Source organism: Prionailurus viverrinus, chromosome C1, assembly GCF_022837055.1.
Source record: "Prionailurus viverrinus isolate Anna chromosome C1, UM_Priviv_1.0, whole genome shotgun sequence".
In the NCBI taxonomy this organism is placed as follows: Eukaryota; Metazoa; Chordata; class Mammalia; order Carnivora; family Felidae; genus Prionailurus; species Prionailurus viverrinus.
This window is the reverse complement of record NC_062568.1, coordinates 208,138,136-208,278,254: the sequence shown is the minus strand read 5'-3', so window position 1 is coordinate 208,278,254 and position 140,119 is coordinate 208,138,136. Positions and strand designations below refer to the sequence as shown.

The window sequence follows — 140,119 nt, the reverse complement described above, 5'->3', positions numbered from 1 at the left end:
TCTGACGGACTTATTTCGCTTAGCAGAATACACTCAGTTCCATCCACGTCGTTGCAAAGGGCAAGATTTTATTCTTTTGGATGGCCAAGTCGTATTCCATTGTATAATGTACCTCACACCGGTCAGAATGGCTAAAACAAACAACTCAGGAAACAACAGATGTTGGTGAGGACGTGGAGAAAAGGGAACACTTTTGCACTGTCGGTGGGAATGCAGACTGGGGCAGCCACTCTGGAAAACAGTATGGAGGTTCCTCAAAAACTCACAGTAGAACTACCTTATGGCCCAGCAATGGCACTACTAGGTACTTATCCAAAGGCTACAGAGATGCTGATTTGAAGGGGCACATGCACCCCGATGTTTACAGCAGCACCATCAACAATAGCCAAAGTATGGAAAGAGCCGAACGTCCATCGACTGATGAATGGACAAAGAAGATGCGGTAGGTTTATTTATTTTGGGAGAAAGAGAGCGCACATGGGAGGGGCAGAGAGGGAGAGAGAGACTCCCCAGTTGGCTCTGTGCTGATGCGGAGTCCGATGAGGGGCTCGGTCCCACGAACTGTGAGATCACGACCTGAGCCGAAATCAAGAGTTGGATGCTTAATTGACTGAGCCGCCCAGGTGCCCCACCAAAGTGGGCTTTCGATGTGTCTTTCGAATGTAGGTTCTAACTGCCTCTGGAGATTTGGATTTCCAGTTGAGCAGAGCTGGCTGTCTCTGGGAAGTAGACTGAAACTAAGTCACGTGTACATATCATGCTGAAGGAGTTTAGAGTAAATTGCAGGCACTATAACAACACCCTTTCCAAGCTCCCCCCTACTCTTGAGAAGACCACTGTTGTAGCTCAAACTGGGTCCGACAAATATGTTGATGATCACATTCAGAATCTTCTGTTTAAGAAGACAGGAAATCGAGTGCTGTTTTAGAAAGCATTTCATCCAAAATGGCTAACATATTTATAACAGGGGCTTACGGGAACATTCCATTTATGCCAAACGGCTCCTTCTCCGTTGATGTTAAATCAAGAATATGTCACAGCAGAGGGCGCCAAATACACTCCCCCATTGTTTTCTCCTTTTAAAGAAAACATGACAAATTAGTGACCCGGAAGGTTTGAATAAAAAACACACCAGGGAAATCATTGTTTTGAGGGTTATTTTCAGCTTAATTAATTCACTTTGGCTGTCCAGATTCATTCTAGGTCTGCAGGCTACTCTCAAACAAAATGTTATGACAGAGCTCATACCAAAGATTTAGGGCAAGGATTTCCATTTGCTGAACTGTCATATCCAACTAAACAACAGAGAATCCTTAGGCAAATTAACTTTCCCCTGAATGGGTTCTTTTATCTCTTCCATCTGCATTCATTCCCGTGGGTACTTTTAGGCTGAGCCAATTCCTTTAGATACACATGAATGATGGAAACCTAAGAAAGAAAAAAAAAAAATCAAGGGTCATTTGGGAAAAGTTGGTCCTGATCTAAATAAAATTCTTCCTCTGTCAATTTCAAGGAGTCTAAAAATCTATTCCAGTTTCTTCTATCGATGTCAAGGATTCTAAAAATTTTTTCTTCAACTAGTTAAGTAGAATTACCATGTGACCTGGTGATTCCACTCTTAGCTATATACCTCAGAGTATTGAAACCAGATACTCAAACAAATGCTTGTACACAAATGTTCACGGTTGCACCATCGGCAATAGCTGCGTGTTGGCAACAGCTGAAATGTCCATCAACAGATGAGTTGATAAATAAAGTGTTATATATTTGTATAATAGAATATTACTCAGGCATGAAAAGGAATGAGATGCTGATACAATGCGATAGTGGATGAACCTCAGAAAAAATATGCTAAGTGAAAGAAGCCAGACATAAAAGTCACATATAGGATGGTTGCATTTATTTTTTAAGATTTTTTAAATTTTTATTGTTTCAAGTTTCTTTCTTTTCAGAGAGAGAGAGAGAGAGAGAGAGAGAGAGGAAGGGGCAGAGAGAGAAGGAGAATGATGAGATCATGACCGGAGCTGAAATCAAGAGTCAGACGCCCAACCAACTGAGCCACCAGGCACCCTAATTTTTATTTTTTATTTTTAAGTGATCTCTACACCCAACATGGGGCTCGAACTCATGACCCCAAGACCAAGGGTGGCAGGCTCCACCAACTGAGCCACCCAGGTGACACAGGGTGGTTTCTTTCATATGAAATAACCGGAATGGGCAAATCCATAGAGATAAAAAACAGACTGGTGGTTTCCAGGGACTGAAGGAAGGAGGGAATGGGGAGTGATTGTGTAATGGGTACAGGATTTTCTTGGGGTTGATGAAAATGTTCTGGAACTAGACGGAGGTGGTGGCTGCCTAACATTCTGAAGGTACTAAGTGCCACTGAACGGTACTCTTTAAAAAGGTTAATTTGAGGTTATGTAAATTTTTCCTCAACGAAAGACAATGGATCACTTTTTATCGTAACCGCATCTTGGAAGGTAGGGGGAATGGGATTTCCTGAATATTCAAATGACCTTTTATGGGCATCCGTCAAATAGGTTTCCCGGGTCAGCCTGGACGCTCCCCAACATCGTCTCAGGGAGACACCAAACTCATCCCTCTTTCGCTGTGGATCCTTTATCCTTCTATGGATCAGCAGTTTGCAGTTACACTGTCGATGGTATCTGGAACTAAAAAAAAAAAAAAAAAATTCTGCACAGTATTTTTCTGACCACTGGATGTCATGAGCGCACAGTATATACTTCAGCTAGAAAAACTGCACCCTCAGAGGAACCCAGCTTCATTCAATATGGCGGCGGTCCTCTGTGTGTCCGCGCAGAGGGCGTGGGCCAAGTGATGAGCCCACGGAAAAGTTTTCTTTCTGAAAGCATGACATTGAGAGGCAATCGAAGAAAAGCAAAACGGCACTGGCGTCTTTGTGTCTTCCAGAGTACTTCAGTGAGTCACCGGTTACGGGAGGACAAGCAAAATCTAACGTAAGGTGTTGTTGGGGGCCTCTTCTCAAGCCGTCTGATCTAGAAAACTAAGTGACTAGTACCTTCTGGCCCTGGACGGTACAGAGCTTGACTCATTTACCAAAATGAGGACAAGTAGATGCTTGTTGTCACTATCTTATTTCCTGTTGAATAGTCTTAAAAATATTTTACTTTATTATTTATTTTTTTAAAAATTTTTTGGGGCGCCTGGGTGGCGCAGTCGGTTAAGCGTCCGACTTCAGCCAGGTCACGATCTCACGGTCCGTGAGTTCGAGCCCCGCGTCGGGCTCTGGGCTGATGGCTCGGAGCCTGGAGCCTGTTTCCGATTCTGTGTCTCCCTCTCTCTCTGCCCCACCCCCGTTCATGCTCTGTCTCTCTCTGTCCCAAAAATAAATAAATGTTGAAAAAAAAATTAAAAAAAAAAAATTTTTTTTAATGTTTATTTTTGAGAGAGAGAGAGAGAGAGAGAGAGACAGAGCGTGAGTGGGGGAGGGGCAGAGAGAGAGCGAGACACAGAATCGGAAGCAGGCTCCAGGCTCTCAGCTGTCAGCACAGAGCCCGATGCGGGGCTCGAACTCACGGACCGCAAGATCATGACCTGAGCCGAAGTCGGACGCTCAATCGACTGAGCCACCCAGGCACCCTTGCAAGTTATAAGGATTTGAATGGTTCGTTAAAAGCTTATTCATGTTCATGAAGGTGGAAGTGTTGAAATCTGGGCTTAGAGAAATTGGAATCAGGGCTGCTGGAAGAAAAGGAAATATCCACAAATTTAGATAAGACATCTAAAAAACACATTTTTATTTCTATGAGGTACCCAACAATAGGTGATGTAAAGAAGGAGGCTCAGCGCCTGAGCAAACCCAGGAGTGAAGAAAGGGAATGTTCTTACTTTAAGAATGCACTCGGATTCTCCCCATCCTTAATGCTAACAACTTCTAGGATGGAATAAAGACCAGGTTCAGAACTTAAAAAGAAAATTTGAGGGGCACCTGGGTGGCTCAGTCGGTTAAGCGCCTGACTTCGGCTCAGGTCATGATCTCACGGTCCGTGAGTTCAAGCCCCATGTCGGGCTCTGTGCTGACAGCTCAGAGCCTGGAACCTGCTTCGGATTCTGTGTCTCCCTCTCTCTCTGCCTCTCTCCTCCCCTCTCTCAAAAATAAATAAACGTTAAAAAAATTAAAAAAAATTTTGATCATACTTAGAACAATGATGCAAGAAGAAACAGGAAGGATGGGGAGTGACAGGTGAGTGTTTTAGGATGAGTGGCCAGAGAGACCTTCTCTTAAGAGATGTCCCCTGAGGGGCACCCGGTTGGCTCACTCAGCGTGTCCAATTCTTGGTTTTGGCTCAGATCATAATCTCATGGTTGGGGATTGAGCCCCGCGTGGGAGTCTGCTCTGAGTGTGGAACCTGGTTGGGATTCTCTCCATTCTCCTTCTGCCCCTCCCCCACTTGCATGTGCCCACATGCCCCCCCCTCAAAAAATAAAAATAAATTTAAGAATTTTAAAAAAAGAGAGAGATGTCCCTTGAACATACAAGGCTTATCAAATGAGTTGTAAAGGGTTCTCTTTTACTGGAAAATTTTTTTTCCTGTCAAGGGCCAGGGAGGAAACATATTAGACTTTGCAGATTCTATGATCTCTGTTGTAACTAGTCAGCACAACCCTTAGCATATGCGGGTGGCCACGGACGATGGGCAGAACAGACATGGCCAAATTCAGCTCACAAACAGTGGTTTATCTACCCCTGTTCTAGCTATGTTTTATATACATTTAGAATTAGTTGTTTCTCAGATGTTTGAGAAAACTCTCTTGTAATACCTCATGGGCATGTTTTTGATGATGTTTTTAAATTTTATTTTAAAACCTTAAAAAAATTTTAAGTTAATTTTTTTAATGTTTTTATTTGATTTTTGAGAGAGAGACAGAGAGAGTGTGAGCAGTGGATGGGCAGAGAGAGGGAGACACAGAATCCGAAGCAGCCTCCAGGCTCTGAGTTGTCAGCACAGAGCCTGACACGGGGCTCGAACTCACGAACTGTGAGATCATGACCCGAGCCGGAGAAGTCGGATACTTAACCAACTGAGCCACCCAGGCGCCCCATGTCCTGGTAACTTCCATCCTGCTTTCTGTGTCTATGAATCTGCCTACTCCACATCCTCCTGTAAGTGGAATTGTACAATATGTGTCCTTTTGTGTCCGGCTTATTTCACTTGGCACGTTGTCCGGGTTTCTTCTGGCTGTGGCGTGTACCTGTCAGAATTTCCCTCCTGGTTAACACTATGGTGGTAATGATTTTGTGACATATACGTGTATCAGATTAATACATTGTCCACCTTAAACTTACACAATGTTAGATGTCAGTTTTATCTCAATAAAGCTGGAAAAAAAGAAGTAAAAATAATTTCCTTCCTTTTAAAGCCTGAATAATACTGCAGTGTGTGTGTGTGTGTGTGTGTGTGTGTGTGTGTGTGTCACATTTGGTTTATCCATTCATCTGTCAAAGGACCCTTGGTTGACTGCACTTTTTGACCATTGTGAATAATCCTACTGGGAACATGGGTGTGCAAGTATCTGTCTGAGTCCCAGCTTTCCTTCTTCCGGGTGTATATCAAGAAGTGAAGAGGCACCTGGCTGGCTCAGTCAGAAGAGCATGTAACTGTTGGTCTCTGGGTGGTGAGTTCAAGCCCCGCATTGGGTGTAGCCATTACTTAAACGAATAAATAAATAAAAACTTAAAAAAAAAAAAAGCAGTGGAATTGCTGGATCGTGTGTTTAACTTTTTGAATCATTTGTTATTTAATCTTCTGTGATTGTCTTCTTTGATTCAACCTATTGTGAGATGCGTCCACCTTGTTGCCTGTAGCAGTCGCTCATTCACTCCTCCATCGTGTAAATATGCCACCATTGGGGCGCCTGGCTGGCTCCGTCAGTGGGAGTGTGAGACTCTCGATCTCAGAGCCGTGAGTTCAAGCCCCCAGCTGGGTGTAGAGATTACTTAAAGAAAGAAAATCTTTGGGGCGCCTGGGTGGCGCAGTCGGTTAAGCGTCCGACTTCAGCCAGGTCACGATCTCGCGGTCCGTGAGTTCGAGCCCCGCGTCGGGCTCTGGGCTGATGGCTTGGAGCCTGGAGCCTGTTTCCGATTCTGTGTCTCCCTCTCTCTCTGCCCCCCCCCGTTCATGCTCTGTCTCTCTCTGTCCCAAAAATAAATAAACGTTGAAAAAAAATTAAAAAAAAAAAAAAAAAAAAAAAAGAAAGAAAATCTTTGAAAAATAAATAAATACACCACTATGTATTTATCCATTCTGCTGTTAATGGATATTTGAGTCGTTTCCAGTCTTCAGCTACGACGAATAGGGCCATGATGAACATTCTTGTACTTGTCTGTTGGTACACAAACGTCCAGATTCCTGCCGGGTGTCTACATGTTGTTAGGTCATTGGGTTTGTGTACTTTCAACTTTAGTAGAAACGGACAGTTTTCCAAAATGGCGGAATCCATTTCATGTCCTTCCATTAGCAAGGAGTGAGAGTTTGAAATGTTTTTACAATCTTTTCTTTATTTTTATTTTTATTTCTTTTTGATTATTATTTTTTTAAATTTTATTTATTTTTGATAGAGACAGAGCACACGTGGGGAAGGGGAAGAGAGAGAAGGAGACACAGAATCCAAAGGAGGCTCTAGGCTCTGAGCTGTCAGCGCAGAGCCTGATGCGGGGCTCGAACTCACGGACTGTGAGGTCATGACCTGAGCCGAAACCGGACGCTCAACCGACTGAGCCAGCCAGGTGTTCCTCGAGTAATCTTTAAAAAATATATACCTTGTTAAAAAAAAAATCTTGTTTAAAAATAAATTAATAAAAAATGTCTTGTTTAAGAAATTCTTGTCTATCTTCTTGTCTGTTGAGGTCTTTGATTTTTCTCAATCATCTGTTGTTAGAATTATTCCTTGGCATTTGATTTTTTGACGCCATTGTAAATGATATAATCTTTAAAAAATTTGACTTTTTATTTTACAATAATTTTGGATTTACAGTACAAACAAAGTTAGAAAACAGTACTGAGAGTTCCTGTAGTAATATAATTTTTTTTTTCAACGTTTATTTATTTTTGGGACAGAGAGAGACAGAGCATGAACGGGGGAGGGGCAGAGAGAGAGGGAGACACAGAATCGGAAACAGGCTCCAGGCTCCGAGCCATCAGCCCAGAGCCTGACGTGGGGCTCGAACTCACGGACCGCGAGATCGTGACCTGGCTGAAGTCGGACGCTTAACCGACTGTGCCACCCAGGCGCCCCTAATTTTTAAAATTAAAAAGATTTTAAGTTTTGGGGCACCTGGCTTATGTAGTCAGTAGAGCATGAAACTTTTTTTAATGTCTATTTCTTTATTTTGAGAGAGAGAGAGAGAGAGAGTGCGAACAGGAAACAGGAAGAGAGAAAGAGTGAGGGGGAGAGAGAATTCCAAGCAGGCTCTACACTGTCAGCACAGAGCCCAATGAGGGGCTTGATCCCATAAACCAGGAGATCACGACCTAAGCTGAAATCAAGAGTTGGACTGAGCCACGCAGGCACCCCAGAGCATGTGACTCTTGATCTTGAGTTAGTGAGTTTGAACCCCATGTTGGGGGTAGAGTTTACTAAAAAAATTTTGTTTTCTTTTCTTTTTTAAAAATGTTTTTAATGTTTTTTTTTTTTTGAGAGAGAGCACAAGAGAAAGACAGAGAGAGAGAGGGAGAGAGAGAGCAAGCAGGGGAGGGGCAGAGAGAGAGGGAGACACAGAATCCGAAGCAGGCTCCAGTCTCTGAGCTGTCAGCACAGAGCCCAATCCAAGGCTTGAACTCATAAACCGCAAAATCATGACCTGAGCCGAAGTCGGATGCTTAAGTGACTGAGCCACCAGTTGCCCCTAAGTTTTATTTTCTAATGGTCTGTTGCTGTTCTATAGAAATACAATTGCATTCTGTATACTGTCCTTGTATACATCAACTTTGTAAACTCACTAATTATAATAATATAGCTTTGGATTTTGGATTGTCTATGTATCTAGTATGTCATCTATGAAGGAGAGAGTTGTATTTCTGCCTTTCTAATCCCTAAAACTTTCCCTCCTTCCAGGAGAATTTTAATATAATGTGGAGATAGCAAGTATCCTAATCTCTTTCCTAATCTCAGAGGGAAACTTCCGATATTTCACCATTAAGTACAATGTTTGCTGTAGAATTTGTTGTAGATATTCTTTATCAGATTGAGAAAATTCCCCCTTTTTCCCTAGTTTCCTAAGAGGGTTTTTTTTTTTTAAATCATAGGTGGATTTTGATTTTCTCTTTTGGATGGTGAATTTTATCAACTGATGTTTTTTTCTGCAGGTGTTGAAAGGCTTTTAATATCTTTTTCTCCTATTTTTTGTTACGTTGATTTCAAATGTTAAACTAACCCTGCATTCCTGGGACAAACCCAACCTCTGGGGACATATTCCTATTTATATATCCCTGCCTTGGTGATCTCTGATGCTTTCAAAGAGATTTTTCAAAAAAAAAAACCTGTTTTGTCCAGCATTTCTAATTTTCTTGGTGGAAGTGTTGCTAAAAAATAAGTTAGGTTTCCTCTGCTGAAATGGAAAAATCTTAAAGATTTTAAATGTCGGTGTATCTGTGATGTCCTCCTTTCCACTCTTCGATCAATATTGCAGAGGCTTGCAGGGCACAAAGCAAAGGACTCTATATTTCTGCTGCAGAGACCCCCCCCCCCCCCCCGCACGCCAGATTGTGACTCAGGCCAAAAGGTGACTCCTCTGTCCCCCTTGATATACGCCAGGGGGTGTGGGTCCTGCCCGCCCCTGGCAGATTGACCACATTGGGTCTTTGACATCCTTTCCTAAAGTGGTACTGTCACTTTTTCAGCTTACTGGGTTGCTGTGCTAATGCAACCAGCTGACTCTGGTCATATCATTGTGACCATTAAAAGCTCAGGGAAGTGCCTGGCCGTAGGCATTCTGTCGACAGACCGGCTATTGTCCGTCTTGCTCGTTTACAGCCCCCTCCATTCCTGGTGTGTTTCATGACCTTGCTAATTTTTTTTAACGTTCATTTATTTTTCAGAACAAGAGTGAGAGCGGGGGAGGGGCAGAGAGAGAGTGGGAGAGAGGATCTGAAGCGGGCTCTATGCTGACAGCAGAGAACCAGGAGATCATGACCTGAGCCAAAATTGGCCGCCTAACCAACCGAGCCAGCCAGGCGCCCCATGACATCGCTGATTTATTACTCTGTTCTTTAGAGTCTAAATCCAGTTGTCAGTAGCTCTCAGGTTTCATTTAGTTTGGTGGGTCCCTACATCCTTCCTTGGGGTAGGCTGAATATTGTCTCCACAGGTATCTGACCCCTGGAACCTGTGAATGTCACCAAAGAGACTTGCAGATGTGATTCAGGATCTTGACATGGGGAGATTATTCTGGAATTCTTGGGTGGGCTCTGAATGTAATCTCAAGGATCCTTTAAGAGGGAAGCAAGATCAAAGGAGGAAACAGGAGGTGTGATGATTGGAACAAAAGATTGGAGGGATTCTAGGAGGGAGTGCGTGCCTAAGGGTGGGTGAGGGATCAGATTCTCCCCTCAGAACCTCCAGAAAGGACCAGCCCTGCCAACTCCCTGGCTTGAACCCAGTGAAACTGATTTTGGATTTCTGACCTCCATGTCTGTAAGAGAATGCATTTTTTTTCCTATTTTTTTGTTTACTTACTTATTTTTGAGACAGAGAGAGAGAGAGCACGGCAGGGGAGAGGCCGAGAGAGAGGGAGACACAGAATCCAAAGCCGGCTCCAGGCTCCAAGATGTCAGCACAGAGACCAATGGAGGCCTGGAACTCACCAACTGTGAGATTGTGGCCTGAGCCGAAGTCGAAGTCTGACGCTCAACTGACTGCACCACCCGGGCGCCCCTGTAAGAGAATAAGCAGATGTCGTTTTCGGCGCTGACTCCGTGACAGTCTGTTACGGCAGCCACAGGGAACTGATTCAGTCTACGTACATAACCACTCGCTTGGGCGTAAGGGGAGAGTCGGGCAGGACCAGTATAGATTTGGAATTACTTACTGACCGGTTTTGGGGCGGACCTGAAAGACACATACCTGCCCTACAGAAGTAAAGTGGGGGTGAAAACGCCTGTTGGTAGACAGCCTAAAGGATAGACATTGAATTCTAGGGGAACGGATGAAATGGAAAATACCCTGTAAGATTGAATGTCTTTCTAGGGAGGCTGGTGAGAGAATGCATGGGCGTCCCCACTGAGTTGTGGGTGGATATGGCTGAATATTCTGCAAGAAGATTATTTAATATGACAATTTCGTTGTGTTCCTGCTTCACTCATGTGGACATAGCTGGAAGTCAGAAAGGAAACAGAAACGTTTTGAGTCGTCAAAACGTTTCAGGGGCGCCTGGCTGGCTCAGTCGGTAGAGCAAGTGACTCTTGATCTCTGGGTCATGAGTTCAAGCCCCACACTGGGTGAGGAGATGACTTAAAAAAAGAGTGACATAAAGGATACGCTACAAGAAATAGATGTTTCAGGGTTGGCATATCTTGGCTTTAGTACAGACGGTGGGCTCCCGGCTCTCGGGTTTTCCCGTTCTTCTTGTGCGTGTAATTAATTCTAAGATGTGCAGTCTGATTTCTGGCCAGATCACAAACAGTAAATGAGAAGCCAGGAGATGGGGGCAGGTAAACAGACAAGCGTAAGAGGCGACAGCTGGCAGGCTATGTGAGCCGTGCTTCTTGTAAAACATACACATATACGTGTTGCCACCTCCAGCCTCCCAGTCTCCACACTGTCCACCAACTACGGGGTTCGTTCCTGGCAGAGCAAGGGGCTCCCAGAGCCTATTATAGCCCCAAGTCTCACTCCTGTCCAGGTTGGCCGTGCCCTGGCCTCGTGGACGTTAACAACTAGAATGTCACTCAGGAACATCGGTGTACGTTGCTTTCATAATTACGCTCGCTAACTTTCCCCACTCAATATCTAGGAAGGCCAGAAATATAACAGTTAGGGGCTGTGTCATGTAGGGAGAAGAGTCTCATACAGTTAGAGGCCCAGTGGGCTTTAATATATTACAACGCAGGATAATTGATTTTCATATTAGCGAGCCTCAGTCATTAGGAAAAACTTGATTGCATTTGGCTTGATCTGAGACGGCAGGCATGAGTGCGATATGTTTCGGAAGTTTTAATCCAAAATGGACTAAACGTGCTGGTACTTAGGCCGAATTGAGCCTTTAACTATCCAGAAAGTTCACTTGTCCAGAATGATTCGTTCTGCGCGATTCCAGAGCTGGAACTCCTGAATGAAATAAAACGATGGCCCGTCTGTGCTACCACAGGCAGAGCATGCATATTCTTGTGTGGTCTGATCCATTCTTCCATGCTACCCTTAGGCAGAACTGAGCATTGGCTCACCTGGGCTGACCCACCCTCCCTGCTCACCTGGGCTGATCACCCCTCCCTGCTCACCTGGGCTGACCACCTCTTCCTCCTCACCTGGGCTGACCACCCCTCCCTGCTCACCTGGGCTGACCACCCCTCCCTGCTCACCTGGGCTGACCACACGTCCTTGCCTCTTCTTTGCCTCCGTGGGTCTCCGTCACGGAGCTGTGGTGGCACCGAGAAAGAACAAAGCTCCTTTCTCATTTTTGACGTGATGTTGCGATGAAAATGGCACACCTGTCAACTCATCTCAGACCAGCCACTCAAACCAAAGGCCTAGAAAAACAGGAGTTTAGAATAAGATACAGCCTTGATGAGCCGGAAACGCAGTTGGATGAAGGCAGAAGCAAGTTCAGGGTCGAATGCGACACACGAAAAACGCAAATTAAAATGACACCAAACCAAACCCAAACCCAAAACAAGCAACAGGCTTTGCAAATACCAGAAGGCGGAAACGCATGTTCAAAGTCAATGGAAAATTTCACGGTTGAAGAAGACAGTGAGTTAGAGAGTAGGCAACAGAAGGGACCCTGTCTGTCTGTCGACTTTGCCATTGCAGTGGGCTGCACAGGAGAGGGAGGGACCCTCTTTCCGCAGCAACGCGCCCTCGTTAGCAGGCGGGTCCTGGCTGGTGTGATCACCGATCACCGTGTTAACACAATCACTCACTCTGACCACCCGTGGTCCACGTTAGCCACCTGCACAGATTCCCGGCCCGCCCGGCTCTTGCCCGAGCCAAAGATTCGGAGAAACCAGGGCAGGCATGTAGGTCTCATGGTGAGTGTGGTGTGCGCTCCACGGTGAGGTTGCTGCGGTTGCAGACTGGCAGAGGTGGCTATGCACTTACCACGAGGACTCCGCGGGGCAACAAAAGCGCCTGGGCTCCCTGGGCGTTCCTAAGCGCTAAGCGACAGGGGAACCCGTGGGAAATGGAGCTGCGGGTACTAACAGACACTCCCCAGTTTCCCAGCACCGGCTGTGGACACCCGCTCCTTTCTCTGAGCGGTCCCTGTCTCCTCACACGGCCCCGGGCCCCTTCCTCCCTCCCCCCCCTCCGCAGGTCACCCCTACCCCTCACTCAGCACCCCCTCCCCCCTGCCTCCCCTGCTCTGGCTTCGCACCCCCGGCTGCCGTGACCTCTCCGACTCCCTCTGTGCTCCCTCTTTCCCAGAGCCCTGCTTCAGTTTCCCTAGAAAAACCCTCAGAGCCTCGGTTTGTGATCTTCAGCGGCTATCCTTGCGGTCTCTGGCCCAGGTGGGGTCTCACGGGACCTACGAGGTGGCCCTCTCGACGGGGCCGGACGCGACTCACTTTGTGGCGACTGGAGCGTGGGTTTCCAACCTCTGAAAATATGCAAGAAAGTTCAGGGGCGCCTGGGTGGCGCAGTCGGTTAAGCGTCCGACTTCAGCTCAGGTCACAATCTCGCGGTCCGTGAGTTCGAGCCCCGCGTCGGGCTCTGGGCTGATGGCTCGGAGCCTGGAGACTGCTTCCGATTCTGTGTCTCCCTCTCTCTCTGCCCCTCCCCCCTTCATGCTCTGTGTCTCTCTGTCTCAAAAATAAATAAACGTTAAAAAAATTTTTCAAAAAAAAAAAAGAAAGTTCCACGAAGTTGGGGCGGGGGGCTGAGTCCTTCACTTTTACTTCCGGGTCCCTCTCTGGCAGGCCGGCCGGCCATCCTACGTCACTTTCTTCATATATGGAGGGGTCTGGTAGACAAGGAGGCCATTTGCCACGCACCAGGCGCCGTTCTGAGAACTACACACAAATGTGCTGTTGGATCCCCAGCCGGGAGGCACCAGCGTGAAATCCTCTTAAAGGTGGGGAAACTGAGGCATGGCGCGGGTGGGTAACTCGCTTGAAGTCACACGCGGGGCCCGTGGGTGTCAGAGCAGAGATCCGAACCCCGTTGGTCTGACTTCACAACCCTTGCTCTTAACCAGGCCTAATTCCCGCTGCCACACTGCCGTCTGGCATCCCCGGCCCCCAGGGACAAGGGCACGGAATGCGCTTGGGGGGGGGGGGGGAGGGTTGGCTCTCCTCTGCAGAACAGGACGGACCCTTGTACCTGGCCAGCAAGCGGGGACGCTGCCTGCCCCGTGCGTGGGAAACGCTGGCCTGTCAGCAGGTGTAAACTCAGAAGTTTCTCCCTCAGCCAGTTTCAAGGACGGTTTGCCCACGTGGACACTTGGAGGGGTCAGGCGCTGGGCCGATCCAACACACGTGGGTGTGACTGAGCACACTGCAGCCGTCAGGACAAATGCTCCCCACGGAGACACACGGACGCCCGGGCTAGTGCGAAGGCCCGAAGGCACACACGGGGACGTGGCCTACGGGTGATCCGAGCGCGAGCAGGAGGGCACAAGGGGCCTCCGGGTAGGACTCTCAGGTCCACGTCCAAACGTGGAGGGGCTGGCGGGGCCTCCAAGGTCTGCAGCAGCGGCGGCCTGTGTGGACCGCCGAGGAAGGGCAGGAAATACCAAGCGGAATCCAGCCGGGCTTTCCCGGCCCTGGGGATGGCCCTCACCCGTTCCCAGAGCCCCACGTGCCAGGAGCAAGGGCACAGGAAGTGCCATTGTCCCGGGAAATCCTCCCCATCCTGCTTCCCTCTGCCTTGGGCCTTTTCCCTCTCCTGTGGTGGCTCATCCACAAAGGGCGCACTGTGTGGCCCTTCAAGTGAGTTGTCATAAGTTAGGGCATTGAACAACCAAAGCCGTGGGCTAACCGCTCGTGGTGATGACGCCAGCGGGGATCGGGCAAGGTCAGGCCACACCACCTGGCCCAGTCAACCAAGTCACAAGGGCCATTGTGGGAAGGCGTTATTGTTTTAGTGGGTGCAGCGGAGGTAGGTCAATCAACCAGACTCGGTAAATTGTTATTGACAGGTTCTGAGTGTTTAAAAGAAGAGCGTCCCCTGCATCAGCCTGATTCCAGACCTGCGGCTCCATGGCGGCCTTCCTACCCCTGCTGGCTCTGCTCTTCTTGGGGGCCCGGGCCCAGCATGGCTCCCAGTGGACCTACTCAGGTAAGCCCGCGCCTCGGGGGCTGTGCGCTTCCTCGCTACCCTCACCCCTGCTGGGGTTGCCCTTCAAGGCTACGGAGAGCACCCTGAACCCAGAACCCCCGATTAGGACAAGAGGAATTCGCTCTCTCTTCCCGGACCCCCACATCGTCTGCAGGTGCTTTGCTTTAGAACCTTTTCCGGCCACAGCGCTGGTTGGAGAGCCCTCTGACTGCAAAGCCCTTTGCTCTCTCCGTCTCTGCATGTGGAAAATGAAGTTGTGAGGGCTCCCTGCGGCCTCACAGAGGGTGTGCGGGTTTGCGAGAGCTTTCTTCGTGGGGAGCTCGTGGTAGGAAGTTCACCCAGAACATCTCCACTTTGCACAGCCCCCGGGCTGCCGCCTCCCAGTTGCCCTGGGCCTGCTGACACCCAAATCTGCACATCTGGACACGAAACGTTCCTCCCACGGGGCACTGAGGAGAGCTCCTGCCCGTGCCCCCCCTTTTCTGCACTGCACCGAGGGATGGGGCTCTGGACGGCCTTCGGGGTCGCTGGCGGACCCACTCTGCACACGGTGCCCCCAGCTTCAGGCACAGGGGGAAGCATACATTCGGGGTGGATGTGTGTCTGTTAAGTCAAGGGGAACAGAATTAGGGACGTCATGGGAGGCTCAGAAAGTCCAGCTTCAGAGGGCAGAGCGACCGCCTCTGACCAACCGCCCCGCTCTGGGGCAGAGAAGTCCCCGGGCTCCTTGGTACTCGGGGTGGTTCAGAAGGACAAGCAAGAGGGAGGATTCCAACAGGCAGGTCTTGTCCTTCCCAGTCTCAGCCCAGCCTCTGAGACTGGGGGCCTTCTGGAAAGCCATCAGGGGCCCAGGAGCGCTTGGGGTGGCTACTTCAAATGCCTTTTGGGAATACTCAGAAAGCCACAACACTGCTAGGGACAAGGGCCCCAAAGCCTTTTGATGCATGTGGTGGGGGAGGGGGGCTGTGCCGGGGACCTCTGGCCGTGATCTTGGCATCCTGCCTCTAGGAAAGAATTGCTTAAATATTGGTTTATAGTATTAAATAAAGAGCAGAGAAATAAAAACTTGACTTTCCTGTATATTGCAAAACCAAGAGGCTGGGAGCGGCCCCTGATGCAAACGGCTTCCTTAAAACAAGCCACGCCCCCGCCCCCTGCAGCCACCGGGTAAGGTGGGGAGAGCTTGGATTCCCAACTGCAAGTGGGCGGGTATGAGCAAGGCCCACGGGGACCCCCCCTCCCCTGGCAACGACTAGCTTTCTTCCTTCTCTCCCCTAGAATTATTACCCACCTCAAAAAAGATACATTTCCTTACTTTGATTTTTTTTTTTTTTTCCACCTCATTACTTTGGTCATCTTTGAACCTGATGCTTTCTTTCCCTTCCTGCCCTGAACCCGTAGAGGTCTTTACCATCCTGGGACCCAATGACAGGGGTTGGAGCGGGTAAACAGGTGGGTGGTCCTGCAGTGGGGGGAGGGGACTGCACTATTGTTGGGGGAGGGGAAGGAAAACTGTGCCATTGGGAGCAAATGGAGAAAGGACCCCTAAAGTAACACAGCAATACCAAGCCCAGGGAGACTTCCAGAGCATTTATCAGTGTATTCCCATTCCAGGGGGCAGCTAAAGCTATATAATACTTTCATTGTTTTTCTAAGCCCTGACTCTCTTCTCGGGGCCAATGACTGAAACAGGGGAGGGGTTCAAAGCCCCCCAGACAGCAGGCTCCCCAGAGACGACTTTGACGATGCCCCTCTTCCCTCCTTCTGGAGGCCAGGCTCTGCTTTCTAGAAGGCAGGCCTCTGGCCTTGATCCTGGCCTCTTGATGGGCGGGCCCTGCTGTGAACTGAGCCCCCCAAAGAGCTGTGACCCCTTTGGCTCTCTCCTGTCGCAGAGGGGGCACTGGACCAAACACAGTGGTCGAAGGAGTACCCCAGCTGCGGGGGGAGGAGACAGTCACCCATCGACCTGCAGAGGAGAAACGTTCAGTACAACCCCTCCCTGAAGGCTCTGAAACTGACAGGCTACAAGTCCCGGGGGGGCCAGTTCCCCATGACCAACAACGGCCACACAGGTAAGGGGCAGGTGGCTGGCTGCGATCCACGGGTGCTGGGCAGAGGGAGCAGGTGCCAGATGATAGGGTGGCCCACGCGGAGATGTAGCACAGGCTGGGAGCTGGGGCCACGGCGGGGCCGGGGGGGGGGCGGGGAGGTGCTCTCCCCAAGCTGCACAGCAGGGCCTCTGTCTTTTGCCTCAGTTCCTGGCTGGCTCCTTCCTTCTGCGTTAGCCTCTCCCCAGGCTCACTCTGGCCCAGCCAGCGAGAACTCCAGCCGATGGAGACAGTGCTGCTGAGGCCACTGACCCTCCTGCGTGTTCTGTTGATCTGTGGGCTGGTCTGATTTTCCATATTTCCTGTATTGAGTCTGATGGGCCCAAAATGTCTGACAATTGGGCCAGTATTTCTCGGAGGTTTAAAAAGGAAGAAGCTTGGGGCACCAGGGTGGCTCAGTCCGTTAAGCGTCTGACTTTGGCTCAGCTCGTGATCTCACAGTTCATGGGTTTGAGCCCCACGTCGGGCCCTGTGCTGACAGCTCGGAGCCTCGAGCCTGCTTCGGATTCTGTCTCCCTCTCTTTCTGTCCCACCCCTGCTCACACTCTGTCTCTTTCTGTCTCTCAAAAGTGAATAAACGTTAAAAAAGATTTTGTTTAATAAAAAGAAGAAGGTTTTGTATTCTGTTCCCTTCCAGGAAGGGGGTGGAGGTCAGACAGGAAAAGTCTGGCCTGAGTCTTGGGGACCCCCACTTCAGAAGCCTGGACTGGACAGCTGTAAAACCCATTGCTTTCTGTTTACTGAACACCCTGTTTTGATTTTCCGAGGGGGCCCATCTCCTCTGAGCCTCCCACCCCCCACAGCGGGCATCGTTTGGGGTGGAGGCCAGAGGCCTTGGGAGGCCGAAAGACTTAAGGTTATGCAGTCTCTGGTGGCTGAGCCGGACCCAGACCCTGGAAGCCTGGCCCCTCCCCACATCCTCCTCGGACACCTCCCCTCCACCTTCCCCCCACCCCCACCCCCGGGCTGGGCCAATTTACTGCCCACCCGCTTAGGTGCGTGGGTCCCAGGACTTATATCTCCTGTTTGCACAATTGAGAAGATAAACCAGCTGCCCTTGATGAGGCTGGTGAACACAAGAGAACGCAGGTCTGTGAAAGGCCTCGGGTACACGTGGCCTGGATCACTGAACTCCACAAATAATTCGCGAAAGCCTCATTTTATTAATGACAAGCTCCTGCTTCCAGAGTTGGCTCTGAAGCTTCCAGCAGGTTGGCCACCTGGAGCTTCGGCTGCTCTCTTTGCCCTCGACGAAGAGGGGACACAGGTGGCAGCTGAAGGCAGGGGAGAAGCTTGGTTGACCCACCAGGATAGCCAGCCAGGGGTATCGCGGGATCGAGCGCCCCCGCTGGCGCCTGGGCTGTTCCTGCTACATGCCTGTTGTGCAGGGCTCTGTGCTGGGGATCCGGGAGAGGGGAGGTGTTAGAAGACCCCAGCTTCCCAGGGCCTTGCGGTGACTGGTGGCTTCCTCCTCCCGGTTTGGAGAGGGCCCTGGGCCTTCCTCCGATGGACTGCGCCGGGCTTTCTGGAAGCTGGAGGCCTGTAGGGTCCCCAAGCTACCCGACATCATATCAAAGGTATGGCAACGCACTCACAGCTCACATCACTTAGATTTTTTTTAACGTATTTTGAAAGATTTTCAGAACTCTTTACAATTGCTTATACATTTTCAGCAAGCTCCAAGCTTCAAGAATTCTACGGAAGGAAAAAAAAAACCCTAATCGACAAATTTTCAAATTTAATAACATTTGATGAATAAGTTTAACAGTAAAGGTGGTATGATATACTTAAACAGTTATTAATTTGGGGCGCCTCAGTCGGTTAAAGCGTCCGGCTGTGGCTCAGGTCGTGATCTCACGGTTCATGGGTTCGAGCCCCGTATCGGGCTCTGTGCTGACAGCTCAGAGGCTAGAACCTAGAACCTGCTTCAAATTCTGTGTCTCCCTCTCTCTCTGCTCCCCCCCACCCCTGCTCATGCTCTGTCTCTTTCTCTCTCTCAAAAATAGATAAACATTATAAGAAAATTTATTAATTTTGATTTTGTAAGGTTCTTTTTATATCTTGGACCTAAGATATAAAATATAATATCTTAATATAAATATATATATTGTATGTATGATATATGTATTATGTATAACATGTTATATATAATATAAATGATATTTATATAATTTATAAAATATAAATTATTTATATTATAATATAAATATAAATGTCCTGATCTGAGGTTTATCTTCTATATTTATATAGAATTATATTTGTAAATAAATTATTATGTCTAGATTATATTTATACTACAAATAATACAAATAATAATTGCTATACATAATAATAAAAATATGATGATGATAATAATGATAAATAATTATAATAATGATGATGATATAATAATGATAAATAATAATGACAGAAATAAAAATATATTTATATATACATATTTTTTATAGACTTCATTTATTTTAGGGCAGTTTTAAGTTCATAGCAAAATTAAGTGGAAAGTACAGGGATTTCTCATGTACTCCCTGCCCCTACATAATTGTCTCCCCCATTACCAACATCACTCACCAGAATGGTGCATTTTTTTCCCCAAGGACAAACTGACCTTGACACATCACAATCACCAGCAGTCCATAACCTACCTTAGGGGTCACTCGTGGTGTTATACATTCTGTGGGGTTGAACAAATGTAGGATGACATGTATTCCTTATGATAGTATGATGCAGTGTTTTCATGGCCCTAATTACCCTCTGTGCTCTGCCTGCTCCTCTCTCCCCCCGCTGCCGCCCTTGACAACCCCTGATCCTTTTACTGTCTCCACAGTTTCGATTTTTCTAGAATGTCATATGGTGGGAATCCTACAGCGTGTAGCCTTTTCAGATTGGCTTCTTTCACTTAGCAATGCCGTTCCTCCGTGTCTTTTCATGACTGGATCGATAGCTCGTTGGTTTTTTTTTTTTTTACCATTGAGTAATGCCCCATTGTCTGGATGGACATCTTGGCATCTTTCAAGTTTCAGCGATTATTATGAGTAAAGCTGCTATAAACATCTATGTGCAGATGCGTGGACATAAGTTTTAACTCCATTGGGGAAATACCAAGGAGCATGAGTACTGGACCGTATGGTAAGGATGGGTTTAGCTTTGCAAGAAACTGCCAAGCAGTCTTCCCAAGTGGCTGCACCATGTTGCATTGAGTGAGTGAGCAATGAGTTCCTGTTTCTCCACATCTTACCAACATTTGGTGGTGTCGGTGTTCTGGCTTGTGGCGGTTCTAACAGGCATCCAGAGGTACCCCACTGTTGTTCATTTGTGTTTCCTTGATGACGTACAAGGTGGAGTTTCTCTTCGCAGGACTTAGTTGCCATCTGTATATGTTTGGTGACGTGTCTATTAAGGTCTCTGGCCCATTTTTTATCAGGTTTTCTGTTTTTAATTATTTTATTTTATTTTATTTTATTTTATTTTATTTTATTTTATTTATTTTATTTTATTTTATTTTATTGTTTTAGAGGGAGACTCTTAAGCAGGTTCCACACCCAGCAACACGGGGCTCGATCTCATGGCCCTGAGATCACGACATGAACTGAAAACGAGAGTCAGACGCTTAACTGACTGAGTCACCCAGGCGCCTGGCTGTTTTCTTATTGTTGAGTGCTAAGAGTTCTTTGTGTATCCGGGGTAGGAGTCCTTTACCACTTGTGTCTTATGCAAATATTCTCTCCTAGTCTGAAGCTTTATCTTTCAAGTGTCCTGCTAATGTCTTTCACAGAATAGAAGTTTTGAATTTTAATGGAGTCCAGCTTATCAATTATTTATCTCATGGATCCTGTCTTTGGTGTCCCCTCGAAAAAGGCATCACCACCCCCATGGTCATCTAGGTTTTCTCCTGTGTTATCTTCTAGGAATTTTATGGTTTTGCGTTTTACATGTAGATCTGTGGCCCATTTTGAGTTAACTTTGGTGATGGGTGGAAGGCCTGTGTCTAAATTCATTTCTTTGCACGTGGATGTCCAGTATTTCCGGCACCATTTAACGAAGAGACTCCACTCTATTGTCTTTGTTCCTTTGCTAGAGATCAGTTGAGTATATTTATGTGGGTCTATTTCGGGCCTCTCTATTCTATTCCATTGATCTATTTGTCTATTCTTTTGCTAATACTACCTTGTGTTGATTATTGGTCCTCCAGCATTGGTCTTCTTCGACATTGAGTTGGCTATTCTGGGTCTCCTGCCTTTCCATGCAAACTTTAGAATCAGTTTGTTGAGAGCCACAAAATAACTTGCTGGAAATTTGACTGCATTGAATCCATAGATCACGTTGAGAAGAGCTGACACCTTGACAATGTCAAATGTTTCTACGCAGGAACATGGACTATCTCTCCCTTTATTTATTCTTTGATTTCTTTCATCAGAATTTTCGTAGATTTCATATAGAGATCTTGTACACACTTTGCTAGATTTATATGTAATTTAATTTTGGGGAGTGCTAACATAATTGGTATTGTGCTTTTAATTTCAAATTCTACTCTATATTTACATTTTTTAAAAGTTCATTTATTTATTCAAGTACTCTCTACACCCAACATGGGACTCGAGCTCATGACCCTGAGATCAAGAGTCGCACACTCTTCCAACTGAGCCAGCCAGGCGCCCCTATATTTACATTCTTATGTACCTCATCTTTTATTATTAGAGTCAACAGTCATAAAATTATATGTCAGTAAAAAGAAATTGAAAACACACTTGGCGGGGCGCCTGGGTGGCTCAGTTGGTTGAGCGTCCGACTTCGGCTCAGGTCACGATCTCGCGGTATGTGAGTTCGAGCCCCGTGTCGGGCTCTGTGCTGACTGCTCAGAGCCTGGAGCCTGTTTCAGATTCTGTGTCTCCCTCTCTCTCTGACCCTCCCCCGTTCATGCTCTGTCTCTCTCTGTCTCAAAAATAAATAAACGTTAAAAAAAATTTTTTTTAAGAAAACACACTTGGCTATGGAAACAACCTTAAATTGCTACAAAAGTTTCTAAAGCTCATTCTCACTTTCTTTAGTTGTGAATTAGCTACAGTTGGTGGACCAGTACTCACTGATTAATATATATATCTACTTATCTTTATCTCTATTTTTTAGCCCCCCAAATATATATTCCTAGGCTCAAGAGAAGCTTACAGGCCTGAGGCACTGGGCCTCTAGTCTTCAGTGGGAAAAGCAACACTGTCCTCTCCATAGGTACCACCAGTCACTCTGTTTGGTAGGCTTCTTCAGGGGAGGATGATCTCTCATTCTTCCTTCTAGCTCAGTACGTGGCACAGAGCCTGACGTAGATCAGATGCTCCTGAGGGGAAAAGACTTCCGTGCGAAAGGACAGATCCCCAAGTCGGCGCCCACGAGTGACGCACGGTTCTCAGTAGGTTCTGACTTCCTAAGGCTGTGGGGAGCAAGGCTGGTTTCGTCTTTGGAAAACAAAAACTAAAACCCCTTTCATTTTGAAATAGTGTGAGACTAGAAAAATTGCAGAAATAGTACAGAGTTCCCATATCCCCTTCTCCCACTTCTCCTAATATTTAAAAAAATGTTTGTTTATTTAGTGAGAGAGAGGGAACGCATGTGAGCAGGGGAGGGGCAGAGAGGGAGAGAGAGAATCCCAAGCAGGCTCTACACCATCAGCTCAGAGCCCGAGTTGAGGCTTGAACCCACAAACCATGAGATCATGCCCTGAGCCTAGATCAAGAGTCAGATACTTAACCGGCTGGGCCACACAAGTGTCCCCCCACTTCCCTTGATATTAACATCCTAGAACCTTACTACCTTGAAACGACATGATTAACTACTTAGATGGACCCATGTGAATTTCATCCCATTCTCATCGATGTCCTCTTTCTGGCCCAAGACCTAATCCAGGGTCTCACATTGTATGTGGCCGTCATATGTCCTTAGTCTCCTCCAACTGGGGTCAGTTCCTCAGTGTTTCTTTTACCTTCGTGGCTTTGACTCTTGGCTGTCCTTTCTTGAGCACAGAAAATGCTCAGATCACATGGTTTTCCTGGCCTGATAAGAACCTGGTTGAATTAGTTTCTAGTAAAGAAGAACAACTTTTGCTAAAAGTTACATCGATTTTCAGAATCTGGAAAGTTCAGCGAGTTGATTTTTGGGGGCACAGGTATTTGGTCTCACCTTTTCAAAGGTGCAGGGACATGCTCTGAGTTGCTGCCATTTTCTGATCCAGCCTGTGTGATCCTGTTGATAAACCCTGAGGAGCAAAACACTCTGCAGGGAATTGTGTTTTGGGGAAACATACGTGTCGGGAGCTTTGGTATTGCTCACATGGGGCTAACTGGCCAATTGGAAAGCTCTGGCCTGGTCGTCTGCTTTCCAATCTCTCGGCAGATGACTTTGTACGTCTTCTTTATTTATTTTGAAAATATTTTTTAAGAGTTTCTTTATTTTGAGAGAGAGAGAGAGCTTGAGCACGAGTGGGGGAGGGGCAGAGAGAGAGGGAGAGAGAGGGAGAATCGTAAGCAGGCTCCACTCCGTCAGCATGGAGCTCGAACTCACGAACCATGAGATCATGACCTGAGCCGAAGTCAGACACTTAACCATCTGAGCCACCCAGGCGCCCCTGTACATCTTCTTTTAAAGGCTCTTCCGTTTTTTTTCTTTTCACGCGAGCATTGATTTGGAGGCGGCCCACATTTTAAGCACTAAATACAAAGTACCTGCTCTGCCAAAGGGCATGTGAAAACCTTTGGGGCCAGATTCCAGCTTTACAGCATGTGAACTTGATCACGGCTCCCTGCTGCTTTCGGCAATTTGGAAGGAAAGAAGGGGACATTTGACAGACATCAAACACCTAATCTTTCCTCTTTTAAAAAAAAAAATATATTTTTGAGAAAGAGAGAGACAGAGCAGGAGTGGGGAAGGGGCAGAGAGAGAGGGAGACAGAATTCAAAGCAGGCTCCAGGCTTCCAGCTGTCAGCACAGAGCCCGACGCGGGGCTCGAACTCACAAACCTTGAGACCATGACCTGAGCCAAAGTCGGAGGCCCAACCCACTGAGCCACCCAGGTGCCCCAGATTTTCTTTTCTTTTTAAAGTTTATTTATTTTGAGAGAGACAGAGAGGACATGAGCGGGAGAGGGGCAGAGCGAGAGGGAAAGAGAATCCCAAGCAGGCTCCGTACCCTCAGTCAGCGCAGAGACCCATGTGGGACTTGAACTCATGAACTGTGAGACCATGACCTGAGCCGAAACCAAGAGTCAGATGCTCAACTGACTGGGCCACCCAGGCGCCCCCAGGATGAGGATTTTAAACACCCCAGCCCAGCCTCACAACAGCATTCTGGGTAGTAAAAGGCATGAAACTAGTCTCGAGGGGCCCCCCCTTCCTATTCCTACACTGTGGGGAAATTCCAAGATGGTCTAGAAGTGGAGAGTGGAATTCTGGTTTCTGTGCCCACTGGCCACATTTATTCAGGGCCTCCCCCCTTCCCCGGGTTGACAAAGTGGCTCTGCCCCTGACCTCTGGCTCTGGGTAGGAAGGTGTGTGCCTTCCCGATCTCCCATCCTGCCCTGTGTGCCAGCCGCCTCCTCCCCGTGGGTGATCCCGCTCTCGGCGTTCTAAGCCAGCAGAGTACTGGCTTGTCCCGTGAGTAGGCAGGTGGCCAGGGGAGCTGCCTGACCAGCGCATCCCCCTCTCCACCACTTGCAGCCTTCACTTTCTCCCCCAGTGCAGATCAGCCTGCCCCCCACCATGCGCATGACGGCCGCCGATGGCACCGAGTACATAGCCAAGCAGATGCACTTTCACTGGGGCGGTGAGTCCTCAGAGATCAGCGGCTCCGAGCACACCATCGATGGGATCAGATATGTGGCCGAGGTACTGTGAGGACCCCGGCCGGGCCCTCTATTCCCCCAACCCCACCGTCGCTTTCCTTAGCCAAAAAGACTGTGTCCTGTTGACAGTCAAGTCACTATAAGGTTGACTTTATTTTTCATTCATTTGTAACTATTCACTGATCCTGCTCTGTGTTGGCGGTTCAGGCAGGGTCCCCGGCTCATGGAACCTACAGCAGGGTAGAGGTTTACAGCCCACAGGATGGGGCCAGCCTTCTTTGGTTTTAGCCCAATTTTTTTCTTTCTTTTTTTTTTTTAATGTTTTTTTGTGGGATGTGATCTTTAAATTTTATTGATTCATTGATTGATTGCATAAGCTGGGGAGAGGGGCAGAGGAAGAGAGAGAGAGAGAGAGAGGGAGGGAGAATCCCAAGTAGGCTCCATACTCATCATGGAGCTGGACACAAGGCTCAATCCCATGACCTTGGGATCATGATCTGAGCTGAAATCAAGAATCGGACTTTCAACCCACTGAGCACCCACGTGCCTGTGTTTCAGCCGAATTTCTAGATTTTCAGGGCTCTCTTTCTTGTGTAGATTTGTCCTGAGGATGATGACAGGTTTACAGTGTCCTCCAGGGCAAGGTGATTCATGCCCTCTCTCAAGAGAACCCACACAAGCCCTTTGGACGCTACCAGCTTGGGGTCAGGGAAATGCCCTTGAGTTGCCCTTGAATTGATCTCCCCAGATCCCACTCATGCTCTTTCCATTCTTGGAGAACTTTCTGGTCTTGGTAGATCTCATACCCCGATGGGGGAAAGTCAGAGTTGTTCATGTGGGACAGGTTGAGGCCTCGGGTGGAGCATCTTTCTTTTCGCTCCTCCCTGAAAACCTGAGGCATTTGAAGTCTACACGAAATGCCCTTGACTTTGCCTTTTTCTCTCACAGGTTCATATCGTTCACTACAATTCTAAATACAAGAGCTACGATATAGCCCAGAGTGCACCGGATGGCTTAGCTGTGCTGGCAGCCCTCATCAAGGTAGGCTGAAACTACACGTGTGAAGTCATTGATTGGTGTCCAAAGTATTAAATGTAGACAAAGGGTCTTCCTTCCAGCCCCTCCTCATCTATTTCTAAGCTCATCACTCTTGGAAGCACTGATTCAATGAACATCTACCCTTTTCCAGCCCTTGCTTACAGTCAGTGTTCCTTTTGTGTCACCAATCTTGGGGACCTTAGATAAATCAGACAAATGACTTAAAAGACCTAGGATCACAGCACAGTTGACTAGACATAAACTGGTCTGATGGCAAGAGGAAACCAGCAACCTGCCAGATAAAGGCAATACCTCTGCTTTTCTCAGAAAGTCTGGAGGTCAGGACTTGTGGCTAGGTGGCAAGAAGTGGTCAGTGAATTCAATTTCCACCCAAACAAGTATTAAGTTGGATGAAATTGTCGAAAACAACCATATCCCTGCTCTGGAAGTGGACCAAAGGAAAACAACAAATTGAGGCATTTTTTCTGTGAAAAATGGCTAGAATTTTGAGTAAGAACAGTGGGGCCATTCCTATCCCCACCCTCCAGCTCGGTCAGAAAGGTAGGTTTGGTTTTTTTTATAATTTTTTTTAATGTTTACTTAGTTTTGAGAGAGAGACAGAGTGTGAGTTGGCGAGGAGCAGAGAGAGGGAGACACAGAATCTGAAGCAGGCTCCAGGCTCTGAGCTGTCAGCACAGAGCCCGATGCGGGGCTCGAACCCACGAACCAAGAGATCATGACCTGAGCTGAAGTCGGATGCTTACCGACTGAGCCACCCAGGTGCCCCGGTCAGAAAGGTAGTTTTATCGGGGCAGGCTGGACAGGAGAACCAGCAGCTTCACTGCCTGGGGGTGAGGGACTCACTTGACTTGGAGTAGAGTTGAAAACCCATGCCCCAGGGCATTATCAGTAAAAGCAGCAAGCTTGATAGAAAAGACAGAAAACAGAGGGAAATTTGCAGCTCTGACAGTCTGAGGGTGTAGTCCTAGTTGGGGTGAGTGGTAAGTGACAGACTAATCAGAAATTTAATGGGAGATCCTGGAAATGAGAGAGCCACAGAAGGCTGTGTAAGCTTCCCAAGATGGCCTGAGAGAAAGTAAAGGCTGAGGCTGACCTGATGACTGGCTGAACTTTGAATGTGCTTCTCAAATCGCACACAGATCCATCAGCAGAGGGTGCAAATCTTCTGGGCCCGAGGGGTTTGAGCACAACCTCTGCTACAATCGTGGACTGACCACAAAGCTATGCCGATGCTAGGTGGTCCCTAGAGACCCCAAGGAATCCAGGCTAAATATAAAATTTAAGAACTGAGCAGAAGTGATGCCTGGCTGGCTGAGTTCATACAGGATGCGACTCTTGACCTCAGGTTCATGAGTTCAAGCCCTGAATTGGGTTCTATGCTGGGCATGAAGCCTACTTTAAAAAAAAAAGGGGGGGTGTCTGGGTGGCTCAGTTGGTAAAGGGTCTGACTCTTGGTTTCGGCTCAGGTCATGTTCTCACGGTTTCGTGAGTTCCAGCCCTGTATTGGGCTCTGTGGACAGTGCAGAGGAGGGATTCTCTCTTTCTCTCTGCCCCTCCCCTACTCATGCTGTCTCTGTCTCTCTCAAAATAAATAAACAAGCTTAAACATTTTTAAAAAAGAAAAGAAACAAGTCATTGGAAGGCCATGGAATGATTGTCAACCAGGAATTGTATACCCAGCTAAACATCCTTCAATAGTGAGGTGATACAAAGACATTCCCAGGTAAAGAAAAACTGAGATAATTCTGAAGGAGTATTACAGAAAATCCTTCTGGCTGAAAGAAAATGACATCAGACAGTAACTCAAATCCACAAAAAGAAATGAAGAATGCTGGAAATGGTAAATACGTAGGTAAATATAAAAGACTATCTACATGTATTTTTGTCTTGTCTTTAAAAAATTTCTTTTAGGAGCACTGTGGTGGCTCAGTCGGTTAAACATCTGACTCTTGATTTCAGCTCAGGTCGTGATCTCACGGTTCGTGGGTTCAAGCCCTGCATCAGGCTCTGTGCTGACAGTACAGAGCCTGCTTGGGATTCTCTCCCTCTCTCCCCCTCTCTCTCTCTACCCCCCCCCTGCAACTCATGCTGTCTCTGTCTCTCTCAAAATAAATAAACTAAAAAAAAATTAAAAATTAAAAAAAATGATTGTTTAAGGCAATCATTGTACTATGTATTGTTGGGTTTATGATATATATGGATGTAATGTCAATGACAAAAATGGGAGAAATGGTGGGAAAGAAATAGGGCTATCTTGGAGCAAAGTTGCTATATTTTTCTGGAATTTAGTATTAACCTGACACAGGCTGTGATAAGTTAGGCTGCATATTGTACAGTAGTTCCCTCATCCTTGACTTCACTTTCTGAGGTTTTAGTTACTCACGGTCAAGTGCGGCCCAGAAGTGGATGTTACTCCTTCTGATGTATCGTCAGAGGGTCAACAGTAGCCTCCTGCTATGTCACCCTGCCTATGTCCTTCACCTCTTTCACCTCGTCTTGTAGGATTTTATCATCTCACATCATCACAAGAAGAGTGAGTGCAGGTACTAAGATATTTTGAGAGAAAAAGACTACATTACAGGGGAAGAAGAATCGATCAACACCACTGACTGAAGAGAACCATTGAAAATTCACCTTTTTCACCAGAAGCATTGTTTCTGACTTCTTTTTTATAGATTTTTAAAGTTGATTTATTTATTATTTTGAGGCACGGGCAGAGAGAGAGGGAGAGAGAAAGAATCCCGAGCAGGCTCCGAGCTCTCAGCGCAGAGCCCGACTCGGGGCTCGATCTCACAAACCGTGAGATCATGACCTGAGCCGAGATCAAGAGTCGGATGCTTAACTGACTGAGCCACCCAGGTGCCCCAGCAACTCTTCTGATTTCTAAAAAGTCAACACCCCTACAAAAAAATAGCAACCTGGCAGTGGGCAGAATCGAGGCAGCTTTCCCGTGGACAGACGACTGTCCTCGGCTCAGTCACAAGTCTTGAGGATGAAGAAGGCAGCACATGAGACCAAGTCCTGTTCACCACAGTGAACCCTCCTGAGGTTGACCCTGCCCAAACAGAGTCACTGGGGGTATCGTTACCCCCTTTCCCCGAGGGCCTCACCTGTCACCGCCGAGAAGCTCTTTCTCTGGAAGTTGCCAGAATGCTTCAGCCTGTGTCCCTGGAAGAGACTAGCGAGCCCAGGCAGTTGGTGGCAAAGAGCAGCCAGGTTATCTGTCCCAGCACAAGTGGGGACATGGATGAGCTGCCTCCTCCTTGCCCTTGAGGCTTGTCCAACCCGCAGGGCCACCGAACGTCTGGGTGGGTGGAGACCGTAGCAGATGGAGGTCCCTTCTCCCTTAGATCGACCGCTCTGTGCTTCTCCCACAGGTCGAGGATTACGGTGAAAACACGTACTACAGCACCTTCATTTCTCAGTTGAACAACATCAGGTATCCAGGTGAGGAAAGTCAACAGCGGCCGCGAGGGCACGAGGTGGGGACAGGGTGATGCCGGCAGAGAGGGTGGTGCGCGGGTCTTGCCAGGGGAGCGCCCCCTCCCTGGGCAAGGTCCCTCGTCCCAGCAATTCCCGCCGTTGGTTCAGGCCGTGAACACCTCCGAGAAGCCTCTGTTCATATGGTCTGCCTGTTGATTCCCGCCCTCGGAGGCTCTGGATGGCCAGGGTGCCACTCGCCAGGGATGTCTTCTCAGTGGCTCTCACCTCTGGCCCCGGCTGGTAGTGACGACCCTGGGCACTAGAGACAGGTCTTTCTTCGCTTCAGGCTGAGAGACACCTCAAGAGTGAAGTCCCTCCTTGTCAGGCCTGGACACACAGACACGCAGCACTGGTCTCCCTTTCCTCCGCCTCCAGAAGGCAGAATCCTTGTCCGAAGGGCCACCTACCCCTAAAACCTGTGACCCGAGCTGCGACCACGTCAGCTCTGGCGCCTTGGTTCTGTGCTTCTGACTTTGACCACGTCTCCCAGACTCCAGCTCCCTGACTTCAGTCCTGACCTCCTGACCCCCAACCCACGGGTCTCCCGTTTACCCTCCTGTCACCCCTTGTGCCTTCGATCCCTCTTTGCCCGGCTGAGATTCCACCACGGCCAGGATGCTGACAGGCCCCGCATCCTGGCCCCTCCGCCCCTCCACGGGCTCACCTGGCAAAGCTCCAGATAAGTCCCGCCTACTCAGAGCCTGTATGTAGCCAAGTGGCTGGATGCGGCTGGACAGACACACGGACATCCCACTGCTGCCGTTTTTATTTGTGGCTGCAAAGATGAACACGTACTAATGTGACAGTCAGACACTCACTTTCTTCTTCTTCTTCTTTTTTTTTAGTGTTTATTGTTTTTGAGAGAGAGGGGTGGGGAGGGGCAGAGAGAGAGGGAAAGAGAGAATCCCAAGCAGGTTCTGCACTGTCAGTGCAGAGCCCGATGTGGGGCTCGAGCTCACAAACCATGAGATCGTGACCTGAGCTGAAACCAAGAGTCGGATGCTTAACTGACTGAGCCACCCAGCCGCCGGTATGTTTAATTTTTAAAGTATTGTTCTCCGTAGCAGCTGCACCATGGTTCTGGAATTCTTGACTAACTTGAATATATTATGGTTATGAAACCAAATCTACATGCTAGAGCCCTTTAGAAGGTTGTATCTCGAAGTCTTTCCAATAAGACTAAAATTTAGAATTCTTTCGCTTATTCATGGCGTTGTGCACTGCTAGACTCTGAGGTCTTGGTTTAATGAGCCTATTTATGTATATATAAAAACTAACCTCTTTGCCATTAAAAAAATGCAAAATGGTGGGGCGCCTGGGTGGCTCAGTCGGTTGAGCGTCCGACTTCAGCTCAGGTCACGATCTCGCGGTCCGTGAGTTTGAGCCCTGCGTCAGGCTCTGGGCTGATGGCTCAGAGCCTGGAGCCTGCTTCCGATTCTGTGTCTCTCTCTCTCTCTCTGCCCCTCCCCCGTTCATGCTCTGTCTCTCTCTGTCTCAAAAATAAATAAATGTTAAAAAAAATATTAAAAAATATGCAAAATGGAAAGTGAAGACAACGTTAAGCTCAGGGCTCAGTGTCATTGACACGAACGGAAGAGGGATTCTCTAGATGCTGTGAGGGGTATGGATGCTGGGGAGTCTTCAGACACCCTGCTGAAGCCCCTCTCCCCACTGAAGCCACACCCCAACTGTGGCTGAGCTTGGTTCTCAGATTGTGTGGCAGGATGAGCTCAGCACCGGCGCCCAACATGGGGCTCAAACCCACAAACCATGAGATCATGACCTGAGCCGAAGTCAGACGCTCGGCCGACTGAGCCACCCGGGCGCCCCTCTATCCACCCATTTCTAAGCAAGCCCAAACCAAGAAATCTTGAGAATTCTTACTCAGAAACCCCTAGCAGTCGTGATTAATTTCTTTCCTTTATCATAAAGCGTGTCCTCTGCTCAGCAGTGGTGATGGCAGTTCACACTCATCGGGACTTGCCTACGCGCGAGTTCGATGGCCCCCTTGACCCTCACCGCAATCCGACTGAACATTCCCTTTTCACAGATGAGGGAGCAGCTTTTGATGAGTCAACACCCACTGGTGCCACTCATCCGGGAGGAGGCATCTGAGTGGGTCTCTCCCCAGAGTCTTTGCTCTTCCCTTCCAGGAAGCGAAACTGGGGGAATGTCTCCAACGATCAGTTTCTGTGTTCCGCTGAATCGGGGGATTCAGACACGGACAGGTCCGAGCCGGAGCCGTCGACCCCAGGGGCACCAGGGCCCCCTAACATTCTGTTGTCTTTTGTCCCCTCCATTAGGACAGAGCACAGTTCTGAGTGACCTTGACATTCGGGACATGCTCCCCAAGAACGTGCATCACTATTACAGCTACGAAGGGTCACTCACCACTCCTCCCTGTACTGAGAACGTCTACTGGTTTGTGCTGGCAAGTCCCATCATGTTCTCCAGGGCACAGGTAACACATGGCATCACCCCAGCAAAGTCTCCCCTTTTGACTGCCTGGCTGACGGGCGCGCTCCCCTAAATCTCACCTAACGCCAACACCTGGGCTCCTACGGTGCTCTCCACGCACAGGGCTACTGTCCTCACCTGTCCTGCCGTGGGTGATCTCACTAGGGCTGTGGCGGAGATGGACAAGTTGAGGGGCCAGAGAGACCAAGGAGCCCCGGTTGAGGTGGCAAAAGGACAGTGACCGGACCCCAGGCAGAGGAGAAGAGCCGCATGGAGAAGGCAAATATTTACTGAGCGTTGCTCCTGCTGGGTACTGTTCTAGGCCCTTGATAGACAAACCCCCGTTTCCACGGGCTAACGGTCCAACTTCATAAATGGCTTTGTGCAAGGACAGTTTCACCGTTAGCTCGTCTCCATGCTCACACACATGCAACCGTTTGGGGAGAAGAGCCGTATCCACCACCTTCTGTTCCCCAGCATAGCGTGGGTGCATCGTAAATATTTGTGGGGTTAATTAAAGCTTTGCAGAGGCAGAGCTGGCGCTTCCTTCTGGGGTGATGTCCCTCCTCGGGAACAGATATTTCTTTTTCTTAGACTTTTCATGTCCCCAATCCAGGAAAAGGCGGGATACCCTCTTCAAGGATACCCACCCACAAAAATCTGTTTACTGCTTTCCCTCCTTTCGACTGGTGACCAAATAGTCCTCAAAAACAATGAAAAGAGATTGTTGGAAGAATGGATGGATGGATGGATGGATGGAAGGATGAATGCTCTCCCTGCCACGTGGCAGGATTTGAGATCTTCTCACACCCACTTTATGAGGGTTATATAAATAAATCCAAGCTCTGGTTCCGTTGCTAATTATACTCCTTTAAACTACCCGGTAGCTCTTCCCCTCCATAACCCACTTCATGTGGCCTACAGGGTTGGAAGCTAGAGAATTCCATATTGGATCACCAGAACAACACCCTCCACAATATCTACCGCATGACCCAGCCCCTGAACAACCGAGTGGTGGAAACCAACTTCATGAATCTCCCCAACGAGCGTAAGATCAACTTTTGTTTATCGTCTGCAATTGTTTCAGTCCAGTTGCCTTCCTTCTCTGGGTGGACCCATCTTGTCTGGCAATAGTAGCAGACGGAGCGTCATCTAAAGGGCAGGAGGCTCCGATGGGCCAGTCTATGAAGGGCATGGCCAGACACAGTAGGAAAAGTAAGACGCTTAGCAACATCCAGACACTCCCATAAGAGCGTAGGCTCAAGGTAACCTTATTAAACACAACTCAAATTATTTCCCTCATACCTTTATCTTGGCCTGTCCCCAAGCCCATCCCCAACTCCCACACATTTCCCCAAGGTGGGGTTAACTCGGGCACGGATTGTTTACTACATTTTCTCGGGGATCACACCCCAGACACCAGGGTGCTGGAAGAAGGCATGATCAGTCCAGCCAACCTGGGACCCTCTAACCCACCGGGTCAGGCTTCTTGGCTCACCTCGTTACTGTGGTTGCAAGAATGTAAATATTCCGCAGTTTTCCCATCGCTATTTTGTCTGTTTCTCTGTAAAATGGTGCTGAACTATTCCCATTCCCTGAACTCATGGCCTTTGTAATCTATGTCTCCTAATGAATACTGAAACCTGTATATCCTCCTAATAGAACTGGTCTCCAATCAACATTGCCTACTCAGTATTACCCCAACTTTATTTTTAAGTTTATTTATTTATTTAGAAGAAGAGAGAGAGAGAGAGAGAGCATGAGCAGGGAAAGGGCAGAGAGGGGGAGAGAGAGAATCCCAAGCAGGCTCCACACCTTCAGTGCAGAGCCGGACTCAGGGCCCGAACCCACGAACCATGAGATCATGACCTGAGCCGAAATCCAGAGTCGGACGCTTAACTGACTGGGCCACCCAGGCGCCCCACTATTACCCCAACCTTATATGTATCTTTCGAAACTTGTAAATCTCCTTACATGCTCTCCCCTCCCACCAACAAAGGCCCCTTTTTGATTTTGTCTCCATCTTTCCTTCCTGGTTCATTGATTGTTTTCTTTTGCACTGGTTTGCCCCTCCAACAATAGTGACAGAGGAAGAACAACACCAGTTATAATGATATTTTCCCCCATATTATACTATGTATGATATTAACGGCACCAATTCCTTTTTCCAAAGGGTGGCATCCTGCTTAGTAGGTCCGAATACCAGCAGCCTAGCCAAGGGGGGCATAGACCCACTCATCTAACTCCTTGTTCTAATTTTGCCGTGTTCCCATTTCCCCTAATACAATGGTACGTGACTCTTGCAACAGGCACATGCAGATTGTATCGTTGCCCACATGCTACGTCTCACATGTTCTTTCCACGAGCGGGGAGTGTCCTTCCAATGTACCCTCAGGAGGGAGCTCAGACGTTTTACATCCTCGCCTCTCTGACCGAGATGGTCCACGTTGCCATTTGCCTATGTGTCCGCTGTGCCCACCCTTCTGAGACTGGCTATTTAGGATTATTACTTCAGCTCCCAGTAGATAGTAAGAAGTCTTCTTCCCCTGCCCCCGGCCAAAAGACTTGAACAACAGCCTCCCTTTGCTGTTCAGAGGAGAACCGCTGTCACGCCCAGCAGTGGTCTCCAGTCAGCCCGGTTGTGTCACCCACCTGACACCTCATAGTGGTAGCTGATCTCACCCCGATGGGTTAATATGATCAACCCATCAATGAATAATGGCCTGACAAAGAAGGTCAGTTACAAAAACAAGATAATGGCCAATAGAGATGTCTCGAAATTCATTTACTAGAAAACACCTCTGTCCCGTTAGGGTAAGGGCTCCTGGGCATCACATGAGAAACCAAGGTCCATGAGTTAGCATCCCCTTCGACATATCACCCCTCAGATCCTGGCAGCTCACAAGCGTAAACTCAGACACAGTGAAGATGCCAGAAGCCAATGGGGTGGGAACATGGAGGGCATTCTAAGGAACCAGACATCCTTCCCCAAGTGCACATGTGGGGAATGGCATCTGGCTGTCCCATGTGCCGTTTTCACGAGGACCGCCAAAGGTTTGGCCTCTTTTGTGTTAACTCTTCTTTTTATGGGACATCTTCTAGGTTCTGAGTTCCAGCTTTACCTAACCAAGCTTGACAATAAGCTCGAAGACTTGAAGAGTCTTCCTGAAAAGAAGAAAGCGAAGGAACACCACCAAGAGTAGGGAGCTCGAAGCGTGCGGCGTGCAGGACTAGGCGGACCTCCGCTGAGCCCACGACCCTGCCTGGCTCCGAGAAATTCCGCGTCCGGATCGCACCCTCCCCGAGGCACCTGTCGGGTTTCTGAGTCAGATGGGGGAAACCATCGTCCCCGAGCGGAGGCGAGGTGACGTGAGTCCGACGACACCGAGGGGAACTGACTGGAATAGAAATGCGAAGGGATCGGGGCGCTAACCACCTTCCCACCAAAGCCTGCAGGGTTGTCCGCGTAAATTACGAAGCAGCCCGAACTTCCGTGTGGGACTTGGGTGTAATAAAATAGCTTTGAGAATTTGTCATTTGAAAAGTTCTCTTTTCTATCCCTTTGTACCACGTCGAGTACCCCTCCCATGCAGGGACACGGGCGCAGGGACAGAGATCAAGGTAGGAGCGGTTCCAGAACCAGGATTAGGAAGAAGGAAAGAGAGTCTTACCTTGGGGACTGCTAGTGGGGAGGTCTGGAGCACTGACTGTGATGTGTGACCAAAAGAAAGAGCGGGCGGGGAGGGGGCGCCAGGGGGGCTCAGTCGGTTAAGCATCCGGCTCTTGACTTTAGCTCAGGTCACGATCTCACGATTCGTGAGATCGAGCCTTGCCTTGGGCTCTGCGATGACAGTGCGGAGCCTGCTTGGGATTCTCTCTGTCTCTGTCTCTCTCTCTCTCTGCCCCTCTCCTGATGGTGTTCTCTTCCTCTCTCAAAATCAGCAGCAGCAACAAAAGAGTGGGGGAAGAGAGGGGAGGGGAGGAGAGAACCCCTCCCCGCAGATGTGGTCCTTTCAGGTCCGGTGGTGGCCGGGTCTTGCCACACCAGACGCGGTTTCCAGTTCCAGTTACTATCGTGTGGGATAACCGCCTGTCCTGCAAGCCGTGGTTTGAGTGAACCCATGCGTGTTCTTCAGTGAGACCCCTTTCTCCCGGCTCGCTCTTCAACGCCCCCCCCACCCAGCCCCCCGCGTTCTTCTCCACTCCTTCCTCTGCCCTTGCACGCTGTCGTTCAGCACGGCCTCACCACTTCCTGACTTCCTTTACCGCTCATTTGCCGCCCTCAGTGAAGCCGCAATTCCCCCAGTTTACTGAAACAGAAGCCGAGATGCAGGACGGCCAGGGGACTCGCCCAAGAGCAACCAGATAGAAGACGGTAGAACCGGGATCTAAACCCAGGTCTCCTGCACCCAAGTTGCTTTAGCTACCGAAGGCTTCCTTTCCACTTCTACAAGCTTGTGAAGCACCTGCCATGTGCCAGGCGCGGGGCTGAGAGCTGGGACACAGACACGGGGCGGGAGGGGTGTTTCCACACCGGGAGCTCGAGTCCAGTGAGCAGGACATTTAGCTGACCGGTCACGCTCTCCTGGGACAACGGGTTACGACCTCCTCCCCAGAGGGGCTGGTACACACCGAGTTGAAGGGCCTCACCTGGAGCGCCCAGCGGGAGAGCTCACGCTAATGGGACAGTTCGGTGTGGACGGAGGAGCAGGCTCAAGGGGAGCTGCAGGGTAGCAGTGTCGCTGGGAGGTCGGGTGCGCCGGGGCCTCTGTGCCACTACAGCATTCTGGATTTTCTCCTGTGAGCGATGGGTCGCTGCGGCAGCCTGCCCAGCCAGGAAACGGCGCGACGGATGTGATCGGATTCGTCCTGTCCCCCAGAAATGAGGGTCTGCGATGAGCTGGAGACGAGACAGTGAGCCATACAGCCCAGGGGTTTAGCTTCCTGTGGGAAGAGAGGCTTACGTTTCCTGTAAATGGACACGTAAACAAACAGGATTACACCTGTCTGTCCTTGCTCGAAAACACGGGGGAAAGGAACCAAAAGTGAATGACAATGGTTACCGAAAAGGGGAGGCAGGAGAGGAGTGGGGGACAGGGCTGGAAGTTGGGCTTTTCTGAGTGCATCCTGTTCGGTAGTGTTGGCTTTGGAACCTTGGGTTTTACATTAATTAGAAAACAAAATTAAATGTTAAAGATGTGTTTAAATCCCTAAAACTTTGTTAAGACGTAAAAAGACAGTAACATGATTGAATAATTGCACATTGAGTTGGTGGCATACACAGAGAGGAATTTTTCCAAGTTATTTTTATTGTTTATTTTATTTTCAAGATTTTATTATTTAAAAAAAGGTTTAATGTTTGTTTTTGAGAGAGAGAGAGAGCACGAGCCGGGGAGGGGCAGAGAGAGAGGGAGACACAGAATCCGAAGCAGGCTCCAGGCTTTGAGCTGTCCGCACAGACCCCAACATGGGGCTCGAACTCACAAACCGTGAGATCAGGACGTGAGCCGAAGTCGGACGCACAACTGACTGAGCCACCCAGGTGTCCTATCAACTGACCTTTTTACAACTTTTCTGGCAACTGTAAATGTTATTGTTTAATTGTGTTCTTGCTTACTGTGAATTGATGATTCCAACTGTTCGCTGTTACAAACAACACAGAATAGGAACCTGGCTGAATTTAGTTTAAAAACTAACACAAACAGAAACACCCGAGAAAAAACTGAAAAGGCTTCAGATGATACTAATTTCAGGTTAAGGTTATTTCCCTCGGATTGTCGTTGTGAACACAACTAAATTGCTGGGGTTAATTTTGCTCTCCCTAAGTTTTCTCCTGGGAGCTGCAGAGGATCCAAGGGCACATTCTAACCCAGTGACAGAGAATCTGCTCCTCAAACACAACCACAAAGCCAGCTGCACGTTGTCAGAGAGAGAGAGAGAGAGAGAGAGAGACAGACGTGGGCGGCCGCCCCCTCCAGGGCAAGACCAGGCCTGCCTGGGAGCAGAAGCATGAAGTCCTGGAAATTCATGGGGCTCACGAGCCGTGGTAATAAAATATCCCTTAGGAACAGCCTGTTAGCTGTTCCACGGTGTTCTCAGTGGGTGTGTCTCTCACCAGAGCCGGAATTTTCCAAAAGGCCTTCTGTGTTGGTGCCATTTTGTGAAAATCTGAGAGCCAAGGTTTTGCTGAAGATGGGAGGGCTGAGTAGGCGGGTTGTGTTGGCAAAGGAGGTGCTGCCCCCTAGTGGCCCCTGTGGGGATGGCCCGGCCTGTGCCCCAGGGAACCTCGGAGATCTACCCTTCCCATTTCTCACATTGGTAAACTGAGGTACACAGGCCCCATAAAGGTCTTGTGGTAAGTTACAGGCGTATCGGCAACAAAGAGCACAGCGCATGTCCCGGAGCTGCTGTTCTTTCTCTCACAGGAAGGTGGGGATTGCATGGGCCGAGGTCCCTCCTGCCTCCACGGCCTGCTTTTTGAATCGCTTGCTTGCTTGCTTTTGAGAAAGAGAGAGAGACCAGGAGCAGGGGACAGGCAGGGAGAGGGAGAGAAGGAGAACCCAAGCAGACTCCGCACTGTCAACGTGGAGCTCGACGCGGGGCTCGAACCCACAAACCGCGAGATCGTGACCTGAGCCAGAGTCGGACGCTTAACCGACTGAGCCTCCCAGACGCCCCTTCAAGATTTTATTTTTAAGTCATCTCTGCACCCAACGTGTGGCTTGAATCCACAGCCCTGAGATCGTGGATCACACAATCTACCGGCTGAGCCAGCCCGGAGCCCCTGAGGCACATCTTTCTTAGAAGCCGACATAGACGGGCAGAGCCTTGGCCTGGGAAAGAAATAATACCGGATGGGACCCTTAGCCCTGTCAAGAACAGAAGTCCCCACGTTCATGGAGGGGGCTCTGAGGCAGTGTCCCGCTGCCCGCCCGCAAGAACGAGGGTGCTGTATGCTCAGTTCCCCCTGCGTCCTGCCCCCGTGGCATCCCCTCCCATAATACAGTCTCGGTGCCCATACGATGCACATCGAAGAACAAGGAACGGAGCCACGGGGACGTTAAGTGACCTGTTCCAGGTGCGTTGGATACGAAACAGCAAAGCAAGATCTAGAACCTACTCTACTATATTCCCTGCTCGAGCGGACTTCGGAGGGCTCCTGTCAGAAGTTCACCCGTCCCTCTCGGAGAGCAAAGCACTCAGACCCTTCCCTGCCCGCCAGTCTGTGCAGGTTCGGAACCTGAAAATCTTTCACTCTGAGGCTCCCGTCAGGATAACGGGAACGATGGGGAAGACGTTATTCATCGGTGGTTTTCCCTTCCCTCCAGGACATGGCTTAGGGACGGCCTCTGGGGACAGAGGGTGGCTGAGATGGCAGGATCTCTTAGACATAAAAACCACCACACCTGAACGGCAAAGTGGGCGTAATGTCTGCCCCGCCCTCCCGGAGGTGCCCAGCAGGTGTCTAGGACGGGACCAGCCAGAGCACACGGAAAGGTGTCTGCCCCCCACACATGGTGCATTTAATCTTCTCAACAGTCCTGCGAGGTAGATACAAATACCATGATCCCATTCCTCAGTTTGGAAGATGAGACAGGCAAGTAACTTAGCAGGATTCAAAGCTATGCTGTCTGGCCCCAGAGACCACGCTGGAATGTGCTGTCTTTGGAGGTGATGAACTGCCTGTCAATGAAGGCATTCAACCAGAGTCTTGACAATAGTAGGACGGATGAACAAGGAATTCCTACGAGGGACAGACCAAGAGATAAAGTCCCTTTCAGTGTTGAAATCCAAGATCTTGGGAACAGGCGGGCGAGGCTAAAGCAAACCTCTCCTGAGTGGGCTCGTGAAAACATCCCCCTGTGTTCACACGGGACTCGCCAGGCAATCAACTGACATGCAGGCTGGTTTTCTAGAGACTGGCCACCAAGTAGGCAGTGGGGGCCTGCCTGGGGGACCCTGGCCCCATAACTGGGGGACTGCTCTTCAGAGCCCAAACCTCGCTGGCCGTGCAGTCAGCCAGCCCCGAGGCCTCTCCTCCAGCCCTTCCAGATGCCCAAGAGCCGCGCTAGCCTCAGGGAAGCTCAGGGCAGCGATGAGACCGTCACCGAGGTCCCAAGATCTGCGACTGTGGAAGTTCAGGCGAGGCAGTGGCCGCCAAGCCTGGGCTTCTGGAACAGCCCAGTCACTCTCGGTGAAGTTCAGAACAGCACAGTCCAAATTGCAAAGAAGCCTGGATGACAATTACATAGTGCATAATTCAGCGTAATTACAATATGCTGAATGTTTTCTTCATTCAAGCACACAACATATGGCAGGTTGTTAATCAGGTACTTAGAGCAAGAGGTCTTATGGTCCTGCGTCAATAAAGAATTAATTTTGGGGCGCCTGGGTGGCTCCATCGATTGAGCGTCCAACTTTGGCTCAGGTCATGATCTCAGAGTTCATGAGTTGGAGCCCCATGTCGGGCTCTGTGCCGACAGCTCAGAGCCGGGAGCCTGCTTTGGATTCTGTGTCTCCGTCTCTCTCTGTCCCTTCCCTGCTCACCCTCTGTCTGTCTCTCTCAAAAATAAATACATATTTAAAAAGTTTTAAAAAAAGAATTAATTTTTAATCGGCAGTGTTTTCTTTTACGTATGCAAACTGAATAGCTAGGTTTTTTTTTTTTAAGTGTTAGCTTTCCTTAGAGGGCTTTCCACTCTTTCCTGCAAACGGCCAACCCTGGGACATCAAGTCCAAGTGTAATTGTGAACCTCAAACAGTAGGATCTGGCCAAAGGGGATTCCACGGTGCCTCCCCTAAGATCTTGGCTCACGGCCCTTCCTTCCTGGGAACCTTGACCTAGGCGTCCTTCCTCGTCTGCAGACTCACATCCGTGCGGCACCCGGGCTTTGGCATAGAGGTTGCTGTGTAAACCAAGCAAAGTACAAAGCCCCGTTCTTCATTCTCACACGAGACACGAGACCGGGGCCCGTGCCGTGACTCAGCCTGAACCCCAAACCTCAGAACAACAACGCTGGCGGGGCCGCCCAGGGAGAGGCTGCAGCTGTCACAACTTGGGGCCACGGTCACCTGGCCGTGAATCACACCCTGGCGACCGGCCCCTGTTGAGCACCTGCTAGAAGTCCTTCTGAGGCAGATGCTAAGTACCGCCAAGCACTTTGCTCTCAAAGGCTGGACGCGGCCATGGGGTGGACGACGGAGGCGATGCCCTTCCGAGCAACTGACACGGAGAGACATCCCGAGGTAATTCAGGGACTTGCTTTTAGGGCATGACATCTGTGCCCGGGGCAGGGGGGGACGAGACATCAGGCCTCTTGATTTCCAAGATCACACCAGCTCCCCACCACACGCACGCTCGCCAAGAGACGGTGTGGTTTAGGTGAGGGCAACACGTCTCCTCTTGACCAGCCGTATCTGTTGACCCGCAGGCCGGCCACCGGCGACCCCAACAAGCCGCCCAGGGGAAACGTGGACACCGTGCAAGGGCACAGAAGCAGCACGGCCTTCGTGTCCGTGAACGTCGTGTCAACTCGAAGTAGGTTTCGTTATAAAATGTCAAGACCTGGAAAACGTGGCTCCATCTGCAGCCAAGAGCACTGGGCAACTCAAGAGAGAGGATGAGGTAATGTTCTCAGCTGCCCCCGGTCACTTCTGCCGATACCCCCTGGGAGACAACGGATTCTCTGCCGAGAATAAAACCATCTTGGGGTGAGGTGAGGAACCAGACCCCGGGGAAAAGTTGCTAAAAAGTCACTGTTAAAAAATCCACTTTGCAGACACAGGGCGCCCGGGTGGCTCTGTCGGGTAAGCATCTGACTTCGGCTCAGGTCATGAGCCCACGGTTTGTGAGTTCGAGCCCAGCGTTGGGCTCTGCACCGACAGCACAAAGCCTGCCTGGGATTCTCTCTTCTCCCTCTCTCTCTGACCCTCCCTCTCTTGCTCTCTCTCTCTCTCTCTCTCTCTCGAAAGAAATAAATGAACTTTAAACAATCACTTTGCAAGAGATGGAGACAACGTCAGAATTATTGTTACTAACCGTGGGGCCTCAGGCGAGCGATACTGCCTCTAGAAGCCTTACTTTCCTCATTGGTCACAGAAATAATATCTAGAAGAGAATGTGTGAGCATACCATGTGATAGAGTGGTGGTGCATTGCACAACTGAGAAAGGCTGTTGTCAGTATATTAACATACCCTATGAGCAAATTGTGCAGTCAGTGCCTCCTATAAAGCGATTGTGAATAAAATATAACTACAAATGAACGACATTGTGAAAGCAGAGAACTCATATACCCAAATGAATGGTAACAGACATTAGGTCCTGTCTTTGCTCTTTCCAGGACTTTCTCCTTGCAATTGCCAACCCCCCCCCCCCCCCCACCGTCTGTCCTGCATCGCTGGTCCTTCCTTTTTTTTTTTTTTTTTTTTTACGGCATACTCCCTCTCAGTGTCTAAACATGACTCCTGCCCTATAAAAACCTAACACGATTCTGTCATCTCCCTTCACTAAGCTTCATATTTTGTCCCCTTGTGCCAAAAGCTCCTTCAAATAGCTCTCTGTCCTTGCTGTCTCTCCTCCGTCCCACCCATTTCTCCCTTGAACCCACTCCAGCCAAGCTTTTGTCTCCAGCTCTCACCTCTGCTGCTCTTGTCAAGGTCATTCGCGCCCTCCGAGAGGCCAAAGCCATGGTCGGTTCTCGGTCCCCATCTTGACTCATCGGCAGGGGTTGTCCCTTCCTCCTGACTCATATTTCTTCCTGGGCCTTGGGGACACTCTGCCCTCAGGTTCTGCCCCCCCATGACAAGGATCCCTTCTCCTTTCCCTTTGCTTTCCCTCACCTCCACCAAGCCCCAAGCCGGAGAAAACCACTGTCCAGCATTGTCCCCAGAAATGGGGAGTCTTAGAAACCAAGTCGGGCCTGATTGTCTGGATGTGTTATGTTTCTCCTGGGTTGTTTCTCTGTCTGCACTTCTGCTTGTACATCTGGACTAATTATCCATTTGGAGGAAAGAGTCAATTAAAATTTTTTTTCTCCTTTTTTTTTTAATGTTTTTAATTTTTTTAATTAAAAAAAATTTTTTTAACGTTTTTATTTATTTTTGAGACAGGGAGAGACAGAGCATGAACGAGGGAGGGTCAGAGAGAGGGAGACACAGAATCTGAAACAGGCTCCAGGCTCTGAGCCGTCAGCACAGAGCCCGACGCGGGGCTCGAACTCACAGACCTCGAGATCATGACCTGAGCCGAAGTCGGACGCTCAACCGGCTGAGCCACCCAAGCGCCCCTCAAAAAGAATTTTTTTAATATAGCCTATTTATTTCTTTTTTAAAAAATGTTTATTTTATTTGTTTTGAGAGAGAGAGAGAGGGAGAGAGAAAGAGCAAGCCAGGGAGGGGAAGAGAGAGAGGGAGAGAGAGAATCCCAAGCAGGCTCTGAGCTGACAGCAGGGACTCAATTTCACAAACCGTGAGATCATGACCTGAGCCAAAATCAAAAGTCGGACGCTTAACTGACTGAGCCACCCAGGTGCCTCCAGTCTATTTATAATTACCCTTAGTAGTAAATAAGCCATTAAACACTGAACAAAGGTGCTTATTTCATAATTACTCTATTAGCTAAAAAAAAAAAAAAAGGGGGATGATTACATAAATTGTGACAAATCACCTGATTGGAAGGCTGGGCTCCATTTGAAAGGAGAATTAAGAACACACTAGACTTTAAGTTAAAGGCTGTAACAAGAGATGAAGAAGGGCTTTATATAATAATTACAGGGTCTATCCATCAGGAAGAGCTAACAATTACAAATGTCTATGCACCGAATTTGAAAGCACCCAGATATATAAAACAATTAATCACAAACATAAGCAATCTTATTGATAATAATGTGGTAATTGCAAGGGGACTTTACTCCGCTTACAGCAATGGACAGATCATCTAGACAGAGAATCAGTAAAGAAACAATGGCCCTGAACAATGCATTGGACCAGATGGACTTGACATATATTTAGAACTCTATATCCCAAAGCAGCAGGATATACTTTCTTCTCGAGTGCACACGGAACATTCTCCAAGATAGATCACCTACCGGGCCACAAAACAGCCCTCAATAAATATAAAAGAATTGAGATCATACCATGCACACTTTCAGATCACAATACTATGAAACTTGAAATCAGCCACAGGAAAAAGTCTGGAAAACCTCCAACAGCATGGAAGTGAAAGAACATCCCACTAAAGAATGAATGGGTCAACCAGGCAATTAGAGAAGAAATTTAAAAACGCATGGAAACAAATGGAAATGAAAACACAACAACCCAAACCCTTTGGGATGCAGCGAAGGCAGTCCTAAGAGGAAAATGCATTGCAATCCAGGCCTATCTCAAGAAACAAGAAAAATCCCAAATATAAAGGAGAATTATGAAACGTACATAGAAGGGGGCGCCTGGGTGGCTCAGTCGGTAGAGTGTCCGACTTCGGCTCAGGTCACGATCTCGCGGTTCACGGGTTCGAGCCCCGCGCCAGGCTCTGCGATGACAGCTCGGAGCCTGGAGCCTGCTTCGGGTTCTGTGTCTCCCTCTCTGGCCCGTCCCCGCTTGCATTCTGTCTCTCTCTCTCAAAAATAAACATTAAAAAAATTTTTTAAAGATAAATAAGCATTGTTTAAAAGAAAAGAAAATTCCAGAGGGACGTGGAAACATGTTGTATACGGTGTGTGTGTGTGAAGCGACCCAAGCAGAAGGCACCGGCGTGCACAGGTGAACCAGTGCTGAGGACGCACCACAGGGACAAGACCCTAACGGTCTGCTCGCGACAGCTCAGGTGGCTGTGAACGGTCTGTAAGGGGCTGTGTTTGCTCTGCGGTGCCCCGCGTCCCTTCCAAGGCCCGGAGTCGGTATCTGTCGGGAGAGGCACGTGTCTGTGACCCCTGCTGGCTGGGCTGCGGCCCGGGACACTCCGTACCGAGTCATGGAGAGCCCGGGTAGCCTGGGCCAGGCTTATTCGGCAGTGAGGGGATGGCTTTCCCTGTTCCGGCTCCCATCGTGCTCCCCTGTTCTGCTTAAAGCGGATGCCCCCACCTGTCTGTATTTTAGACCCCCCGGGGGAGAAGGCGGTCTTTCCACGGCAGAAAGGGGGTGCGCGCAGCCACACGGTGCTCCAGGGTTGCGGGTGGGTCCGCTGGCCAGGGGAGGAAGGACACAGGACAAGGGCTGGCTCTTGTAGGCTGTCCCCACCCTCTCTGTACCTCCTGAGCCCGCTGTGCCAGTGGTCTGTCCTCAGTGACCTTGAATCACACTCTGGTTTCTCCCTTAGGTTGCACTTACCTGCCTTTTCCTGTTGGGGGCACAGCTGGGCCACCCAGGGAGCAATGAAATACACACATTCAGGTTTCTACTAACTTCTGCTTCTCAGAATTCTCCCAGCCCGTCCCCATCAGCTTCCTGCGGCTGCTCTAACCAATCACCACAAACCTAGCGGCTTAAAATAACACAGATGTATTACCCTCCAGTTCCGGAAGGTCAGAAGTCTGAGGTGGGTCTCCCTGGGCTAACGTCAAGGTGCCAGCAGGACTGCGGTCCCTTCCGGAGGCTCCAGGGGGATATCCGTTTCTTTGCCTTTCCAGCTCCTAGAAGCCACTGGAACTCCCCGCTCATGGCCACTTTCGCCATCTTCAAAGCCAACGACGTTGGACTGAGTCTCAAGCTGCCGTCTTCATGGTTCTGCCTCTTCCCTGTGATCACACGGATCCCTCTTGGACCGTTCAGAAAATCTCCCATCTCAGGGTTGGGTGATTAGCGGCCTTAATTCCTTCTGCTGTTTTAATTCCCTTTGCCAGGTAAAAATACCGCATTCACAGATCCTGGGGATTAGGACAGGGACACGTTTGCGGGGGCGTTATTCTGCTGACCGCAGTTACCTTTCGGTGAGTCCCTACAGACTCTTGAGTGCCAGTCCGCCAGATAGGGCTGTTTATCAGCTGGTTGAACATTGTACTTTGGGCATGCTTCTTCCGGTTGGCCCCAGTGCTCACGGTCTAATCACAAGGATTAAACTCCGTGTGCCTTCCCTTCCTCTGAGTCGACCCCAATCACAAGTCGACTCAGTCGGCGGCAAAGTCAAGTCAAGTCGATGGCAAAACCAGCCTCCTTCCATGCCGTTCCTTGCGCTTGAAACATCCTTCCTCCAGACCACGGGACAAATGTCACCTCCTGGGGACGTCTCCTCGGGGACCCCTCACCCCTCACCTGCCGCTCTCTCAACACTTTACCTTGAATACTCCCTGTGATAACTTTAAGTATTTGTTTACTTATGTTTTTGACCATTAGATCCGTTATACCCAATGCCTGGCACACAGTAGGTGCTCAACAAATACTTGCTGAGTGAATGTCTTCGATTCACGATGGGCACGTCGCTCTCTTCCCTGCTACCCTTCCAAGCGCCTTATCCTCTATTCCTGTACGAGCCTCGCCCGTTCCTGAAGCCTCGGCCCATGGTTTACCTTTTCCCCGAAGACGATTCTGGCCCACAGTCATTCATTCAACATTTATTAAGTGCCAGCAAGGGCCACTGGGGCTGCTCAGCTGATTAAGACAGGGCTCACAGCAGACTCAGAACCAGACGCAGCAGTCTCCCCTTCTGTCCCTTTTTACCACGGGGCAATGTGGTTTCCATCCTCCTGGCTGACTCTAAATTCCTTGGAGACAGAAGAGGCCGTGTGTGCATCGCTGTGCTGTGCCCGATGCGGGTGACAGACCCGAGTCCCCCATGATTCCACGACGAACCCCACGCACATGAGGGTGTGACGATCACAGGTCCTTATCTCCTCACTCTTCCTCTGGGGACCGAGGAGCCAGCCCTTAAGGGGACAGACTTTCAGATGGCAAAACCCCGCCCCACTCCCATTCCAGAGTGGGATTTCAGACTCTGTCCCACAAGCCCTCTGTCCCAGAATCCCAAGCAGGCTCCGCACTGTCAGCGCAGAGCTCGACCTGGGGCTCGAACTCACGAACTGTGAGATCAATCAGGAGTCCGATGCTTAGCCGACTGAGTCACCCAGGCGCCCCCATCAGTCACTAAGTTTTGAACACAAACCTCCAGTGTATGTATATTTATTTTTTATAAGTTATGTATACGTACACGTCATGTGATAAAACACACACTCAACCAGAAATTGTGAAGGGAGACAGCAAGAAATACAGTCATCCTGTTATCCCCAGGGGATCCACTCCAAGACCCCAAGGGACATCGCGGACAGCTCTGAACCCTGGATACAGTTTTCTCCCATGCATACATACCTATGATAAAGTTTAATTTGATTAACACAATAATAAAGGACAATTATGTCGATATACTGTAATAAAAGCGATGTGACTGTGGTCTCTCTCTCCTGAGTTCCAGAGCCATATGGCTGACATCCTTCTAGACACTTCTAGGTTTTTCATAAAACACCTCAACATGTCTTCTCCCCAAACCTCCCCACACCCTTCACTCCTGGCCCATCAGGAAGCCGGCAGGGGGCCAGGTGCCTTACTGTGGGGGCCAAGGGTCCCTAAATCCAACAGCTCTCCCTCTGAACTCTCCCCGGCATCTTGGCCTGACTGCTGCTGGCTCTGCAGGGACCCCCTTGTTTCTTACCAACTGTCCCCCCCTACCGAAGGCTCACCGGGTCCTTATTACTGCCACACAACTCCCTCAGACTCGGTGATCACCCCACGCCTGTGTTATCTTCAGGACAGAAGATGTTAGCTGTCAGCACGGAGCCCGACGCGGAGCTCGAACTCACAGACTGCGAGATCATGACCTGAGCCAAAGTCGGGCGCTTAACCGACTGAGCCGCCCAGGTGCCCCTCCTCCTGTATTTTGTAACCCGTGTAAATACACGTGTCTGTAAGTGTTCCTATTTGTAGCTATCGTGTTTATGGCAAACTGAACGTGACCTCATACCAGTTTCTCCAACGCTCATTTATGACCACGTGGATCATCCTGGACCTCTTATCTGGGCTTATCTGTAACCTCCCACCATCTGCCATCCATCTACTTAATTGTTTAATCGCAGTTGTATATGAAGAGTGGTCTCTCGCTGCATTTTACCCGTGAGTTTATTTGTCCTCAAGATCGACACTCATTCCCAAGCACTTAAAAATAACCGCGGAGATAATACAAGCCAGCGGCTGATCGAAGCACCACACGCCTGTTATTTCAATCCCATAGCCACGTGAGACATTTGCTCTTAGCTCCATTTAATGGAAGAGGAAGGTGAGGTACAGAAAAGCTGAGTAAGTACCCACGTTGCACCATTACTAAGCGGCAGGACCAAGGATGTGAGGTCCAGCCTCCCCCAGGCTAGAGGTTCCTTGATTCACACATCCGGCTGCACTGCCTCAGTGCCGAGAAAATCCATTTCCTGCACCTCTTTCCACGCTTCGGGTCCCCGCACAGGGACACAGGGTGGTCCAACCACAGCAGCGAACTGTTTACTTCTCCTCTAAGTTATTTAGCTCATCACCTGAGGGATCCCCATTCCACCCCCACAACAAAAGCTGCTCCCGTCCCAGCCACCCCCAGCCGGCCCCGGGTCTGCCTCCCTAACTCCCTGGAGCAGGGAGCAGATCTCACATCCTACAGGTGGCCTCACCATCTCAGTTCCTGCTTCTCCCCTTCCAGCAAATACTGTCTGGGGGCCTCCTGGACGCCAGGCCGGGTCCAGGCAGTGGGATTCCGGGATAAGCAAAAGCGGCCAAACTCGTGCTCTCAAGGGGCTGACGCTCCAGCAAGATTGAACTGTTCAAAGGAGCAGGGACCCCCTCACCTCCCCACACCCACACCCCTCCCGCTGCCTTCTTCCACCTGCTCACAGGAAAGAAGCATGTCTTGGTAAAAGGATCATATGTGTTTTATTGAGCATTCAGAGGCAATGCCATTCACTGACCTTCAGCAATAGAATCCGGAATTAACAAGCTCCGACTCCATTGAAGTCTCCATAGGGACCTGCTCCATAGGGACTGGTGTTTCTGGAGACGGATCGGGCAAAAGGAAGAATTCCCCTGAACGCAGGCCTCCGGTCCCCAGAAGACCCATGGATTTCAGAAGAGGTGTTTCTCTGGCCAGATGTGATTCTTTCCATCCCGCCACCACACTAATGAATTTTGTCGTGAGAGCCGGCGTTATCAGGACCTGACGGCTAGCCCAGCGCGGCGAGGGGCGCCTGCTCCCCGTGACTCGGGGTTGGCGGCGGTCATCTGGAGACAGACGGCACAGCCCCGGTGCATTCCACCCTGGACGGCGCCTAGTCCCGCACGTTCACGGCTATTGGGCAGGACAAAAGCCCGGGAGGGAAGCCGGCGCAGACCCGCTCAGCGGGCTCCTTCCCTCGAGTTACTGCCCCCGAGTAGAGGGTGGAAATTCCTCCAGTTCCTCTTTTTCCTGGTGCGCCTCTGACACCTTATTCATCTTGGTGAAAATCTGATTGATCTCTATGAAGGTCTTGGCCTTGGTCTCGGGGACCACCAGGAAGGTGTAGATGGTCGTGAGAAGACAGATCACGCCGAAAATGACGAAGCTGTAGGCTCCGAGGCCCACCTGTGGGAAGGGCCAGTGGGGCTCACCTTCTCCAGAAGCTTCTCCCTTAACCGCGTGAGGATTTTGTGCAGGGGGCAGGGGGGAGGCGGGGCGGCTGGCACTCACTTGGACGAACGGGAAGATCAAGCCCACCGTGAAGTTGGAGAGCCAGTGCACGCTGCCCCCCACCATGAAGGCGGCCGGCCGGGAGGACTGCAGGAAGGTCTCCGTGATGAGCACCGCGGGGACGGGGCCTTGGGGGGCAGAGGGGGAAGGAGGAGGAGCTGTCTCCTCTGGAAGCAGGCAAGCCCGCCAAGGGTCCCGGAGGCCCTGCCGTGCGCGGGGCGCCCGAGGCATCCAGCCCGAGGAGCGGGGTGTCTCCGGGACTCCTGGGCTGGCGGAGAAGCAGCGCGAGAAGGCCAACAGCAAGAATGTGGCACCGCAGGTGACATCCTGTGATGTCCCTAAAAGGGGCCCGGGACCACCGCAAGGCTCTCTACGCCAATCGCACGGGGTAGCCTGTTTCAACCCACACGGCGAAGGCCGCTTTAGCGCGGTCACTCTAATAACCCTCTGAGCAAACCCCTGCGCGACAGGAAGGCAGGGGGAGAGGCCATTCTGGGGCTGCATGAGGCCTCCAAGGAGCCTCTCCAGGGGACCCAAGCCAGAAGTTTCTGGTTCAGGAAAGGAGGAGACAAAACCAGGGAGAGCCAGCTCTAGGGAACATACTGGGCCCAAGGGCGTGTCCCACGACGTAGGCGATGATGCAGGCGATGCTGACGTAAGGCATCCAGGATATTGTGTCCTGTGGGGAGAGGACATTGGATCACACCTGGCAGGGCAGAGACGACCTGGGTGGGGCATCTTGGTCCCCAGGAGCTGTGGCCGGGCCGGGCAAGGAGGGCACCTGGCTCCCCAGCAGGCCGTGCCACCCGGATGCCTCTGGGAAATCGGCCGGAAGTGGGCAGCGGGCTACTTAAAATCTTTTTTTTTTTAACATTTATTCATTTTTGAGAGAGAGAGAGACAGAGAGAGGCAGAGCATGAGCGGGGTAGGAGCAGAGAGAAAGAGACAGACACAGACTCCGAAGCAGGCTCCAGGCTCCGAGCTGTCAGCACAGAGCCTGACGCGGGGCTCGAACCCATAGACCGCGAGATCACGACCTGAGCCGAAGTCGGACACCCAACCGACTGAGCCACCCAGGCACCCCGGCAGTGGGCTACTTAGACGTGGAGGCTCCCAGGGGGCCCCAGGGGGCAGATGGTCCCCAGGCGTCTGATTCATCGTAGTTGCAAAAAAATCATGTTGGTCACTTTCCTTACCATGCGAGAGAGGGCTCAGCGGACGGACTGGGCGCTCCAGCCGCCACCACACCGCCCCCTCCTCACCTGCAAGGCCAGGGCTGCCGTCAGCACGAAACAGGCCGTGAAGCAGATGGAGAAACCCAGAAGGAGCAGGAACCTTCGCCCCAAGAGCTCCACCACGAACACCTGCAGGGGAGGGGGCGGAGGGCAAGCAGGGAGGCTCAGCAGCCCCGCTAGACAGGAGGCCGCACCCCTGCTAGAGCCGCCTGCGCAGGAAGTCCTCCGCCCGTCTCCCAAACCCCCCTTCCGAAGGGGCAGCTGTGTGCCCACCTGCCCGTGTGTCTGCCCCCCAGCAGGGCACAGGTGGGACCACACATGGGACAGATTGGGGAAGAGCCACCTCATACGGCGGAAGCTGCCAGAGTGGAGGGCAGGGGGTCTCCATCTTGGGGGCGGGCACAGGCTGCCCCCCCCCTTCCAAGAGACAGGCTGTCATCTGACAAGTGGCCCGGAGATGAGGAGACCAAGAGGCACGTCACCACCTCAGATCTGGCTCTTTCCTCAGCTAGGACCCCCCCCCCCCAACACACACACACTCGAGATGCCCTCGTCCTTGGTGGCTGTCGGGGACTCACGGCACAGATGGTCATCAGCACGTTGACGGCCCCGGTGCCCACTGTCACGTACTGGACGTCATTCTCCTTCACCCCCGCGCTCAGGTAGATCTGGTCCGCGTAGTAGTAGATCTGGAAGGCACCCCCAGAGGCTGGCGGGGTGCTCGGGGCCCCCTGTGATGACGACAGCGCCCCGCCCAGCCCCGCGCCCCGGCCCCCGTACCGCGTTCACCCCCGACAGCTGCTGGCCGCCCATGAGGACGATGACGGAGATGACCTGCCACCGCAGGGACCTCGTGCGGAACAGCTTCAGCACGGAGACGAAGCCCACGGCCCTCTCGGCCTCGTCCTCCTGCCGGATCTCCTCCATCTCGGGGCCCACGTCGTCCCAACCACGCAGCCTCTTCAGCGCTAAGGGTGGGGAGCAGGGGGCGGGCTCAGGGGACCCCAACTGCCCGGAGCAGGGACGCCGCGGCCTCCGCCCCCTGCGCGGTGGAGCCTTACCGGTTTGGGCAGCTACCTCGTCCTTCTTCTGAATCAGCAGGTACCGGGGGCTCTCGGGGAAAAAGGGTAATAGTAGGAGCTGGAGAGCCGCGGGGACCCCGGTCACCCCGAGGAGGATCGGCCAGCCTGCAAGGAGGCCGGTGCCCAGGTGAGAGCTGCCTTCGCCCCTCCCCAGCCCCTCCCGCCCCGGAGCCCGGCCGGCCACCCTGTCCCCTGACTCGACACAGAGCTGACGACACCCCACACCGTCCCGTGCTCTGACACAGCGCCCTGAATATGCAGGGCCACCAGGACGCCTGGTCCGGCAGGGTCGGAGCAGCACTGGTCACAGACACGGAAGCCGCAAGCAAGGCCACGTCCACAGAAGCCACGGCGTAGCCATACGATAGAAGTCTGTACAAACCACGGCGGGAGCCCATCCCCGAAACTCAGCGTCCGATGCAACGATCTACGCAATGGGGTCCAACTGGATGAAGTCCAGGAGCGGAAAATTAACTCTATCTTTGCAAAAGGTGGTAAAAACAACAACAACAAAAAAGCCATGGGGGCGGGGGCGGTGCAAGGATGCGATGATGGTAAATGTCAGCACGGCGGCCCCCTGTGGGGGTGGGAAGGCCAGAGCTGAGGGCCGCAGCAGGCCTCCCCCTTCCCCTGCGGACTCTTAACCCAGTGTAATACAGGCGTGGACTCCGACCTAAGGCGATGGTCCCGTCACCCCCAGGGGGTCTCACTCCTGATGTGGGAGAGGAATAAACAAAGAACAGCCTCCTGTGTAGACATGCACGTGCCAGGAGTTGAGCTGGAGAATAAGGCCAGGCCCCGCCCTCCACACTGTGTCCAGAGGAAGGACACCGACGACAAAATGGTCTCCATAAAGGATGGAGGGACAAATGCAATCCACACATTTGCGGTTCCCCGAACGTGGCAGGGAGATTCCACAGGTGTGCCCCGTCTGCCCACGCCTGGAAGGCTGGTCCTACTCCCTCCGTCGGGCCCGCTCTGAGGCCCCCCTCGCTGGGCACACCAGAGAGCACTTCACCGACACCGGGGCTCTGAGGCTGCCCTGGGTCCTGCGGGTGTATAGGTGACATCACTGGGAGACAGGAACTTAGCCCTTGCCCTGGTCCCCGCTCCTTACGAGGGTGATTGGAAGGAAGACAGTGGTCATTTCATGTGGAGCCCGGCCCAAGCCACCTGGATTTGTGTCCTAATGAGACCTTGGACCTGGTGTCCAACCTCTCTATGCCTCAGGTTCTGCATCTGGAAAATGGGTATAATGATAATACCTGCCTTACAGGACTATTTGGAGGATTAAATGGATTTAATCGAAAGACTTGGTGCCTGGCCCACCATAAGCACTTTGTATGTTTTGGCTGGTGTTACCACTAATGGGGATTGCGAGACCAGAAGGGGGAGGTCATGCAGAAGCAGTGACAGTTACCAGTCACCGTGCACTTATGGTGTGCTGGGCCCGGGCTCCCGAGGAAAGTGGGGAGGCTCCAGAGTCAGGGTCTAGAAGGGGTACCGGCCCTGAGACTCACCATTTTATCCCTAGGGGGCTCCCTCTTTCCTGGTCTACAGAGTAGGACCGGCACAGGACCCCCCCACCCTCCCAACCAGGCAGCAGCGTTGCTGGGAGGCTCGAATGAGGCCTCAAGCACACTGGCGGTGGTCATTACCATGCTCCGGGCCCCTCGCTTGGCCACCACGCAAGCCAAGAGAAAGTCAGACAATGACACTTCCTGCTCACGCTAAACCCCCCTTCTCTGTGTCCTAGGAGGGACTAGAAAATATTAGCCACATGGGCCCTGCCACCTTGTTCGGGGCCTGTTCTGTGCAAATACCACACCAGCACCATGGGGCCAGGGCAGTGAGGCAAGGACACTTGCCTGGACACGACTGGAGAGGAAAGAGCAGCCCACAGAAACGTCCAGGCAGAAAGAGGGCTGTGGTCCAGAGGCGTCTTGAGCTTACCTTCTTCGCTTGCGAGGAGGCTCCGAAGGCCGAAGATCTGAGCCACGAGGATGCCGATGGTGATGAAGAGCTGAGGCACCACCCCGAGGCCTCCCCTCAGGTTTTTAGGGGCCAGCTCTCCCAGGTACATGGGGACAACATTGGAAGACAGACCTGGCAGGATTGAAGTGAAAACACCATCAGGAAACATTAGTCTCACCGGGACAGGCTCTGTCTTCAAACACATTCATTTTTTTTTTTAATGTTTGTTTCTGAGCATGAGCAGGGGAGGGACAGAGAGAGAGAGAAGGAGGCACGGAATCGGAAGCAGGCTCCAGGCTCTGAGCCGTCAGCCCAGAGCCTGACGCGGGGCTCAAACTCACAGACCACGAGATCGTGCCCCGGGCTGAAGTCGGATGCTCAACCGACTGAGCCACCCAGGCGCCCCTCTGCTTAGTGTTTTAAAAGAGGCTCGCTGTTCACCAATTCTTTCCAGTTGTCATAGCAATATCAGCCCTTAGAAGTCTGGTGGGAGGGGTGGGGGGAGACCCCGCAGACCTAGTGCCCACAGGGCTGGGAAGAAGCAGGGGCCCTTGAGGGGCAGGCTCCATGGTCACCACTCAGGGGTCAGGGGGCGGGGGACGCTTCTCAGCGGCAAGTTCTTTTTCACTTGACCAGGGACAAACTTGAAAAGGCAAACCTCAGAAGGTTTGTGAGAGACGGGGTCCCCTTCCTGCCGGTGGGAAGCAATCTCTAACCTGTCTTAAAAGTGGCTCCACTGGTGGGGCGCCTGCGTGGCTCAGTCGGTTAAACATCTGACTTCGGCTCAGGTCACCGTCTCACGGCTCGTGGGTTCGAGCCCCACAGGGGGCTCTGTGTTGACAGCTCGGAGCCTGCGTGGGATTCTCTCTTTCTCCCTCTCTCTCTCTGCCCCTCGCTGGTCCCTCAGGCCCTCTCTCATAAATAAATAAACAAACAAACTCCACCGGGCAACCCCAGCCTCTGGAGTCAGAGAAATCAGCTTTTACATTTGAAATTCCTTCCATGAAAGCAGTTGGTCTTCTGGCCACACACATTGACTAAAAGCCAGTGAACTGTGTCTCAAGTCCTGCTCACGTCTGTTCCTGCGCCCCCCTTCTCGCCACACCCCCTTTGGGGGACCAGCTGCTCCCTTATTTTTTAGGGTGTCTGAGCAGCAGCTGCCGACTCACACACCGCCCAGAATTTCTCGGGAACCGTGTGCAAGAATTCACTGCGAATGGATTATGACTCCGTCGCTTCTCCAAGGGGGATCTGAGGACCTAGGAAACTCCCGACACCTTTTCAGGGGGCCTGTGAGGTCAAAACCATCTTCCAACAATCCTGAGATAGTGCCCTGTATAGTGCCCACACGGTGGAGTGTTCCAGAGGCTCCCCGCCGTGTGAGGTCACGGCCAGCAGAACACAGAAGCAGGTCTGAGAAGCCAGCCGTCTTCTATGAGGCGGGACCTTAAAGAGCTTTGCAAACCCGTGAAGCAATGCCACCCTTCTCGCTGAAACTCTTTGTTTCAGAATATACGCCTATTTTCCCAGAGACGTGTGACGGGCTTATTGTTGCCGTTCAGATGAATTAAACGAACATTTCTTGGCTGCAATTTGTAAATGGTAGATATTGGCCAATACGACCCACACGAGCAAAAGCTCTTCGGGGCCCTCAATAATTTTAAGAGTGTAAAAAGGTCCTGAGGCAGCAACTCTTTCTGCCCATGGGTCCTGTCCCTGTGCTATAATAAAAACACCTAAGAGAAAGAGAGGGAGGGGGAGGGAAAGAGAGAAAGAAAAAAGAAAGAAAGAAAGAAGAAAGAAAGAAGAGATAGAAAGAAAAGAAAAGAAAGAAAAGAAAAGAAAAGAAAAGAAAAGAAAAGAAAAGAAGATCCCGAGGCCAAAAAGTTTGAGAACCACGGACTTAGAAGTAATGCTTGTTTAAGAGTAAAGGTTGGGGTTTTGGTGATTTGTTAACTATTGGAGCCTAATATCTCCCTGTGGGAACCAACTCTGGAGTGCTGGACGGTCAAGAGAAAAGTGCCTGCCTGCACCTGTCCACTGCCGGTGACTTCCAGGAATCGTTTGTTTTTTCTTTCTTTCCTTTTTTTAAATGTATTTATTTTGAGAGCGTGAGAGAGAGGGAATCCCAGGCAGCCTCTGCTGACAGTGCAGACCCTGACGCTAGGGCTCAGACTCACGAACCGTGAGATCATGACCACGATCGTGAGCCGAAGAGGTAGACGCTGAACAACTGAGCCAGCCGGGCGCCCCGGAATCGTCTATTCTTTATTAGCGGAGCCCCGCTGCAGGGGGAGGCGGGAGGCGGGAGCAGGGCCAGACCAAGGCGGCAGAGACCCGTCAGGGAAAGCAGTAGGGCGACGCTTGCCATGGGGCCCATCATTCCCTCCGGGACATGACCTCTTCTCTCTTCAGGGAGGCTGATTTCCTCTTTTGTCCCCCAGCCTTGCAATTCCTTGCCATCTCCCCCGACACCGGGCTCCTCGCCCTCTCCCCCACCGCCCAGGAGGGCCAGCTGAGGGGTTTGCGGACATCAGGCCAAATCATCCGCTCACCCCATCCCCGTGTTTGGAAGCAGAAAACGAGAGTTGGTTGCCAATGCCAGGGCCGGGTGCGGGGTTGCTTGACGAGGCGCCCAGGATGCAGCCCTTTGGGGGCGCCCACCCTGGAGGTGCACGGCCCCGAGGGCGGGCGTCCCGCTTGCCCCCTCCAGCCCTGGGAAACACAGTCTACAAAAGAATGCCACGTCGGGGGAAGGCCACGGGCGTGGCTTTAACCACATCTTTTCGGTCGGAAGGAATCACGGGGGAGTTTTCTACCACCACCAGAGTGCGGCCCGGGGGGCCATAGCTCCGGAGGGTTTGCAAAGCAGCTCCGGGGGTTACGAGACCAGAGACCTCAGGCGAGTGAGTGTTACCCTCTTCAGCAGGTGGCCCCTGGAGGAATAGGTGAAAAGAACCCCTAAAAATCCTTCTGCAAACTTCACGTTCCCCCTAGAAGGTGACAGGTTGCTATCATTAGCTCTTCTTGGGCGGAGGGATTCGTACATTAGATTGTTTCTCATGCGTTTTTGACCACGACCCACGGTAAAAATGGGGAGACACGTTTAACGTTGCAACCTGGTTCTCACCCACGTATACGGATAAGTCACCGAAACAAGTTTCAGAAGACCACCCTTACCCCTACTGCACACGACACAGTCTACACTCTGCCTAGAAAAAGAAAATGCTCGGGCACCTGGGTGGCTCCGTCCGTCAAGCATCTGACCCATGGTTTCGGCTCAGGTCATGATCTCACGGTTCGTGAGTTCGAGCCCCGCTTCGGGCAGGAGCCCCTCCCCCTCCCCCAAATAAATACACTTAAAAAGAGAAAAAGAAAAGGAAAAAGCTGCTCACTAATCAGAGGCACCACCCACTCACTGGCCTCACCTATAGCTTGGAAAACACAGAGATAAGGAAAGGAAAGGAAAGGAAGTGCCCTTGCGAACAGGACTCCGGATTTCTGTCTTTCACAGAACAGCTCTCTTTGCAGGAAGCATCACAGCGAAGCTCGGTCCCTTGACTGCATCTGAGAAGCGTCGGGACAGAGGAATAGCTCGTGTCTATGTGCTTCAGCGGTTCCAGAACGATCCAGACCCCGGCGTCTGCCCCCGCCTCCCCCTCCTCCTCGATTATCCTGAATGACAGAGGCGTCGCAAGTAGCACCATTTACCTGCACATATTCCCACCAAAAGTCTGGACAAAATGATCATCTCGAAAGACCCGGCGACCTTGCTGCACCCCATTAAGACGGCGGGCACTATGGAAAAGATGTTGTTGAAGAGCAAGGTCCCTTTCCTGCCGAGGACGAAATCTCAGTTAGTTTGGGTTAAGGGTTCAGCTGTTGTCTTCGCAGATGTTCGCCAAGGGTCTGCCCGGCTACAGCAGCGGCCTTTGCTGCTGTTTGACGCTGTGATGGAGACCGATGGAGGTCAAGTGCACAGCCTGCGGCGGGAACATTCTCTGTGGGAGCCAACGGCAATGACCACAGTGCAGAGCACGTCAGCGGTGGGGAGCAGAGTACGAGGGCCGCCTGCTACGATACCCTGACGGGTTCCGGAAACCATACGCTCGCATGATTTTAGTGTAATCCTGCAGCCCAGATCAGGGAATGACATTAAAAGGATCGCATAGGGGCGCCTGGGTGGCGCAGTCGGTTAAGCGTCCGACTTCAGCCAGGTCACGATCTCATGGTCCATGAGTTCGAGCCCCGCGTCGGGCTCTGGGCTGATGGCTCAGAGCCTGGAGCCTGTTTCCGATTCTGTGTCTCCCTCTCTCTCTGCCCCTCGCCCGTTCATGCTGTCTCTCTCTGTCCCAAAAATAAATAAACGTTGAAAAAAAAAAAATTTAAAAAAAAAAGGATCGCATAGGCCAAGCCCACTTAGACCACATAGAGGGAGAAGTCCTAAACGAAATAGTAGCAGATCGAATTCAACAGCATATGTGCGAATCTTTCAATGTTAAAAGGCCACACCAGATAAAACGCCAGGTCTCCCTGGGAAACACAGAATTGTAACATTATTTTTAGGACTACAGAAGGCTATCCGTGGGACTCCAGGTAGGGAAGGCCGTCTTCAGGCGCCAAAGCCAAGAACCGTAACCGAGAGTTAAATCTGCCCACTCGAACGTTTAAACATCTCGTGTGAAAAAGATGCTATGGATATGATTAAAAATAAAGCAACAGATTAAGATACTTGCCTGAAATAACAGTTACTCGGGACATGCAGGGGGGGTGAAATTTCCTCCCAGCTGTGTAATCCTGTTTCAGCATCTCTCTGTGCCTTGTTTTCTCATTTTGAAAAAGGAGATGATGGGGCTTTTGTAGGGATTAGGGGAATTAATAACCCTAAAGTCAACCCATCAGTCAACTATTAGTTGCTACGGTTATTTCAGGAACAGATTCTTCAGAAAACCACATTCATCACATTCTTTTTTTTTTTTTTAATGTTTATTTTTTAGAGAGATAGAGTGTGAGCAGGGGAGGGGCAGAGAGAGAGGGAGACACAGAATCCGAAGCAGGCTCCAGGCTCCGAGCTGTCAGCCCAGAGCCCGACGCGGGGCTCGAACTCATGAACCAAGAGGTCACGACCTGAGCCCAAGTCAGATGCTCAACTGACTGAGCCCCCCAGGCGCCCCAAAAACTTATCACATTCCAAAGCAGAAAGCTGGACAAGTGACTGTCCGTTGCCTCCGTGGAGCAAAACGGTAAGTCCTTCACTCGGAGGAGACTTGTCCTGCAGATCTGTGACCTCATTTGATGTCCTGGTCCCCGGGGCCCCTAGGGAGAACTGTTGAGTTCAACACCAACCTTCCAGGAAGGCCTTAGGATCTTAGATTCCCAAACCAGAGGTTGTATGTTGCTAGTTTCAGACTCTTTTTGAAAAATACTGGAGAAGGCACTGGGTTCGGGCCTTGATTCTCAACCTAGCAAGATCTTACCCGGCCGGCGAGAAGAGGTCTTACCCGGCCGGCGTCTGTGTGCTCATCTGCCCAGGGACAGGGCTGGTGGGGAGGAGCTCTTTAATACTGTTCATAACAAGGCCTCTCTTTCATGCCCATGGAATTTACACAAGGGGGTGTGATGTCTTAAGGACCTTTTTTGGAATCAACTATGGAACGAGAATCTCTAATGTTTCTGGAACTGGGGGCAAAGATACAAGCTCAGCCCTTGACATCCAGAACACTCACGGTGAGAGGTGTCCTGGGTCTACAGGATTTCACAGTCGAGCGCCTCACATTAATCTCAGCCATTTCAGGGTTTTACAGGCATTTAATTTGGACCCAATTTTGCCTATTACTTGATCCCGAGGTGAAAGAACAGAGTAGTGAGTTTGTGTTAGTTTGGGAGGCAGGGCTTAAGAACACTGATGATCTACATCAGGATTGACACGTTGGCCATATTATCTGGTGTTTGACTCTTTTAAAGGCAAATAAAAAAGGCGGGGGAGGATGCCTGGGTGGCTCAGTCGGTAAGCGTCTGACTCTTGGTTTTGGCTCAGGTCACGATCTCACGATCTGTGAGTTCGAGCCCCGCGTCCGTGCTGACAGCACGGAGCCTGCTTGGGATTCTCTGTCTCCCTCTCTCTCTCTCTGCCCCTCCTCCGCCCCCACTCACGTACACCCTCTCTTTCAAGGTAAATAAACTTTAAAAAATCTTTAAAAAAATAAAATAAAGGCAAAAACAAAAAACAAACGAAGAGGGCAGAACTTGGTTTTGGTTTCTGGTAAGGAAAAGGCCCGTAGGGCAAGAGAACAGAGAGAGGGAGTTCGGACCTCCCAAGCACTTCCTGGTCTTTCTGGGTCTGCCCCGGGATTCTGACACCCATCGCTCCCACTTGTCGCCCCGAGACCCTGCTGCGTCCCCAGGTCAACATCTGGTCTTCTTAAGACCATATGAGACATCAGCAATCATCACAGCGGTTAGTACCTAACTTTACAAACGGACGATTTCAGCTTGAGGCCTGCGTTTTAAACCGATGGGGTCTGGGAGCTACAGGAGTTGGAAACGCACCTTTTCTTACCTGCCAAAGTTATTCACCAGGGGGCCGACCATGAGGGACCCGACGAAGCCTCCGAAGGGAAACATGGACACCGAAACAGACCACAGCAACGTCAAGGCAAACTCGTCCATGTAGCCATTGTTCCGCTCATAGTAGGTCTTGTTGTAAAACGTTTTCATGAACTGCAGCACAAAGCAGAGCAGAGCGCCCGTGTACCTGGACCCGGCTTTGCAGACGGAAGCGCCTACGCGGTCAGGCCGCCGGCTGGATGACCGGGGCCCAAGACGCCAACACCAGTCGGGGGAAGAAAGGGAGTAGGGACCAAGCAATCAGCAGGGGCGCCCGCGGGGAGGGCTGTCCGGGCCTCCGGTGTGCACGCGGCCCGGGATGTTGTGAACTCCGGTCCTTCGGTCCTTTGCATGACCCCTGACCCTCCAGACTCGTCTGGGGAGCACGAGGCCGCAGAAGACCAGAGCCCCCAGCCGCACCCCCGAGGCCAACCCCGGGGCACCCAGCCAGGCCTGGCGCTCCATGAGAAGCCGAGGCCGGGGCCGGGTTCATCCCCAAGGCCCTGGGCCGTGCGTCCCTGTTACCTGAAGACCCACTGTGTGCACCAGTGTGCACTCACTGCCACCTTGGTGGCTGCTCCAAAACCCCCTCCCGTTTACAGGGGGTGGGGGCGTGTCTCATGCACCCCAACGACCTACCTGGGCAGGGGAGTTAATGGCGGCCACGTTGTACCCATACTGGAAGGATGACCCAAAGGCAGCAATCAGCGTGGCCAGGCCAAGCACAAGCGTCAGCCTCTGCGGGAGGAGAGACCCTGACTTAGGTCACAGAAAGCAGCTGCGGTTCATGAGAACCCCTACTTTACCCTGAAGTCTTCTAGAAGCACGGGAGAGAATCCGAAGATCCTTAGTCTTTCGAGTGTGCCCTATGCCTACCCTCTACCATCTAACCTGGCAGAAAAGCTTCCCTCCGGGTTCCTGGGAGGCTCAGTTGGTTAAGGGTCTGACTTCGGCTCAGGCTCATGTGAGTTCGGGCCCCGCGTCGGGCTCTGCGCTGACGGTGCGGGGCCTGCTTGGGATTCTCGCTCTCTCTGCCCCTCCCCTGCCAGTGCTTTCTCTCTCTCTCTCTCAAAATAAATAAATAACCTTAAAAAAAAAAGATTCCCTCAACCCCAACACTTAAGGCCAGGTAATTCCTTGCCCTGGGGGGCTGTCCTATATGCACTGGAGGGCCATCCCTCCCCTGCCTGCGACAACCCAGAGTTCTCCAGGCACTATACATGTCCCACTGATTGGCCGGAAGGGGGTGGGGGGATGAGAATCACTAGGTCAGAAAGACCCGGAAGGGTCCTTTCCTCCAACACTGTAATGTCCGAATTGTTTCCGTAACATTCCTGACGTGTGGCTGTATTTGCTGACCGTAGCAAATGCACTCAGTACTGCCTTGAACACAAAGTCCCCTAAAAATCGGGGAGGAGAGAATGGGAAAAAAATTTTTTTTAATGTTTATTTACTTTTGAAAGAGAGAGAGAGAGAGAGAGAGAGACAAAGGGATGAGTGGGGGAGGGGCGGAGAGAGAGAGACCTAGAATCTGAAAGAGGCTCCAGGCTGTCAGCACAGAGTCCGACACGGGGCTTGAACTCATGAACCGAGAGATCATGACCTGAGCCGAATTCGGACGCTTACCCGACTGAGCCACCCGGGTGCCCCAGAACGGGAAAGTTTTCATCGTTTATTTAGGGCCTCTGATTAACTTCCTTTAGCCTTTGGACTTTTGCCGTGACAGATGAAAGGCAGGGTGAGAAAATATATATATATTTTTAAGTTTATTTATTTATTTTGAGAGAGACAGAGGGAGAGAGAGAGAGAATCCCAAGCAGGCTCTGCCAGCACAGAGCCCGACGTGGGGTTCGAGGTCACAAAAGGGTGAGACCGTGACCTGAGCTGAAATCGACAGCTGACGCTTAACCGACTGAGCCACCCAGGCGCCCGGGGAAAACATTTAAATACAGATTTCTGGGGCCTCTCACACACGTGCCTGCTGTGCTAACATCCCCTTTTCACCCACGAGGAAACTGAGTCCGCACAGAAGGCAATCTTTTCGACGACCAGAGGAAGGTCGTTAGCAAAGTCACGGAAAGCCGGAGAAAAATCGAAGTGAAAAAAGCTTTTCTCTTGGAATCTACAGGTTTCATCTCGCATGTGTCCACTGCCACTTTCTAGCTTCGTTGCTACAGTCTTCAGTTTCCTCATCTTCCAAAGGAGGGTCATAACTCTCCCTCAGAGCCGTCGCAAGGTGTAATTACGAGAGCGATTAGCCGTGGAGGTGAATCCACTGACCGGGGCCTGGATGGGGCTCTCGGAGGCGGCCGCTGAAGCACCTTCACGCACGTATTCCCACGGAGGCCCAGTCCAGGGGACACGTGCCCTCCCCCCCACCGGCGGGGCAGGGCCTCAGGTCTTCCTCTGGGTGCCCCCACCCCCGCCTAATCCAAAGAGGGTACCAGCTCTGCAGAGGGGTAAGGGAGGACCAGGGCAGGCAGAGAGCCGGTGGCCATTCCTGCCTTGTTGTGGTGCTCTGGGGAGCCCGAGCTGGTTAGCCCTCTGCACAGCAGGAGCCCCCAATAAATGAAACCTCACCCCCCCCCCCCAAAGGGATTGACGAATGGCTAATTCAGGAGCGCCTGGGTGGCTCAGTCCGTTAAGCACCTGACTCGATTTTGGCTCAGGCCGGGGTCTCAGCGACTGTGGGATTGAGGTCTGACAGCGCGGAGCCTGTGTGGGATTCTCTCTCTCTCCCTCTCTCTCTTCCCCCTCCCCTGCTCACTCACGCTCTCTTATAAACATTTTAAAAGACGGTTAATTCAGCAGAAAGTTTCTGGTAAGCCAGGTATGAGCCTTGGGCTCTGGTTTCCAGTCTCCCTTAGTCCCCACCATCCCCCGGAGCCGGCGTGGGGCGCAGGTGACAAAAGTGGGGGCGATGGCACCCAGGAGAGAAAGCGGGTTCCAGGGCTTCTGCTGCGCTGTCCTGTGATTTCTAAAGGCAAGGGGTGCACAAGTAGGCACATCCACGCGCACACCCCCCCACCGGAGACGCACTCACTTCAACGTGTGGAGCATCCAGACAGGGTTCTAAGTGCTGGGGATACGGTGGAGAACAAAACAAAGACCACTCCCCTATGACTGTTCTATTGTTTGATTTTGTGGCAGGGAGGGAGGAAGGGAGGAAGGAAGGAAGAAGAGAAAGAAAGAAAGCGAGGGAGGGAGGGAGGAAGAAGAGAAAGAAAGGGAGGGAGGGAGGGAGGAGGAGAGAAGGAAGGAGAAAATTGATAAACAGTTTTCCTCTTTAATTCTCTTCCAGGTAAACGATTAACTAGAAACACAACAGGCTTCCCTCATTCTGCCAAGTGCAACTCTCGGCCACTTCCCACCTCGATGGGTCCTACGGTCTGGAGTCCTTGGCCAAGCGCTGCTGGGGGGCTGGCTGGTGCCCCAGAATGGGGGATGCTGGCAGGCACCGTGGACAGTCCGCGGCCTGACTGCCTCCGTGGGGTCCCAGTGAACGTGACCAGGAGGAACGCGGGTCGCAGATAGAATCTCTAAGCACAGAGCCTACCGTTTAACATCTAAGGTCCATCTTCCTCCTCGAGTTCAAGACGCGGCCACATTCTACAGACCCGTACGGGTCAGGGGCTCCCCTCTGCGGAAACAGCAAAGCCATTCCGGGAGGTTCTCACTGACCTTGCCGGTCCGAATGCCTTCGTTCATTAAACAAAGTGGTTGACAGCTGACCATAGTCCAGGTGCCACGCCAGTGTGGTGAGCAGATCAGCTGCCCTCCAACACCAGGGTCCAATGCGGAAGGCAGACGTTTAAAAAAATACATAATAGGGGCGCCCGGGTGGCTCAGTGGGTTGAGTGCCCGACTCTCGATTTAGGCTCAGGCCATGATCCCACAGTTGTGGGATCGAGCCTCGCGTCGGGCTCTGTGCTGACGTGCAGTCTGCTTAAGATTCTCTCTCCCTCTGCCCCTCTCTGCTCTCACTCTCTCTAAAATAAAAAAAATTGGGGCGCCTGGGTGACTCAGTTGGTAAAGCGTCCGACTTCGGCTCAGGTCATGATCTCATGGTTCGTGAGGTCGAGCCCTGCATAGGGCTCTGTGCTGATGGCTCAGAGCCCGGAGCCTGCTTCGGATTCTGTGTCTCCCTCTCTCTCTGCCCCTCCCCCACTAGCGCACACGCATGCGCTCTCTCTCCCTTTCTCTCTCAAAGATAAATAAACATTAAAAAAAAGTTAAAATAAAAAAAAATTTTTTTTTCAACGTTTATTTATTTTTGGGACAGAGAGAGACAGAGCATGAACGGGGGAGGGGCAGAGAGAGAGGGAGACACAGAATCGGAAACAGGCTCCAGGCTCTGAGCCATCAGCCCAGAGCCTGACGTGGGGCTTGAACTCCCAGACCGCGAGATCGTGACCTGGCTGAAGTCGGCCGCTTAACCGACTGTGCCACCCAGGAGCCCCCAAAAATTTTTTAAATAAATAAAATAAACTGGGGTGCCCGAGTGGCTCATTTGGTTAAGTGTCTGACTCTTTTTAAAAATAATTTTTAATCTTTCTTTATTTTTGAGAGAGAGAGAGAGCATGAGTGGGGAAGGGGCAGAGAGAGGGAGCCACAGAATCCGAAGCAGGCTCCAGGCTCTGAGCTGTCAGCACAGAGCCCGACGTGGGGCTTGAACTCATGAACTGCAAGATCATGACCTGAGCCAAAGTCGGACGCTCAACTGACTGAGCCACCCGGGCGTCCCACGTGTCTAACACTTAGTTTCAGCACAGGTCATGGTCTCACGGTCATGGGATTGAGCCCCACAGGGGGCTTTGCACGAGTGGGTGCAGAACCTGGTTGGGATGCTCTTTCTGTCTCCCTTTCTCCACCCCTGCCCCACTAGCATGCATTCTCTCTCTCTCTCTCTGTCTCTCTCTCTCAAAAATAAACAAATAAACTTTTCTAAAAAGGAAAAAATAAAAATACGAAAGTACATAATAATTGAATAATTTAAACGAACTGTAACTTTACCATACTAAGTCTAACTGTAGCGAGCTCTACAAAGAAAAAAAACACAGCGCCCCCTCCCTCGTCTCAGCAAAGGGACTATATTTAAAAAGGCGTGGAAAAGAAAGCCAGGGTTTAAGCTTTCTTTCTTCTTCTTTTTTACTTTCCAGGAGGGAGGGGAAAAAAAAAAAAAAAAAGACTTAGCACTGGGTTAGATTAGGGCATGAGGGAGAGCAAAGGATTCCAGGTCCCCCAGCAGCCTGTAAAAATGATGCATGGCCCGGTGGCCTTCAGACATGAGCCGGGGGGGTTGGGGGGGGGGGTCTCCTCAGAGGCCAAGGGGAGCCATGACACAGCTCTGCTTTCTGGAGAAATCCCACATTCCTCATGCCCATAGTGAGCTGGCTTCCTGTTCCATAATGCTGAGTACTTTTTTGAGACTTAGTAAAATAGCCACCTTCAAGGCCGGTCCTCCCGGGGCACAGTGTCATTCAAGGCCACTGATAAAGGGAGCCCTGCCCAAACGGGGTCCCTTGGGGATTTTCTTCCAAGATCCATTCAGTAATCTCTGTCAGAACGCAAGCATCTCCAGAAAAGTTAGCTCCTGTGAATTATTAACTCTTTGAGCCCCTTTCTCACACTCCTGATCCCAAAGTTCAAACAGAAAGTGGGGGGCTTCGGTGGTGAGGGGACAGAGGAGAGGTGCCTTGTCCTGTGGCTGTGGTGGTTTAGAGCACAGTGGGGGCAGCCCGAGAGCCTGGGATCATCAGGTCCTGTGCTCCTGCGGCTGGCCGTGTGGCCTCGGGCCGGTCACTGAACTTCTGTGTCTCAGCTCCTTCACCTATAAAATGGGGACAATGATCCTCCCTCCCTCATAGGACTGAGGTGAAGAATGAAGGAGTTCTAAGAAAATGAGTTCTAAGAAAACCACTTGGAGCCTCGCCCGGCTTGTGGAAAGTGCTACCCACAGGTTTGCTATCATTATTACGAACAGTGATAGAACCAGAGGGAAGTTACTATGATGCTAGATGTGTTGTTGATGGAGCCACACGCCCACAAGGATGTGTTTACAGGGCGCCTGGGAAGTTCAGTCAGTTAGGTGTCTGACTGGAGATCGGCTCGGGTCATGGTCTCATGGATGGTGAGTTCGAGCCCAACATTGGGCTCTGTGCCTTACAGCATGGAGCTTGCTTGGGATTCTCTCCCTCTGTCTCTCTCTCTCTCTGTCTCTCTCAGCCCCTCTCCCACATGCGCTTGCTCTGTCTCTCTCAAAAATAGATAAATAAACTTCGGGCACTTGGGTGGCTCAGTCAGTTAAGCTTCCGACTTCAGCTCAGGTCACGATCTCACGGTTCGTGAGTTCGAGCCCCGCGTCGGGCTCTCTGCTGTCTGCATGGAGCCTGCTTTGGATCCTCTCTCTCTCTCTCTTTTTTTTTTAACGTTTATTTATTTTTGAGACAGAGAGAGACACAGCATGAGCGGGGGAGGGGCAGAGAGAGAGGGAGACACAGAATCGGAAGCAGGCTCCAGGCTCCGAGCCATCAGCCCAGAGCCCGACGCGGGGCTCGAACTCACGGACCGCGAGATCGTGACCTGGCTGAAGTCGGACGCTTAACCGACTGCGCCACCCAGGCACCCCAACATTTCTAAAATTTTTTTTTTCAACGTTTATTTATTTTTGGGACAGAGAGAGACAGAGCATGAACGGGGGAGGGGCAGAGAGAGAGGGAGACACAGAATCGGAAACAGGCTCCAGGCTCTGAGCCATCAGCCCAGAGCCCGACGCGGGGCTCGAACCCACGGACCGCGAGATCGTGACCTGGCTGAAGTCGGACGCTCAACCGACTGAGCCACCCAGGCGCCCCTCTCTATCAAAAATAACATTAAAAATATTTTTAAACTATTAAAATAAATTAAATAAATAAACTTAAAAAAAAAAAAAGGACACGTTTTTCGTTTCTAAAACACTTGGCATATTTTTTTTCCTAATCTATTTGTCCCCCCTCCAGGCCAAGAGTACTTTTTCTGCGCAGAAAGTCTTTGATGCACATTGGTCAGATTCTGGTTTTTTCTCTTTACATATGAGGAACCCAAAGGCCACTGAGGTCATGGTCACGCAGCCAATGGGGGGGGGAGGGTACAGAAAGCTGTACCCCACCCCCCACCCCCCACAGGGCCAGCTTTCTGCAGGCTCCTGAATCCCCCTTGGACTTCACTTAAAGATCTGCGGGTTCTTGCAAGCAGCCATCAGGATTCTCAGGAAACCCAGCACGCGTCCTGGCTTTTGTCCAAAGGGGCAGGTCTGCCCTCAGGCAGCCGGGAAGGGGACACTTTCATCCCCCCTGGCACTGGAGGGGCTTCCTTCCTCCCAGGGGGCAGGTGGCTATACTCAGCCCAGACCTTTTGCGTGTGACCTCTTTAACCATTTCCTTTCAAGATGGATTGCTGCTTTTCAGAGCCCACGATGCAGGGGCATTTCTGTTTTTCTGCAGCCTCACGTGGGGGGACCGCCAGGCAGTGCACCTCTCTTTGCGGAGAGGGCACAGATCACACCAGGGTCTCTCCTGACTCCCAAGCCCCTCCGGCCGTGTTCCCTCATAGCCCCTTTCCTATAAAATAGAGGGGCACCGCTCCTGAGAGGTCTAACACTTTCTTAGTTGTCGCGAGAGTCCACCAAGGTCCATGCGAAGGCGCTCAGTAACCTCGAAAGCTCTATCTCTCACGGGACAAGAGCACTCCTGGCTTCTAACGAGTGGAGACCAGGGATGCTGCTGAAAATCCTGCCTTACGCAGGCCCGTCCCCCGTAGCACAGAATCATCCGGCGTCAAATGTCATTAGTGCCCTGCTCGAAAGGCTGATCGAAAGCAATAACATTTATGGGGGAATCACTATGGGCCGGGTAATTTACATGCATTACCCCATCTCACTGTTCCCACAGCCCTATGAGGTGGTTATTATCCCCATTTCGCAGATGAGAACACTGAGGCACGGAACACCAAGTTCCCACAGCTAGAATAGGATGGAACAGGAATGAAACCATCTCCCAAACACGCTCGGAACCCACAAGCCTCAGGGCGCGCTCCTGACCCGCCTGTGGACACGGTCTTCCGTCCAGGATGGATTAAATAATAACTTGCACAAATATGTGCCTCTGCCTCCATAAATACAAGCAAATGCTGCTGTGATGAATAAGACACAAATCCTTTCAAAGCATTCATAATACATTCCTATTATCTTTCTGTCGTTATGCATTTTCATCAATCGAGGGAGTGGGGCAGTACGGGGGGGTGGGGGAGGGGGACGAGGTCCAGAAAAATCTGTCTCTGAAACAAGGGAATCTCCACTGCAGATTTGAATTCGATTCGGGTCTTGCACAGTCTTTTCCTAGCCCACCTTCTTCCTTGCTGAAAAGCCCAGTGAAAACCTTCTGCAGCCCAAATCAAAAGAAATCCAAAAACAGGGCCGCCTGGGTGGCTCAGTCGGTCAAGCCTCTGACCAGCTCAGGTCACGATCTCGCAGTTCTCGGGTTCGAGCCTCGCGTGGGGCTCTGTGCTGACAGCTCGGAGCCTGGAGCCTGCTTCGGATTCAGTGTTTCCCTCTCTCTCTGCCCCTCCCCTGCTCGCGCGCTGTCTCAAAAATAAATAAACGTTAAAAAAAAAAAAAAAGCCACAAACCATGTACAAGGGCTTTTGCTGCTGGTTTCAGAATCCCTTCACCTCCAACTTTTAAGGGTAAGGCAGTTGGGACAAATTAACTCTTTGCGTCCCTTCCATTTGGTGACGGGGCTTTTCAAGGCTGTTCCAGCAGAACAATCCCCAATCTCTAAACTGCAATGTCTCTAAATCTGGCCGCTAGTCCCTGTGCAAGTGAACTCTGAGGGGCAGGTTCCCTCCAATGGTCCACCCCCGCTACCCCTCCAGCAACGCTGAGCCGACTGTTCTAAGCTCCTTCCCCGGGAGGCCCGCTTACCCCTTCCTTCTTGGCCGGAACCTGCTCCATCCTGCTCCTGAAAGTGAGGCTTGCCATTTCCTTCCTATCCGCCAGACTAACAAGTGCTCTGAATGGAGACAGAAACATTCTGGCTGTACTTTGGCCGCCAAGTCACAGCCAATAGCCTGTTTTTTTTTTACAGCCAGCCCGACACGGACTAACCCTTTCAGGAGTCCCGACGGACGTGCGTCTTCTTCCCCCTTCTTTCTAAATTCAACGTCTGGGGTTTAGCTCAGCAAGAGGGTGCCCCCCCCCCCCCCCGACGGCAGGCACAGCCTTCCCGACGGCGGTACTTCCTCACTGCACAAGTCTCCACCAGGAGGCTCGTGATGCGAGGCCGGCGGGGTTATTTCTGTCACAAGCACGCGGAAAGCCACCGGCCCCACGCCACTCTCGGTCCCGCGAGGGCAAGAGATCGGGTCACAGGAGGTTTCTCAGAAGCGGTCCCTGAAAGGAGGCCTGGCGCAAATCTCTCCGAGAGAGTCAGCTCCCCCTCGAATACCCAGGCCACGCGGGCTCGGAGAGTTTCGGTTCCTTTGTAAGGAACCGAGTGTGTATGATGCGAAGGGTGTATAATCATTACCGCTCTAAAGGTGGTAGATAGTCCGGATGCCTTTATCTACAGGGCAGGGAAAGTGAGTCACAGCTGCTGCTGTGGGCCCTCCATGCATGACCGAGGCCGCGGCCAGACCCCGTGCTCAGCACGGGTGCAGCTTCCGTGGAGCGCACCAGGACAAGGGGCCAAGATCCGGAGCTGAGTCCCACGTGGCCCGCAGGCTTTCATGTTTGCAAGATATATTCCCCGTTTTATCTGCTGTGGGACAAATGCAGTGAATTCGGCCATTCCTTCCCCTGGTGCAGAAATCAAGGCAACCCGGAGGCCTCTGTGTGTTGGGCACTGTTCCTGCATCAGTAGCAAACTTGGGAATTGTGACCAGGGCTCCTGCATGCAGGAGACTGTGGCGGGGGGGAGGGGGTGACTGGAGGGGCCTCCGTGTGTGTGGGTTGGGGGGGGTCCCTAAGCCCCCCTCACAAGGGAGGATTGGCCATTTCTTCCCCACAATTTCACGTCCTGTCCTTTCTTTCCGGATCATAGCCACGGTTTCCAAAGAAGGTTTGGCAAGACCAGAGGTTTCCAGTCATTTCAAAGAGTTTCGGAAAATTCTCCAGAGAAAATGCACTTTAGGTGGGGGGAAAGAGGAGGAAGGACGCAAGTTGTGCAAAGAAACGGCCGCAGTTTGCAATCCTGGCTCCCGGTGAGGCTCACCGCCCCTTGCCCTCCTGCGCGCTGAGCCGCGGTGGCACGGAGGTCCCTGCGCGGCTCCTTGACCTGCCCAGGTCGAGCCTGGTTCCTGCGGGTCCCCGGGTTTTGTGGGCACAGCTGGGTGTCACCAACACCCCAGCACGGCCCGCGGAGGGGCGAGTGGTCAGGCTGCCCTCCACCCAGACCCCCCTTGGGCTCGAAGGCTCCAGGCAGGTGCTGTGTCTCTGAGTGGTCCTTCCCCACCCTGGGCCCAGCAGCCTGGGACCTCTGGTGGCCGTCTCATTCCGCACCCCCCCCCCCCCCCGCCCGCCATAGAGGGGCCCTGGGCTCCCAGGATCTGGGCACTCAGACAGGGGACTGGCCCAGGGGTCAGAGGCAGACCCCCCTGCCTCAGGCTGACTTAGGCTGTGTGGCCTGAACTGCCCGCCCTGCAAGTGGTCTTTGTGGTTTTCTGAACTCTGGGTGGGGGTGGGGAGCCTCACTCCCCCTGCCCAGCCCCGGTCTGGGACCAGGAGAGGAACCTGCCACTTGAAGCCTATTTTCGCCATGGGTTTAAAATGACAGTAATGAGCAACACTGATTAATCCATTGTGTATAGGTATTTCCCAGAAAATACGTGTTTTGAAACTACCTCGAAGGACAGCTAAGGAATCACATTTTAAGGGAAAGGGGACAGTTGCAGGGCCATAGTGGGTACTGGTGGGGCCTCTGACTCTCTCCCCCATCGTCCCTAAAGGTTGGTTCATCACAGGGAAATTTATTAGGATTTTATCATTGAGGGACAGAAGGACCCAAAAGCCAATTTTCCTCTTTCTCAAGAAACAATGTGTATATATTATTATTAGGTCTCCTCTGACCTCTCGCGATGCAGAAAGGACTCGTCAAGGATTCGGGCCTCAGATCTCAGTTCCCAAATTATTCTTACTCACATAAAATGTAAATGCTAGCACACAATTTTTTTTATTTATTTTTGAGACAGAGAGAGACAGACCATGAGCAGGGGAGGGGCAGAGAGAGCGGGAGACACAGAATCCGAAGCAGGCTCCGGGCCATCAGCCCAGAGCCCGACGCGGGGCTCGAACTCACGGACGGTGAGATCATGACCTGAGCCGAAGCCGGACGCTCAACCGACTGAGCCACCCAGGCGCCCCGGCCCTGTTATTTTTCTGTACCACATAGAATGTGGGGTTCTTTGGGAACAGGTGTAAGCATCACAGCAGAAACGTCTGCGTGTGCCTCCAGGGGTACAAGAGAGGCCGTCTACAAGGTGCAGCGTGTATGGGGCTTGCTTCCTGGAGGGGCGGGAAGGGACCGGGTCGGGTCCAGGCCAGCTTTAGATAAGGAGTAACTAACAGGTTACTAGCATAGATCCAGCTATCCACGTGTTCTTGGCTTTGCACAGGGCATTCTCGGTGCAGTGAGGGGTGGTGGGAGGGTGGTCCAGTCTGTTCACACAAGACTTCGAGCCCCGGGCCCAGGGGGGCCAACCACCGCCACCCGTCAACGCTGCACCGTGGGTGGGAGGTGGAGGGAGAAAACTTACCCGGATCCAAGTTACCTTTCTCGCTCCTTAAGCCAATTCTGAGTTCTGATGTGGAACCTGTCTCAAGATGCTATCAGGTGTCCCCGGGGCGGGGAGGCTGCCCATCACACTCTGACACGCCTGGTGAATAAACTTGAGACTTTACAAGGTTCCTATGCGTTCTTTCCAAGACAGAATTTGACCTTGCTTATCAGAGCTCACGTGCACAAACGGGTGTGTGCCCCAAGAATCACGGGCAGAAAGGGTGAAAGCCAGGTCCCGAGACTCCTCACGGACCCAAGTGGCTTCTCTTGCGTGTACGTTACCGTAGGTAGACAACTCTTGATTTTGGGGGTGTTTTTGTGTGTTTTGTCTTTTGGGTTTTATTTTCTGGTTTTTGTTTTTTGTTTTAACTTGTTTTTTTTTTTTTTAATTTTTTTAAATGTTTATTTATTTTTGAGACAGAGAGAGACAGAGCATGAGCAGGGGAGGGGCAGAGAGAGAGGGAGACACAGAATCTGAAACAGGCTCCAGGCTCTGAGCTGTCAGCACAGAGCCTGACGCAGGGCTCGAACTCACAGACTGTGAGATCGTGACCTGAGCTGAAGTCGGACCGACTGAGCCACCCAGGCGCCCCTGTTACTTGTTTTTAACGGTCATAAAAAAAATAACAAAATATCCCATTTAAAAAAATACTTTATTTTGAGAGAGGGAGAGACAGAGAGAGAGAGAGAGAGAGAGAGAGACAGCGCACGTGGGCAAGGGGCAGAGAGAAGGAGACAGAGACTCCCATGCGGCCTCCGTCAAGCACGGAGTCCGACTGGGGCTCGAACTCATGACACCGTGAGATCGTGACCTGAGCTGAAACCGAGAATCGGACACTTAACCGTCCGAGCCAACTCGGCGCCCCCCGAGTTTCCCAAAGTACACCCTTCGCAAGCCTCCAAGCCATCGCGCCACGTGAGAGAAGCCAGGCACAAAAAGGTACACGTTAAACAATTCTGCTTATCGGAAAAGCCCCGACTAGGTAAGTCCCTAGAGACAGAAAGCAGGTGGGTGGTTGCCAGGGGCTGGGGGGAGAGGGTAATGGAGAAGGACGGCTTAATGGGGGTGGGATCTCCTTTGGGGGTGGGGATTAAAATGTTTCAGACCTAGCTGGAGTCGTGGTGATACAACACTGTGAATGCACTAAGTGCCACTGAATCGTGCACTTTAAAAAGGTCCATTTGGGGGGCACCTGTGTGGCTCCGTACGTTACACATCTGACTCTTGATTTCGGCTCAGGTCACGATCATGCGGTCTGTGAGTTCGAGCCCCACGTCGGGCTCTGTGCTGACAGCTCGGAGCCCGGAGCCTGCTTCGGATTCTGTGGCTCCCTCTCTCTCGGCCCCTCCCCAGCTCGTGTTCTGTGTCTCTCTCTGTCAAAAATAAATACACATTAAAAGAAAAATTTTTTTAATGTTAATTTATATCTGAGCCTACTTGGGACTCTCTGTCCCTCTCTCTGCCCCTCCCCGGCTTATGCACAGGCCCTCTCAAAAATAAATATTAAAAAGATAAATAAATGAAAGGTTAATTTTGTTATGTGAATTGCACTTTAATAAAAGGGAATACTGAAATATCCTCTAATGATCTAACAGCTACCGTCTAGTGACCTCATGTTAATAAGGTTAAAGGATAATTTTCCCAAGAAAAAGTAAAAACCTAAGACTCCTGTACAGCCAAAAAAATAAGCACGTGTTCAATATTTGAACTCGTTATTCAGGGGCCCAGGCAGAGGTTATAACTGGTTCTTAAGAGGATCCAGAAAAGCAGACACATTTATAGACCGGGATGTTGAAAGGAATTTGCAAATGGATCTAAAGTGGCTTCTAGGGAGGGAGGGAAGTCAGGGAACCTCCCCCCTGCCAGCATTTGTTTGGGGGCCGTAGGGCAATTATTTTGTGTCAGCATCGTTATCACCAACTTGCAGAATCGTAAACTCCAAGGCAGTAGGAAGGGAAGAGCTCTGTGGAATCAGGAAGTGCGCTGTGATAGCACCACTTTCCCCGCCCCCCCCACCCAGCTCATTTCCCCCTCCAGAGTTTGAGATCGGCCTTGGTGGGAGCATTGCAGGCATCGGCAAAGGCTATAAATCAACACCCTCCACCCCCACCCCGTCCAGTCCCCTCCGTTTGGACACTTACAGCACCTCCGTGGGATCTAGTACCATGTGACCCTTCAGGGCCAGATAATGCATCTTGCAGCTCCCACCTGGGATCCTGAGGCACACGTTATGGAAGCCAGCAGCCCTACAGGGGGTGCCCGGCCACTCGAGGTCCCCTCGCGGCCCAACCGCGCGACCCCCAGCCCCCGCTCTTGAAGCCCCCGGAACCCGTCTCCTCCAGGATTTGCTAGTTTGTGGGCAGGGGACAGCCACACCTGCGGGCTCTCAGGCCCCACCCCAGAGTCCCAGGTGGTTCTGCCCTCCAGAACATCAGAGAAGCACTGCTCTTCCGATAACCAGCCCGGAGGCTTCCCGCATCCGGCCAGGGCAGAGTCACCCTCTGGCCTTGCACGAGCGTCCCCGGGGCTCTTACCTCGTGAGGCCACTCGGCCAACTTCAGACAGCACTGGGCACCTGCCGTGACTCCCCACCCTTGTGCCCTTGCCTTCTGCTTTTCCTCTGGGGCTGGTGACAGGCTGCAGGGAGGTCTGCTCGCTGGTATTTGGTCGTCCCCAGTGCAGGGATCAGCCGATCCTGTCCCGTCCACCAGGAACAAGAAGAAAAGCTATAGAAGGGATTCGCGGAAGGGAGGGTCTGTTCCTATCTCCGATCTCCGGCCTGATAGTCTTGAGGAGTTCCTCAAATGTTCGCTGAATAGGGGCCGCCCACCATTCCTTCCCCCCAGGGCACCTCCGACGGTTGACTCTTGATCTTGCTCAGGCCTTGATCCTGGGGTCATGGGATCGAGCCCCCCGCACCCCCCCTCACCCCCATCAGGCTCCGTGCTGACAACGCAGAGCCTGCTTGGGAACCTCTCTCTCTGCCCCTCCCCTGCTCACACTCTCTCGCTCTCAAAATAAATAAATAAACTTAAAACAACAACACTCCATCTCTGAATTTTCATCTCAGATGCCGGCTAATCCAAAGCTGTGATCATCGAGATCCTGATGCCTGGCTGGCTCCGTTGGTAGAGTATGCGACTCTTGGTCTCAGGGGCATGAGTTGGAGCCCCACGGTGGGCCCGGAGATTGAAGACGGAGCATAAAGCAAGCTGAGAGCAAAGTGCAAGCTAACAACACCCCACCCCCTCACCCTCCACCCCCTCCCCTGCCCCAGGTGGGACATGCATGACATTCCTCAGCTGCCCAAGGACAAAGGACCGAACACAAGTGGTTGAACTGACAGAGATCACAGGACCCGAGTCTCCACCGGTTTGCAAATCTTCGTAAATTACAAGAAAAAGGCACTCTTACCAACAGTCTAATGTCCGGAAACCACAGCCCCAACATCACCTTCCCCTCCGTAGTGAGGTGGAGATCAAAGGCGAGAAGGAAATGCGGGGAAAATTAAGTTTCCTTATAACCTGCAGCCCATTGACAAATACTCGAGGCCAATACAGAATTTAACATTTCTTCAGGGAACCCCCTACTGTCTTAATGTTAATGCTTTGCTAAGAGGGAAAAACAACCTTAGCTTGACAATAGCTAGGCCTCCAGTAACCTGTGAGTCCTTAGCATGTGAAAATCCCTTTAGGAAACTTCCTCTTGACCTGACCTGCCCCAACTCCAGAGTATATAACCAGTCTCTCCTCAGGGTCCTGGGGCAGCTCTATCCTGCCCACAGGTCCTGTCCCGTGCTTTAATGAAAACCCTTTTTGCCCCAAAGACGTCTCAAGAATCCTTAGCCGTTTGCTCGCGAACCTCACGTCAGATTTCGTCAGTTTCTCGATCCCTGCCTAATCGAAGTACATTGAGAGACCCACCTAAGCCACACTTCAACAGCATCACCTAATGTCCCAATGTTGCCGCTCTCACCCTGAGATACAGTAAGGCCTTGTCACAAAAGTACTCTTCTTTATCCTGGTCTGCAACCTGTGCAGCTGGCCAGGGCTTTATGTTGAGAAGGGCTACCTCATTTGGCCCCAAACCTAAGCAAGAGCTCAGTGAACGCTAGTTATTAGCTACTAAGAATGTCCGACCTAGTAACAGTAGGCAAAGCCTTTCTTCATGGGGCCTGGATTCTAGACTCTTCTCCAGGAAGCGATTCTGATGGTTTTGTTGTTTGTTTTGGACCCACAGGCTTCATTCAAAAAGCAGTCCGCCTTTCCCCCAAAGCTTCTCACTTTCCAGATGTGAAAGGCTTAAGCTCCAGGCGCGTGCTGGGCTGGCCCTGATAGAGGCCCACCCTGTGCCAGGAACAGGGCAGGCTCTAGGGGAACAGGCCAGAAGAGGAGTATCTGCAGACATTGCTTGCCAGAGGTCTGCTTGGAAGGCCTGGCGCAGACGCAAGCGCCCTCTGGGCAGAACGGGAAGAGGAAAAAAGGATCTTCCAGGGAGAGGGAACAGCATAGGACAGCATGGAACAGCACTGAGAGGTTGTGATTGAATAAGGAATACATATTCGGTCTTCGTCTCAGCCCTGGCGTACAGATCCTAAAGTCCTTAGAATCTCCTAAGTACTGAGAGGGGAAAAGGCATATTGACGTCCATGTGATGACTTTTGGAAAAGCCCCTAGGTAAGCTAGGGGTGAGACTGGGATGAGATTCAGTCCCGCCGTTGACTTCCTGGGAGCGGAGAGGGGCTACAGAATGAATTAAATCACGCGTGGCCAATAATTTAATCAGCCATGTCCCTGTAATTAAACCTCCATGAAAGCCCAGAAGGACAGGGGTCTGGAGGGCTCCTGAGTTGGTGAACAGGCAGAGGCTCGGGGAGAGTGGTGCCCTTCCTCCACGCCTTGTCCCAGGAGTCATTTCCACCTGGCTGTTCCTGAGTTATATCTTTTCGTAATCAACCAGTAATCGAGCAAGCAAAATGTTTCCGAGTTCCGTGAACCCCTCTAGCAGATTCATCAAACCTGAGGATGGGGTCGTTGGAACCTGATCACAGCAGGGCGGTCAGACGCACAAGTGACTTGAGATTGGCATCTGAGGGGTGGGGGGCGGTCTTGCGGGACTGAGCCCTCCTTCTGCAGGACCTGACGCTGTCTCCAGGCCAACGGGGGTCAAACTGAATTGAACCATCGGACACGCAGCTGGTGACGCAGATTATTGCTTGTCGGTGTTGAGAAGAAACCCACAAGTCACAAGCATGGACCAGCGTGCTGCTTGCTGGGTGAGGAGGGTGGTGAGAGCTCGGAGAGGGGACAGGGACCAGGCGAGGGGAGGCCAGAGGGCACACCGGGGGTTTGGGCCGTTCCCTACAGTTTTTGCTGTTCAGCCTGGGGGTCGCCTGGCCAGACTGTGCTTTGGGTGGCGCTCAGGACCTCCCTAAGCAGGACGAGGGGGAGGGGGCCGGTGGGAAAGTCAGGGAAGGGTGATGAAGGGAGACAGGACGGGTGGGGACAGGCACGTGGAGCCCTAGGAGGAATGTAGGGTGGCAGGAATATTTCTCAGCATAAGCGGGACAGGCTTCTTCCGTTTTGTCACAGGTAAGCACACAGCATCCAGTTTAGAGACACGGCGGCAAATGCAAAGGAGAGAATAGCTAAAAACAAAAACAGAACCCGCAGCTCCCGTCACAGTGGTCGTCGCCTAGAGGTGAGACTAAGGCGCTGATTTTTCAATACTATTTCAATTTGTGTGTGTTGTAAGGCGCCTGGGTGACTCAGCCAGGTAAGCGTCCGACTTCAGCTCAGGTCATAATCTCACAGTTCGTGGGTTCGGGCCCCGCGTCGGGCTGTGTGCTGACAGCCTAGAGCCTGGAGCCTGCCTCAGATTCTGTGTCTCCCTCTCTCTCTGCTCCTCCCCTGCTCATGCTCTGTCTCTCTCTCTCTCTCCTTCAAAAATAAATAAAAACATTTAAAAAATAAATAAAAATAAATTTGTGTGTGCCGTATCTTTAAAAAAAATGTTTTCTTAATGTTTACTTATTTTTGAGAGAGAGAGAGCGGGTGGAGGGGCAGAAAGAGAGGGACACACAGAATCGGAAGCAGGCTCCAGGCTCCGAGGCATCAGCACAGAGCCCGACGCGGGGCTCGAACCCATGAACTGCGAGATCACAGCCTGAGCTGAAGTCAGACGCTCAACCGACTGAGCCACCCCGGCGCCCCCATGTGTGACATCTTAATAGCAAATTTAATGTAAAGAAAAGATGCAAACCATTCCTAGGGGCTAGTCGATGTATTTTCAGTTCGTTAATGTTACTAAGACTTTGATTCTTAGGACGGTTTTAGGTTCACAGTAAAAGTGAGGGGGAAGGTGCAGAGGCTTCCATATCCCCCTTCTTCCACACACACAGCCTCCCCACCGACCCTCTGCCTCACAGCGCTGTGTCTGTGACCTTGGATGAACCCACTTGGGCCCATCATCGTCCAAAGTCTGAAGGTGAGCGTTAGGGTCCCCTCTTGGTGTGGGACATCGTGTGAGTTTGCACAAACGTGTATGAACAAGTATCCCTCATCATGGTGCCATACGGGGTGGTCTCACGGGCCTAAAAATCCTGTGCTCTGCCCATTCATCCCTCCCTCTCCCTCCACCCCTGGGAAACCCCTCCACGGTTTTGCCCTTTTCAGAATGTCTGAGAGTCGGAATCGTCCTGTACGTAGCCTTTCGGACTGGCTTTTCACTTCAATGCATATCATCCGTGGCTTTTCATGGCTTGACAGCTCATTTCTCAGTGGTGAATGATCTCCCATGGTCTCGGTGGCCTACTGATGAGCATCTCGGTCGCTTCCGAGTTTGGGCAAGTACGCGCGCAACTGCTACCAACATCCACGGGACGGTTTTTGCGTGGATGTGAAGGTTTTCAACTTGCGGGTGAATATCGAACGCCATCGCGGGATCAGATGGGAAAAGTGTGTTTCGTCTTACAAGAAACTGCCCGACTGCGTTCCAAACTGGCTCTCCAGTGATGCGTTCCACCCGCAATGAGTGAGAGTTCCTGTGGCTCCACACCCTCGCCGGCATTTGGCGTTGGCAGGAGTCTGGCTATTCTGACGGGTGCGCGGTGGTATCTCAACGTTTTAATTTGCATTTCCCTGAGGATACGCGATGCGGCGTCTCTTTGCCCACGCTTAACCTGCCATGTGTACATCTTCTTTGGGGAGGTGTCTGTCAAAGCCTTTGGCCCATTTCTTTTTTTCTTTTTAAATTTTATTTTGGAAAGAGAGGCAGGGGAGGGGCAGAGGGAGACAGAGAACCCCCAGCAGGTCCCACACTCAGCACAGAGCCCGATGTGGGGCCCCTGGAATCATGACCTGGGCCCAAATCAAGAGTTGGATGTTCAACGGACAGAGCCACCCGGGTGCCCCTTTGGCCCATTTCTTAATTCTTAGCATTATGTATTAAGAGTTCATTGTAGGGGTGCCTGGGTGGCTCAGTCGGTTAAGCGTCTGATTCTCGATTTCAGCTCAGGTCATGATCTCGCAGTTCGTGGGTTTGAGCCCCACATCCGGCTTTGCGCTGACAGTGCGGAACCTGCTTGGGATTCTCTTTCTCCTCCCTCTGCCCCTCCCCCCGCTTGCATGTGCACTTTCTCCCTCTCTCTCTCCTCTCAAAATAAATAAACTTAAACATTAAAAAAAAAGGGGCACCTGGGTGGCTCAGTCGGTTAAGCGGCCGACTTCGGCTCAGGTCATGATCTCGCGGTCCGTGAGTTCGAGCCCTGCATCGGGCTCTGTGCTGACAGCTCACAGCCTGGAGCCTGTTTCAGATTCTGTGTCTCCCTCTCTCTCTGCCCCTCCCCCGTTCATGCTCTGTCTCTCTCTGTCTCAAAAATAAATAAACGTTAAAAAAATTTTTTTTTAAAAAAAGAGCTCATTGTGTATATTGGATGAGTTCTTTAACCGATGTGTCTGCTTTTTTCAGTCTTGGTGATAAATAACCGACCTACGTGGTGGTATGTTTAGGGCATACGGCACGGCGGTTTGGCTTGCGATGCTGTGAACTGACCACGCTGACGAGTTTCGCTACCGTGCACCTCGCGGAGACACCCCGACGTGTCTTTTGCAAATGTTTCCTCCCAGTCCGTGGCTTCTCTTCCCATTCTCTCGAGGGGTCATGTACTTTTAACTTCACAAAACCCAGAGACTAGAACCAAGGCACAGGCAGCGCTTCGGGGAGCGGAGTTCCCAGGATGCAGCAGTGTGGCACGATAAAATGGTGCAGGAAAGGGGACAGGGTCAGTGACCCGGTGTGGGAGCTCCTCACTAATCAGAGTTTAGCTCCAGGCGTGAGTCCTTGGAACCTGGGCCTGTTGGTCTCCTATGGGGCAGGGCCAGAAATCTCTATTCTACAGTCCCCATTCCCCCACCCCCCATACACCCGAGACCCTAGCACGCACACTTGGAAGCTGGCTGTGCCAACGGTGTGCCCCGCCCCCCCCGCCACTTGACTATATTTGCCCACAGAGAAGGGCCCAGATGTTGTTTCCAGGTCCCAGCTGCGTAGAAGGTTCTGGAGCCGCCCCATGGCACAGGCCAGTCTGTGCCCACCCCTCCAACCCCCATCGCCGGCAGTCCGTTCACCAAACGCGCAAAAGAAAAATAGCTGCTTTATTTCATTGAAAACAGCAAGACTGTGGCTTCGACCCAAGATGCCCAGGGTTTCATTACAGTTTTGCACCCACCAAAAGACCGCTCGCTCATTGTGCCAGGACAGGATGTCTGTATAAAATGTTTCTTCCTGTCGGGCACACAGTGAGCTGTTCGCACCCTCAGCCCAGGACCAAATCCTACTCTTTATTAAATGACAAAACAAACAGTGCCTGGCGAACCCGATTCAAAGACCAAGGTTCAGAAAGTGCCTGAGAAGAGAGGGCTCCGGCCCAGGAGCCGCCGAGGGGGCCGCAGCACCTGTCCAGGCTGTTACACATCCGTGACGGGGGGTTGTAGGTGGACAGACACGAGCAAGGCTGATGGGAGAGAAAGAAACCCACTGGGGCCTGAGCGAAGCGGAAGACGAACGAAGCCTCTCTTGCTCGATCGGAAGCAGGAGCCCCTCCCACAGTCCTAAGACTCGACCTCATCGCCACCACCATCCAGTTCCGAATCCCGTCACCCCCTGACCTGGCCCCTGGGACAAGCCTGTCCCCTGCCCACGCGGTCTCCACCACTTACAGTAACACATCCACCTGCTGCAGAGACGGGGCGGGCAGTGGAGGAAGCTGGAGCGGAAATAGCCAGGGGTAACCCGTGGGTGGGTTTTGCAAAAGCAGACGGCACGGCAGCGGCATCAGACAAGCGGAATGAGAACTTGAGGCAGCCCCAGGCACCCAGAGAGTCTCCTGCGCCCCTACTCCCTCTGCGGGCCTCTCCTGACCGCGGCCTGCCTGGGGACACCCAGGTCTCGCCAGTGCCGTGGAAGTCACACCGGGCGGCGGACAGCCAGCCCTGCCGTCTAAGCCCGGGACTCTGGGCCCCCTTCCGAGGTTTTAGTCTCACATCATCCACGTGCCCCACATGCTAACTCAGCTGGGAACTGTTTTCTTTTTTGCAGGAAGCAGCTTCCTAAACGTCTGCTCCATTCTAGAAGCTAATGTGAAGGTCTTTACGAGCCATGTGCCCAGGACCTGCTGTATCGTCCTTAACCCCGGATTCCTCTTACACTGGCCGCTTCTGTAAGGAGACCGCGCCCCTGACAAGTAGCTTTCTGTAGGGCAGCCCGGGGCTTCTAGTCCCTAAGGGGATGACTGCCTCTTGCTGATTTTCATAAAGAAAACTTTTTCTTTAAAAAAAAAAAAAAGGAAACCAAAAAAAAAAGCGTTTTGGACCTAGTTCTGTTGACGACCCTTCCTTTCCCATTGTCTTCCTGTGACGGATTTTGCTTTTAAGAAGAAACTAGGATTCAACAGGGCACCTGGGTGGCTGAGTCGTCCAACTCTTGATTTCGGCTCGGGTTATGATCTCACGGTCCGTGAGTTCAAGCCCCATGTCAGGCTCTCTCCCTCTCTCTCTGCCCCTCCCACGCACTCTCTCTCTCTCTCAAAATAAATAAACTTAAAAAAAAAAAAGGGAACCAACAGTATGATGAGGCTTTGGCGTTAATCCAGAACCGTTTTCCAGGTTCAGAAGATCGTTTCGGTTTTGCCGAGTTCTGACGGGGCCCAGGGGAGGGACAGGTGTGGGGTAAAGTGGCACTTTCCCTCCGCAAGCCTCCTGCAGTGATGCTGTCACCCGCCACCTTCGCCAGTGATTTCTGTGACTTAACAGAGGAACTGTTTCCTGAAACACGAGGAAATTGTTCCTGGAAGAGCCGTGAATATAGAGAGAGACACAGACGCTCATTTGAAATCCTTTTCTCTTAAATGTAAATCGTCATTCCCGTGATGCACGTGTCACTTCCCGCAACCAACGCCCCAAACCGTCCCCTTCACGTTGGAGTCCGTGCTTGGATCATTCACGGACTCCCTGGTCACCTTTCCTATAAAAAACTAAAGCAGGGAGCGAATAAACTGGCTCCCTCCCCGTCTCAGTGTTCACAAGGGCAGACCGGAGGAGGGGCAGTGGGCATCCACGGGGATTCTCTGCAACGGCCTCTTCCTGTCCCCGTCCTAGCTCTTGCGTTGGACGAGGGAACCTGTATTTTAAGTGACCGGTGAAGGGAGGGTCTGGGTTCCGGCCTGTGCTTGAAATTCAGACACACTCTGCATCAAGGGTTGGCAACCCATACATACAGAGGTTCTGGGGGTCCCCAGGGAGACCGGCCGCCCGGCGGCGTTGTGTTGGGCTCACGTGATCACCGGGAAACCTCCCGGGGAAACCTTCGACCAGCTTAAAGGGAACTGGCTCTTTCACTGACGAGCAAAGCTCTCTGCGAAAAACAGCTGGGCTCTCCCGGAAATCTCAGTGCCCCCCGACAAACCAAAAATCCGCTTCACGACATCTAAGTGGGGGACGCATCTCGGCCACCCCCTGCCATTTTATTTAGGATGAGTGCACGGTATCCACATCTCACTGTGCTCTCCTCCCCACAGGCGTGGGCCCCTCGAACTGTAAACAGTGCTGTGCGCGGTCCCGGGGCCGATGACCGCTGGACCGCGGGGCGACCTAAAAGTGACCTCGTGCCACCGGCTGCCCTGAATCTCACGGCCGACCCTCCTGCAGACGGGTACCCCTCCGAGCGAGCGCAGCAGGACGCGGGCGGGCGGGCGTGAGTGGGGATGAGCCCCCGGAGGCTCTAGGAGGTAGAAGATGAGTTTGCTGGCTGCCCTCCCCACCGGGCGTCAAGAGCTCGAAAAGCAGAAGGTTAATAGTTCTGCAGCCATCCGGCCGCACGCCCTGCAGCGGGGACTCCCGGAACCACCTGTCCCCAGGTAGGCAGCACCTGTGCACGGAAGCGGGCAGGGAACAGCTCAGGTGACTGGAAGTTCATCTGGGGTGTGTCTGGATCCCTGAGATTCGCCGGTCTTGGAGGGCGCAGGAGGCTTGGGAGGGCCAGCCGGGCTCTGGGCGGAAGGCTGGGAAGGACAGCAGCGGCAGCAGACAGAGAAGAGCCGGGTTCGGACGGCGTGGGTGCAGAGGACGAACATGATGCAGTTGGCACCGCCCTGAAATGTGTTCCCGATCCCCTGTCAGGGAGAAAAGAGGCCTGAGTGCCGCGGCTGGAGGGGGGTCTTAAACCCACACGCAAGGGGGCCGGGAGATGCTGCGGACCCCAGAGCCCTGTCCTCCACCCCCTGAGGCGGGTCTGGAGCGCAGGCCTGGCCCAGACCTGTATCCCCAGGTCTTCTGGGTTGGGAAGGACAGGATCGGTCAACTCGGCCGGGGCTGCTCCTAGGCCACGGGGGAGAGCACCTTCATGCCCCTGGGCTGCACGACAACCTCACGGCCCTTCCACCTTCTCTCACCAAGGCTAGCCTTGTCTCGGGCAGCGGGGGGGAGGCACCGTGCATCCGAGATCCCTGCCAGCCCCGGGCTGGCTGGTGCGCTGGGATGCACCTGCTCTGCGCCTGGAGGAGGGGCGGCGGCAGGGGGGGGGGGGGGGGGGGGAGGGGAGGCGAGGGGCACGGGACCCAGCGCCAGAGCAGTCAGGACCCAGGACCGGGGAGGGCAGGCCTGCGTACGTGCAGGACGACCAGCACTGGCGACTGCACCGCCGGGGAGCCACAGAGGGTCAGGACGAATCGCACGGTGCTCCAGACCCGGAGGCAAATGAAGATGAGCGGAATGAGGACCAGCTTCTTGTCGGCCGCCGAGGCGTGGCGCCGAAGCCTGTGCTCCTCGGAGAGGATGGGCCGGTACTCCGAGAGCGCCTCGTGCTGTGTTGGGGGGACACAGAGAACAGGCGTGAGCCAGGCGGGCTGCCCGCCGCCCTCCATCCACCGCCCGCGACGCGTCTCCACCAGGGCGTCCAACGCACGTCTGACGCCTCCCGTGTCGAGAAGGCAATGCCTGATCTGAGCCCCAGAAACGGCGTCCTTCCGGCCCCCCGGCCCAGGAACCCCCTCCCGCTGCTACAGCCCGCGTCCCATCCCTAGGCCCTGCGGGTTCTAACTTCAAAAGACATCAGAATCTGGACGTTCCGTCCACTGTCACTGCCAGAGGCAGCCTGGTCCAAGCACCATCACCGCCTCTCCGGGTACTTGCGGCTCCCTCTTACCGGTCTCCCTCCATCACCCTCCCCACCCCCCCTCCTCCCACCGCAGTCTTGTTCTTGGCACCGCACGGTTCCTTGGACACCTAAGTCAGGTTCAGCCAGTCAGCCGCTCAAAGGTCTCCCCGCTTCATACGTTCCTGACAAGGCCTAGCTCTGACCTCAGGCTTACTGCTTTCCCCTGGTTTCCTCCAGCCACTCAGGCCTCCTGGTTATTCCCCAAACTTATACCAGGCACACCCTGGCCGCAGGGCCTCTGCACTAGCTGTTCCCTCCATCCGGAGTGCTGTTCCCCCACCCCCCCACCCTCTTCAAGTGTTTGCTCAATGTCGCCCCCTGGAGGAGGTCTATCCTGACAACGGCTTTTAAAGTGCAAAGGCATTTCCCGGGGTTGTGCTGTCCCCATAGTCAGCTCTTTATTTTCGCCTGTTTTTTCGTAGCTCTTGCCATCCTCCTTCCTAGACGCCATTCATCCTTGTTTATCAGGCCTGTTGCTGATGACGGTCCTGTCCTCCCCTCCAGATTGCAAGCCCACCCAGGCTGCAAAGGCCTGTGAAGGAGGGGGCTCCACCCAAAGCTGGGGGAGAAAGGAAAGGTGAGCGGGCACAGGCTTTTGGCTTCCCGATTCCTGGGAACACCCTTCAGTGAGAGGACGGGAGGCTCCGTTTCCAGATTGCAGCTGAACTTCTAAAAAGAGATGAAGCTCCTCATAACAAAGATGTGTTTTTCAGCCTGCCCTGTGTCCGGGACCCTGAAAGCCCAGGGGAGGGGAGAAGCCACACGTCTTGGCACCTCTGAGCACCCAAGCTGCGGCACCTCACCTGCTCGGGGCACCTGCTTCCTCCCTTCTCCCCTGGGGCGACAGCAGCAGCCCTCTAGAACCCAGAGAGCCTGGGGGAGCAGGGTGGCCCTTCCAGAACCCAGGCAGCCTGGGGGGCAGGGGAGTAGCGGGGGCCCTTCCAGGACCCGGGGAGCCTGGGGGAGCAGGGTGGCTGTCCTCTCCCTTGCAAAGCTTGCTCCAGCTCACTTATTTTTAGCTCTCCTTCCTAGCTGGAGGCAGAGAACAGCCCATACACCTCCCCGCTGGCTAGTCTTCCCGTTTTCTGGAAACACTTGCAGAATTGTAAGAGAGAACCCCTTCTCCCATGGGGTGCTCGAAGGCACCGCACCAGGTCTCCCGCCAGGGTGGGTTGGGGGCGGGGGGAGGTCAAGGTAGAAGACAGACACACAGAAGGGCAGCTCCACAGGGGCGGCCCGGGAGGCTTCATCAGGGAGCCCAGAACCTTCCCAGGGTAAAAAGGAGCCAAGAAGGGAGTCCCGGGCCGCCAGGAGACGAGCGAGGAGACAGATTTCAGACCAGTCGGTCGGCAGCCCCAGAGGCGCCAGAAGAGGCTGGCAGGGAGGTGGGCGGCCGTGACATTTCTGCGTGAAAAGAGAGCCCGAAGTCTAGACTCCGAAGTCGCCGGTGGGAGCCGCGGGGAGCCCCCTACGAGCTGGGAAACGGCTGCCGAGTCACAGGACGCCGGGAGACCGGACCGGGGACACGCTCCCTGCAGGTCCAGCCCGACACAGGGGCGAAAAGAAGGCCCCGCCCCCGGCGGCCGCAGCAGCCCCGGCCCGACCTCGGACGCCCCGCTCGGCTCCGCGAACTGGTAGCGCTCGGGCCCCGTCGCCGTCCCCTTGCGGCCCCACCGCCACCCGCCCCGCAGCGCCTCCGCCGGCAGGACGCCCGTACTGCACGCCCGCAGAGCCGGCAGGACCAGGAACCATTTGGCCACTTGGTGCGAGGAACAGTTTTCTTGCCTGAATTTCCGGCCAGCGCAGCTCGTGCTCTCTGAGCTCCCGAGACCCCGAAGAGTCCCCCATTTATGACACGCTTTTAACGACCACAGGTAACGCGGTGAGGGCGTCTGTGTCGCCGATTACGAAATTCCACGCCCTCCTCTTCCAGGGGCGTCCAAGTTCGCCCGCTCCCCGAGCAGTTCAACGCTCTTGGAGGTGGAGCAACCCCGGAGACCGGCCAGGAGGGGGCAGCAGAGGCCTATGCCCCGAACACAGGCGGGGGCGCTCGCCTCCGCCTCCCGGACTCCACGCACCGTGGCTCTGGCCTCAGGGTCTGGGCGAGTCTGGGGAGCCCCTCGGCCTCTGCCAGTCTCCCTTTCCTCATCCACAACGGAGGAGTGACAGGACCCGCTCCTGCCAGGGCCGCGTGATTAGCCAACCATTCGGCCCACGATGCACCATCCCGGCTTGTCCCCGAGGTGGCCGAGCCCAGCACCGGGCTGCCGGGCACAGTGGCCACAGGGAGGTCTGGGCTGGGGGGCTGGGGGGGCCGCAGGTACCTACCGCCCTGTTTATGTGCTTCCTGATGAGGAGGTAAAGCACGGGCAGCGTGACGTAGGCCAGCATCTCCCACAGCTTCCCGGTCAGCAACATCCACAGGACGCGGTCCTCTGCGTCCAGGTCGATCCAGCACCAGCCGACCGACACGTCCGAGGCATCATAGCCGATCTTCTTCAGAGCGACAGCTGCCACGGTGATGGCCAGTGGGACCCCCCAGCTGAGGAACAAGGGACAAAGGGGACGCTGCGAGGTCAGGCCCCGCCCCCGGCAAAGCCGGTAGGGGCGAAGCGAGCGGATGCTCCGCGGACAGACCGGTGCTCTCCAAACCCTGCACCTCACAGCAGAGAGGCGGGCAGGAATCCTCGAATCCCCCACCCCGGCCCCGCTCCGCCCAAGCCCTGCCAGGCCCACCCGAATGTCACGGAGCTCGGGTAATAGGACACAGGGATGTCCCGGCCTCCTGCCTGGATAGACACCACCCCCGCCTCCCTCGGAGGCCGGGTTCTGAATCAGAATTGCTGGGCTCCTTGCAGACGGGCACGAGAACGCTGCGGTGTGGGGAGGGCAGCTCCTTCCTGCCCCCAAGGGGCCTGCATGGCAGCACACAGACACAGGCCCATGTGCCCATGGCTCGCCCACACACCCCATAAACAGCCAGGCTCCCCTTGGTCCCTTGCACACACGGGCAGCTTGGGTTGCCCGAGCAGAGGGTTCCAGGGCCCCGTGCACCTGCAGCCGTTTCTAGAAGGGGAAACAAGGGCTTTGGGTGGACACATGTCTGTGGCCCAGAGGCCTCCTTGCTCCAAGAGAAGGGGGTATCCCTGGAAAAGGGGGCCCCCTAAAGCACAAAACCTGGGGCAGGGACCCCCTCTCACAGAAGCACGGGGCTGACATTTTGGGAGCTCACCCTGACGGCAACCCAGTAGGATGAGGGCCAGGCCCCAGGGTGCTTCCTGGTGTCCCCGCACCAGTCTGCTGGCAAAACATTTGAAACGGGCCAGGGGGACACCCAGAAGCTTCATGGTGGCACGAGGGGTGGTTAGGAGCCTGGGCTGTGACGCCACAGGCTGGGTCCAAGTTGGCCCTGCCCCCACTCGGCCTCAACACATCAGTGTCTTTCCCCACCAAGTGGGGTTGAGAACCGGGCCTGGGACCGAGTAGGTCATTACGAGATCACCAGTAAAGATGGGCGTGTGCCTGGCACACAGGACTGGGTAAGTGTGTCAGCGTATCTGACCGCTGTCCTGGGTCATGACTGACGGCCCAGGATTCCGGCCTGTGGTGCAGGGGCCAGGAATGTGGGAGGCCCACGCAGTTTCTGCCCCCTGGAAGAGCACACACGGGCCCGTGTCCCAGGTCAGTCACCAAAGGACAAGCACTACATAAACAGAGCACGGTCTTCAGTAAAATGCTTAGTTCAGAAATCGGTTATATATACATATATATGTATATACGAAGTTACATTAGGTATATATGAAGTTTATTTATTTTGAGAGAGAGAGAGAGAGAGAGAGAGAGAGCTGTCAGCACAGAGCCTGACATGGGACTCAACCCCATGAACCTCGAGATCATGACCTGAGCTGAAGTTGGACACTTAACCCACTGAGCCACCCAGGTGCCCCGGAAATCGGTTATATTTTGAGAGCAACAGCAGCTCTTTTTAAGTCTATTTTTATTTATTTACTATTATAAGTAATCTCTCCACTCAATGTGGGGCTCGAACTCACGACCCCGAGGTCAGGAGCTGCATGCTCTTCTGGCTGAGCCAGCCAGCAGCGGCTCTTTCTGAGAGAAAGTTGTGGAATAATGATGAGACCGAGGCTGTGCGTTAGTCTTGCCAAACTGAGAAGTGCTGGGGTCAGTCAGAGTCTCTAAATGCTGCGGGGGCTAGGGTGGAACAGAAGGGAGAAAGCCAACTCCCGGACCTGCGAAGGACTCGGCGTGGGGCACTTTCAGAACAGAGGTGCCTGTTCAACCTGCCCCTGTCCCCACCCTGGCCTCTGGGGGGGGCCCACACAGGAGCAGGAGGATAGCGTCACTGTACCTCTGCACCCCGGCCTCTGCTCGCCCAACGGCGGGAGGGGAGGCGGGACGCAGCCTTTCTTGAGGTCACCAAGGCACAGAAGGGCCAAAAACCCCCACAGAAATTAAAGGGTTATGAGAAAGGTACCAAGTTAGCCCCGGGAGTCTGTCCATTTTAAATGCCTGTTCTGTCAGTTAGTCATCTGTTTAGCTGATATATATTAGCGTCAAACTGTTGTGTCGTAATAAAGGGTTACCATACGAAACCAAAGCTCATGCCATCCTGGGGCCCGGGGACAACATATGTCACAGCTATGAGCTCCATGAAGGCAGGTGCAGGGCTCTTTCCAGCATCTAGAACAGCTCCCGGCACCTGGTAGGGGCCAAACAAGGACCTGCTGAATGAATGAATGAATGAATGAATGAATGGAGTTTGAGCCAAGTGACTGAGACAGCTTTCCCCAATTTATTCCTTAACTATTCATTGCAAGGACATCATTGTCACTGAAGAGGAAATAAGAGGCTTTATAAAGTACTAAACTGCAATCCTGAAGTTATTTGTGTTTCGACCACTTTATGGTTTACAGGGTTCCTCCTAGCGGAGGGGTGCCCCCAGGCTGGAAGGAAGGGAGAGCACAGGGCAGGAAGAAGGAACCGCTCAGTCAGCAGGGACTCCTCCTCTGTCAGCATCTTGACGGCGCTCACAGGAGACCTGGGCCCCACACGGAGACGGACCCCGCTCTGTGACTTGTCATAGGAAAGCTACAGAGTGATGGGTTTGTATATCCTGTGTATCCTGGGTTGCACCTGGAGCTAAGTTTGTGTTGGGAAAGAGCCCGAGAGAAGACCAAACAGGTAGAGGGCTTTCAAGGGTTGAGAACGTGGGTTGACCAGGGCGCCAGGGTGGCTCAGTTGGTGAATCAGGTCATGATCTCACGGTCGGTGGGTTGGAGTTCTGCTGTCAGCGTGGAGCCCGCTTTGGATCTTCTGTCTCCCCCTCTCTCTGCCCCTCCCTTACATGCACGCTTTCTCTCTCTCTCTCTCAAATAAATAAACATTAGAAAAAATACGTCCTAGGAACGTGGGTTGATCAATCAGAGTCACTATTTGAACATAAGCACAGACGGGCAGAAGCTGTTTGGGGAGGTATTTAAGGGGGAGCCGGGAAGAAGAGGTAACGTGAGGGAAGGGTGGGAATAGAGTGGGAGGGAGGGAGAGCCTAGTAACCCACAAAGCAGGTTCTGCCCGACTTGTAATTTATGGGTATGGGCTGGCGTGCTGGCGATGTTTAACAACCGGCTCTCCGCAAAGAGTGCATGTGTGTGTGTGTGTGTGTGTGTGTTAGGTAGGAATGCATGTACGAATACATGTCTCATTAATGTAACTGACACCAAACGTGTGAAGCACACGATCTGTAAGTAACATAGACGACACAGCCCTCCTTGTTGTGACTTCTGAAGAGCCAACTGAGTCTCACAAAACGCGTTAGTTGGTCTGTGCCGACACCCTGTGGTTGCAGTTGCCAAATGAAAGCAGTCCCATGATGTGAAGTTGGTTGTGTTTTCGTTTCCCTTCCCGAATAAGATGAACGTGAAAAGGGAAACCTAAGAGACCAGACAAGTGCCGGAACGCCTCTTCTCACCCTCTTAAATACCCGGCTTCTTGCCTGCCCCAACGGGGTTACTATCTCTGCTGAAGTCCTCACAAGGAACACTTCGTAAGTGTCATCCTCACTAACATCTTCTCCGTCCCCGTAAGTCTAGATCCAGCAAACTGTGGCCCGAGGTCCGTTTTTTTTTTTAAATAAAGTTTTATTGCAGGACAGCCTCATTCACACTCGCTTGCGTACATGTGTATGGCTGCTCTCAGGCCACAGAGAGAGCAGGGGTTGGAGAGGTGTGACTGAGATAAGGCGGAAAAGAACTACTAGCTGGTTCTTCACAGGGAAAGGCTGCCGACCTCTGCTCTACGCAATCGACAAAACAATGAACCAGCCCCTGATCTGGAGGGGCTGCCATTTTCCACGGTGTAAACATCCCCACTGTGGCTAATTTCAAGCCGCCAATACGGGCGGTAGGGAACAGATGTGCAGCATGCCCAACAGTATTCCCCCTGCACAGAGACAATGGTCGTAAATCACCTCAAGCGTACGGATAAGAGTAAAATCATTAAGATGTAGTTCCTGGCATTTTTGTTACTCTTTTTAAAGTAACTTACTCTTGGGGCGCCTGGGTGGCGCAGTCGGTTAAGCGTCCGACTTCAGCCAGGTCACGATCTCGCGGTCCGGGAGTTCGAGCCCTGCGTCGGGCTCTGGGCTGATGGCTCGGAGCCTGGAGCCTGTTTCCGATTCTGTGTCTCCCTCTCTCTCTGCCCCTCCCCCGTTCATGCTCTGTCTCTCTCTGTCCCAAAAATAAATAAATGTTGAAAAAAAAAAATTTAAAGTAACTTACTCTAAGTTTACATACTTTGCTTTTTGCTAATGGCTGTATTTAACAATCAGCTCATAAAATGCCCTAAAATTTAACGACTGGGGTCTCGCCGGCTGGCTCAGGACAACCACTGGACAGAGGATAAAAACGGATAAGAAGCTGCAAGACGCCCTGTGTTCTTAACCTGTAGAGTGAGAAGACAGTCAGTATTTGGGGCAACCTCGGATAAGCCGAGCCATTCTCTGGCCAGGTGACCAGCCCGAGTTGTAGGCGCCATGAATCCAGAAGGCATTCCACAAAGACATGCGCGACACGATCCCTGCTTTCCAGAAGGGTGCACTGGCAGGTACCATGCCACAGTTTTTTCTTTTCCCTCCCCCCAAAGAAGCCATCAACCAAAACATTAACAAAATCAGGACAAGTAAAATATAGCTGAATAGCAGCACGTGAAGAAGACCAAGGGCTGTAGTTGATTATGACCTAAAAACTCATGTGGCCAGAGGGATCACCCTGGTGCTCAGATGGGGCAGATCAGAACCGCCGGGGAACTCTCCCGCCTCCGTGTGGACACTTGCGACCCACATTCTAAATCTGAGATGGTTAAGCTGGCACCAGAGCCAGGCACGTCAGGAGATGCTGGGCCTTGGGCCATCCTCAGATGTTTAAAGACCCCTGATGAGGTGCGGCTAGGACCTGACCTAGGAGATGGGGTCAGGAGGCTGGAGGAAAGGGCAAGGTGTCTTGCTCGATCCCCAAACTGAGGGCTGGACTGGCCCACGTGCAGGGGAGGCTATGAAAGGTGTCTGGAGAGGGACAGGATTAAAGCAGGTGACTGATAAGGCCCTTTCTCTCCAAACCTGTGACTCTGACAAGCAGGGCTGGGGGCCCATAGATGGAGGGAGCCCGAAGACCACACGCTGAGCAGAGTCCCTCACTTGGAGGGGTAACCTAGAGGTTCTTCGAGAGGTGTCCACACCCCCTCACTCGTGTTCACCTGGAAACCAAGGCCAGACTCCAAGTCGGACTCATTCTCCCTCGGAGGCTGTTAAGGGCTCAGTTGCGTCCCCCTCAAAATTCGTATGTTGACGTCCTAACCCCAATAGCTCAGGATGTGACCGTAGTTGGAGATGGGGGTCTTTAGAGAGGTGATTAAGTTAGAATGGTCTGTAAGGTGGGCCCTAATCCAGCACGACTGCTGTCCTTAGAAGAGACTGAGATACACGCGCACACACACACACACACACACACACAGGACCATGTGAAGACACAGGATGTAGACGGCCATTTACAAGCCAAGGAGAGAGCCCTCAGAGGAAACCAACCTTGCCACCCTTGATCTCAGACCCCTGGTGGGGGGCCCTCAGTAAGCTTAGGGGAGCGGTGAACAGACAAAAAGCCATTCAGATTTACCACGAGCTTAGCTCCTCCTTGGAACTTGGCCATCCTGTTGCTTTTCAGTCTCCTCCAGAGGAGCAGAACCGGAGGTACCACAGGATGAGCCAGGTGGTGAGTAAGCCATCCCTAACACCTGCCTTCCCTGGCATGTGTCAGATGACGGTGAGCGGGGGCGGCCCGTCCCCAGGACAGTGATGCTCTGGGTTTCCCTTGGGAGTCCCCAGCTCTGCCCACATGGGGATCTTCTGTTAAATGGTCTCTGAAACCTCTCCCACTGGAGTCATGGGCAGGGGACACCTGCAGGGGCAGGGACAGTTCCACTTTAGCACACAGATGGGAATAACCTTCCACCCGCCGCCTGAAAGGTCTGCTCAGTCATCTGCCCCCACCCCAAACCTCATTCTTCCCACAGATCTTTCTGCAAGGGGGTTGGCCCCTGCTGGGAAAGAAACAGGAGCCTTTCCCAGTGCCTGGTCTGCGTGCCGTGTGGCCCACGGAGGCCTTGACCGTTAACTCAAAAACTGCCTTGAGAACAAAACTATCGGGCAACAATGTGCCAATTTAGAAAGCACTTGGTGGCAGGACAGAGCCAGGCCCGTAGGGAGGCACAGCTGCAAGGAGCCGGGCCTGGTGAAAGGAGTCACAAGGCCCGGGGCCGCCTAGAGGTTTCTTCCCGGGAACAATGGGCACTTATTGCTGAGTGTGGGGCAGAGGGGTGGGTCGTGGGAGAAGCGCAGGGAGCCGGCCACTGCCCAGGCCACCATGAGGTCGCTCCGCAGCTCTGGCCGCAGAAGGGAGTGGGGTGTCTGTCCAAAGGCACTCTGAAGCACACACACCCTGGCACGCCTCTGCAGCCCCCGGGGCCGGTGGGCATCAGGGAGCCACGCTGCAACGCTCGGAGCCACTCTCCTGGCCGTCCAGGTCCTGGCTGACTGGACGCCGGGGAAGGACGGGCAGAGTCTGACCTTGCCCGGGTAGGAAGGTCAAGGGCAACCTCTGGTGCTGCGCCCAGTATCCCGTGAACACGAAACGCTGTGCAGAGACCTCACGAGGCAGCAGTGCCCTCTGAAGACTTTTTAGGGGGAACAGGTAAAGCCAGCCCAATTCTTGTTATTTTGGGGAGCACTGGCCGACACGGGGTGCTGTTCGTGCGGCTGCTACCTGCGCCCCTCACTCAGACGCACCTGCCTGGGGCCTCGTCACTGGGCCCCACGGTGAGCTAGCTTCCCACCAGAGAGCTCAGAGGATCTTCCCCTTTGTGGCCCCTGTTTCCCCTTTTGTCCACATTAGAACTTCCCGCTCCCCACAGCATGGGCCTTTTTATTTTTATTTTTAAGTTTATTTATTCATTTTGAGCTTGAGCCAGGGAGGGGTAGAGAGAGGGGGAGAGAAAGAATCCCAAGCACAGACCCTGAAGTGGGGCTCCGAGCCACGAACCCTGAGATCGTAACCTAAGCCGAAATCAAGCTTAACCCACTGAGCCACCCAGGCGCCCCTCCCCCCACGGCAGGGATCTCGATGGTGAACTTGCGGTGGGTGCCGTAGACTCTTCCTCCAGAACCCCCAAGCAACCTCTGGAGTGGGCGGGCCCACGTGCCCCCATCCTCTCCCACCTCAGTGACGCCAGAAGAAACCCTAAGACTGCTTGAGGCGGCCAGGACCCTTCCTTCTGACTTGGTGGAATGAGGCGCCCCTCCCCGCCCCACCCCTCCACCCCTCCCACCTTCCTCCTGTGGTCGCAGGACACACAGGGACAGCTGGCACAGTGGCGCCTGGGCACACAGGTGCAGGGGACAGTTCACTGACCCTGAAGGAGCCCACCACCCCGTGCGGGGGGACCGGAGCGGACAACTGCTTTCGGAAGGCAGGGCGTGAGTGATCCCCAGGGGGACCGGGATGGTTTCTGGCCGACCTGGCTTATCTGACCAGAAGAGAACTCCCCCCCCCCCCCCCCCCCCCAGCTCACCACAGCTCTAGGCCCTTCTAAGAGGTGCGAATCGTAAAGGGTCCCCGATGCATGCCCAGGTGAATGTAGAACATGGGGTGACTGTGTCAGGCTGCCTCAGCAGCTAAGATAGAGCAGGGAGGGGCTTCTTACTACAGGGATTTCCCTTTCATGCTGCCTATTCTCACACAACCTTAAAAAGGCAACCCAAAACAGGAAATTCACTTCAGAACCCTGTCGGGTTCAATGTATGCTAAACGAGCGAGCGAGCGAGCGGGTTAAGTTTGAGGAGTGACAGATCTTTATCGCAACGAGATATTTACTAATCACAAAGGGGGAAACGGTAACTGCAGTGCGAAACTGACAGGCAACACCTTAATCAGGCGATCAAAGTTAATATCACCAGATGGCGGGGGAATCAAAGTCACCCGGGGAAGGGGGCAATGAGAAGACGGTGCTTCTGCGAGATTCCAGCCCAAGGACAGGACCTGAAACCACTCTTGGGGAAGCAGCTGCCAGCCCGGCAGAGGGACTTTCTGCAAAACAGACCAACCGTACTCTTCAGGGGCGCCTGGGCGGCTCGGTTGGTTGAGCGTCCGACTTCGGCTCGGGTCATGATCTCCTAGTTTGTGGGTTCGAGCCCCGCGTCGGGCTCTGTGCTGACAGCTCAGAGCCTGGAGCCTGCTTCGGATTCTGTGTCTCCCTCTCTCTCTCCGCCCCTCCCCTGCTCGCACCCTCCCCTGCTCGCACCCTCAAAAATAAAATAAACATTAAAAAAATTAAAACACAACAAAAAACCCAGACCTGTAACTCTTCAAAAAAGTCAGTGTTGTGAAACACTAGGAAAGACGGGAGAACTGTTGCAGACTGAAAGAGAGCAAAGAGACCCGACAACTAAAGCAAACACAAGCCCAGGTTTCCCTCTGCTGTCGGGGACATTCGCAGAAGACAAAGTCTCTGTGATGTCCACTGTCAGAGAGCATTGTTCCGTGCTGTACTGTTTTCCTGCTTTTGGAAGGTTTATGTGGTTACTTAAGAGGCCCTTCCTTTCTTTTGGAAACATACACTAAAGGATTTAGGGGTTCCGGGGACATCAGTTTACAACTTTTTTTTTTTAAATATTTATTTTTGAGAGACAGAGTGTGTGTGTGGGGGTGGGGGGGTGCAGAGAGAGAGGGAGACGGAGGATCCGAAGCAGGCTCTGTGCTGATAGCACAGCCCGATGTGGGGCTTGATCTTACAGACTGTGAGATCATAACCCGAGCCCAAGTTGGCCGCTCAACCGACTAGAGCCACCCAGGCGCCCCAAGTCTCCAGCTTACTCTTACATGGCCCCAGAAAAATAACTGCAGAGGACAAAGCAAACACGATAAAATGTTAACAATGGTGGAAATCTGGAACGTCAAAAATAAATTGTTTCATGACACCTCAATTTTTAAAATTGTCGTCAGGCCAAGAGACAAGATGGGATCATAAACACAGGATGGACCCTCTAGCCCCGAGCCTCCCATCTATGGTTCTGTGACCTGGGGCAAGTCTCACCAGCTGTGACAGGAGGGTGACCATCCTGCCTGGCCCCTGGGTCACTGGCTAAGGAATGGAACTGCATTTTGCAAGACGTCAGGAGCCAGATGCAGGCTTGTGATGAGATACCGTGTCCATGAGGATAAAGTGTCAGCAGCCCTCCTCCAAAGCGGGGGAAAAAAAAGTCTTTCTGTAAAGGCAACCTGGTCAGTTATTACGATGGGGTCTTGGGGGCACTGCAGGCTCTTGCTGGGAAGTGGTGTATGGGCAGGATTCTATCCCGCCTCCTGCTTTACATGGTTGCATTCCGTTTTATAGATGGGTTTTTTCATTTATATCATACCGTTCAAAAAACACGACTTAAAGAGTTTGCAGCCAGTATCTAAAGGCTGTGATACATTTCCGGTAGGATGCGATTTGTCATCTACTGTTCCCTGATTTTTTGGACATTCGAGTTGCTTCCAAATTCTCACACAAACTCCCCTGTATATACAGCTTTGAATGTATTTTGGATTATCTCTTTAGGGATATATAGGATCCTATAAATAGGATCAGTGGACCAAGGAGTACTTTCTATGTGGATAATTCCAGTCTACATTGCCAGTAATAATGTAGGAAAATACCTGTTTTCCTGGCATTTATCGTGTTAGTATTCTACTTCACTATTTTTTGCTAATTTAATAACAAAATGGTAGCTCACTGTCAAATAATTTGCATTATTTTGAGTATGAATGGAGTAAACTTTTCCCCACATGTTTATGAGCCGTTTTGGCTCCGTGTCCGGATGTGTCCTCTGTCCACTCACCAGGATATCTGCTGGTTTTTTGAAAAAATCATTTCAGGGGCGCCTGACTGGCTTAGGGGGCTGAGCGTGTGACGCTTGATCTCGGGGGTCAAGAGTTCAAGACCCACGCCGGGTACAGAGATTACTTAAAAATAAAATCTTTTACAAAATCATTTTATAAAAACTACAATAGACATGATCAACTGGAGGTCTGAAGAAGATTGATTTTCAGCAGTCTGAAATGGTGAAAAAGTGGATGACCCTGCAGCCTCTGTCTGAAGATCAGATTTCTCCTGCCGACAGGTCTTTAACAGTTATACACTCGTCCTCCCAGGAGAGGCGCTGGAGAGGCCTTAGCAAGGTCATTAGCAAGACAGGCTGGGAGGATCTCAGTCAATAAATGAACCTGTTAGACAGGTTTTCTACCAATCCTCTTAGACCAGCCAGGAGCTAAGCACTAAGCTTCTGAAAGGGAACCCCAGAGAATAAATTGTCATTCTCCCTTCCTAGCTGGGATATAGATAATTTTCTCCTTCTCCTTCTTGTAATTTTCCTTTAAGAAGTAGATGGATCACATTCAATGGACAAGATGAACAATTCCCTTCTTTTCTGTGGCCAGCAAAAGGGGCTTTCTTAGGAGGCCTTTCCTAAGCATCACAGAAAACACCCCTAGGACTGAGCTGAAGGAACTCCCAACTCAGGTTCATCAGGAAATGTATCTTCTATAGGATCTGTACTAGGTTCTCTTTATCCCTTAAAAAACACATTGTAATATATATATATACATATATATATATATATATATATTTTTTTTTTTTAAGAGGGGAAAAAAAGAGAAGAGATTCTTGGCAAAGAAAGCCAGTCGGAGGCTCGATTTCTCAAGTACATGTGAACTCTAGTCTACATGCCAGCCACGCCCAGCCAGACTGCTAAGGACTGGGTCTCTGGCGTGGACACAGAGCTCAGGGGGTTGCTGCAAGGGGAGGAAAGGCAGCCCCTGTGAGTCCCTGCAGCATCTGAGGTCCTGTCTCACTCCTTGCCAAGCTTTTGACATGAACAGCTGAGAAGCAGGCCATTTCGTTTCCCAGGGACCAGCTGGCCTTCATCCAGCAGTTCTGAGACCTAGAGGTCAAGTGACTCCTGCAGACTTGTGATCTCACTGTTGTGACACCCAGGTGACCTGTCTCTACCAAACTGCTGAGTGTCCTCAGTCCCATGGAAAGCACTCAAGTATTTAACAGAGATGTCCTATAATTAGGGCAGCACTAGGTGCGCTTACGTTTTTTTAATGTTTATTTATTTATTTTGAGAGCGAGAGAGAGAGAGAGAGAGAGAGAGAGAGAGAGAGAGAGAGAAGGAGGGCGGGGCAGAGAGAGGGAGAGAGAAAATCCCAAGCAGGCTCAACCTATCAGCACAGAGCCCGATGAAGGGCTCGAGCCTGTGAACTGTTGAGATCATGACCTGAGCTAAAATCAAGAGTCAGATGCTCAGCTGACTGGGCCACCCAGGCGCCCCAGTATTTGGTGCTCTTATCTGGGAGAGGAAAAAGGGCAAACAAGCCCTATAAGATTCCGGCCTTGGGTGCAGCACAGGACACCATCAGATGTCAGAATCTTGAAATTACACCAGGAAGGCGTAGGTGAGGGTGACCTAATGAGACGCTTCAATGCCAGGGCAGGGCACTGCCTGGGCTTCCTCTACTCCCATACACTCCAGGCAGCTGGGGGCCCTCTTCCAGACCAGTTTCTGCCACTGACCTCACCCTCAGAGATGCCGAACCCTAGGAAGTCAAGATGGTCTGGGTCTAGAGACGAGCAAAGACAAAATAATGAAGATGGTCCTTTGTAAATCTTACAGCTGAGACACTGCAGGTAGCAGGGGGCAGCTAGCCTCGGAGTGGCTGAATGCATCACACCTCCTGTGGCACAGGGTGGGGGCTGGGAGCAGCCGCCCTCTCCAGCCTGGAGCCCAGCCTAACTCATCTCTCTGCCTGGGAACGAGGCGCTTTTCCCCAAGGGCAGCAGAGATGGCCAGAACTTAGGGAAGGCATAAGCTGTCTTCCAAGTTAGGAGGGCCGAGCTCTGGCCCTACCCCCACCCCCGCCCTCCAAGGGGCTGCGCTGAGGCACCCAACTCGCTGGGAGGCTCGGGCCAGGGCAGGCAGAAGGGGCGCCCTCGGCGCTGACGCTCAGGACAGGTCCAACCTCTCCACCCGCATCGTCCCGCTGGCCCCGGGGCTGCCCCCTAACATGAGCAGACATGATCTGCCGGGCCCCCCGCCAGGGGTCCGACCAGGACGCGGGCGCCACAAGGGCGCGAGGGCCCCAGAGGCAGCAGGCAGGGCCCAGGCGGGGGGGTCGGGGACTCGAGGGAAAGCAGCGCCGTTGTCACCCACCTGACCACGTGGAAGGCCCAGAGCAGGCGGCCGGTCCGAGGCTCGCGCGCCGCGCGGACGATGCTCAGGTACAGGTAGAGGGCGATGGCCACGGTCCAGAAGAAGGAGCTGGTGTTGGCGAAGGTGGAGAGCGCGCCCTGCAGCACGCAGTCCCACGAGGGGCCCGCGAAGTCCTGCAGCACCCCGTAGAAGTAGGAGGCGGCCGAGAGCAGGTCGGCCAGCGACAGGAAGAGCAGCAGGCGCCGTGCCCGGCTGCGCAGGTCGGGCCACAGGGCGTGCGTGGCCACCAGCAGGCCCGAGCCGAGCGCGGAGAGCGCGCACGACAGCAGCACCACGGCGCGCTCCGACGGCACCAGCTCGGTGGGCGGCGCGGGCGGCGGCATGGCCCGGCGGGCAGGGGGCCGGGGCCGCGGCGCCGCGGGGACAGAGGCCGGGCCGCGCGTGCGGCCGCCGCCGCCGCCGCCGTCTGGGCACCGACGCGCCCACAGCTCGCGCCCCGACCCCTCCCGGTCCCTCCGGGTCAGCGGCCCCGGCCCCGCCCCTTCGCACCACCCCCGCGCCCTCCACGCTCCGCCCCGTGGCCCGCAGGTCCCGTTCCCGCCCCGCCCAGGTCCCAGCATCTCGCCCCGCCCTCACGCCCCGCCCCCGCGCCCTCACGCCCCGCCCCGTGGCCCCCAAGCGTCGTCCGAGACCCAGCGCCCGGACCCCGAGCCACGCCCCCACGCCCTCTAGGCTCCACCCCGTGGCTCCCGGGTTCCCCTGCCGCGTCCCCGCGCCCCGCCCGGGCACCCTCCTCCCCGCCCCCTACGCCCGGGCTACCCCTGCTCCAGCCAGATGGCTAGGACATCCTGTCCTAGACGGGGAAGGACTGGCATTTCTAGGGCTACTATTACCTTCCTTCCTTGCAGCCAGCTTGTGTACGGAGTGTGTGGTGGGTGGCGGAGGGAGGCATTCTTTCCACTAGTAACAGAAACAACGGTGGAGGACGAGCCTCATTCCTCATACAGTGGGTACCCGGAGCGTTCACAGGGCAGGGATGGTTGCTTTGGGCAAGGGGTGTTTTCATTTTTTCTGGCAATGAGCACGCGATTTTTTAAAGTTAAGATTACTAGGGTTTGGTTTGGTTTTTTCATGAAACACTAATTCCTGATGTGCTGGTTTTACTTTTTTCCACGTTTCGTGTTTTTAAAAATTGAGAGACCAATTACCTGCCATCAGATTGGCCCTTTGAAGCGTACCGTCCCATAGTTTACGGTATATTCACGAGTCTGTGCAACCATCATTATCTAATTCCACATTTCACCACCTCAAAATGAAACTGTTAGCAGTCACTGCCGACCTCTCCCTCCCCTCCGCTCCAGGCAATCGCTAACCTACTTTCTGTGTCTATGGATTTGCTTGTTCTGGGCATCCGCATAGATGCAATCAGATAGTAAGTTGTCTTTGGGGATTGGTTTCTTCCACGTGGCATGTTTTCCAGGTTCATCCACAGTGCAGCATGTTATCGATTATGTTGATAGCCCACTTTCCAGCTACTTTGAATAATGCTGTTACAAACATCTGCGTACAAGTTTTTGGGTGGACACATGTTCTCAATTCTTTGGGGTATGTACCTAGGAAGACAACTGCTGGTCATATGGTTACTCTGTGTCCAACTTTTTGAGGGACTGCCAGACTGTTATTCAAAGTGGCTACAGCTTTTTATATTCCTACAGCAATGCAGGAGGGTTCCAACGTCTCTCCGTTTTCCTGACACTTTTTATTCTGTCTTTTTGATTCTAGCTCTCCTAGTGGTATCTCGTCGTGGCTTTGCTTTGCATTTCTCTAGTAAATAGCGATGTGGCTCTTCGTGTGTTGGTTGATTCTTTGCATATCCTTGTTGGGGAAATGACTATTCAATTCCCTTGGCTATCCTCTTGGGCACTGAGGGCTTGGAGTTCTTTATATTTCTAGATCTTAGACTCTAACCAGATATATGACTTCACAAAAATCTCCTCCCCTTCTGTCTGTTGTCTTTTCACTTTGATAGTTTACTTTGCAGCACAGAAGTTTTTATTTTGACAATGCCCAATTTCCCCCTTTGATTGCTGTGTTTTTGGTGTTGTATCCAAGTACCTGCTGCCTAATTCCTGCTCATGAAGATTCACACCTGTATTTCCTTCCTTCCCAGTACAACAGAGTATTTTGGTTACTGTAGCTTTGTAGTAAGTTTCGAAATGGGGAAGTGTGAGTCCTCCAACGTTGTTTTTCTTTTTTAATATTATTTTGGCTGTTTGGGGCCCCTTGCGATGCCATATCAATTTGAGAAGCAATTTTTTCATTGCTACAAAAAAAAAAGTCAGCTGGGATTTTTATAGGGATTCCTTTAAATATGTATATAAATGGGGGGGATAACGCCATCTTTTTAATGTTTATTTTTTATTTTTCAGAGAGAGTGCAAGCAGGGCAGCGTCGGAGGTGGGGGTGGGGGTGGGAAGGGGCCCCAAAGGGGGCTCTGCACTGACAGCAGAGAGCCTGATGTGGGGCTTGAACTCACAAACCAAACCATGAGATCACGACCTGAGCTGAAGTTGGACGCTCAACTGGCTGAGCCACCCAGGTGCCCCTGGATAATGCTATTTTAATATTAAATCCTCTTATCCATGTACATGGGATGTCTTTCCATTTATTTAGAGTGCCCTTAATTTCCTTCCATGAAGTTTTTATAGTTTTCGGTATACACTAGATTTGCTTTTACATTTGACTCATAAAAGGTAAAGATTATCATAGGCATAGACCTTTTTGTGTCTAACTTTTAAAAACACCGTATTCTGAAATACGCATACGGAAAACTAAAGTGCAAAGTACAATCGAATAATTATACAACAAATACCCACCCAGAGCAAGAAATAGAACATTTCCAGCACACCAGAAACCTCCCCCCAAACCTTTTTTTCCCCTCCGTTCATTTCCTTGCTTTTTACAAAACCACTCATGTATGCATCCCTAAACAAAATGGTATATACAGCTTGCCTGTCTTGAACTTTGTGTCAATGGAATCACACCCTATCTTCCCTTTGTGTCTTCTATTTTTCGCTCCATGTTATTTTTGTGAGACTCACCACGTTCTCACACAAAGCTGCTGTTCGTTTTCATCGCTGTATAGTATTTCATCGTATGACCAATGTATTGACCCATTCTACTGCTTTTTGACACGTGTGTTTCCAGGTCTGGGCTATTCCTAGCAAGGCTGAAATGAGCATACGTTCTCTTTAATCAGAAAAAAATTTACCAGAAACAATTCTCCGAAGCTTGAGCAAACATCTTCAGGGACTTTGCTCCGCAGAGCTGGTTTCCTTCTGAGTCACTTCAGAAGGCCCTGACCTCGTCCTGAGAGGACCCCAGATAATGAACAGCCCCCGGCAGAGGTTGCTGTCAATGAAGCCTCTCAGCTTTTTTACTGAGATGAATAGTTTTAAGCTTGGATTGTGCAAGCAGCCCTGGACTTTGGCATGAGGCTGGGCAAGAAAGAGCCCAGAATGGACTGCCCCCACCCCCACCCCCCCCAACCCGCCAAGATCAGAGTCATTTAATCCCTTGGGTATTTGGGGGAGGAAGACAGACGGGACGGGTCTGGCAAGCTGCTCTAGACTGACTACGTCTTTCCTGCTTTACTGAGATGACAGCCCTTTGCCCACCATCCCAGGAGAGCATCTGGCCATTCTGCAGGCAAGTCTGATCAGGTGATGGCTTGGTTTTCTTTGCACCGGGGAACAACGTTCAAAGAACATTCAGACTTCCCACTATAGGGAAAAGGGGGGAAAGTCACACAACGATATAGCTTCAAATCACTTCAAATTAAGCTTAGAGAGCATTTTCCACAATCTGAGCTCCCTGACGTTGCCCCGTGGGTCCGGGCATTGAGCAGGAAGGAAGATGCATGGGTGCCAGGTGGCTGGGTGGTTTTAAGCCACTTAGCGTGTTCTCCACCAAAAGGAACCAGCGACTCCTGGCCCCATGCCTCTCAGTAGAGCTCCTGGGCTCTCTGCTTCTCCTATCCCAGGGGTGCTGGGCCCCCAGAGAGGCCTGACCCGGAGAGCGGGAGGCCCAGAGAAGCTTCAGGCTCCAGGCTGCCATCGACAGTTCCCACCCCATGGGGAATGGGATGTCCCATTGGCCACATTTTCCATTCCTGGTCTCCCAGCCCTCCCTCCCGCTCCTCCTCCTTGGGCGAACTGGTAAGAAACTCAGATGGAGTCTTCTTTTGACCCCAAGTCGCCACTCTAGAGCCTGCGCCAGGCAAGCTGGCCGTTGGCTGCTGCTCCATCTACAAGGTCCTGGCGCATGGCGACAGCCTTCCCTGCACCACAACTGCCTGACTGCAGGTCGAGGGGTCAAGAAGCCCAGAGGCCCCGTAACCACAGCCAGTGGCCCCAAGGGCAGACTGGCTTTGACTTGCTTCTCCTCTGTCTTCCCACCCCAGCCATGGCACAGGATCCTCCTCCTTGGACAGCTGCCAGAGGGGTGACAGGGGACACCTGGGTGGCTCAGTCGGTTAAGCATCCGACTTTGGCTCAGGTCATGATCTCGCGGTCTGTGAATTCGAGCCCCGCGTCGGGCTCTGTGCTGACAGCTGGGAGCCTGGAGCCTGCTTCGGATTCTGTGTCTCCCTCTCTCTCTCTCTCTCTGCCCCTCCCTCGCTTACGCACGTGCTCGCTCTCTCAAAACAAAACAAAACAAAACAAAACAAAACAAAACAAAAACATTAAAAGGGGTGACAAGCTGCTGTTTCGAAATCAGAGGAGCCCTACACGATTTGCTGAGCTTTCACACCAACCCGAATAACAAGCCACGTATGTGACCTGAAAACTAGAACAGAAGGGGGACTATTCCTTACGTTGCTGGTAGAAATGTGGGCTGGCCACCCTTCTCATTTCCCTGTGTGGAGGTGAACATGGTCTTGAGCCTTCCCTACCCGGGTACCACAGTGAGCGACGGCCCTGGAAGAGGAACCCGGCCCATACGGCCCCGCTCCGTGCTCCCCCACATCCAGCTCCCCCAAAGGAGGTGGTGTAACCCTTGGCATGCTCACGTGACCGTTGGGCAGTTGAAAGACGGGGACAAGGCTGACCAGCCACGGCCTCTTCCCTCTTCAAGGGGCACCACCTAGTGGGTGTATGTTCCTACAGAAGCCCTTGTGTCTCCATGGAACGTGTTCATTTTTTTTTCAATGTTTTATTTATTTTTGAGAGAGAGAGTGTGCAAGCAGGGGAGGGGCAGAGAGAGAGAAAGAGACACAGAATCCGAAGCAGGCTGCAGGCTCCAGGCCCCGAGCTGTCAGCACAGAGCCCGACGCGGGGCTCGAACCCACGAACCGTGAGATCGTGACCTGAGCCAAAAGCGGGCACTTAACCGACTGAACCGCCCAGATGCCCCTGGTGGGCAGCATTCTAAAGACCACCCCCACCCCCCCATCAAAATTCCTGTCCCCTGGTTGTTTCATCAAACACTAATCTAGGTGCTGCTGTGAGGGTAGTTTGAAGATGTGATTGAAGCCCTAAGGTTGTGGACTGAATGCTGGTCCCTCTGTCCTCCCCAACCCTTCAAGTCCACATGAAGTCCTAACCCTCAAGCTTAATGATCGGATTAGGAAGTGGGCCTTTGCAAGGTGATTAGGTTTAGATGAGGTTATGAGGTTGGGGCCGTGTGATGGGATTAGTGACCTTATAAGCAGAGACACCAGACGCTTGCTTCCTCTCTCTCTCGGCCAGGGAAGGTTACGGCAAAAGGCGGCCCTCTACAAGCCAGGAAGCGGGCTCTCTCCAGGAACCAAATTTGCCAGCTCCTCGGTCTCGGACTTCAGTCTCCAGAAGCGTGAGAAATCAAGGTCTATTAATTAAGCCGCCCAGTCTGTGGCATTTTGTCACAGCGGCCCGGCGCCGACGGGCTCGGCGGATCTCAGGACAAGGGACGGTCCGGGTTGGCCTGGCCCCATCAGGAGACCCCTTTACAGGAAGCGAGTTTTTCTTGGCGAGTAGCAAAAGAGGAAGTCAGAGAAATGTGAAGGGCAGGGGAGATTCCTATGAAGGGGCTCTGACGTGGGGATCCCGCCGTCCACTGTCACGAGTGGGACTGTGAATGTGGGAAGGTGAGGCCGTGGCTGCTAGGAAGTGAGGGCCACCCGAACCCACAGCCACCTGCACAGGGAGCTGAGAACACGGCCGGCCGGCGCGGGGCGTGCGAGACCCAGAGCAGGAGACCCAGTCTGTGAATCACACAACAGACTTCTTTAAAAAATAAATAAATAAAATTGTTTTTTAATGTTTGTTTTTTGGGGTGGGGAGGGGCAGAGAGAGAGAGGGAGACGCAGAATCGGAAGCAGGCTCCAGGCTCCGAGCTGTCAGCACACAGCCCGGCGTGGGGCTCGAACTCACAAACCTTGAGATCATGACCGGAGCTGAAACTGGTCGCTTAACTTACCGAGCCGCCCAGGCGCCCCCGGCAGACTTCTGACCTACAGACACCGTGAGAGAATAAACTGGTGTGGATACACAGCCAAGTGTGTGTAATTTGTTACACACGGATAGCAAACCGATACATCGCATGACCTAAAAGGGGCCACTTAACCTTTCTAAGCCTCCGGTGCCTCGTCCAGGAAATATGGGCAGAAGATTCACAGGGTTGTTGTGAATACGGGGCTATTTGGGCGTACAGACAGAGCCCTGGCCTCGGGTCCAGGAGGCCAAAATTTGCTAGCTGCGCCACCTTGAGTGAGCTATTTCACTTCTCTGACACTCCGTTTCTCCATCTCTAAAATGGAGCCACCGACAGCTATTCCCTTGGTCATGGGGTAGCAGCTGGGCACGCGGCCACCCGGCCAGAGACTGCTTTCCCAGAACCCCTTGCAACTAGGTGTGGTCATGTGACGAGGCCTCCCGACGAATGGTGAGTGGAGTAGAGGCAGTGGGCTTCTTCTGGGCATGGGCCTCAAAACATGGCGGAAGGCCCCCACCCCCTCGGCTTCGACATGCAAACCAGAAACACGATCCGCAGGATGGTGGAGGAAGAAGATGGAAGGAACTGGGGTCCCTGAAGGTGGCTGTGGCGGAGTCACCTGACAACCTGGCATGCTGGTCTTTGCCGCCGTAGGAGGGAGAAATAAACATCCATTCCTTGGAGCCACCGGATATCGGGGGCTCTTTCTGACGGCAGCCTGGTCTTTGCCTTAACCAGCACAAACTACCAATACGGGGAAAGCAGGTCCGAGGGTCCTTACCCCAGGGTTTTGTTTTGTAAAGTGGAGCTACTATAATTTTTTAGTGCTTACAAGTGAGTAGCATTGGAAGAATACTGTAGAATTTCAGCGAATCAAAGGGTTCCGGCAATTTATTCATTCCACACACATCTACCGAGCCCCTCTGCTGATTATCCGAAGATACGACACTGAGCGAAATCAAATCCCTGCCTTCCGGGAGTTGACCTTCTGGTCAAGAAGAGAGATGAGAAACCATCAACAAATACACAGGGTGGCAGATGGCGGTAAATGCGGGAGAAGAGTAAAGCCAGGCAACAGGGCTGGGGGTGTCCTGGTGGGGGCCCGGGGGTGCTCTGTACAGGTGTCCAGAGAAGTCGACTCTAATGGTTTGGTGTCTGAGCAGATCCCGAAGTGAGAGGGTGAGGATCGGCACAGGCAGCCAGGGAAAGGATCTTAGGTAGAGGAAACAACACGTGCAAAGGCCCTGAGGAGGAGCCCAGCCTACGTGTCCCAGAAGCAGCCAGGAGCCACCGTGGCTGCAGCAGTGACAGAGAGGGGAGAGAACAGACACAGGGAGAGTACGCAAGGCCCACAGTCAATGTGAGGGTCTTACTTTTACACACTGAGCGACACAGGAGCCGCGGGAGGGCGGAGCGGAGGTGTTACTTACGAGAAATCACGCCCGGCTAGGAGGCCCCTGCATCGTCTAGGTGAGGGATGGTGGCGCCTGGGGTCATGGATGTGTTCTGGGGGCAGAGATGATAGGACTTACTGGGGGCTCCGACATGAGCGTGGGCAAATGAGGAGTGAGGAAGGCTCTAGACTTCGGAGACGAAAGGACAGAGATGCCTTCACTGGAGGGAGCAGGTTTGGGGGCGGGCTAAAGCAGGAGCTGGTTGCGGACGGACGTGTCACATTACCATCGGACAAGCCGTGTGGTGGGGGTCGGGGTTGTGCAGGAGGTCCTATCTGGGGACAGAAACTGGAGGCAGGCAGCATTAAGGTAGCATTTAAGCCAGGGGACCTGCGAGCTGCCAGGGATGGAGTGCAGAGAAGGCCGTCTGGTCTGCAGAGGGTCCCCGGTCCCACTGCATGACTGGGGGGGGGGGGGGGAGGGGATGGCTCGGTGTAACCAGAAAGATGTCTGTAAGCAGGGGACTCCTTTTTCTTAAATTGTGGTAAGACAGATATCACGTAAGAAATTGTCGTTTTAACTATTTTTTTAAAATTTTTTAAACATTTTTATTTATTTTTGAGACAGGGAGAGACAGAGCATGAACAGGGGAGGGTCAGAGAGAGGGAGACACAGAATCTGAAACAGGCTCCAGGCTCTGAGCTGTCAGCCCAGAGCCCGACGCGGGGCTCGAACTCACGGACCGCGAGATCGTGACCTGAGCCGAAGTCGGCCGCTTAACCGACTGAGCCACCCAGGTGCCCCGTTTTAACTATTTTTAAGTACACAGATCAGTGGCAATGATGACATTCAAGAGATGACGTAAGCAGCATCGCTATTTTTTTTTAACCGTTTGTTTTATCTTATCTTAGGGAGAGAGAGAGAGTGGGGGAGAGGGGCAGAGAGAGGGAGAGGGAGAGAGAAGCCCAGGCAGGCTCCGGGCTCAGCAAGGAGCCCGACACAGGGCTCGATCCCACGACCCTGGGATCACGACCTGAGCCAAAATCGAGAGCCGGAAGCTCAACCCCTGAGCCACCCAGGCGCCCCACATCACCCCTATGTCTAAAACTTTTCAACCCAAACAGAAACTCTGTGCCCCTTAAGCAGTTAACTCCCCCCGTCTCCTCTCCCCAGCCCTGGCGACCACTCATCTTTTTGCTTCTATGTGTTTGCCTTTCCTGCACATTTCCCACCAACCGAATCGGATGGTAGGTAGTCGTTCTGCGTGTGGCTTCTTTCACTTGTAATGTCATCAAGGTTTACCCAGGTTGCAGCACGTGTGAACACTTCGTTTTCCTTTTATGGGCAAATAACATTCCATGGTATTTTCCTTCCCCATTCAGCTGTCGATGCACACCTTTTGCTCACTGTGAATAACGCTGCGAAGAATAAGCAGTGACCCTTAATGACTCTGGGGAGGAGATAAGAGGCATGAACACCCCTCCTTCCCACAAGTCCTTCAGAATCTTCCGGAGGGTGTAAGATTTCTTTTGCTTTATTAAAAGGGACCTTGGGGGGCGCCTGGGTGGCGCAGTCGGTTAAGCGTCTGACTTCAGCCAGGTCACGATCTCGCGGTCCGGGAGTTCGAGCCCCGCGTCAGGCTCTGAGCTGATGGCTCAGAGCCTGGAGCCTGTTTCCGATTCTGTGTCTCCCTCTCTCTCTGCCCCTCCCCCGTTCATGCTCTGTCTCTCTCTGTCCCAAAAATAAATAAACGTTGAAAAAAAAAATTAAAAAAAAAAAAAAAAAGGGACCTTGGGCTTCCGCAGGTTGAAAACTTGGCTTTAAAGCAAATGACATGATGGGGCGCCTGGGGGGCTCAGTCGGTTAAGCGTCCGACTTCGGCCCAGGTCATGATCTCACGGTTTGTGGGTTCGAGCCCCACAAGGGGCTCTGTGCTGACAGCTCGGAGCCTGGTTGGGATTCTCTCTGCCTCTCTCTGACTCCTGTGCTCCCCCTGCCTCTCTCTCAAAATAAACTTAAAACAATTATCATTAGACCAGCTTCTGCTGGATCTTATTGAATACGCTGATAAGGGGCACATAACAAATTTGGCTTCATCAGCTATTTTGATAATTACACTGTGTTATAATTGTTCTGCTTCGTAATCCCATGTATTTTATTTTTCGCCTCTGTCTTTGGGGTCCATAGGCATTACTAGGTAGGCAGAGGGGTCCGGGGTATAACAAAGGTTAAGAGCCTGCTGCAAAGGCTTGCCTGGCTTCCTCCTCTGAGGTCTTTCCGGGGCACACACTGTCCTGGTCTGGGAATGTAGGTGACCCGGCTATGTGAGTAGTGCCGCCTCTCGCCACCAGGAGGCGCTGCTTCCCCCAGGTCAGGGGAGGCCCAGGGCAGGTTCAATGCTTCCTCCTCCCATCTTTGTCCTAACCAGGGCTGGCATCAGAAGCCCCTGGGAGCTTTTTTTTTTTTTTCCTTTATTCTGCCTCTCTTTTTTTTTTTAACTTTTTTTTTTTTAAAGATTTTATTTTTAAGTAATCTCTTCACCCAAAGGGCGGCTTGAACTTACAACCCCGAGATCAAGAGTTGCAGGCTCTGGGGGCACCTGGGTGGCTCAGTCAGTAAAAGTGTCTGACTTCAGCTCAGGTCATGGTCTCACAGTCAATAGGTTCGAGCCCCGTGTTGAGCTTCGTGCTGACGGCTCAGAGCCTGGAGCCTGCTTCAGATTCTATGTCTCCCTCTCTCTCTCCCCCTCCCCTGCTCGCACTGTCTCTCCCTCAAAAATAATTAAAAAAGAGTTGCACATTCTACCAGCTAAGCCACCCAGGCGCCCCTCCCTCCCTTTTAAAAAAAGAAAAACAAAAAACACATTTCATGACGAAAAAAAATTTTTTTTACATTTTTTAACATTTATTTATTTTTGAGAGAGAGCGCATGAGCAGAGGAGGGGCAGAGAGAGGGGGAGACACAATCTGAAGCAGGTTCCAGGCTCCCGGCTGTCGGTGCAGAGTCCAACGTGGGGCTCAAACTCACGAACCACAAGATCATGACCTTGGCCAAAGTCGGACACTTAGCCGACTGAGCCACCCAGGTGCCCCTATTATGAAAAATTTCAAACAAGCACAAAAGTTTATAAACCTCCAGAAAGCCAGGGACCGGCTTCAATAATTATCTCCTCACATATGGAGCTTCCTAAGTGTCCAGGTGGCCAGGCCCGGCCCAGGACGGGGACATCAGAGCCTTAGGGCCCTCCCAAAGTTCACAGGACGTTTGTGAGCCACTGTCATAAGCCCGGCCCTTCCTCCTGGGACATCCCAGGTGACCGAGTGCAGGTCTCGGGACCACATTTCCTGCTCTCCCGACCTCAGCCTCTGGTCCTCCCCACCCCGCCCCAGCCTGAAGGTCTTCCCTCAACTCTGACCCCAATCTTCCTGCTCACACTCATTTCCTGTCGCTCAAGCCCCACAGGACCCGGGGAGCAGCTGGCTCCCATCCCCTGCGCCGTCACTCTTCCTGTGTCTATCTGGAAGCCAGAATTAAGTAACACACGCCTCTCACCCTTGAGCAACCACCCACAGCCACATTCTGCTGGCCACGGAGTCTTACGTTGCCTCTTCCTGTGTTGGGAGAGCAGAGCTCAGGAGTCGACAATTTCTTGCCTTTTCGGAGAGATACTGTGAAGCTATTAAAACTAGATTCTGGGGCGCCTGGGTGGCGCAGTCGGTTAAGCGTCCGACTTCAGCCAGGTCACGATCTCGCAGTCCGGGAGTTCGAGCCCCGCGTCGGGCTCTGGGCTGATGGCTCGGAGCCTGGAGCCTGTTTCCGATTCTGTGTCTCCCTCTCTCTCTGCCCCTCCCCCGTTCATGCTCTGTCTCTCTCTGTCCCAAAAATAAATAAACGTTGAAAAAAAAATTGTTTAAACTAGATTCTGAAGTGCCTAGAAAAATCCCCAGGGGACAGGCCGAACTGGGTCCCCCCACCCCATTCATATGTTGGAAGTCTACCTCCGGGCACCTCAGGATGTGACCTTATTTGGAGGCAGAGTCTTTAAAGAGGTGATTAAGTTAAAATGAGATCATTAGGGTGGTCCCAATCCAGTATGACTGGTGTCCTTATAAATTGGGGACACAATTGAGGAAATTGGGATGCAGATGGATACAGAGGGAAGTGAAGACATGGGGGTCGGGGGGGGGGGGGGGGGGGGGGGGGGGGGGGGGGACAATCATTTACAAGCCGAAGAGAGGCCTCAGAAGGAACCAACCTCAGCAACGCCTTGATCTTGCCCGTCTAGCCTCCAGAATCGACAGAAAACAAATTTTTGTTGTTCAAGCTACCTAGTCTGTGGTTCTTTGTCAGGGCAGCCCCAGGAAATGAATATAATCTCAAGGGGCGCCTGGGTGGCTCAGTCGGTTGAGTGTCGACGTCAGCTCAGGTCATGATCTCACCATTTGTGAGTGGGAGCCCCGCACTGGGCTTTGCGCCGACAGCACGGAGCCTGGTTGGGATTCTCTCTCTCCTTCTCTCTCTGCCCCTCTCCTGCTCACGTTCTCTCTCTTTTTCTCTCAAGATAAATAAACTTTAAAAACTATTAAAAAAAAAAAAACCCTACAGAAAATTAATGTAATCCCCAAATAGATACAATTCCCAAAAACCAATAAAATCCCTCCTTGAATTCTGATGAATCACAATTCTGGATTAACCCCGGAGGCAGCCCCACGCCTGGGACCGGAGTTCTCTATTCGCGTGTGCACCTCGGCTGGCTCTGGGTTCAGCTCGAGACCGCATTCTGGTCCCGCTCAGCTCTACTCACCCTGACCCTCTGGGTGAGACCAGCAGGCTGGAGCGCCTGTTCTGTGCCAAGACCTCTTGGAAAACGGGCACCCAACTCCTGATGTGGGATGACAGAGTCCTCGTGACCTGAAGCCTGAAGGCCTACGGAAGGCTGACAGTCACAAACAGCTACACAGTTCATGGGGCCCTTGTCCAAAAATTAAAAAAAAAAAATTTTTATGTTTATTCATTTTTGAAAGACAGAGACAGAGCACAAGCAGGGGTGGGGCAGAGATGGGGGGGCGGAGGGGGGGGGACACAGAATCTGAAGCAGGCTCCAGGCCCTGAGCTGTCAGCACAGAGCCCGACGCGGGGCTCGAACTCACGGACCGCGAGATCATGACCTGAGCCGAAGTCGGACGCTCGACCGACTGAGCCCCCCAGGCGCCCCCAAAATTATGACACATTTCAATTTGGCCACAGTCCAAAGGCAGGGCCAGCTAAAGACACAGATGCCACACCATGAAGCCGACCCTGATGTTAGGGAAGGCCAAGTGTCCGGGGCACAGGGATGTCACCAGGAGCCACTGACTTATGTGGGTGCCCCCAAATCGACGGCCAGGAGCACGTGCGTGTGCGCACGCGTGTGAGGAGAGACGCGGAGAGGCAGAAGTAGCCCTTCTTTGTCCCAGTCCATTCTCAACTCATTCCCGGAGTCAACACTGCTCTGCCTGTCTCCACGGGAGTTCTAGAAAGACAAAGAGCTAGATGCACATCCAAGTCCGTATCTTCCACTGTCAGATACAAAGATACCAGCGGATATCCTACGTTAGCTGCTCGAAAGACTGCAGAATAAACCGTCACAAAGACACGTTTTCTCCAAAGATCGGAATGGAAGCAAAGCCTCCAGTTTGTTTCCTTCCTTCGTATCCGCGAACTCGGGCCGGGCACCGAATCTGAGAGGCACCACCTTTCTGGCTTCTCTGCTGGCATAATGGAGAGCAGAGGTGGCTACGAAAAGAGGTCACTCGCAAGTAATTTTGGCTGCACTCAAACGAACCGGCCCGTTAGAATCACAATCCAAGAGCGTGGTCCCTTTAATTTAGAAAACAAACAAACAAACAAAAAAATTCAAGCTCCTGAATTAACTGGTGGGGCTGGGAGAAGGCGGGCATTCTTCACTTCCGCCCGAAACTAGGAAAAATGTGAAGACTTCGGCTCCAAAGCCATCCCCAATGCTGCCTTGGTCAACAGCTCTGGGAGCTGAGCGTTGGTCGGTCACCGCGGCTGGCATTCCAGACATCCCACGGCCCCCACTGCAGCCCACGCCCAGCTCCACGGGCCTGGGGAGCAGAGAGGGGAATCTGTGGCCAAGGAGGCATGGGCGTGGCCAGTCCCAAGTGCATTACAAAGGGACCCTCTCCCCTCTGAGCCCTGGAGAAGAAACAGAAGGAGTCCCCCCCCCCCCCCCCCCCCCCCGGAATCCGATTTGCTAAAGCGAGCCTGGCGGTCCACTTTGCTCTCGAGCACTGAGAGGGAGATGACCAGCTTGGACCCGAGGAGGTGTGTCAAGGCCAACGTTAGACTCCAAGTCTCAGAAAACCTTTCTAAGGGGTCTTCTGGCTTACATAAAGGGGTCAAGATGGAAACGGGCTCAGCTCCCCTTCGGTTGCTAGGAAGCACGGAGGCAGGTGAGACAAGAGAGCCACTACATGGGGTCCAGGCAGGCGGGCCGGAGCAAGGGCGGTGCCCCAGGCAGTGGCCGGAGGACGAGCAGAGGGGGCGTGCGGAGGCCGGGGGGGTCACAGCAGGTGCTGTCCTCGGTCTGCATCAAAGGTACCGGAAGCGCCATCACCTCGCAGACCCTGGAGGCCCGTCTCAGCCAGGGGGACCAGAGGAGTAACCACCGACATCTGGCTTCACCTCGCGGACGTGTGTGAATTCCTGCAAACACTAGACTGGAGGACGGAAACGATCAGTGGGACGGGGAGCTGGAGTCCTCACGGCTCAATCAGAGAGCACAAAGCCACCAACGCGAGAAAGGCAAGGACCAAAGGCTGCTTCGGTGGCCACTGTCAAAGCACAGGCCCGCTGATGGGTTATTCACCCCAGGCTCACCGGAGGCCAAGGATGCGCTTTGTGGTCCAAGACCGACAGAAGCCACCACTGTGTCTTTGCTCTCCGTCCTCCGGGGGCTTGGGTCCACTTCGTGTTGCCATGGCAATCCAGCCGGCCGCACGGTCCGCTGGACCCGAAGCCGGCGTCCGCAGGGAGGGCCGAGAGGACCCAGAGAATTCGACTCTCTTTTAGCTGAGCTCCCGTGGAGGCAGCTTCCTGATCCGCCACCGGGGCGGAAACACCTGCAACTTCTCATTCCATTCCGGTCACCGTCCTGGGGCTGGCCTCGGCGGAGAAGGAAAAGTCTCCCCAAGGCAGCCACGCCTCCGAATGCCCACCCAGCCACACTCGCCAAAGCTAATGACTTCCTTCACAATCGGCCTCACGGGGAAAGAGGAACAGGGTCTGGGTGTCCGCAGGGTGGCGATGCCACCCCAGGCCCATCTCTAGGGACACGGGCCCCGGGTTAAGAGCACAGATTCTCAAGCCACACTGCTCGGGTTCAAACCCCGTCCCCCGCTTCTATCAGCTGCATCCTTTGTTGGCTTTTGCTCTCTGTGTTTCCGTTTTCTTCTCTCTAAGACAAAAATAACAGCAGACTCTTGCTCCCGAGGGAACACATTTCGGAACGCTTAGAACAGGGCTTCATGCGTCCTAAGCGCTCTGTAAATGCCGGCTTTGCTTATCCCTGTGTGCAAACTTCTCCCAGCCAGAAGCCTCCAGGCCCCAGCCTGGGTGCTTTTCTCTCCCACGAGCAGGCCAGTCCGGGGGCCCTAGAGGCTGCTCCCCCCGGAAGGCCCTTACCAACCAACATGGCGGAGCACAGCCGCCCACATCCTGGATCCGGCGTCCCCCGCTGGCTCCGGGTGCCTCTCGCCTGTTCCTTCCCTCGCGGGCCCCACAACGTGCAGCACTTCTAGGGCAGTATACTTGCTGATTGCTTCCTTCACTATTACTCACAACAACCAGCTAAGACACTGCCAAAGAAACACTCACAGCTGGCCCGGTCGGCGACTCGGGCGGCAGGCCTGTGCGGCCTCTCCCCGGGACCTGTGGATGGGAAGGAAAGAGGAGGAGGAAAGATGGGACGGTGGAGAAAGTGGAGACCGGCAACGGATCCCAACAGGGCCGGCCCACGACTCACTGACAAGGAGGGAAAACACCCAAGTCAGCACTTTCCTGGAAGAGAAAAAAGTTAGAAGAGGACAGTAGTTTAAAACCGCACGTCCACGCGGAAAGGGAGCCACGGAACAAAGCAGCACCGACTGCCCCCCCCCCCCCCCGCCCCGATCCTGGGAGCCACGGAGAGGGTGTATCAGTCAGAATTCTACCAGGGAAACGGAACCAGAAGGAGATACAGAGTAAGAGGCTTATTTCAAGGAACTGGCTCACATGACTGTGGGGCTGGCCGGGGCAGCCCGGCCAGGCTGGAAACTCTCCGGCAGGAGCTGACACTACAGGCCACAGGTGGAATTTCTTCCTCCTCAGGAAAACCCCGGCTTTGTTCTTGAGGCCTTTCAACTGATTGGACGAGGCCCACCCACATCATGGAGGATCATCTTTACTTAAAGTCAGCTGGTTGTAGATGCCACCCACATCTGCAAAATGCCTTCCCGGCAGCACCTAGATCCGCGTTTGGTTGAATCACTGGGAGGAGGAGGCCCCCCCGGCAGCCTTCTCACACACCCCGCAGGGTGCAGGGCACACGGCTTCTCCTTTCCTGGCTGCCAAACGTCCGGTGGGAGTTTGTTCTCTCCGTAGCCTTCTGTCCCCAAACGGGCGAAGCCATAAAGCCCTGCCTAAAAAGCAAACCGGACCGGACTTTTAAGTTTTAGTGTGGAAAACACGCCTCTGACGCGTCCAATTTTATCCCAAAGCTTCGAAAGTTCCAGAAGGGCACCTTTGTCAGCCTGGAGCACCGGCAGTCAGCTTTCCCGTGTCCAAGAACCACCCGGTGAGGTGCGGATTCCCAGCTCCGCGCGCCTCTGACCCAGCAGGTGTGGGGTGGGGCCGACGGCACCTTCCACGGCGACCGTCCTCAAGCAAGCGCGGGGGGCGGGCAGGAGCCTGAAGAACCCCCAGACTGGCTGGACCAGGCAGGGGACCCCCAAGTACTGAGAGCAGCGGCCGGCACGCCTGGTCTCCGCGAGCACAGCACGGCATGTGGGACGGGCGGGCCCTTCCAAAGACGGGGTGTGCGGGGCGGGAAGGGGCTCACGACGCCCGCTGGCTTCAGACCCGGCGCCCGGCACTGCTCTTGCCGAGCACAAAGGTCCGGTCGGGGGGGTGGGGGGAGCCCGTGTGCGTCTCCTGGACGGGCTGACTGCAGCGGAAGGTCCACAGCGCGGAGAGAATGTGGGAGGAAGACCGGGGGCCTGCTACGTCTTGGATCCAGGCCACCCTCGGGCTCCGAAGATGAACCAGAGGAAAACACGGCGCAGAAACGCAGGACCGGATGCAACTTCTACTGCTCCTGCCCCCGGTTTCCACACAGAACCCCGTTTTCTGAATCCAGGCGGTGACCTGGGTGAATGTGTCTGCCCATGGAGGCTGCTCCCCAGGCACCAGGGTTGATCTGGCAGCTATGGTGGCCAGGAGGGGGTCTTTCCTCTTCCTCCTGAGTCCAGGGTCCTCAGACAGAGAGGACGATCTTCCCAGTCAGAGAGGGGAGGCCTGGACTTCAGGGACCATCTTCCCAGTCAGAGAGTAGCCTGGACTTTGGGGACAATCTTTCCAGTCAGAGAGGGGACGTCTGGACTTCGGGGACCATCTTCCCAGTCAGAGAGGGGAGGCCTGGACTTCAGGGATCATCTTCCCAGTCAGCGAGGGCAGGCTGGGACTTTGGGGACAAACTTCCCAGTCAGAGAGGCGAAACCAGAACTCCAGGAAGGGTGAATGATCAGTCAATGCACGAACTCTGACTGTGTTCTACGAGACACAAAGCACGCCGAGTCAGCAGTCTTAACCAAGTCAGAGTCTCTTGCAAAGCTGCAACCCAAGGTCAGAGTGAACGTACTTAGATTTCAACGTATGTTCTCTTCTACCGAAAGGCCTTTGGTTCAATTACCAGCGAGCTTCTGTTGCTGAAAGGCCTGGGGCTCGGTTCAGAGCCCTGACTTTGCCTTCACTTGACTTGTCCTTACAGGGGCCCTTGTGAGCCCCAGGCCCAACGCCTCTCGCTGCACAGGCAGGGCTGCTGGTCCAGGGAGCCAGGGCAACACGAGGAAACCAGAAGTCATCTTTACCAAGGGAGTAAGCTCCTAGCACTGAAACTCCAAGTGCTAAAGAAAAATGGATTCTGGCAACATGGCTCTTGGACGTTCCAATCCTGGAAAAGGAGGTGTCGTCTTCATCCAGGAGATGTGGACGTCCACTCAGGAAACCTTCCCGATCCCACAGCACTTGTCTCGGGAAGCACTGATGTACCTTCAGCACCCATCGGCTACTGACTGTGCTCAACCCACACTGGGTGGGGAGGGTGGGGGACGTCCTGGGCCTCGCAGGGCCCGTGAAGACGGAGATGGGCAAGGAATCGCAGACGTGCCAAATTGCAACCGTGAGCGGTTCTGATCCTCGAGAACAGCACTTTTAAGGCGCCTGGGGTGGCTCAGTCGGTTAAGCGCCCGACTTCGGCTCAGGTCATGACCTTGCGGTTCGCCGGTTCGAGCCCTGCGTCGGGCTCTGTGCTGACCGCTCAGGGCCTGGAGCCTGCTTCGGATTCTGGGTCTCCCTCGCTTCCTGCCCCCACACACTCCCCTGCCAGGCTTGGAAAGGAACCCGATGACTTTTACCCCCAGCCGTTAAGGGTCCTCCTGCCTTTCACAATGACGTTGAAAGCTGGAAGGCCTTTTTCCGCCCTTGCACCGGCCTCCTGCAGAAAACCTGACCCGGCAGCAGGAAGGTGACGGTGGCTCAGAGGAGCCCCAGAGACCCATCCACGTCTGCGGTGACTTCCGTCCAGGCTGGGCAGAGACAAACCTGTCTCGAGAGTCGGGGCGGGGGTGGGGGGGAGGGTGTCTCAGGGACGAGACCCAAGAAAAACCTCACTTGGATGTTTTCCGCCTCGGAAATTACCGTCCGTGCATGTCTGGTGGAGCCGGCTTTCCCAGGAGAGCAGCCAGCACCCTGTTTCTCCCAAATTTCAGGAGCCACCTGTGCCTGCCTGTCTCTCCACTGATCCCGCAGCGTCCCTGGGTGAGCGGCGAGCAGGGGCGCTGGCTCTTGGGGGCCGCCAGCCAGAAGCCTACTGCCCTGCCCTTTGCCAAGCTGGGGGCTTATTCATCTAAAGCCTTGTAATATTTAGAATCCTTAGTTTCCCCTTTTCTAGTCCTTGCTAGATGGAGACCTGAAACAGCCAACTCTGGGAGACAGCAGACGCATCGATGGGGAGAAGAGCTTAAATGCTAGAGGACCGCCGACCTGGATGGTCCCTGGGAAAAGGGCCTGTCTGGAAAGTGCAAGGCCAACAGAAGACGCGAATGCCTAAAACTGCCCCCGCGTGAAGAACGGAGTACAAAATACACGTATTTTAGGAGCAAGCGTTACTGTCAGTTATTGACCGCCCCCCCTCCCAAGTCAGCAAGAAAACTGAATAAATTTAAAGTTTCTAATGTAGCAGGGGCACCTGGGTAGCTCAGTTGGTTGAGCATCTGACTCTTGATTGCGGCTCACGTCCTGATCTTATGGTTCCGGACATCGAGCCCCGCGTCAGGCAGAGTCTGCTTGGGATTCTCTCTCTCCCTCTGTCTTTGCTCCTTCCCTGCTTGCGGCCTCCCTCTCTCTCTCTCTCTCTCAAAATAAATAAATAAACTTAAAAAAATAAAATAAAATTCCCGGGGTAGCAGATCCTGGTTGGCTGTCCCCACATCCATGCCCCTCTGCTCCTACTCACGGGCTCTGATTTGGTTCGGGTGATGCAACATCTACTCCTCAGGCCCATGCCTCACGAAGTCCATCCGATGGCTCCTTCCCTTGCCACCGACTGGCTGGGGCCGGGCCTGAGGCATCACTCAGGCCAATGAGACGCGTGGGAAAGTCAGGGGCTTCGAGAAAGATTTCCTCACTCATCACAAGAGACGCCAGGAAAGGCTGGACGGGAGGGGAGCTGGCGGAAGACAAAGTCAGTACACAGAGGACAGCAGAGCAGAAACACGGAGAGAACCTAACTCCCTGCCGTCACCGGGCCACTGGACGCGACGCCTCACGAAGCTGCTCTACGTTTTGTAAAACGGTTAATGTTCTGACTACTTAAGTCATTCCGAGCAGGAGTCTTCTCTTAACTTGCAGAGGAAGGAATCCTAACTGATATATCCCGTAACCTAAGCAACTTGGGCATCACAGATGATCTTGGAATTTAAGGAAAAAAAAAAAAAAAAAAAAAAAGAAACCACTTAACAGAAACAACATCTCTGCTATAAAAAGGTTCAACGACAGCAGAAACCGCCCTCCCCCCCCCACCCCCCACCGTCCTCTCCCTGCAAAGCAGAGCAAGCGAGGGCAGTATCAGGCAGTACATGGCCTGGTGGTCACTTCCCGGTGCCCATGGGGGTGACACTCCATGACCGCAGGAGACGGGAGAGCACAGGGGCTGCTCGGAGGAAGATGCGAAACGTTTTCAACGTCAGACGGGACGAAGCTGATGTTTGCTTCGGGTGGGGAGTCCGAGCTTTGTTCTTCAGACCTGGGCTCCCTTCCCGTCTTCACGCCAGAGATCAGCCCCCCAAAACCGTCAAAGGGCTAAGTACGGTGGGAGTGAAAATGCCAGAGGCGGGTTTCCCCAAGGAGAGGTGATTTCTGAACTTCGGACAATTTCCAAATACAATCCGGCCCCCAGCCCAGCCCCTCCTTACGGAAAAGGAAGACCCCACCAAGCCCCGACAAATCCCTCCATAGGCTCTCTGTCTGCAGTTACTAAAAACAAAAACAGAACAAAAACTCTCACTGTTTCTGGATTTTTCTCATTGCCTTCCCCCACTCACTGGGAAGCAACCAGGCTCCTTAAGCAACAGGGCTCCGTAAGACGTTTACTTTTTCGAACAAAGGATCAGACAATTAGAAATGTTTTTCTAAGGCCCAGTCCAAATTTCCTACAAACGCAGTAAATCCTCTAGAAACAAATTCCTGATTCTCTCCGCTAATCCCACAAGTCTTTTTCTCAAGGTGTCAGTGTTCCCGGAAGCTGACAGTGAATCAAACCAGCAGAAAAAAATGAAAAGGTGGGTTACCTCCTTTGTGGGTTGAGGGAGGACCCGGGACCGGGGGCCGCGGGGCACGGGGCGCGCTCCACCTGTCTGACCTGTTGGGTTTGCGGCCTCTGGGCCTGGCACCGGGCACGGCTGCCAGGGGCTGGGCTCACTGCCAGCACCCGGGGCCCCTCGGGAGGTGTGCACTCACCTGCGGAGAGGTGCTCCCCACCCTGTGACCACCGCTCCTCCCCCCCGCCAGCCGATCGGCACTGGTACATCTCTCCTGAGTCTGAGTTTGTACCTAAACCTAAAGCTGGTGGTGAGAAAGAACAAAATGAAAGAGGAAGGAGGGAAGGGGAGACAGGAAAAACCTAGCTCCCACCCACCAACAGTTCCTCGGTGACGGTGACGGTCAGGGAGGTAGAGCTGGGTGGGACCAGGAGCCTGGGCAAGGCAGTCATGGTCATCATCTTCGGGATCAAATTCCAGGGCTGCTCCTTCCCTCTGGGCGGCTATTTTGGGAAAGCAGCTTTACTCCAGTAGACTGGCTTCCGCGGACACTGGAATCCGGAAGACTCACAGCTCCGCCAGGCCTGGGCGCAGGTACAGGCAGGGAGAACAGCGCCCGAGAGCAAAGGGCACATTCCAGGCGCCCTCGAAACTCTGCTCTGATCACACACAGGCCCACCTCTCCCCCTTGTCCCCAGCCCTGCTCCCTCTTGGCCTCAGCCCTTCAGTAAGGATCGCAGAGCACCTGGGATACTGTTTGGTTACGCGAGGGGGTTCCGGCTTGATGTCTGCGCCAGGGTGCCGATGGGCACAGCCGCTGGGGCTGGTGGCCTCAGGCCCAGCGGCATCACAGGCTGTTTTCTTGCCACCCGGACAAACAGTCCTCGGTGGCCAGATCTAGCCTCTCTTCCTTTGCACTCTCTGCTGCCCGTCAAGTGCAAGTCCGTGGTGAGCACGCGAGCTCACAGCACCGGCTGAGTGCAAGGCCACACCGTGCATGGGAGAGGGAGGCGGACCCCCGACCACTGCTCAAGTTCAATCACAAGCTTTGGAGGCGGTCAAACAGGCCAAGCCTCTGGGAGCCACGGAAGGACAGAAATGGGGTGGCCCCCAAGAGCGGTGGGCACACAGGTCTCCTGATAACTGGGGTTTTCCAGGGCAGGGGCAGACGCTAAGTATAAAGCCCCTACCAGGAAACCAGGACCCATTGCCCATTGAGGGACCCATTGCCCAGGACCCATTGAGGAGCAGTGGTGAGTTGGGCAGGACCTGACCTCCTGCCTCGGGGGTGACAACGCCCCTTCCCCAAAGGAGGGAAGGAGAAGGCTGCCTGGGCCGGGCGGGGCCCCGGGGCAACACTGGGCTCTGTGAAACCCCACCTCAAAGCCAGCAGCTAGCTCAGACCCCGCGAGGAGCCAGCTGTCAACAGGCCAGCCCAGAGGCATGCACAGCAGTGGGGCATGACCCGGGTGGGTCCATCCTGGGGCCTTCCTCTTCCTCCTCCTCCTCACTCTCCAACAGCCAGTCCTGGGTCACAGGCTTTCAGAAAATCCCCCAAGCCCCGGCCAACTTCAGACCGCCCTGGCCCTTAGATCATCTGCTAGTCGCTGGGCTAAGACCCAAAGTAACAAGAGAAAAATACACGTCTAGTGATTTCAGAGAACCGAACCGCAAAGGTGCTCACCGTCACCTCGGGAGCTCCCCGTGCCCTGAGATACTCCAGGGAAGCACTTACCGAACGGGGCTAAAAAAAAAGAAGGTGAGGGTTTCTACCCCCCAAGTGGTAGGCAAGAAATCTTTCAAATTTACATACAAAGCCCCACGATAAGTCATTTGGGATCCCCCAAAGTGGGAAGGCTGCTTGTGGTTAGAGCAAGCGTGAGTCAACGAAACAAACAAATGAGCCGGATGAGGTCAGCCTTTTGGAAAAGGAACAAAGAAAACTGAAAACTGCACCCAAGCGAGAGGCAGCTCACCATTCCCAAACGGTGGTCACAGAAAGCCCGTTTCTGAATCCTGGAATCCAGTGGTTCTCAATGTGTGTGTGTGGGGGTGATTCTGTCCCTCAGGGGGCATTTGGCAACGTCTGGAGACATTGGAGGTGGGGGGGGGGTGCCACTGGCATCTAGTGGGTACAGCCCAGGGATGCTACTAAACTCACAGCGCACAGGGCACCCCTGAAACAGAATTACCCAGCCCCCAATGACAGGAGTGCCATGATTGACCAACAGCCTAACACAATGAAAAATATTTTTCTCTCTTCCATAGAAGTCCCGGGCAAATAGTCACCTGTAGTCCCTGGACATGTCCCTCAGCCCGGCGGGCCACGGGTGGGGACCCCCTCCTGGGGTAAGGCTGGGTGATCACGGGGTCTGCATCTTTGGAGGGACCTCTGGGCACACACCCCAGCTCTCCAGGCTGTCACCTGCCGCAGGCCGGGGGCTCCCAACCTCAGTGCTTACCCCACTGGGGTTCAGTGCTGAAGGGCTCACACAGAAGAGAAAGAGAGGTGACAGTTCCACTGTCACAGCAGACGGGCTCACCCGCGGCAGGTGCTTCACAGGCATCAGTGACCTTTCACATACTTTGTCCCGCCTGAATAAATAAGAGCCTCGCCCGCCCGTTAAAGCGGTCTTTCTGCGTTCCTGACCTGCCAGCCCAGTGGGACAGCAGAGGCCAAGTGCACAGGGGTGGGGAAGGGAGAGCCGAGCGTCCACCTTCACATCCCACGAGGGCAGGGCACGGAGGGAAGCTGGGAGCTGATCGAGAGCCCCGAGCCAAGAGCAGCCGGACTCCTCCCCAGACCTGTGGAGACAAGCCTGGTGAGCCCCAGGGGGCCAGAGCCGAGCTGATGGCAGACACACGTGGGGGACACCCCAGCGCCTGGCTGCAGACCCCCGGGGGTGAGTCCCGCGGAGCCAGAGGCTCCAGAAATATAGAGGCTCGGGTTCTTTCTGGTCTGTCACGGGCTCGGCAAATGCTCCACAGAAACCAACCAGAAAGCTGGGTGGACAGGAAGGACACAAGCCCAGAGCTGACAGCGGCCGCCTCTGGGGACTTGGGAGCTGGGGGTGGGGGGGGGAGACGCGGGCCGGAAATGGGCCTATCCCATGAACTCCATCTACTTCGGGATTGTTTGACTATTTATAAGCGTTACTACTAATTTCATCATTTAAAAAGAACATTCAAAAGAGGGGCGCCTGGGAGGCTCAGTCGGTTGAGTGCGCGACTTGAGCTCAGGTCATGATCTCACGGCTTGTGGGTTCAAGCCCTGTGTCAGGCTCTGTGCTGACAGCTCAGAGCCCGGAGCCTGCTTCCGATTCTGGGTCTCCGTCTCTCTCTGCCCCTTCCCTGCTCGCGCACGCGCGCTCTCTCTCTTTCAAAAATAGACATTAAAAACAAATTAAAATAAACAAAAAGAACATTTAAAAGAAAAGGAGAAGCATAGGATAGCTCGTATCCGAACCCGCTTTCCCGGGAATACACCTCACCTGCTCAGGGAAACTCTCCCCTGTGGGCCTGCATGGGCTGCTGTTCCCGGTCACCAGACCCCAGACAACTGGCCCAAGTGAGACTACAAAGGCCAAAGAGAAAGGACAGAGGCGGGGAGGCAGTGCCTGATGCCAAACAAGGAAATGAGAAATACAGCTCGTGTGCCAGGCCAGGAGCCCGGGTGGGAGGGGGGGCCGCAGGCCTGACACCTCCACATCTCCTGCCAACATCCTCTGAGCGGGTGGCCGTCCCCGCGGATGGTCCCCTCAGACCCAGACAAGGTTCTGGAACCATCACTCCCCACCGAGGTTCACAATGAGGAAAGTCCTATGTGGCTAAAATGCCCCCCCCCCTCCAAACCCAAGCGTGGCGCCTCTCATCACCCAGCCTGCTCTCAAGGCGCTGCACCCCGCTTCCGGACCCTCAGAACCCAAGATCCGGTTTCCCACTTAAAACTTTGCCTCAGGGGGGTGCCTGGGTGGCTCAGTCAGTTAAGCGTCCCACTTCGGCTCAGGTCATGATCTCGCGGTTCGTGGGTTTGAGCCCGCGTCAGGCTCTGTGCTGATAGCTCAGAGCCTGGAGCTTGCTTCGGATTCTGTCTCCCTTGCTCTCTGCCCCCCTCTCTCACACACTCTCTCTCTCAAAAATAAATATTTAAAAATATTAAAAACAAAAAAAACCTTGCCTCAGGTCTGAGCTCGGCTCGTCCCTACTGCTTTATCTTCCCATGACTTCTCTCCATCATGAGTTCTGGGCTCCCCTCCCCTCTGTTACCCACAGCCTGCTGAATAACTCACACGTAGGTTCCCCAAGACCTGTTACCGTTCCAAGTTGCCCTGTCCTGCAAGAAGGACACAGACATCTAGAGACAAGGCCGGAGCTGGGTGGACAGGGGCTGACCCAACGGGACAACTCACAGACTCCAACATTCTTATGACCATCCGCTTCCTGCTAACATCAGTGGCAAAACCGGAGAGTGATGTTTGACCATAAAACATCACAATTTGGGGCTCTGGGTGGCTCAGACCATCTGACCCTTGATTCCGGCTCAGGTCATGATCTCACTGTCCATGAGATCCAGCCCTGAGTCTGGCTCTGGGCTGACAGTGCGGAGCCTGCTTGGGGATTCTCTGTCCCCACCCCCCCGCCCCTCCCCCACTCACGCGGTCTCTGTCTCTCTCAAAATAAACAAGTGAACTTAAAAAAAAGAAAGTATCAGCGACGAAGGCAAACAAAAGCTGCCCGGAGAAGTCACTTCACTGCCAGAGGTGCAGCGAAATGGGCCAGCGAGAGGGAAGCTGCTCCTGGAGCCCCAGTCTGGGGTCCTGGCATGCCTGCCGGCTCTGGGGGGCAACTGGTGGTCTGAGATGCAGGAAGGAAGAGAACGGAAGAGAGAGAAGCCGAGTCAGACAAGAATCCACGGCACTGGGCAGTGAACTGACAGGGGGTGGGGGTGGGGGGAGAAGCTACTTCTGCCCTCCAAGGGATGGGCCCCGGCATCAAGTCCGTTTGTCAGTGACCCCATCAGGACCCAGGGTCCGAGCGTGGTCAGACGGCTCAAGGCCAGCCTGAGAGACATTACAAGGAGGGCTGCGTGCGGACCCCCGAACATTGCCGTTCCTGCTCCCACACGCTGATGGATCACTTTCCACCTACACCCTCAAGTTCCGGACGTCCACGGACCTGGCCCGACCCCTGGTTCACTGAGCCAAACCTGCCCTCCGCAGAGTAACAGGCACCCTGATGTGCAAACTCCTTGGCTGGGGGGGGGGGGGGGGGGGGGGCCTCGTCCTGCTCAGGGGATTTTGCATTTGAGTGTAGAGTAAATTTGCTATCTGGCTTAAGCCAAAAGAACCAAGCTCTAATTTTTAAATGTCAGCCACAAACCAGCTCGCTGAAAGAGAGACGGGGTGAGGGTGCGGGGACGGCACAGCAGGGGAGATCTCTCTGAGATCACAGACCAGGGCCCTTGGCTAACGGATGCTGGCTCTCCTGACGCCCACCCCCACCCCCGCCCTGTGGCACTGGGGAGTCTGCCCTGAGCATCCTCTCTGCCAGCTTCACCAACTGACTTCCACTCATCCTTCAGGCTTCCAGAACTGCAAGAGAATACACTTCTGTTGTTGCAAGCCCCCCTGTCCCCCCAGTTTGTGGTAATTTGTTACAGCAGCCACAGGAAACTAACACACCCCTGGAGTCATTGATTAACTCATTAAACAGCAGCAATGGGGGTGGGGTGGGGAGGGAGGAGTAAGAAAGTCCTTTGATCCGCCCAAGTTCCTTCCCTTCCTCAGCAAGTACTGTTACCCCAATGTGGTCTTCTGTGGATATTCACACAGGCACCCCGACATGACAGCTAGAATTCAAAGTCTAGTAAATAACACAACGGATACTAAACAAAAGCAACGAATCAAAGCAAGGCTTTGTTTTCAAATGGCACCCGCTTCCTTACTATATTGCGGGGAGGGGGCAGCTTGCCCTTGAGATCCACTCATTAACTCGTACCTTACACACAGCACTAACCTGTACGGGGATGGGGGTTTCTGACCCACAGTCATTTGGAAGCAGAACTCAGAAGGGTGGAGAAGGTTTGCTGAAGTCAGAGTCACTGGCAAAACCAAGGGGAGACAGGTGAGGGGCAGAAAACGGAAGGGACGGAAATGCTATAAAACACGGTCCCAACACTAAAAAGCCCCACGCTCCGAAGCTGGGGCCTTCAGGCCATTGTTCCACACTACACAGCACGGCCACGGCCACGAGGGTTCAACGCGATGATCTGGCTCAGCAGGAAAAGATAAATTTGTGTTTATTCTGCTTGAAGCAGCATACCGTTCCCTTCGTCTGCCTGTCCCTGCAGTGGGCTCCGGGGTGGTCCCCCTGCCCACGGGGAGTGAAACCACGCGAGAGGTCCTAGGCAGAGGGTGTCCACCCTCTCTTCCCCGTTACCCCTACCCTGGATGTCGCGGAGGGATGCGGCCACGACTGTATCGAGCGCAGAAGCAGTTCACCAAAGTGCCCCCCCCAGCCACGTGACCACGGGAACGCACGAAGAAAGGAATAAATGAATGAATGAATGAATTTTAAAGCACTGACGAAACGTCTGAATCCTTCACTAGGCTCTTCCTTTTCTCCCTGCTGACCCTGACTCAAGCTTGATTTCTCTTTCATAAAATTCCTGGGACCGGTTAACCATGGAAACGGCCACGACGGTATTAACTCCCTGGAGGGCAGATACCTGCAATTGGGGAGGATCAAGAAAAAATGTAAGAAATGCGGCTTGGTGTCCTGGCTCTTTTTTTCCCTTTCGGCTGCCAACTGTTGACGTGACAAGAAAGTTCAAGGACAAAAGGTCCACAAATAAAATCAGAAACTGTGGGGGAGAGACCCTGGCGGGGGTGCGGGGGGCCGGCAGCCTCCTGGTGTCCACACCCGTGTGCGAGCCCCTCCCCCGAGTGCAGGGGTGACCCACGACTGGTTTCTAACCAACAGAAGAACGGCAAAGGTACTGGGACGTCCCTCCCGTGCTGCAGTCCAGTCCTCAAAGTGCCTGCACCCCCACTGCCGTTCCCTCGGCACCCCGTAGTCACCCCCTCTGGGCAGCAACAGGGTGCACACAGAGTCACTACGTGCATCGGAGTCCGGCTTTGCCACGACCACACTTACGCCTAAGTTTCCTCATATGCGAACAATGCGGACAACATTAGCTTCCTCACGGCGCCGACACAAGGATTAAATAAGGGGCTTAAAACAGCACCTGGCACACAGTAAGAGCTCAATAAATGTTCGTTACGTATGCATTAAGTATGCACCTTCTGCTGTCCTGACCGGACCATAACGTCCATGAGGGCAGTGACTGTCTGTCTCACCCGCTGTTGAACACGGCCTTCAACACAGGGCGGATCGAGGAATATGAGCGGACCAGCTCCCGTGATCCTCCTGGAGACTCTTTGAGGGCAGGAGTTATTTATTCCCCGGTAGGAAAAGAAAATGGGTTGAGGAATGTTCAATTCTTGCCCAGTACCCCTGAGGAAACAAGAGATACAATGAGGACCATCTCACCTCAAAAACGTTCTCTGCATTTCTCTGCTGCCTTAAAAACAACTCAAAACAGGGGCGCCTGGGTGGAGCAGTCGGTTAAGCGTCCGACTTCAGCCAGGTCACGATCTCGCGGTCCGTGAGTTCGAGCCCCGCGTCAGGCTCTGGGCTGATGGCCTGGAGCCTGTTTCTGATTCTGTGTCTCCCTCTCTCTCTGCCCCTCCCCCATTCATGCTCTGTCTCTCTCTGTCTCAAAAAGAAATAAACGTTAAAAAAAAAATTAAAAAAAAAAAAAAAACAACTCAAAACAAAGTTAACTTGACACATATTTAAGGACAAGCAGAAGTGTTAGCCCCCAGTACGGTAATTAGGCTTAAATGGAAACGATTCACACAAATGAGCATAATTAGCACCGTGCATACACAGTGGCAGCTCGCATTTCTAGAAGCATTTGGGAGAAGGTGTGATTCTTCGGTGCAGGGGAGAGAACGGGAGAGGCGACCGAAGCGTTGGCTTTTTTTCCACCAAATCAGTGTTGAATGATGTGGCTTATGAATGGCTCTAAGGGAATGGGACTTTTGAAGTGTTTGGGGGGTTAGATGCATTTCAGGGGATAAGACAGTCCTCAGCGGGCGCCAAAGTGGGGTGCCGGATTGGAATTGTGGGGCAGCCAGCAAGGGGGGGGTTACGCCCGAGACCGAGAGGGAGGAAACCCAGGGACAACTCCGCCCACTTTGCTAGAGGCCAACAGTCTCTCAGGGAACGTCTGCACCCCTCATCTGTGCCCCCCATCTGGTTATGCCCCGATTAAGGAGGGGGTGATCAGGGGAGACGCCTGGGTAGTACCCAGGGTGAGTAAATTCAACACAGCCCCCACCCCCAGCACCTTTCTCAGAAAATGATCAAGAGCTGTTTGTCTCTCCAGGTTGGAGGCAAGGGATGTTAATCTCCTTCCGGATTTGGAGACAATTCTGAGAACCACCAGCCTTGCAGAGATCCTGGAGGAGGGGTAGCGTTGCTTAGGGCTCAATCTCGTGGGCTAGGATTAAAAAAAAAATTTTGTTTTTTTAATGTTCATTTGTTTTTGAGAGGGGGGGTGCAGAGAGAGAGGGAGACACAGAGTCCGAAACAGGCTCCCGGCCCTGAGCTGTCAGCGCAGAGCCCGCCCCGGGGCGCGAACTCCCAGACCGCAAGATCATGACCTGAGCCGAAGTCGGACGCTTAACCGACTGAGCCACCCAGGTGCCCCAACGTGGGCTAGGATTTTAAACGGGCTTCACCCCACCACGGGTGGTGGGTTTCACAATAGAGGGGTTATGGGGACAGCAGTCTTATCCACTTTCATCTTTAATCCGTTTTAATTAATTTTATTGCGACATGATGTGACAGCCTCAGAACATGTCTAGCGCCAGGATCAGGAATCAACTCAGCCCAAGTCAACTAACCCTGCCCCCCACTCTCCAACCGTCAGGACAACTCTTTCTCCTCTGGATGGACGGTCCCTTTCCCCCCGCCTACTTTCCAGGAGGAGGAGGCGACAATCAGGCAGGAGTGCCCGCCCACAGGAGGTGAGGTGGGAAGCTGGGAGGAGTGAGTCAGCACTATTCTCAGAAAGGGACAAGCCAAACGTCAAATGACAGGGCGGTGAGAGGTCACTTGGCACCACAGAGGTCAAGGTGGGGCCCCAGGGTGAGAGTGGTCGACACCGTGGGCTCCAGGCATTGGATCAACCCCACAATGCACTGGGGTCAGTGGCCACCGGCCCACAGCCAGCGACTCAGGAGCGGGGGGGGGGGGGGGGGGGCAGGTATATTCTATTTGCATCAACCCAAGGCATTTCACACCATTTAAATATTTGCAACACTAGTTAGCAATAACAACAAAAACGAAAGCCATTTTTAGGAAGGGGAAGTTGAGAGGGATATTTGCAATGCAAAAATCAATCAAACAACTCCAAAAACCTTACTCAATACTATCGGGCGTAGAGGAAGGTTCTTCTGATTTATGAAAGTACTAAATATCTGAGAAAGAGAAGCTCTTGACCTCTGACGATGCCTCCCAGCTGCCACAGCAGCTTGGTCCACACTTTATACGCGTTGTCTCATCTATCTGATACCGTGACTCTACGAAGTAGGTCCTAACATAACCGTAATTTTAAAGAGGAAGAACCAAACCCGGGAAAGTTAAGTCGTATTTGCAGCTGCATGCAGCTAGTGGCAAAGAAGACCTGGATGTCAAGCCCTTGACCGGAAAGTCGTGGGCTTAATGGACACTGGGGACCCCAGTGAGAACCAAGGTGCTTATGAATGGAGAAAACCGATCTACACGGGCCGCCAGACCCTGGCATCTAGCAGCCTCTGCCTGGCATCTACAGCCAGACCCAGAGGGGAAAGCCCCAAGGCCAGTCACCAACCGCTTTCAACCCACAGGACTCCAGAATCATCGAAGCTGAGATTTAAAGAGGCCCCTTCCAGCCCTCCCCGGCTGAACAGAACCGAGGAGCGCTCCCTGTGAACAGAACCGAGGAGCGCTCCCTGTCACACAGCCTCGAAGAAAAAGATGCCCCGGGGGAACCTGGGTGGCTCAGTCGGTTGGTGGTCCGACCTTTGGCTCAGGTCATGATCTCGTGGCTCGTGGTCATGATCTCGTGGCTCGTGAGTTCGAGCCCCACGTCGGGCTCTGTGCTGACAGCTCGGAGCCTGGAGCCCACTTCGGATTCTGTGTCTCCCTCTCTCTCTGCCCCTTCCCTGCTCACGCGCTCGCTCTCTCTTTCTCAAAATTAAATAAACGTTAAAAAATTAAAAAAAGAAAAACAGATGCCCATTTCTCCAGGTGTTGGAGCACTCTTCCTTAAGGTCCGACATAAACAGACATTTCTGTTCCCTGTCCTAACACAAGAGACGGGCAATCCTCTCAGACAAGGCGACAGACAAGTGCAAACCCAGCCAGGAGTGCTGGAGGGCTTTGGGGCGGGACTGCGCCCACATCACCCTAAGGAGGGGAGCCCCACGACCTCCCTGCGCCTTGCTTTTCAGCTGTCAAAAACACACACCGTAATCCTCGGGCCCTCCCCACCTCACGGAGACCTGAGGACATACTGTCTGTCAGGTGTCACAACCTGGGCTGCAGCAGGGGAGGGGATGGGGCGGGGGTAGCAGGAGGGGGCCCAGTCTGTCACCCCCCGTCTGACAGGGTGGGGGGCAGGCTCTCTCAGTCTCTGGCTGCTCCTCCTGTCCCCCCACCCCCCCCCGCTCCGGCCCCCACGGGGGGCCTCAGCCATTCTGCTGCACCAGCCCTCCCTTCCTAAGAAGCCTCCACTGATCCTGTAACAGACTTCTAAACCTGCCTCTTGCGTGCCTAATCCTGCGAATGCCATTCCCTTCGGTGTACCTCTCCCTTCCCTCCAACTGTCTCAGAGCCCTGGCGGCTCTCCCGGGCTCAGATCGAATCCCTTCTGCTGTCACAAAACCGTCCTGGCCTCTCCCCAGCCCTGTGAGCCCCTGAAACCCCAGAGTACCTACCGTCGGATTACATTCCCCGGCTGCCCCGCGCTGCACAGCAGTCCCACGAGTTTCTATGCACGCGTCCATCCAATCTTTAGCAAATAGCTGCCATTTGCCAGGCACTCTTCTGTCACTTCCCTTATCCGTTCTGTCCCCGCTCTCCGAGACAACTAGCCCCCACCTTCGCGTAAACCTCCACTATCCCCTCCCTCGGCAACCTCCCCCCATCCTCTGTGGCATTTGGTACCAACGGAGTCACAAAGATGCCCCTGCCCTAACCTCCAGTTTCTAGCACCCAATACCATCCCCACTTGGGTGTCTGACAGGCAACTTTATCGCAGCCAAAATGGAATTCCAGATCCCCGTAAAATCCTGGTCCCCCGTGTCAACAAATGATTCACCGGTCTGTGCAAGCCGCAGACCCCGGGTCATCTTTGTCTCCTCTATGTTTTGTTCTATCCCCCCGGGGTCATCCAGCAGTGGACTCTGTTGGTTCCCCCTTCAAAACCTATGCCTCTACCCCCATGCCACAGCCCAGTCCGAGCCACTGTGGTTTCTAGCCAGCCCCCAGGAAGAGCCTCCTGTGGGTCTCCTCGCGACCACCCTTAATTAATTCTGTACATTTCTTTACCCAGCAGCCAGAGTGATAGTTTTAAAACCTAAGACTGGGGCGCCTGGGTGGCTCAGTCGGTTAAGCGGCCGGCTTCGGCTCAGGTCATGATCTCGCGGTCCGTGAGTTCGAGCCCCGCGTCGGGCTCTGGGCTGACAGCTCAGAGCCTGGAGCCTGTTTCGGATTCTGTGTCTCCCTCTCCCTGACCCTCCCCCGTTCATGCTCTGTCTCTCCCTGTCTCAAAAATAAAGAACAATGTTAAAAAAAAAAATAAAAAAAAAAACACCTAAGATTATGACACTTACAGATCAAAACTCTCCAAAGGCTGCTCAACATCAGCCTTTGGGTTTCCCAGGACACACAAAGCCCCAGATGATCTGGCTCCTGCTTGACCTCGGCCGCCGCCACTCCCCTCCGGCCTCACTGGCTTGCTTGTAAACTTCTCCAATGCGCCAAACGCAGGACCCTTCTGCCCGCAGAGCCTTCTCCTCGCCTTTATTCAGGTTTCTCCTCAATGACTTAATCCCTCCCTCCCCCATCAAAACCAACAACGCCTCTCTGCCACTCTTCACCCTCCGAGCCCTTCACGGCATTTATCTCCACCTAACGTTGCTTTAAAAGTTCACTGTGTCTGTGGATCGCCCGATTCCTCCAGCAGAAGATAAGCACCACAAAAGCGAGGATTTTCCTTCGGGTTCACCGCTGTATGCCTCACGCTCAAATAACGGTGGCGCGGAGCAAAGGCTCAATAAATATTTGCTGAAGGAACGAATGAATGAGTCCGTGCAGCTATTCTCTTATTACCTACGTCTGAGCTCCTGTGACCCGAGGTTGGGCAGCCTCCGACCAGGACTGCACGGTCCCTACTTTTGTCTTCCTACACCTCCGAGCCCAGGTACAAGGGCAGGTGCCGGGCCCGGATGGCAATCGGCTTACATAATCGACACAAAGTGCTGCCTAGCGGTCGGTGATGCAAGGGCCCGGGGGCCCGCGCACGTTCGGGATTACTGATTTGTGATGTGCACCGAGGACTCGGGGTGGGGAGTAAAGTGCGGTCCCTGTGGCTGCCATATCTGTTAACCAGGGGACGCTTGAGGCCAGACAGACAGCTGGACTCGGCAGGGCAGAGCAGGCCAGTCCTGGCCAGTCCTCAAGCTTGGGAAGCTCAGGAGACAGGCCACTAACCCACATGGCAGCAGATGGGCCCCCGGGGTACCAGCGGATGCTGCCCCATCGGCCCCCTGTCCCGGGACAGACCCCCAAGGGGAATACTGGCAAGTATAGGAGCCTTCTGTCCTGCCCGGCCACCCGTCTCGGCCATTACCGCACCGCACTGGATGATCTGGCCCGTTTGACCATCTAGCCGCACATGCAGAGTATGAAGGCTCCGGGGAGTGGCCATTTGTCCCAGAGTCTTCTCAGGCCTGGGGGCAGAGGCAGAATTGACCCCACATAACTTACCGTGAGCCATTCTGTCCCATGATGCAGCTCGTAGCATCCACTGCGGGGTTCCACTAATCCAGGCAACACCGTCATTCCTCGCTGCAGGAGACCATCGTGGACACACCAGGAGGGCGTCGGCCCCGGGCCTCTCTGCACAGCCATGCTGTCCCCTTGCTCCCTGTGCTCCACCAGGCCCAGAAACAGTGAAGGCACCAGAGCATGAGCCCTGTCAGTGCTACCGGACCACATCAACCAAAACCGGAGGGTGAGGGAGGGTCCCCCACATTGCGGCTTGCGGATCCGGACCCCATCCTGACCTGAAGCTCCCAGGCCGGACCCCACCCCGCTCTGGCCCCTGGGGGCTGGGGGGTCGGAGAGCTCATGTCCACCTTGGGGACAGGAAGGCTGAAACCCCGTCCCCTGTTCCTCTCTTTAAAATGCAGGCTGGCAGACTGGGCCCCTGATGTCACGTTACCGTAGTGGCCACAGGACTACTTTTCCTATCTGCTGAGATTTGTCACAGCCACCTTGGGGAGCTAGTCTCCACGTCCCCACTTTCAGGAAACCGAGGGATTTGCTCCCATCGTAGGTGGGGGAAGCGGCGGCAATAAAACCAGAGTCCCCATTTCCACCCCTAGACCAGCGAGCCCCCTTCTGCACCCACCGCGGAGAGCGAAGACGAAGGAAACAAACAAACAAACAAACAAAAAACCCCAGCCGCGCAAAACCCAGAAAAGGAATCCTTTCTCTCCAGAGATTATGAAATCAAAGAGCATTTTGTTGCCTCTTGGAAATTCTTCTCCGTATGACTCGGAGGCCACACGATTCAACAACAGGGTTCCCATTATGAGGAGGAAAGTTCCTGCCTCCTCCTTTGCGAACTTTCGAACGGACTGAGAACACAAGCGTTTACCTGCCGCTCCCCGTGGGACCGGGCGAGCCTGCGGCGCGGGCTTCCAGACCCCTCCTCCCCGGGGCTTGGCTGCAAGGCGCCCGCAAAATCTGGAGGTCCCCCCGGATCTGCGCGGCCACGGAGGGAAGGGCCCGGCTCTGAACAAGCCCAGGCAAGCCCAGGCAGAGCCCGCTGCTGGGTCCTCCTCCTGCGCGCACCACCCGGCCCCGGGGCGGGAGACGTGTCTCTCCAGCCCGAGACCCCGGGAGCCGGCTCTGCGGAGACGGGCCGGGCGCCGGCCTCTCCCCCACCTGGAAAGGGAAAGGGCCAGGTGGCGAACCGAGCGGCGCTGGGGGCGGCGCCAGCCCGCGCCCGCTTCGGGGCGGGGGCGCTGCAGGCGCCGGGGTCACGTCGGGGGGTGGGGGGTGCGCGCGGCCCGAGGCCGCGGCGGGGCGCCCTGGAGGGGGGACGGCGCGCGCTCCGCCGCGGGGGCCCGGGCGCGCCTCCCCGGAGCGCGTGTGCCGGGCCGCACGGCCAGCGCCACCCTTCCGGGGCTCCTCGCCCCTCCGCGGCGGGACCCGAGGGGGCCCGTGAGACGGCACACAGAGGCCGCGGGGCGCTCGCCGCGACGCCCAGCCCGCGGCCACTCCCCGGGAAGAGGGAAGGAGGCACCAACCTCCCGGGTCTGGACCTGTCGTAGCCTGGAGAGCTGCAAGGTCCCACGCGTTTAAGGAAGCCCAGGATTTAAGGGGACGGGAAAGGACTTTCCAGTGCCAGGACCGGGCGCCCCGCCCCCGCTCACCGCGCCCCCAAGTTCCGGCGCTACGGGCCACCGGGTGCCGCGCGCGTCCCGGGGCGCAAGAGGCGGGCGGCGCGGCGCTCGGAGCCGGGTGCGCGGGGTCGAGGTCGGCTCGGCAGAGGGGTCGGGCGCGGCCGTCCCGCACCGGGTGGGTGTTGGGGGAGGTGGGGGGAGGGGGACGCAAGGCCTTCCAGGGTTGCGGGGAACGCGAACGCAAACGCAGACGCGTGTCCTGGGCAGGTACGCTGTCTCCCACATTCTCGCGGTTTCCAGGCTGCCTTCCGTCTGGGGAAGGTCGGCGTTGGTGGGGACGTCCGCGCAGGGACGGCTCCAAAGATTCCCCTTCCCCTCTCCGCTGTGGGGATGGGGATCCCCGGCCACTACCCCGCACCTAAGCATCCTAGATCCCACCCAGGCCCACCTGGTCGGGACCTCGGGACCCTTGGCAGACAAGTTGCCCCGGGGCTCCCTCTGCAAGGGTTTCTGCCCTAGGGGTCGTTGCAGGACGGGAGATGGCTTCACGAGAAGCAGACCCTCCTTTGCAGACTCACAGACACTCGCAGGACCCCCTGTGATGCACCTGTGATCTAGCAGGCACCCGTCTCCCAGAGGACAAAACTGAAGGGCACAGGTCTTCTGGACTTCGTGGTGGTGCAGCGGCTCCCTGAGGTGATGGCCGAATCTCATTCGTCTGGGGGAGAAAACAAATTCATTTTACTGGTCCTTGTGGGGACAGCGGGGAAAATGGTCCTTGTGGGGACAGCGGGGAAGCTGCTGCTGCCCACGTGTGTAATCACAAAGTCACATCTGGGCACACTGGAGGGAGCTGGTGGAGGCCAGGTGTAAGCTGCCCCCCTTTGATGGATGAGGATGCTGAGGTTCACAGTGATGAGTCCGTGTGGAGCCTGGTGTCGCCCAGACTTTTCCAGCGATTCTAGAACAGTCCTAGAAAAGGAAAGAGCCGGCCAGCAGGTGAGAATGCCCAGGTGCCGGTGGATGGCTGCAGGTGAGGCCTGCCTCTCCCCACCCCAGCAGTTCGGGGTAGGCGACAATTCCCCGCCCACCCTCACCCCAGGGTGCCCATCCCCATGGGGCAGATGGGGTGAAAATGGCCTTCCCAGATCCTCAAAGACTCAGGAAGGATACATGAGGCCAGTGGCTCTGGAGGCAGTACAGGGGAATGGAAAGGCAAAGGGGGTTCTAATCCTGACTTGCTCAAGACCTTGAACAATAATAACAGCTAATTTGCATGAAGTGCTCGCAGCAGCGTGGCGGGCATCACGGTAAACCCCTCCCCAGGTAGTGTTGTGCAATCTTTTTTTTAAATTTTTAAAAAAAAAATTTTTTTTTTCAACGTTTATTTATTTTTGGGACAGAGAGAGACAGAGCATGAACGGGGGAGGGGCAGAGAGAGAGGGAGACACAGAATCGGAAACAGGCTCCAGGCTCTGAGCCATCAGCCCAGAGCCCGACGCGGGGCTCGAACTCCCGGACCGCGAGATCGTGACCTGGCTGAAGTCGGACGCTTAACCGACTGCTCCACCCAGGCGCCCCATGTTGTGCAATCTTCACACAGTCCCGAGAGATTGGTACTAATGCTGTCCCCGTTTACAGGTGAGCAAATCAGGGACCGGAAAGGTAAAACTTGGCCACCATCACAAGGAGGTGAGGGGGGTGGAAACTAGGACCCAATGCCTGCCTTTTAGACCCCCAGCCGCACTCTTGAAGCACTTGCCATTTTGCCTCCATTTAGCAGATGGCTTAGCCTCTCCAAGCCTTGGTGTCCTCATGTATACAGACAGCATCAATTTCAGGATTCAGTAATGTGGAATGAATGAATGAATGAATGAATGAATGAAGGTCCTGCCCCTCAGGGCAACTGGAAGCATTGCGCTAGACAGAGCGCCTGTGCACAGAGGCACTTTGGCACATTCCCAGCTCATCTAGGGGACCCTGGGGTGCCAGCCCCCCAGGATGCATTAGTTTTCTGCTCTATGCATGTGGACACCTGGGAGCATCCTGTCTGAGAGGCTCTGCCCTCCTCGGCCCTCTTTATTCTTACTTTCCTTTCAGAGCCACCAAAATGCCTTGACCTGGGCAGCTAATAGTTGAATGAACTCCCTTTGGAGACACCAGGCTCTCACAACTCAACGGTTGGGATAACCGGATTCTTAACCTACTCTTTCATCCAGAGAAGCCAAACCATATCCAGGCCGTATTATTATTATCAACATCATCATCGTCGTCATTATTTTATGGTTGAGCATTTTTGTATGAGCGAGGACTGTTTTACAAAGTGGGTGCCAAAGTCTTCTCACCTGTCCCCAGCCCCACCAGGTTCAAGGACGCTGAGCTCATCTGTATTTCCCCTAGGACCCACCCAGCACCCGGACATACACATACCCCTAACTTAAAAGCAAAGCAAGGCTGTGGAGAAAGGGGGCTACGGAAGAAGCATCGACAGGCTTCAACACGTGCCCCCAGCTGCACAGAGTCCGCGTCCCCACGCATGGCTGCGAAACAACGCACTCGGTGGCCTTCAGGCCTTAAGTGTAACCACGGAGGACGCCCAAAGAGTCTCGCTCTCCCGTCTGTCCCATCAACCTATGAATCCATCTTGTCGCAAACGGTGAATTTAAAAAAGAAAGGGTAACAGTGTTCTGGGATTAGATCGTGGTGATGGGTGCACAGTTTTGCGAATACACTAAAACCCGCTAAACGGTACACCTTTAAATGGTAAGATTTATGGCAAGTAAGTTGCATCTCAGGGGAAAAAGGAAAAAGGAGGCACCGTTCTTTGTTACTGGCTAGAAATACGTGGCAGGAACCCGGCCAGGCATCCAAAAGCCCTCGGACTTCAACGTTCGCTGGCCGCTAACTCCCCTGGCTTAGAAGATCTGATCCGGGTTGCGGGTAACGGGACAGTCAGGCATCCCATAGCTGAGGCTGCGCTATGGCAGGGCCCTGGCTGGGACCACCTCAGGGGCAAGTGGCCAGGAGGCTGTGGCAGCCCGTCTGTTACAGCCTCGAAGGCAGGACCTACAGGGACACAGGGCGCCAGATTGGACCCTGCAGAAGAGAGGGTTCTTGCCCGGAGGAGTTTTCCTCATTGTACCCCTGACATCGGAGGATTGCTTGCGAGAGTGATGGTGGAGGGGCGTGCGTGCGTGTGTGTGTGTGTGTGTATGTGTGTGCACGCACCCACGCGTGTGCAGCATGTGGCGGTGCCCAGGGAGCCCACCTCGCACTACAGAACCGTCAGCGGGCACAATTTTCAAGGCCCCATCTCTGAGTAAGAAAGCCCAACTTGACTGGTTGGATTGGTGAAGAAATCACCACCAGATTAAAAAACAGCAAACAAATGTCAACAGTTACCATGCTGCACCAAGGGGGGAATTACCTTGAGATGTTTACTCACTGCTGTGCTGAGCAGACATTTTAACCAAACGTAGTTTTAAGTTCTGTTTGTTTTCTAGTTCCTAAAGTTGTCCTGTGGCTTATGCATCCAATCAGCCTTTTTCCTAGTTGAGGACAGAGAGAGGTCGGCTTATTCTTAGAATAATCGATTCTCCCTAGACATTTGATACTTATACATACATAACATTTTTTAGCTGTCGTTTATCAAGTCCTGATTATGTATGATCTGCATCGTTACACGTTTCACAGACGTGGTCTCGTTTGACCCCCGGCAGCTCTATCACATCCTTAATACTATGCTCATTTAGCAGGTGAGAAACTGAGTCTCTGAGAAGCTTCCGTCCCATGTCATTCAGCTTAAAAATGACAGACCTGGGTTTTAGACCTCTGCCGAACCCCAAAGGCACAGTTAGCCTCTGGACACAGGGGCACTATTTAACAAAGGCTGCAGGCACAGGGGGGAACCCCCTCCATTTTTATTGGGATGGGTGAAAATTCCCTAACCCTGAGTCCAGAGAAGTGAGACTTGCCCAGATCTGTTTGCCTTGCCTGCAGCTTTCGTAACTATATGTAACCGGAGTGTCTCATTTCTCCAGCTCAAAGGGGAAAATAGGGCCGGTTTCTGTCCTAAGGATGGTGGGAAGGATGAGGAATCTCCCCCCCTCCCCCATCTAAAGAACCCTGGGAGTAACAGCCCACCCCAAGGCTGTAAGTCCTGGTTACTGCCCCCATCACCCCTCCGGAATAGATCTGGGACTGTCAGGTCAAGGTCTGCCGGCTTCCCCAGGTGCAGTTGGGCGGGGTGATGGAGGAGGATGCCCCGGGTCTTAGGGCCCACGCATAGCCCTCAACGTCTAGCCCTTTGGAGACATGAAGTCCTGCTAATAATCCACACATTGGATTATTTAACAAAGACTCACACTGGGGGTCTCCCTTGGCCAGGCTCGGGCCCAAGTGCTGTACAGACACGACCTGGTGTAACCCTCATAAAAACATTAGACTTTTACTATTCCCATCTTACAGACGAATAAACCGAGGCATGGAGAGGTTAGATAGCTCCCCAAGGTCATGCCGCTAGTCTGGGACGTGAGCCCAGGTGGTCTGGCTCCGGAGTCAGTGGAAACCACCTGCATATGCTACCATAGCGCCCTGGGTACCGGGGTACAGAGCCCACGCCCCTTCTCTAGGACTTCCTGGTTGCTGAGGTGGGCTCCAGGATGACTCATTTCCCACACACCTTTGAGGGGTGTTCCTTCCTGTCGGCCGACCTCATCAGGGCTATCCCGGTCCATCCCGGCCGGTGCAAAGTTCTAGACCCCACCCTCTCCTTCCCCAAGGCTTACTGGCCCATTGCAGGCTTCCAGTACCTTCCCAACTATCTTCACGCTCCACGGTGCTGGGCGGCTCTCCCTGGCCACCGCCCTTCCTCAGCCAGACACTCTGGTCTTATCCTGTCCCCAGAAGCCAGTGAGTGTCAAAGGGACCCTTGAGTGGTTCCTCCCCGAACAAGACTACTCCAAGATGGCTACGGGACTCCACTGCCAGAAACGCAAGCAACCCCCACGGCATATATGATGGTATATATTAAATAAGGTGTATGATGCACATCTTATTGTGTAAGATACAGGTATTTTGTTACGTATGCATTACCTATCGCTC

The 140,119-nt window shown here is 53.2% G+C and overlaps 3 protein-coding genes and 2 long non-coding RNA genes across 6 annotated transcripts; 2 read left to right on the top strand and 3 right to left on the bottom strand.

Annotated features, from left to right (window-relative positions):
- Window positions 1-2,805: 2,805 nt before the first annotated feature.
- Window positions 2,806-34,607, top strand: CA6 (carbonic anhydrase 6). The gene is made up of 9 exons (XM_047872836.1): window positions 2,806-2,981; window positions 14,336-14,475; window positions 16,368-16,547; window positions 24,300-24,448; window positions 25,354-25,446; window positions 28,842-28,911; window positions 31,251-31,408; window positions 32,329-32,452; window positions 34,507-34,607. The coding sequence occupies exons 2-9, from the start codon at window positions 14,397-14,399 to the stop codon at window positions 34,605-34,607; spliced, it is 954 nt and encodes a 317-aa protein (XP_047728792.1). The 5' UTR covers window positions 2,806-2,981; window positions 14,336-14,396.
- Window positions 34,608-48,280: 13,673 nt separating this feature from the next.
- Window positions 48,281-69,101, bottom strand: LOC125171612 (solute carrier family 2, facilitated glucose transporter member 5-like). Its single transcript, XM_047868808.1, has 12 exons — window positions 68,945-69,101; window positions 60,625-60,723; window positions 59,939-60,099; window positions 57,091-57,215; window positions 53,359-53,511; window positions 51,385-51,510; window positions 51,104-51,291; window positions 50,902-51,012; window positions 50,351-50,452; window positions 49,692-49,767; window positions 49,089-49,216; window positions 48,281-48,983 (listed from the first exon to the last, which is right to left on the bottom strand). Exons 1-12 carry the CDS (start codon window positions 69,050-69,052, stop codon window positions 48,780-48,782), a joined length of 1,581 nt encoding a protein of 526 aa, XP_047724764.1. The 5' UTR covers window positions 69,053-69,101; the 3' UTR covers window positions 48,281-48,779.
- Window positions 69,102-73,137: 4,036 nt separating this feature from the next.
- On the bottom strand, window positions 73,138-99,758 carry GPR157 (G protein-coupled receptor 157). Of its 2 annotated transcripts, XR_007154809.1 has the most exons (6): window positions 99,326-99,758; window positions 86,836-87,049; window positions 83,960-84,154; window positions 83,221-83,464; window positions 74,331-74,491; window positions 73,138-73,169 (listed from the first exon to the last, which is right to left on the bottom strand). XR_007154809.1 is itself a non-coding variant. In XM_047871129.1 (4 exons), exons 1-4 carry the CDS (start codon window positions 99,706-99,708, stop codon window positions 83,249-83,251), a joined length of 1,008 nt encoding a protein of 335 aa, XP_047727085.1. In that variant the 5' UTR covers window positions 99,709-99,757; the 3' UTR covers window positions 80,434-83,248. The 2 variants fall into 2 exon arrangements, 1 of the variants encoding a protein (XP_047727085.1); XM_047871129.1 differs by lacking the exons at window positions 73,138-73,169; window positions 74,331-74,491 and having other exon boundaries at window positions 80,434-83,464; window positions 99,326-99,757.
- Window positions 99,759-113,030: 13,272 nt separating this feature from the next.
- LOC125172696 (uncharacterized) lies at window positions 113,031-119,415 on the bottom strand. The gene is made up of 2 exons (XR_007154810.1): window positions 114,076-119,415; window positions 113,031-113,915 (listed from the first exon to the last, which is right to left on the bottom strand). It is a non-coding gene; the product is annotated as an uncharacterized LOC125172696 (long non-coding RNA).
- A 3,502-nt stretch (window positions 119,416-122,917) lies between these two features.
- On the top strand, window positions 122,918-130,315 carry LOC125173743 (uncharacterized). The gene is made up of 3 exons (XR_007155137.1): window positions 122,918-123,172; window positions 129,186-129,364; window positions 130,226-130,315. It is a non-coding gene; the product is annotated as an uncharacterized LOC125173743 (long non-coding RNA).
- Window positions 130,316-140,119: the final 9,804 nt, after the last annotated feature.

What these genes read in the sequence shown, in the direction of transcription:
- GPR157 (XM_047871129.1), bottom strand. Translation starts at nt 99,708, where the DNA reads ATGCCGCCGCCCGCGCCGCCCACCGAGCTGGTGCCGTCGGAGCGCGCC. An exon ending in GGAAGCACATAAACAGGGCG is followed by an intron (nt 84,155 to 86,835) that starts GTAGGTACCTGC and finishes CCCCCAACACAG; the next exon opens with CACGAGGCGCTCTCGGAGTA. An exon ending in CAGTGCTGGTCGTCCTGCAC is followed by an intron (nt 83,465 to 83,959) that starts GTACGCAGGCCT and finishes TCTCCCTGACAG; the next exon opens with GGGATCGGGAACACATTTCA.
- CA6 (XM_047872836.1), top strand. Translation starts at nt 14,397, where the DNA reads ATGGCGGCCTTCCTACCCCTGCTGGCTCTGCTCTTCTTGGGGGCCCGG. An exon ending in CTCCCAGTGGACCTACTCAG is followed by an intron (nt 14,476 to 16,367) that starts GTAAGCCCGCGC and finishes CTCCTGTCGCAG; the next exon opens with AGGGGGCACTGGACCAAACA. An exon ending in TGCTGGCAGCCCTCATCAAG is followed by an intron (nt 25,447 to 28,841) that starts GTAGGCTGAAAC and finishes CTTCTCCCACAG; the next exon opens with GTCGAGGATTACGGTGAAAA.
- LOC125171612 (XM_047868808.1), bottom strand. Translation starts at nt 69,052, where the DNA reads ATGTTTCTGTCTCCATTCAGAGCACTTGTTAGTCTGGCGGATAGGAAG. An exon ending in CTGGTGAATAACTTTGGCAG is followed by an intron (nt 57,216 to 59,938) that starts GTAAGAAAAGGT and finishes CGTCCTCGGCAG; the next exon opens with GAAAGGGACCTTGCTCTTCA. An exon ending in CCTCCTCGCAAGCGAAGAAG is followed by an intron (nt 51,511 to 53,358) that starts GTAAGCTCAAGA and finishes GCCTCCTTGCAG; the next exon opens with GCTGGCCGATCCTCCTCGGG.